At 50.2% G+C, this 102,792-nt stretch overlaps 1 protein-coding gene across 1 annotated transcript; it reads left to right on the plus strand.

Moving 5' to 3' along the window:
- The first annotated feature begins 10,639 nt into the window (after positions 1–10,639).
- On the plus strand, positions 10,640–100,319 carry IL17RD (interleukin 17 receptor D). Its single transcript, XM_078610538.1, has 13 exons — positions 10,640–11,108; positions 42,029–42,125; positions 42,334–42,510; positions 56,998–57,116; positions 57,510–57,633; positions 83,547–83,591; positions 85,914–86,119; positions 86,493–86,567; positions 88,449–88,506; positions 89,415–89,531; positions 90,999–91,183; positions 91,754–93,086; positions 97,678–100,319. The coding sequence occupies exons 1-13, from the start codon at positions 10,932–10,934 to the stop codon at positions 97,812–97,814; spliced, it is 2,850 nt and encodes a 949-aa protein (XP_078466664.1). The 5' UTR covers positions 10,640–10,931; the 3' UTR covers positions 97,815–100,319.
- Positions 100,320–102,792: the final 2,473 nt, after the last annotated feature.

The raw sequence follows: 102,792 nt of genomic DNA on the forward strand, positions 1-102,792 counted from the left end.
CATCGATGGAAATTAACGGGACGGGCCAAATACTTCCTTGGATTCTGCATGAGCGGATCTTTTCAAGGCGATGGTGGGGTGGTTTTTTTGTTGTTCGGGTTTGTTTTTTGTCTATTGTTGAATCCGACCTGCTGTGTCATATCGGTGGTATTCAAAGCGGAGACATTTGGTAAACAATTGTCTGAAACACGATTTGTATGTTTTAATGAAATCAACTTAATATTTAGCTATAGTTTGTTTCATTGATTAATGTAACAATGCATCAATTTCAAAACATGGATACAGAAACTGACATTTAAGGCGATCCATGGACGTGCCCTCGGCACTACAATCAGTAGACCACCATTTCCTGGTACTGTATAATATTCATAATATTTGTATATAGATGTTGCTTATACGATAATGGTTTGTTTTTAATATCGAGGCCTTTATTCTGGTCGGCGTCTCTCACATCCCATCTCATCTCAAACGTTTGAAAGGTGGCACCCCCAGAGGCAACTGTCCCTGTGGAGACAAGGTGACTTCAGCACCTCGCCTGCAAATAGACATTTGTCTGCCAGGAGGGGGCAATGATACATCAAGATTGAAGAACTGCTTGTTTGGTTTGTGTTGTCCTTCAGCCACACCTTCAATTAGCACGGTTGGCTACGTACGGTGTGGAAGAAGTTCAACGTACACACGACCGTCATCCTGCAAGGCGGTCTCGCTGGTGCCAGCGACAGACCCTTCGTGAGATGAGTTCCAACATCATGGATCCATCTTCCATGACACCTTTGGCCGTGCCCTCTGTGTGTCTGAACTCCGACCTAGAAAGACGACGTGGGGGTTCTTTTCTCAGAGATGTTTTAAATTAGTTTGGTTAATGAAAAGACCTTGATTTGTGATAGCATAAATTTGCATAGTTGTTATGAACTTTAATTATTATTCCAAGTGCTGAACTTGCTGTATATCAATGCTTTTTTGCAGATGTATTTTTTGACGTTATGCTCACATCCACCAGAGGGAGCTGTACAATTGCAGTTGATATTTACATCCAGATGTCGCTGCTACGCCAAGGGACACTGGGCAGCCATCGCCTGCCGATGATGACGATGTGATTGGTGATGCACATGTTGTAGTTCTATGTTCCACGAACTATGGACCGGGCCTTCACATACCTAGTTGGTAGCAGTCGACGGGTCAAAGTACCTCCGATTGTCTACGTACGGTGCGAAAGAAGTTAAATGTACATACAGAAACTGGTAACACCTGAGGTGCTGCAACTTAATACTGGTAGGAACATCATGGTTACACCAGCCCACAGGGGATTCTTGTGTCCGTCCGTCGTGCATCCGAAAATGGGAGGGGTGGGGCTGGGTGGAGAGGGGAGGGTGGGGAGGGGCTGGGTGGGGAGGGTGAGGAGGGGCTGGGTGGGGAGGGTGGGGAGGGGCTGGGTGGGGAGGGTGGGGCTGGGTGGGGGTGGGAGGGGTGGGGCTGGGTGGGGAGGGGCTGGTCACCCCGTGGTGCCCTTATCAACGATCTTAATTTTAGAACTTTCGTGACTGCAGGAATTATTATTTGGTTCTTTCGGTTAAGTCACGTCTAAAGATAAAATAATAAATTAAATGAAATAATAGAATACGACGTTTCGATTGCAACACAAGCAATCATCATCAGGTATAATGAAATAGCGACATAAAATCTAACCAGAAAACTATAGACAGACATATTAGCAGACAGATATCACCAAGATACATAGCGGGAGCAACACAGGTAACAGAGAGGGGTGATCGTCTCTGTGGGGTGGCCTTAAATTGACAGAGGGGGGGGCGGAGGCAGAGAGAGGGAGGGGGGTTAGAGAAAAAAATAGCATATCAATGAGTGGTCAACAGACGTGGTGCTGCACGGCAAGTAAGCCTGGAAATCAGGAGGACACACTAAAATTAAATAACCTAGTAAAATATCGAAATGTAATGTAATACAACACAGAGGGTCGGTCAACACACAATTAACGCATAGCCTGGTTGATTACGTATTTCAAAGATTGCTAAGTTAGAATTTAAGTGTGAACATTCTAAAGAGGACACAGGCAGAGAAAACAAGTCGCCAGAGAGAGAGAAAAAAAAAGATAAGCTTAAAACTTCCCCGTAGAAGTGGTTCAATCTTAATTTTAGAACTTTCGTGACTGCAGGAATTATTATTTGGTTCTTTCGGTTAAGTCACGTCTAAAGATAAAATAATAAATTAAATTAAATAATAGAATACGACGTTTCGATTGCAACACAAGCAATCATCATCAGGTATAATGAAATAGCGACATAAAATCTAACCATACCTGATGATGATTGCTTGTGTTGCAATCGAAACGTCGTATTCTATTATTTAATTTAATTTATTATTTTATCTTTAGACGTGACTTAACCGAAAGAACCAAATAATAATTCCTGCAGTCACGAAAGTTCTAAAATTAAGATTGAACCACTTCTACGGGGAAGTTTTAAGCTTATCTGTTTTTCTCTCTCTCTGGCGACTTGTTTTCTCTGCCTGTGTCCTCTTTAGAATGTTCACACTTAAATTCTAACTTAGCAATCTTTGAAATACGTAATCAACCAGGCTATGCGTTAATTGTGTGTTGACCGACCCTCTGTGTTGTATTACATTACATTTCGATATTTTACTAGGTTATTTAATTTTAGTGTGTCCTCCTGATTTTCAGGCTTACTTGCCGTGCAGCACCACGTCTGTTGACCACTCATTGATATGCTAATTTTTTCTCTAACCCCCCTCCCTCTCTCTGCCTCCGCCCCCCCCTCTGTCAATTTAAGGCCACCCCACAGAGACGATCACCCCTCTCTGTTACCTGTGTTGCTCCCGCTATGTAGCTTGGTGATATCTGTCTGCTAATATGTCTGTCTATAGTTTTCTGGTTAGATTTTATGTCGCTATTTCATTATACCTGATGATGATTGCTTGTGTTGCAATCGAAACGTCGTATTCTATTATTTCATTTAATTTATTATTTTACCCTTATCAACGTTTAACCTACTCACGCTGGCTTGTGCCCGCCCTCACAGTTGGGCATATTTGCGGAATACACCACGCCGCCGTTGACCCTGGCCATTGACCGAGCAACCCAACGTTCCTACCAGCTCCCTCCGCAGGAATGTGTTTGCAACCAATGGTTTCATGGGGCCGATAGCAAGTGCTATTTATCTGGACATGAGACCCTTTTAACGTGAGCCTGCTGTAAGTATTGCTTCCGAATTTAGTTCAGTCGGGTTCAAACTAAGTTTGAGGATCTGCTAATAAAAAAAAACAGTAGTCCAATGGTTTCCGGGTAAACGTGAAATGTTGGGTTGGTACCAATGTTGCAACATGTTTTAACTTGGGCTGCCATGGGTGCTCAAGTGATATCGCTGCATCGATTACATTGAACGGTATGAGAGTAGCGGTCACAGTGATGTTACTGGTGCCAAAATGGCTCACTTAACCGTAACTTTAAAGTCTCTCCCCCCCCCTTACTCATGAAGTTTCAAATAAGCGTTGAACAGTCCATGTCATATTGCCCTATGAAGGGTTCAGCGATTCACCACTCCCCCAGTAATGTAACGCATTTCAACAATTCATGGTCCCAAAAGAATCATTTACTGAAATTTGTTGAATTTAGCGGCCTCTAGTGACTGAAGGGGTCACGTGAACGCTTTACACAGCGACATACCAATCGATGCTTACGCAATTCCACGTACGTGTAATGACGACTTGCCACACTTCTCTTGAGATGGCACTTTATTGAAGACACGTCCACTTGACATCAGGCGGAGATCCCCACCGCGACAGCCCCGAGTCTCGCACGCATCTCCCTTTTATATACCGACACGAGGCCACGCCCCCCTTCTCGATCATTCTCGCTGACTCTGGATGCTCGCTCCAGCGGCAGACTCCACCGTCCTCTTCCATCACCTGACCACGCTCCCTTCTCGATCATTCCCGTGGCCACCAGTCCCTTCGCACTCACAACTGATACCCTCGTCATTACCTCCCGTAGCCACCAGTCCCTTCACACTCACAGCTGACTCCCCTATCATTACCTCCCGTGGCCACGAGTTCCTTCACACTCACAACTGACTCCCCTGTCATTACCTCCCGTGGCCACCGGTCCCTTCACACTCACAACTGACTCCCCTGTCATTACCTCCCGTGGCCACCAGTCCCTTCGTACTCACAACTGACTCCCCTGTCATTACCTCCCGTAGCCACGAGTTCCTTCACACTCCCCTGGCATCACCTCCCGTGGCCACCAGTCCCTTCACACTCACAACTGACTCCCCTGTCATTACCTCCCGTGGCCACCAGTCCCTTCACACTCACAACTGACTCCCCTGTCATTACCTCCCGTGGCCACCGGTTTCTTCACACTCACAACTGATTCCCCTGTCATTATCTCCCGTGGCCATGAGTCCCTTCACACTCACAACTGACTCCCCTGTCATTACCTCCCGTGGCCACCAGTCCCCTCACACCGCATGCAGGCTCTATTGTCATTACAAACGCATGTACAACATTGTCCCAGTAGACATGCAACGTTGGCTCAACGTTGGAGTGTAGTTGGAACCGTTGTTTACGGGGGGAGGGGGGGTGAGCCTAATCAATCGATACAAACCCGTGCGTCCTGGGTGCACGTGTGTGTGGGTTATAAGAGCGGTCTGATTCGCTTTGGTTGCATGTTTAAGTAACAGGAAATTATCTTATTCAAATGCATGAATGTTGAATTTTTCTTTCGCACCGTACGTAGCCAACCGTGCTCATCGGAGATGCATGCAGCCTCACTTGCTACAAACACATTGAATGTGTACTTTGTGTATGTCAATGTATGTGGTTAGCGCGACGAATCCATAGACACCAGTTAATTCCCCCAACTTATGAGGCTATACAATGGATCCTTACCTTTGTTGATTTTTCTATATCAATATCTGAGCACCCTTGCCGTCATTGTTCCACACGTGGGGGCTGCTCGTACTGGTGGCATGTTGAGGCCGTGGGTTTGTTTGCCGTGTTCATATGGTTCCCGTATCTTTGACAGAATGTGCCCCTAGCCTGCCGCTCGCTGCCTCGTCTCTGCCAGAGTCCATTCGCGACGTCACGTCTCGTGTCAACATCGTGCAAAGCCCCCATTGCCCAACATCAATTCGAGTGGACGCTGCGATGGCGAGATGTCAACTACCTCTCCTAGTGTGCAGGAGGTCGTGGCTTCGATCCCGACCCGGACGCCTGCTGCTGTATATTTGGAGTTTGTGTGTATCTCTCTCCCTGTGATCGCGTGAATTTTTCTCCGGGTCCTCCGGCCTTTCCCCTCCCTCCACATTTAGACTCGACAAGTGTTTAGAGTTTTTGGCTGCTATACATTTCCACGTGATGATAAGCCACTCCGTTGAGATATCATTTGTGGATAGCCAGGTCGCTTCTGAAAAATGAGCTATGGAGCTCAGTGATGCCTTCCATGGTGAAATTTTAAAGATAGTAAAGTTGTAATAGGGCCGTGGTTGCAACGAACATCAGCCCAAGTCTCGCGTTTGGTGGGAGGATCTTGATGAAGTCAACAACGGCTCTTGGGCAGAATTCGCAGCCGGTTCATCCGTCACCTTTCATGCGCATCAACGTGTTGCGGGAAGCCTGAAGTGTGTTTTTTTCTACCGGGTGAGAGTGAACAACACCAGGATATAGTCCCATTTGGAAGAGGGGAGCTGGGTGACAAATATGACAAACTCATTAAATTAAAGAAGTAAAGTAGTGGACGACGATTCAGCAAATTGAATCGGAACAAAAGCAAAGCGATTCGAAATCATAGCAAAAACAACTGTGTTCGCGAAGAAATACAAAACGGTGCACAAACGTAAACAATGCAGAGTTCAGAAAAAATATATTTTCTGTAACGTGAGTTGACACGGACAAATTACGCTGAAAAAGCATTCGTAGTAAAATTAAGTTACAGAAACAGCGCAATAGATCCAGTGTGATCATTGCTCTCCCAAGTAAACAGACGAGAATATGTGGGGAATTAAAAAAATTGCACCATGAGGATGCCGTCTAAATGGTCATCACACTTGACTTGCAATCCATACGTCGCAGGTCCGACCTCATGGAGCAGCAGTTCAAACAAAGGGGCACGTTTCTTAAATCTCCCCTCCTGGCTCTGTCCACCCAGCACTCCCACGGTGGCGAGATGTTAACTACCTAGCCTGGCTATGCAGGAGATCGTGGGTACGATCCCGACCCTGATGCTAGTATATTTGGAGTTTGCGGTGTCTCTCTCTCCCCGTTGGTCGCGTGTTTAGAGTATTTGGCTGCTATAAATTTCCACATGTTAAGCCACTTCGTTTAGATGTCATTTGTGGCCAGATCGCTTCCAAAAAAGACCTATATACCTTAGTGTGCCTTACCTGGTAAAGTAAAAAAAATCGTTTCGTAAGTGTGTGTCTTGACACATTCCCTTCTCAGCTGGGGCAAAGCCGTTACCTTTCATGCTCAAGAATAACAACAAAGAAGTTGATGGAATCAGTCAAATGTCAACCAAACAGAGCGGAATGTTTTTGAATCTTCAGGATGTTTATGTTTTGGTTTCTTTCAAAGGAAAACATTCATCCGTGTTTGTAGATACACTGGCGCCACTTCATATCGTCAAGTAACGAGCACGTAAGAAGACCTTCAAACAAGAGAATTCACGTTCTCCCACCCGATGATGGGCAACGTGGCTGGCTCACAATCGGAAGTTTGTGTGCCCTAATCCCAGTCAGGTGTCTCCCACGAGTCTTCCGCTGATCTGGGGGGTCAATATAGTGTGAGATACCACGCAATGACTTATCCCCGCTATGTTTACGCTTAAGAGAAAATTAACTTAACAAAGCAAAATTAATGTAACGTCTCGTTTTGTCAGAGCATTATCGGGTATATAGTACTGTACAGGGGGGACATTTTGTTGATGTTTTTCTATTAAAACATGTGATTTACTTTTCGATTTAAAGCTTTCGTGACTACAGGGATTCATCTTCTTCGTTATTTCGGTAAAGTCGCGTGACTTTACCGAAAGAACCAAGAAGATGTGATTTACTCTTTTCTTTCCCATGCCAAGCGTATCGTCTGTATCGTGTCACGTGCAGATGTCTGCTCAGAGCTTTCGCAGGCCAGCTCGTCACCCCGTGTCATGAGATTTTACCCAGAAGATGACATCCGAGAACGACCTTTGAAGTCCATTCACCTGTCCTCCTGTAGCAACGTGACCTGCAAATAAAAATTAACCCGTAAAAACAAAGTTTCTCACTTTAAATCCTTTATATGCGTGGCGGCTAGAGTCCTCTCGTCCTCTGGCTTGAGATGGCTGCCACCTATGGGTCAGATGATTTCCTGCCACCATTAAGCAATTGGTAATTAAATATAATTTTTTTCCTAAAAGTGTAAAATTTTGGAAAAAAATTTCACGAAAATAAATTGTCACACACAACGAGTCTGTGTGCAAAATGTCAGCTCGATTGGATCACGGGGAGTGGGTTAAAAAACGACCGAAAGATTTGCACGGTCGTAAGCGCGCAAGCAAGCAAGCAAGTGAACTTAATATAAAGGATTTAAAAAAAGACTCTTTCATCGTGTGGCCAATCAAATTGAAAATGTTAATTTCCACATCAGACACATATGCTAGCGTCTCTATGCAGCCAGCAATAACTGGGGCTGCGACTATGAATTCACATCTGTTGATCATGGGTGGCCGAAAGTTGGATTTTAAACTCAAGGTCTCAACAGTCCAGACTCAGCCCTCTTACAACGGCATGAGCCTCTCTGAGCCACCCAAGTAAGCCTTAAACATTACTATATATTTTTTATTACTTAAATGTCTCCGCTCCGTGCCACATGCTCCTATTTTACGTGTACAGTATTTATTTACAGATGATTGCGCACAATATAAGTTACGAGGAGAGAAAATGAACGGTGCAACCAATCCCCGGGCCGTGTTTGTTTGCATTATTGTGGAGTGCATTTTGTTGTAACTTGAAACACTGGAACCCGGCCCCCAGTTCCATGGAAACGTCGCTAATGAAATACATGCCGGGCTGTAAAAATAAAAAACCCGTTGTAGGCTTTTTTTTATAATTGTTGTACAGCCCGGCACAGACTGTGTGGGACATGCGGGGCCCTTGAGTCAGACTGCCAATACAAGTGGTCAGGAATTTCAGCTTTTTTTCCACGACCTCATAGTGTTGAGGTTAGGGGCGGGCGGGGGGCTCCCAGTTGTATCCCAGATCTTTCTCATAAAAAAAACCAAAACTCTCTGCACTCGATTAAGCACCCCATGACCACACTCAAATCCAGATTCCCATGCAAACCATTCACCGCGTGACTCACTAAAAAGTAGAAACTGCGCAGATTCGCGCTGCTGTTGCCGTACGCTTTCTTTTAACTCACTCTCTCTGTTGTTGTTGTCGTTGTTGTTGTTGTCGTTGTTGTATCCTCAAATCTTGTAACTCAATTTTAACCCACTTCCCAATGTGGTATCGACTGCAAACTTGGTATCATTATGTCATACTGATGACAATACCATATTCTATCATAAAAAATATTTAAAAACTATATTTTTACACACTTTCTATGAACTCTGTCTGTCTGTTGTTGTCGTATCCTCAAATCTTGTAACTCAATTTTAACCCACTTACCAATGTAGTATCGACTGCAAACTTGGTATACTTATGTCATACTGATGACAACACTCTATTCTATCATAAAAAATAAAAACATATTTTTAAACATTATTTTTTAAATGTTATGTTTCGGCTTGGCTCTTATTGGCCACGGTCAACTGACGTTGGCTGTAAATCATCACGGTCACTTACGTTATGACAAGATTCGGGGCCACTTCCTGGAGTCGTGGAGTTCTGCCATTACGAGTTCATTTCATAAAAGCGTGTTTAAAAAATAAAGTTTTCTTAAATATTACTTTTTTGAGTTGCACTTGCACTGCGTGTCGTTCGGCACGGCCTCTGAATTGTTTCTCCGACGTTCCTCGACCGGTAGCTCCAAGCACGTGGAGCGAAACGTCGGACATCATGCCGAAGTTCATAAAAGCGTGTTTAAAAAAAAGTGTTCTTAAATATTACTTTTTTGAGTTGCACTTTCACTGCGTGTCGTTCGGCACGGCCTCTGAATTGTTTTTCCGACGTTCCTCGACCGGTAGCTCCAAGCACGTGGAGCAAAACGTCGGACATCACGCCGAAGAACACGCGGTACAACCCGCGAAAAAATACACACGTCGCGAGCCGCTAGCACACAGTCACACCGTGACAATCACCATCACATCAGTCGTGCAGAACCGCTTTCTCCGTTTGTTTTTTTAGATCGTTGCCGCAAACATCATCGTCGTGATTATCATCTTAGCCACCATCACAATGGGAAAATCGCGATGACGCCTGGATTGTGAAGGGGATATTGTTGAGTCAGGCTGACGATGCGATGTGTAGTTCTACGGAGGAGTAGCAGGGTCGGAGTCTTGCCGATGTTGCTTGCTCCCACAATGCGTTGAACGTCTTTCGCATCGTACGTAGCCAACCGTGCCCATTGGAGGTGTGGGGGAAAGACACTAAAGTATTAATCGCCGTATAAATGACGTCTGTAAGCAAAGTTGTGCTGTGTTGGGTAATACCAATACGGTGCACAGTATCCACTCTAGCCCATGGACTAGCTACACACAATTACAGCATCCCACTTGCAACCAGTACAGCAGACCTGGTGTTTAGGGGCCGTCCATAAATGACGTCACGCGATTTTGGACGATTTCCCCCCCCCCCCTTCGTCACACGGCGTCACAAAGTCAGACCCCCCCCTCAAATATGACGTCACAAAGCTTTGCCCCCCCTCCACAAATAAACATGCCTCAAATCGCTTTAAACTATTGTCATTGTAGTGCGTATTTAATGTGACGATGTACTCTGATGTTGTAGGAGAAACCATTTCTTAAAAAGTCTATTTAATTACGTAGAACGTGTTGTCTATATTTATTTAAAGTTGCGCATTTTGATGTGACGTCACATTTCTCAACCCCCCCGCCCCTCGTCACACATTGTCACAAATGTCTGACCCCCCTAGGTGCGTGACGTCATTTATGGACGGCCCCTTACCTGGTAAAATAAAAAAAAAGTTATTTTAGTGATTCATTCAGTCGCGGGATGAGGCATGCCGGAAAGCAAGGCAAATTTTATCGATACTGTGTTCACCGGAGAACAAAAAGTAACAACGTTGAATATTTGTTTTATTTATATCTGTCCCGATATAACATTATATATAATCAATAAATACATTTCTTCACCGCTGGCTGCACTTGGAAAGTTTCTAGATCCGCATCAGCCCCAAAGTGAAGCTGATACTGGTTCAATACAATTGCAGTCGTAGTATGATCACCACGGCACTGTATCACTATTAACACTTTTGCAACTTCTGCTGATTCTATAACATACCAACTCCTTCCCTTGCCCCCTCCTCCTACGTCTGGCCAAACACCTACCTCCCACATCCCTCACCCCCTAGGCATCCCCCCCCCCCCGACATCACCCCTCCCCCCTAGCCATCATCACCCCCCAGGCATTACCCCACCCCCCAACCACAAGGGCTCCACCCCCACACCTCCCCCCCCTCCACTCTCTCGCCGGCTGCAGAACTTTCACGCACGGAGCCAGCACCACCACTGCACAGCACACACACACAGAGAGAGAGAGGAGGAGGGGAGGAGAGAGAGGGGACCGCGTGTGGGTTGAGAGTTTGTGAGCTCGCCCGCCACTCAGTGAGCATCAAGCACACGCAGAGGGTGGCGGTGTGCAAGTCGGGGAGCGAGGGGCTGGGTGCGTGGTGTGGTGGTGGTGGTGGAGTTGTTACAGGCGACCAGGGGGCTTGCGACGCGCAACGCTGGAGTGGATCTGATGGCCGCTCTCAAAGTTCCCGGCGTGTTGCTGGCGACGCTTTTTGCCATCGCCTGCGGTGCCTTCTCGACGGCCGCCGCTGGAGTACAACAACGACGCCGTCTCCTCCTCCTCCACCCCCTCGCCGCCACGCGTCCTCTCGGTTGCTCGCTGATGTGCGGCGCTGATGGCGAAGAGGTGAGACCCGGGGTGGTGGTGGTGGTGGAAGGTGGTGGTGGTGGAGGAACGTGGTGGTGGAACGTGGTGGTGGAACGTGGTGGTGGAACGTGGTGGTGGAACGTGGTGGTGGAACGTGGTGGTGGAACGTGGTGGTGGAACGTGGTGGTGGAGGAACGGACACGCGCACAACGACGGGGATGAGGAAGCAGTGCTCTCGATGAGATTGCTTCGGCCCCCCCCCCCCACGGAGGAAATTTTTGCTGCCAGTGTTGTTACTATTTTGTTGTTGTTGTGAGAATTTGAGCGAATGTTTTTGTCGGGTCGTTTTCTTTTCTTTGGCACGCGACTTTCTGCGAACTCGTGGACACGTCCCGTGTGCGTGTGGGGTGCTAAGGAGTCGGCATCAGATTACTGTTTCATATCAAGTTTACGGTATCTTATATATAAAACATGCGGTACTGTAGATATCAGTTTACTGTGTAATGCTTGGCGATAATTGCTAAATTGTCTCGTTAAGTAATTCCTCGTGCATTTCAAGGATCTTAAATCGGTTAACTATGGTTGATATGCGGTAACGTGAGGTGGCTTATCTCGTTAACATGTTTGCAACTTTAAGAAGGGTCTGTCTGGCGATTGTGTCTAGCGACTTTTGGAAATTATATTGTTGACGCCGCTTTGAAGGAGTTATAACATCAATGTCTTGGAGGATCCAGACACTCGGATTTCACTCAATTCTGTTCTTGCGTGCGATGGCGAAATGTTAACTACCTCGCCTGGTACACAGGAGGTCGTGGCTTCGATCCCGACGCCTGCTGCTGTATATTTGTAGTCTGCGTGTCTCTCTCATCATCATCATCACGGTAGTTAGGAGATTTTAAACTACCTCGCCTGGTATACAGGATGTCATGGGTTCGATTCCGACCCTGACGCCTGCTGCCGTATATTTGGAGTTTGTGTGTCTCCCACTCTCTCTCATCATCATCACAATGGCTAGGATATGTTAACTACCTCGCCAGGTACACAGGAGGTCGTGGCTTCGATCCCGACCCCTGACGCCTGCTGCTGTATATTTGGAGTTTGCTTGTCTCTCTCTCTTCGTGGTCTCGTGGATTTCGGTTTTCCCCTCCACATTTATAATCAACAAAACACTCGTTTTAGAGTATAATTTGGCAGCTATAAATTCCCAACACGATGAGCCACTTTGCTGAGCTATCGCTTGTGGGCCAGGTCGCATCTGAAAAAGAGCTGACATCGCTCAGTGTGCATTACTTGGCAAAATAAAAAATAGTTTTCGTTAGATCATACGTACAGGAGCGAGATGCCAATGCTCGAGTTCTACTCCAGACGGTGAGAGAAAGCGATTTCGTGTAGATGTGTACCATTCCTCCTCCTTTGAAGGAGTGTGGTGGACTGACTTAATTGGTTTTACTTTTTATACGCGACTCTAAAGTTCGTGTTGCATGGCCACCACAGTCGCGTCTCTGTGTGGCTCGCGTCTTGAATTTTCGGAGAACATGGGCCACGAGACGGGGGCATGAGCTGATGGATGCGACACGCGGAGAAGAACTGTGTGGAACTCGGGGTTGAGAAGCCGAACTAATGTAACGTGGAGTGGCGCCGAGGTTGTGAGCCGAGCTGTAAACGCTCATCGGCAAGTGTGAGTTGTCCGGCTTGAAGTTTGAACACGCGTGTAGGGGTTTTATTCGTATTCAACCTACCTTTATATACATTCACCGATAACTTATCAGCATCGTCGTCGTGAACGAGCTGAGTAAGTGATGGTCAAGAACATTTGTCAAGAGTTTTAGCCGACGAATGGAGCGGCATCACCCATCGTACGCTCACCGGGGGTGAGATGGAGCGATGAAATAAGCACGTGTGTGTGTATATATATATGTTGAACTTCTTTCGCACCGTACATAGCCAACCGTGTTTGTCGGAGGTGTGCTGGGGGCGGGGGGTAGACAACAAACTAAACACAAAAATCAGTTCTAAATAAATTAGTTTTCAATATGTCTGCAGGTGCTAAGTGGGTTGTTACACCACAGAACCGTGAGAAATGACGATGTCTTCGGGGGAGGGCCTTCATCCAGCAGTTCATGGATCATAGCCGACTATAATGATCATATCGGTGTTATTGGCCTGAGAGGGGTAATGTGAACCTGCAGCATTTGCTTTGAATAAACAAACTCTGGACCGGATTCGCTCACCTCTGGCGCTCATCAGCACACTCAAAACGTGCTTCACAAACAATGCTGGCGAGTCATTACAGACGCGCACGTGTGACGCTGCCGTGCGGTGATTGAGGAGCGTAGCGTCATTTCCATGGGTCTAGTGCACAAGGGGTCTCCAACCTGTGACTCTTCATCACGACTGCTGCTTCGTGGCGATATTTATTAAGGACCCCCCCCCCCCCTACCTATCGTCTCGTATTCACCACACAGTGCATTGTGGCTCTTGAACTATTGAGGGTTTTTTATATACTGGTTTCTGGACCATTTTCAGAAGGAGGGTCAAAGTTTGTAGGGAATAATCGCTATTTTCTGTAGTTTTGAGGCATAAGCAATTTGAAAATAACACTTACTACCCAGGAACAAAAATCGTGTTACATAGTGTAATTATTATATACAATGATCTATCTGTTATTTGGCTGTTGGAGAACCTGTTTGTTGTAAGAAAGGCTAAGAAAAGGCGAATGTAAATGTTTTGTCCCATCGTTTGAATATTTTTGCTATCAACAACAAAAACGTCACGAATATAAAAAAAAACTGCAACTATTATTCTCCGGAGTTGTGGCTTTGCTTGTTGGTTATCCGGCTTTGTTGTGGACGGTGTTTATATTTATAATAACGCTTTGTGGTGTTAGGGCAGCAGTGGTTTAGCAAGTTCGAACCTCCTTTCACTCTGGACCATTTCGGTCGGCGTTGTGAGTTTTACCAAGTTAGACAACTTAAATTTCGATTTAAAGCTTTGGTGACTGCAGGGATTCATCTTCTTGGTTCTTTCGATAAAGTCACGTAGAAGGGAAATAATAAAATAATAAAAATTAAACATAATAAAATACAATTCTCACGACGTTTCGGCCACAACGCAAGCAGCCGTCCTCAGGTGAAGAACAGGGCTGTCGGAAAGACAGCGTCTGATGCCCTGTTCTTCACCTGAGGACGGCTGCTTGCGTTGTGGCCGAAACGTCGTGAGAAATGTATTTTATCATGTTTTATTTGTATTATTTTATTATTTCCCTTAGTCAACTTACTTTGTCTCGACTATAGCCGGCAGAGCACGGTGTGTGGCTCTACCCCCCCTTGTCTATCTACTCCTTGCAGACAACATTTACACACACACACACAGTATGTGCTGTATACACATTCCGCTTTAGATAATGCCCGTGATGTCACCGCCTTTGTCCCAAATACTCCCAAAAGACAACGTTTGTCTGCATACATGGTACGTTATGTATACTGTGCATGTCGCCACTGGGGAGACAAAGGTGGCCGGGCGTGGTGTTGGCCACCCCACCACCTCGTGTGCCGTGCCGGCCTTTATAGGTGCTCGCTAACAGCACTTGACCCCAACATTCTGTTAAGGCTACACGGGGGGATCTTTGTCTTTGTTTATACACACGGTTACTTGCATGCGGTGACGTCACCACAACGCTTGTGCCAGGCTAGGTGCACCTTGAAGCCACGTGAAGTGTCGAACGCCCGCTGGCAGGAGGTCACGGGGCAGACCCAGCAGGTTGCCACGGGTCGACTGACTGAGATGACTGGTTGATGTATGCACACACACATACACGCGCGTACCAACTCACGAACTTCACAAGTACACATTCTCTGTATGCTCATCAACGACACGAGGTTGGTTGGGTGGGTGGCCAACTACCACGCCCGGCTGCCTTTGTCTCCCCAAGTGGCGATGTTTACACACACACCGTACTCGGGTGCTGTACTCATTTGAGGGCCGAGTCGACCTAGCGGAGGCCCAGGGGACCGGTTCAGATGATCGTCACTGGCGTTGGCTGTGAGTGGGAATCGAACTCGGGTCGCCGGGTTCGTAGCGCTCACCGCTTACACCACCGCTCCCCACACTCTCTAACACACACACACACACTTTTACATACACACACAGTGTTCTTATACACCAACTCGAATTATATACCAATTAGGATGTTTACATTATACGTATAAACTCCCTTTCGCACTCCAATTATTTGCTCGTTTGCGTTGAACAGCACTCGATTGAAAAAACAAACGAAATTTCTATTTTAACCTGAATACCATTTATACAAATGGTAATTGACTCCCTCCCCCCCCCTTTCCGGAGGGAAGGTCTGCAAGTACAAAGGGGGGTTTAGCACGCCACGTGCATTCTAAATGTCCATCGAAAGTCTCGGGGCAAACAAATGCATGCGGTTGAGTCACATCCTATGTTTAATTAAAGAGCCCATTCGAGAACAACATCGCCTGTTGTAACGGAGAAGCTTTGCGCAGAGCTCAGACAGGGGACGACAGCACCGGATTGTTTACCTGTACACAACAAGTGTGAAAGCGAGGCTTATGGTACACGCACTGGTGTGGTATTTATCACACGTGTAGTCGCATAAAGGGTGAAACGACGACAAAAAAAATGTACGCAGTCGTCCATAACGCTACCCATCACTTTGTGCGGTGGATGCGTTCTTAAAAATATAAATATGGGCGCACAAAGCGAGAAGGCAGCTGTTGCCTGCCCTTTGAATCAGACTCACAATTTGTATATTTGTATTGAAGGAATCTCTTTTTCACAGATGTCGAGTGTGGGGCGGGTTAGAACGTTACAACCAACACAATACAAAAGTTCGACAGCGCTGCAGAGAATAAGAACGCTAAACAAATCACCCAAACACATACAAATAGAACGAAACCAGCAGGCAAAGCCCGCTGAGGTATTAACTTATTTTCCAGAAGCGACCTGGCCACAAACTATAGCTCATGTATAGCTGCAAATGAATCACAGAGTAACTGTCTTTAAGTATCGTATCCTCAGTTCTTCTAAATTGTATTTGAGCAAACTTTATTCATTTTCACAGGCAGTGTGCATTTCAGCAAAGCTTCATGACAATACCGTGTTGATGATCAATAAACAAAGTTTACATATGTCAATATTTAGCAGCTTATTGTCACACCAAAAAAGAGTTTGTTTAATTCAACTCGCAATAAATGTTGTACAACGTTGCTGTACCGGACTTAATGCGTCCAATGGCGCTTGTATAGGGCTCATGCCTAGAACATCGGGCAGCATTTGTGTAAACGGCAGTATGTTATGATCATCATCACAGCAGTATGTTGCCGAAGTTGAAACCGGGCCAGAGTTTATCTGCTTAAACAAATGCCTGGGGAAAACATTGGACCGGAAGGTCATAGGCTAATGAACCAAAATAAGTAGTGTAACTTATCCTCGTCTGTTTATTATTTGTCTGTTGTTATTCACGGTGTTGTTTTGCCCACAGTCTACTGCAACTCGTTTCATAGTCTTTATCGTCGCTGTGTTTTTATAATTTTAGCTTTGTGTGCTGGGGGGGAGGGGCGAGAGAGCGGTGGCTAGTTAGTTTAGCACACTGGGCAATGAACCTGGTGACCCTGAGTTCAATTCCTAAGCCATGGCAAACATCAGCGGCGAGTGTTCTGCTGATGTCTGTGGTTAACATCTCGCCACGGTGGCGAGATGTTAGCTACCTGGCCTGGAGGAGGCCGTGGGTTCGATCCCAACCCTGACGCCTGTGGATTTTTCTCCTGGTCTTTCGTTTTTTCCTTCCAAATTTAGAAACACGTGTTTAGAGTATTTGGCTGCTATACATTTCTGCGTGAAAAGCCATTTCGTTGAACTATCATTTGTGACCAGGTCATCTTTTGAAAGAGAGCAGTACAGTTCAGTGGGCTTTACCTGGTAAAATAAAAAAAATAGTTTTAGTTAAATCTCAACTGGTCCTACCACCCCATCCGCCCTCTTTGCCAACCTGCATTGACCAGCACGATAAAGTATGGTCAAACAATCCCATGGTTAACGTGATTTGGGTTGGCTTTCATCCATCAGTGTGGTTATGATCATCATCACGATCCATTGGCAGATAGCCCATAGGTGTCGACTACAAATTTCGTAATTTGTTTCCACTTTTTTCTTAAGGAGTGTAAAATCTTTCTGGCACAAATTTCTTACGTCATCGTCAAGCTATTATCTATTAAGTCCTACTATCTTTCCGTTTGCTTACATTCTTCCCGAATAACACACTTTTAATTTTCCTGTTATCCATCCTACACAATTGTCCAAATAGTACCAGTTTCCTTCTCACAATTGCCTGCATCATCAGGTCTTCTTCAAAATCCTTGCCGTTCATTTCTAATTTATTTTGCAAATTAATTTACATCTTCTCTCCGCTGCATCTCTACATCAGCTCAGTCATGGGATTTTCCCTCTATCTCTGCTGGAGTCTCAACTTAAGAGAGCAGAAGAGCTCAGACCCCCCCCCCCCACTGTGGCGTAGCCAGCCCAGCAGAGTCTGTTGTGTGTGAGCCGCGGTGCCATCGGGAGATCCGTGTTGGCAATGCGACTCTAAAACAACGCAATCTGTAACCAGAGCTGTGCCACGCTCTGCTGGAGGGGGCTGACAGGGCGTACACGATATGTTCAATCCGGTCATGTGTTGCTGAAATGAAGCAATGCAATTAATAAGGCGAACCACTTGTTTACAATAAACAGCGGTCACGTTCTGTCACTGAATTAGAGCAGGGGGCATCTGATTACTGAAATAATCGTTTACTCTACCGAAGCAGGGGCATGTGATTAGTTAAATAATCGGTTACTCCACCGATTATCAGATCGATTACTCGGCTCTTCGGAGAACACGAAAAAAGTTGGAATTTTTTTAAATATCTTAATTTAAAAAAAATTACACCTCGGTTCCAAACTATGTGCCGCTGGACGGGAGATCATGGGCTGGGCTTGTTGATGTCGTCGGCATGAACGGAGTTGATCAAGTGAGTTTTTATTCCTGACCAAGCACACGGTGTGTCCTGGGTCATCCCTAGGTCGACTCAACCTTAAATTAAGCACCTGATGCCGTGTGTAAGCATCGGCTCTGGGAAGACAAAAGTTGGCTTGGTCCGTGATCTGTAATAGGTGCTCGCTAACAGCACTCTTCCCTACAGCCGAATACGTCCCAATGTAGTTCAGCCACACACAGTTGAGTGGTAATGGCAAGTCCTGAACATACCTTTGGTTGTGGGTGCCTGTGCGTGCGTGCGTGGGGAGCGGTGGTGTAGCCGTCAGTGCACTGCGCTACAAACTGCTGACTCAGGCTCGATTCCCACTCGCGACCCACACCAGTGACCATTATCTGAACTGGTCCTGGGCCTCCCCTAGGTCGACTCAGCATCAAATGAGTACCTGGTGCGATGTGTAAACATTGACACTGGGGAGACAAAGGTGGTCGGGCGCGGTGATGGCCACCCATCCCCTCGTGTGCCGTGCCGGACTTCAAAGGTGCTCGCTAACAGCACTTGCCCCAACAGTCTGTTAAGGCTATATTGGGGTTTTTTGTCTTTGTACTGTGTTTTAATGTCCTGGAATGCAGGATCGAGCACCTCCAGTCAGTATTGATGGAGTGTGAATTAGCATGTCCAGCACAGCAGCAAATGAGTTATCCAGCATTATGATAGACAACTGGTGTATTGTTGCTGTGTAAGTGAATTGTCTCCAGAAAGACGTTTTTTGTGGTAAATATCTCAATGCTGCTCTCAGTCGCTTTCATAAGAGCATATCTCCTTGCCTGATTCGTCTACGTATTTGTATTTTCTACCTTTGTCCGAGCAATTCTTATTGTCGTCATCATCATCATCAGACATGATACATCCACGTCTGGATTCAAGGCCTCCCTGAGCTGCCAGCGTCTCGCATGATCCCATCACGTTCCTTCCCTTCGCCTTCTGCTCCCGTTTTTATTCTTGACTAGCGATCATCGTCCCTTAAGAGTGACGTGTCCTGTCCAAGTAAACTAACCGTTCTGAACAGTTACAAATGTCTGTGGCCAGCGTATATGTGTTCTCATCCATATTGAAAAAAATAGTAAGATAACAAAAATTCGAGCTATTCTCAATCCTGCACTGGATGACACCCTCCCCCACACCATGTTGGTGATTTTTATTTATTATACCATACTTCAACACACCAATCAGAATCAGAATCTTTATTTATACTGGAGGAATCTAATGAGCTATACATCTATTATCACATATGTCCAGTTGTTTCATAGATGTCCGGTCAGTGAGGGTTGGAGTAGATCCGTGTGCTGGCGGGGATGAGAAAGGCCGCTTTTAATATCACTTAATCCTTGCTAATCATGGTGGGAAAAAATAAATATGAACATTCCGTGAGATTAAAAAAACCCCACACAGCGTTAAAGTGGGCCAACACTGGCGAACAAACAATACCCCTGAAAATAAAAACAGTGGGAGGAGCGAACAACATCCTCAAGCCCGATCACCCTCCCCCCCCACCCAAAATAAAACCTCAAAACCCACAATCTCCTCTGCTTGCCTTGGGGCTAGGCGGGGAGAAGTCCCATTTCCGCTGTCTCCCCGGGTGTGGGGGGAGTGGGGTGGTGGGTGGATATCCGGCATGGCTGGTGGGCGGTTTTTATCCCCCCCCCCGTCCCCAAAAAAGCATCCCTTTCATTTTACAAGACTTGCTGGTTATGGGCCCTCTTTTGTTTCTGGGCCAGAGCTCTTCTGGAATGCATGGGGGGGGGGGTGTACGGAATGGATGGACGGGTGGGTTGGTGTGTAGTGGGTGGGTGGGTGGACGGGCGGACGGGTTTGCCTCCTTGCTAATGCTAAATGGACCGCTGGCATGTCTTCCGAAGAGGCATTTCCTCTTGCCTGTAATAATGTCGGCAGGTGCTCGCCCTGCCGGCGCTGTGCGTTTGTCTCCACGTTGACGTGGAGCGACCGTGCACGGGGGGGGGGGGGACCCCGTCGCCCCCAATGGGGATATCTGCACGCACAGCGCCATCTCTGCCTCATGAGAGCGTTCGGCTGTGCCGGGGTTAATGCCGATTGCGATCAAATAACACCGGGCATGTGTGGCGCGAGATTTGTACTGCGCGCACGGTTTACTTACTGCCGGTGTCATGTAGTGCTGTTTATTCTTACTTCTATCGTTATGACAAGTAGATGGTAAAGGGGCAGCCCTGCAAGTTGCTGGCTCGCAGCACTGTTGGAAAGAAGGCGTCCACTGGAGCGACACTTTAGTGGAGGCCTCTTTGTGTGCGTATTTTGGCCTCCTCTTCCACACTGGGCAGGTGCCTTAGAAGAGGCACACCACACACACACAACTTGCCGATCAACTTATTGAGGTGTAACCCATTTGTACCGCGGGGGTGGGGAGTTAACAAACTTGTCTGTTCATTGTTTTGCCTGCCGCGCCGTGAGGTCGAAACGGCGACTTCTGCATCGCGTGTTGTGACCATTTGTCTAAAATCAAATATTGAACAATGCCTTTGTGTGCTTTGCTTTACGGAGGAGAAAACGTATCCACCCAATAAGCAGAACTCTGCTCTGTGTCTCAACATAAAAATGTAATTGTCCATTGTTCTATTGAACTTTTAGACCAAATATTATCCGGCAGCATTTGTTCAAGCAAGCAAACTCCACACCGGTTTTGACCCTCTGGGTCTCATCAGCAGATTAATTCTCATTACAAATGATCAGCCGGCCTTTTTACATAAATCCCTTCTCTCGACCCTCTCTCAAAAGAGTTCCACCAATATTTGTAAAAAAAAAAAAGTGCAGCAATTAAAACACACCCGTACAAACTGGCGCACGTAACTACTGCAACAGCGCTCTCGGGGTAAAATGCAGCAGGGTTTCATTTGTTATCCGGGCAAAGCAGATGGGCCCGCTGGGCAAATGTCATCAAAAGGGATCGGCTTACAGAGAAGTCTTCGTTATTAACCACGCACCGATCCGACGCAGGCCACGCTGGCCCGAGACGCGGGATTTTCTGTTGCGTGATCAACGCAACGCCACGGCGCGTTGCGTGATCAACGCTACGCCACGACGCGTCGTCATCGCCGCAGGCCTGGCCGCTGAGATGGTTCGCGGAGCAAGCGCGACACGGCGGTCCCGACGTGAAACCGTAACAGGCACGCTATTGTGCTCCACGACGCGGGCGGGGCGGGGTGGGTGGTGGGGGAGAAAGAGGAAAAAAAATCATCGCTGAAACCAGAGTAGACTTGGTTATGATTCGGCGTTGAAAGCTCACGGATAAACAGTGGAACTTGGCCGAATGCAAATGAAGCGACGCATTGCATTGTGGTGGCAGAATGGGCGCGCGCGCTAATTGAAGGAATGTTCCCAACAGATCTGTTTTCTAAAAACACTGGGCGGGCATACAAGATGCAGCTGTTCTTCCACTTGGCTTCGGTGGGTGCTTTTAGAGCATTCGAGAGGTCTGCTGATACATAAGTCCCGAGGACTTAAATACAAGGTTCCAACATTTGAACGTATTGGTAGTACACCGGTGCGATATATTTTTAAAAAGCAACATTTTAAACAATCATTATTTATTTTCCCACAGTCAGAAAATCTTTCTGCGTTCGTCATAATCAGTTCTGGTGACATCGAAGCAGCCGGAAGACGAATTTAAGTTTAAATTTATATTTTAGACTGCTGTGTTATGCTGGCCCGGTGTACCGCCAATGCGTCCATTTACCAGTTTAAAGCTGCCTTGCAGAATCGCCTGAAATGCGTTGGATGATTGATCGAAAACCACACCTGCAACTTTGGCACTCTCTGGCTATAGAACTGTCGGCTCCTTTGACTCTGTCAAAGCCCCACTCGGCAGTGGAAGGCGGTTCTTCCTCCTGCTCGATGCTCCCCGTACGTCTCGATATTTTCACGATGACACGCATAGCCTGTGGCGTAGTCTGGCGTCTCTGTAAGTGTGCACGTTGCTGCTTAATGGAGCCACCTGTAGAGAGATAAGCAAGGGAAACAAATGGGAAACAGACACACTGCCTGCCCTGGGTACGTGCCTCCAAGATAAGAGCTGTTTGTGTTTGAGTTGTCTCCCTTTAACTGGGCTCTCGTTAAGTTTGTCCAAATGCAGTTCTGATATGTTGGTTGTGTGAGCTGAGGGTAAGATCTTTGATGGCTGTCAGTTAAGCCCTTTAATCATCATCATCATCAACTTTTAGAGTTATACGCATCTCAATAATAAGATTATAAGTTCAAATCCCTGCCAGGTTCAACTTAGCTCATCATCACCATTCATCATTATCTCCCATTAATCCATCCGTTTGTGCATCAATTCATTCAGTATCATAATCATTGTGCATCCATCTTCATTCCTTCCAGTAATCTCTCAATTCCTTTCATCCATCAATTGCATGATGATCTTCACCATCCATCAGTCAATCACCAATTCATCAATCAATATCCATCCTTTCATCTATCAATACATCAATCCACCCATTATCAATTATAATCATCCTTCCAGGGTTGGTAAATTGATAACCACGATTTTAGGCTACGCCACTTGATGGGAAGTCGAACATTTGGTCGTCACTTCAAGAAACTAGAAATGTGGAATTTCCACCAGTGACTGAGAAATGCGGCCGAACACCGGCTCCAGCCACTGCCCCGTGTGAGCACTGGAACGCCGCGATCCACGTTTGTGTCGGTACTTATTGACACACGCGTACATACAAACATGGGAATCTTCTGCCGGGCGTGCGTGGGTATGTGTCCCGTGCGGTCGAGGGAGCCGATATTCCGCTACGCTTGCACGCGTGTGGTCGTGTAACACACACGCCTATGTTCGTGGCACACACACACGCACGCCTATGGTGGCACACACACATGCATGCCTGTGGTGGTGGAACACACACACGCGCGTGTGGAGCGGTGCGAGCGCCAGCCTTTTGACCTTGTGGTTGCCGGGTTTGCGCTTCCGGACCCAGATTAGGAAAGGCCAACGATTGGATCCGTCTGTGTGGGGGCCCAGCCAGGATCTGCTGTTCGCATCATGGAACAAATTGGCCAGAAGCGGCCATCCTCACGGCCGCTCTCTCTCCCCCACGCGTGCGTGCGTGCGGCTCGTGTGCGTGCGTGCGTGCCCGCGCGTTCCCCCCTGAGCAGACAAAGGTCTCTCTGTCAGCGCCCGGTTGTGATGTTTGTGCAGGGAAAGCCCTCTTTAGCGGGCACCTATTACGGAAGGATGGCGTGCCGCACAAAGAGGTTCGTGAGGCCACAATAGTTGTGCACTCCTGACCGCCTTTGTCTCCCCCCAGCACCGAGGTTGACACACAATATAATGAGTTTCGCCTGAGTCGGCCTATGGGGGTCCAAGCCTATTTATAGCATCACCTGAAAATTCTGCACGCGAATAAATCCCACGTCAGCGGGGATGATTTTTACCATTAGATTAAAAAAACTGTTTCTCTCCCAGTACATTTTTTAACGAGAAATTGGGTTAATTGCATGGTCGGTATGGATGTCCTATTGAACAATACTCCCATCATTATCATTGACAGCCCATGGTCTATCAACTGCTAGATGAAGGCTTCCTGCATGCCTGCACATCTCTCGGGCCAGGCATGCTCTCACCTGTCGCTTCCATTCCATCATCAGTTTTGTCCCATTGGCTGTTATGATTTCAATCCAAGTGTCCTGCCCAAGCTCAACTGCTTTCACCAACATTCCATTTTTATGCTGTAAATTAATGATTATTGTAAAAAAAAAAAACTTTTAACCATTTTTTTTGGGGGATAAATATTTTGACCCTGGTTGTTTGACCCTATCATCACCACCAGCAGCAGAAGCCACGTTCGGTCCACTGCTGGACAAAGGCCTTCATGATGCAATACTGGCATCGGAGCTGAGGTCATCAGTTTCATTTATTTGGTATAGCCCTGTGAGCCATTCGGCTCTTGAAACGGGTGCAACCGCAACAAACAAAAACATGAACAATAAAACATCTTCAAGTGACTATGTGCAAACAGAAAATCCAGGAAAAGACAGCAAAATATTCCACGGGTGACGTCCTCTTGGGCATGTTCAGGCATGTTCCTTACCTTGATTGTAATGAAGGTTACATACCATACTGCTTACGTGACCCAGACCTCCCATTGAGAAGGAGACCTTTAGACTTGGATGGGGGCTCTCACTCGGTTTAAATGAAGGAGATCGTCAACTGACAATCTCCCACAGACACGCTCGGTTCTGTGTCGTAAGTCGGATACATAAATCGTTCCTAAGCTCAGCGAGCACTAAGTCCTAATAAGTCCATGTTCACACTGTTGTCATCAACACATTCCTGCGCCTGTTAATCCGGCAGGTTTCAGCTTCCAATATTTTAATTAAATCGCTGTACCGTGATCCGGTGGTCGGGTGGCACGGTGATCGAGAGCGTGCAGCTCTGCATTCGGAAGGTTATGGGTTCACATCCCCTCGTCCCTCTGGGGCTGGGACGGGCGCTGCAATGTTCAACAGGGCAGCAGCTGGGGCATCAGCACGGCGAAGAGGCGATTCTCCCTCCAATTGCAGGATATTCAATTCGTTGCTTTAGTTCATAGGTTTTTTCGGTAAAGTCACGTAGGTAACATGGTAAAACAAGCCTGGCTGTCTATCAATAATTCCTCCACCTATCTGTTATTGATAGACAGCCAGGCTTGTTTTACCATGTTACCTACGTGACTTTACCGACAAAAACTTAAGAATATGCCTTGCAGTCACGAAAGCTTCAAATCTAGAATCGTTGCTTTAGCTTGGATGCTTCTCGCCACTTTGTGTGTGCCGTCACCGGTGGGATTTTTTTTTCCCGTGGATCGAGATTAGACCTACCATAGCAACGTGGAATTTCCACCTCTGGCTCAGGGCAGTAAGCAGGAGAGGATTGCTACAATACGTGTTGGACACCCCACGGTAACTTGTCCGGAATGAATCTACCGCAGTGTGAATTGATTTAACCGTGTCCAGAAATACATTTACATTGACGTGTCATCTTTACCGCACGCGAGCGAAGGTCGTCAATGATGTTTTCCTTTCAAAGATACCTTTAAAAAAACCAAGGTAACAATATTACAGACTGCACTCTTCGTTCCTTGAGGCATGAGCAGAGAGGAGAAATCCGTTGCGACTTCACCCATGCACCAGGTGGAAGCTGCATGCAGGAGGGTTCAGGCGAGGGGGACATTTATCCAACACGGCTCTCGGCGGCAGCGGCGGGGGCATCTCTGTGGCGTGTTGAAGCGCGCGGCGCTGAGAGACGTTCGCGTCTGAAGGAGGCGGCGGTGGCGGCGGTGGCCGATTGATCTGATGGGGGGGGGGCGGGGGGGCGCCGGGTGTTTTGACAGCACCGGTGGGAAGTGTCCTGCGACTCGTAAAAAATAAAAAGTTGGTTTTCTCTTGGAAGACGGCGATTGTCAAATTGGCCCCTGGCTTCCCGATGGAAGAGTTTGTCACCTTCTGATCGTTTCTCCCACGGGGATCGGCATACAGGTAACGGCCTCGTCGTTACGGGACCGCTTGCAGACAACTGGGAATGAATTTGGCTCCGTTAGGTTTGTTGGCTAGGAACAAGCTGGTTCAAGGACAGGTTTGAAATGGGCCTCTGGAGACGCACACGAGGACATTGATGCGTCGGTACGCGCCTCCGATTGGCACGGTTGGCTACGTACGGTGGGAAAGAAGTTTACCATACGTACATATATGCACGGGGCTCCTCGTCTCATACAGGCACGTGTCTACAGTGTTTATTGTACGGTAGAATGTACTGTACAGCACTGGGTAGTAGAGCATAAAAGACCCAGCGGTGATTGGATATTTGGCGATGCGTGCGATCGTTATATACGAGGTGGCTAATGTAACGTGATCGCTGTATGGAGGCAGATGTCAACAAAAGAGAATGCATTCCTGCAGCTACATTCGTTACAAATGGCTCGTCGTTTTCAGCATTATGAATTTTAACGAGGTAATGTTTCTACTCGTGTACATTTTGTCAGATCATATGCAGGGAGATCCATGACATATCTCGCGCTTACAGGTGATCGAACATTGTGACAGTGATGGCTCAGTATACGTGCTACAGAGGAGAGAGTTTAAAACATCTTTTGACTCAAGTTGCCTTCAGCTTCGAAGGATAATCGTTTTTCTCAGCCCTACTTTTATAAACCTCGGTGCATTACACTGCTGCCAGGCACAGCTGTGCGAATTTTACTGATTCCGGAAGGGTAAGCTTTTGAGTCGAATTCTTTAGTTGGTCAGCCCAGGAATGTTTCAATAAAGCTGCGCTGTTGCAGAATTCTGAGCGGCTGAAACAGCGGCGTGGCGTGGTTGGCATGAGCCCTGGTGCAGGGCTTGAAATGGGGGGGCACTGGGGGGGGGGGGGGGGCTGGCGGGGGGGCTCCCTGTCCAATTCCCCCCCTCTCACCTCCCTGTCTTTGTAGCCCAGTACCTGGGCAGTTGCACTGCCTGCACACTCTACAGCCAACGCTTCTGTACTGACAACTGACAGGGCCAAGCGTTGGCCAGCCAAAAGCGACGCTCCCACAAAGGTCTTGAATATCGCCGCACTACGACGCGAGTGGGGAATAATTTTTGTTTTCATCTGCGAAAATTTACCCGGAGCCGGGGTGGCTGAAGTTACCGTGGCTGGCCCAACTGCACTCGGGCAAAGCGACACCTTGGTTGGACACGGCTGCCGTGACTAATTTCCGAAAGCCACACTTTCAAGATCATACTTGCACGCTGCAGCTGAGTCGAGGTGTGCGAGATGGTGTTCTTTCTGGCTGGTGTGCTGGTCTCTCCACTTTCGTCAGCCTCATCATATGGACTGTCATCATTAACTTAAGCATCGTCACCGTCATCATTCTTATCATCATATACAATGTTGTCGTTTTGAAATTTAATCAGCAGCAGCCGCCGCCCATGCTCTACTGCTGGATGAAGTCCTCCCCAAGCCCTCACCATATCTCACTGTCTTGCATTGTACTCGTCCATCCAAGGTCTTCCACGTGAGCTAGTCCAGTCACACAGCCTCCACGATGGAGGTAGTCTCAGGCATGTTCCCTCCTCCACCGTTACTCTCAATCACTGCTGGCCACGTTCGCCTTGTCTTAACGATTCATCACCATGTAGCAATTTGTTTCAAGATTCTATTTATTTACACTTACATCCTCCAGCAGCTGCAGGGACTAGTGTGACATCGTTGCACGTGATAATTGAAAGTGAAGGAAAAAAACAACAGTTCTTACGCACCCGCACGTTTATGCACGTGTCGTGAGCTTACCCGTCGATATTAATCAATTCTCGTCATTCCAACCGCGAGTAGGCTGTGTCAACATTTCTCCCGCGACCAATCTTGATGTCCTGTGCCCCTTTCTCTCCCGTGATCGTCCCCAATTGATAGAGTTCCCATGCCTGGCTCGGCCGCCCGCCTCTCCTGCGGCTTACCGTGGCTTGCCTTCCTTCCCTTTGACATATCCTGTCAGAGTTCCACTCGTTGTTCAATAATCGAGCGGCGTTTTCGGACTTTTGCGTTGTTCTCTGGGCCGTGAATGCCCCCTCTCGTATCGCAGAGTGTTATCCAAAAAAGTTTGGGTTTCTTTACATGCCCGTGGGCGGATTTTTTTCTTCTTCTTCCAAGCCTTTTTGTTCCGTTTTCTTCGCCGCTGACAATGTTTCCGATCCCTTGCATCATAGTTGGCAGAGTGTGCCGGCTCAACTTGCTTCGGCGCTTTTATTTAATAGCGAGCAGAGAGAGAGAGAGGGGGAAAAAAAGTGAAATTCATCACAATTAATCCACACAATAGCACAAGTCATACTGTGACTGGTAATGAGCTTTAAGGAATTGTTCATCTCTGCCAGCACGTCTCTAGGATTTAACTATTTGCCCCTTTATCCGAGTCCGAAAGAGCTCGCGCTTATAACAAGCTGCCAAAGCCAGCCTAGCAAAGGAGCCCGAGCAGAGAAACGTTTCCGCACAACCCCCCCCCCCTTTTTTTCTCAATCCACTGCTGGATGAGAGGGGGGGAGAGGCTCACAACGCCGTGCCAAGAGTCGTGAGGCGTGCTTTGAGCCGTACTTCGCCACGCTGGTCAGTGCACGTTGGTTGAAGACGGTGGGGAGTACAAGATGCGTGAGCGGCGCAAGCAACGGGTCGACGGTGGTTATCGCTGCGCTCTTCATAGCCGCCCGTCACATAACCGCCCCCCCCCCTCTCGCGACCTATAGCAACCGGTTTTTGTGTGCGGTGGGCAACGCACCCAAGCGCTGCCGAAACCTGCTTAACTTCTCGTGTCTGATGGGGTTGAGAGCGGTTCCGGGTGTTTTGGCCACGAGCGTAGAGTGAGAAAATGTGTGGACAGATGCGCGCACGCACACACGGACGCACGTACACACGCACGTACACACGGACGCACACACGGACGCACGCACGCACACACGGACGCACACACGGACACACGCACGCACGGACGCACGCACGTACACACAGACGCACACACGCACGCACACACGGACGCACACACGGACGCACGCACGCACGCACGCACGGACGCACGCACGTACACACGGACGCACACACGCACGCACGTACACACGCACACACACACGCACGCACACACGGACACACGGACGCACACACGCGCCCACGCGCCCCGCACGCACACAAGCACGCACTCATGCACACACGGACACACGCACGCACTCACGCACGCACACCCGCGCCCCGCACACACATCTTGACGCACAAGCGCCAGTCGCGCTCGTACGCGGCGTAACGTTATGAGTTGGTCAACTATTTTGTTAACAATCTTTCTCCCCCACCGCCCAAAAAAAAAACCCCACCGACAACAGATGTGGGCGTCGGTATTATTGGCAAGCTGTGGAGTAGTTCTCATCACGATTGCCCGTGGGGTTTTTTATTTTCTTCCGAAGATGCGTGGAGTGTCCTTGGACCCCACATTCAACAGGCGCTTCTCTCGCTCTGCTGCTAGGCTTTGGAATTCCCTCCAGTTTGTCCCTTTTTTTGTTTCCCTTAAGTCCGTTACTTCGCTTGGTTCAACAACCGCTTTAACCCTTATCTGTTACACCTTCAAGGGTTCCGTTTGTTTGCGCTGACCACCTCGGGGGAGTTTGCGGGCCTTTTGTACTCGCGCGCTCAGCAGCTGATGAATTATTCTTTTTTTAATCGCAGGCGTAGCAACAAATAACCTCCCGAAACAAAAACTAAACACTCCGGACGTGCGAGCGTGTGCCATTGTGCCTATGCCCGTTGTCCACGCGTGTTTTATACGCGCTTATGCGCGCGCGTGCGTGCCTACATTTGCGTGCTCGCCGTACGTGTTTGAGCAGCTCTGGGTTTTTTTGCGCTCCGCCGGTGTGCGCCAAACGCGGCATTTTATTGCTGCAGCAACAACAACAACAACATCAAATCCCTCCGGCCCCCCCCACTTGTTCTCAGCCATTGCCTGAGAGGGACCACGATGTGGGTATTCACACCTCGCGCCTCCTTCCCGTGGCAATAAATTCCACACGCTGTGGGAATAGTGCGGTTAACTGCGGTGCGTAAATGGAGCACAACCAATACGTGTGTGTAATAGAATGTGAAAAATATGTAAAAAAAAAATAACTTCGTTATTTACAGAGGGCCCTCTCCCATGCCATGTTTCACACGAACTTCGGTAAAATCTTGCAAGCAGCAGCTTATGGTTGGCCATCGAACAAAGACGGTCACCGCTTTCAGATACGCTTCTACGGCCGTCTGGAACGCTCTTCCTTCCGATACTCGGAAGCCACTGGAGCTATGCGCTTTTAAATCTAGATTGAAAACTAATTTCTTGAGTACTGCTTTTTGTATTTAGTGTGTTGTCCTTCCCCCCTGCACCTCCGAATAGCACGGTTGGCTACGTACGGTGTGAAAGAAGTTCAACTGCATACATGTCGGCTACGGAGATGTTTGACCATATTTAATTTTTGGCCATCCTGTGGGTTTGGTGAAGGGTGTGGCGGACCAGGATTTGTTGAGATATCACTCAACAATGATGTTGGCCGTGGCCAGGAATAGAATTCATTTCACGCGGCTTCATGGTGCAGTGCACCAACCACTGTGTCACCGCTCCACCCCGTAAGAAGCTGCTTTTAGAGTTGAACGAAATTTGAGTGAACTTTGTAGATAATGAAGTGTAGCTTAGCTGAAATAACGTCGGAGATGGTTGGGCGGAAAAAAAAGACAGCTAACTCTACTCGTTGTTAAAACCTTCACTTTAAGATTCCCTCTTTCATGTTGTTTTATCAGCTGCCTTCAGTAAAAACATGCCCAGTTTCCCCGCATGGGAAAGGGACTCATTTAAGCGACAGGGTTGTCCTCTAATTGCACTGGACTAGCCAGCTTGTTGGCTTTACAAGGTTTTTATCCCCATTGGCCGGAACCCTTCCTCTTAAAACATAAAACTCAATCCGTGAATTCCATTTGCCCCGTTTTGTTGAAGCCATTTAGCCGCTCGTTAAAGTGCGAGGATGGCCTGCCTGGGCCCCCCCCCTTCTCCAAGGGCTGGCTCAACCCATAAAGTCAGCTTTAAGTGGGCCCACGTGTAAATCATCACCCCCCCCACCACCACTACTGCCGCGGGCGATCCTGTGGCCACAGGGAAGGGCTGTGAGGGCATCAGGGAGCACAGAGAGGTCTCTTAATCCAGGAAAGGAGTCCCAGATTATTCTTTGTGCTTGTCCAGGGAGCGGTACAAAAATTAGTGTTATCTTCCCCCCCCCCCCCCTCGTGTAGAGAATGGCACTCGTGTTTTAAAGCTGTCTGGAAGCTCCTTATGCGTTGCGGTGAAGCGTTATTGGTGAAAAGCAGAGCTTAAGTTTTCTCAGTATTTTCTCGTACACTGAGAGACAGGCTTGGAGTGGGGATTTACCGGCGTAATGCACTACCACTTGCGTACACAACCACCCCGTAATATTGTACCCTATATTCCTATAATCCCATGAAGATGTTTATATATGAATAAATATATATGCGTGGTGTCACCGTTGTTTTTCAGTTGAAATAAAGTGAGATGAATGCGTGGTGTGAAAATAATACCAAGAACAAAATGTATTGGACTGAAATAAAGCACCCAAGTGCATCACTGGGTAAAAGCTTATACAGGGTGACCCAAACGTAAGGGCACATAGGGTTATTTATTTCGTTTTGACACTGCCATTGAAACATTTTAATTGCTTGTTCTATAAGTAAATTCATTATTGATGTCTATTTTTCTTCTTCCTGTGGGGGTCACCTCGAATCCAGCATTTACAAAACTTATTGATGAATGTTCAAAGTATTACACCTGTAATCTTTAAAATAAAAAAGGGCCTAAATTCATTTCTAAAGATAATTCATGCCTGCATTAATGTTAATGGGTGTCAGTTTGACATTTGTTGAAATAAATATGCATGTGGTTTGTTATCATAAATATAATAACCCTGTGGTCCTGACTTCTGGGCAACCTTGTCTAAGCAAATCTCCCTTGAAACTGTCTCCACGTAAAAAATATGTTTTAGTCCATCAGCGTTTTTGCTTTCCAGACCAATATTATTCAGCTGCATTTGATTCAGCAAGTATGCTCTGGATCAGTTTCAACCTTCTGGGTCTCGTCAGCATTTTCAGATTAATTGTAACAAAATGCTGCTGGTTTACCCAATGGTATTGGCAAGGGCACTCCATATAAACCATGACACCCTGTTGAACAAAATCTAAACATTGTATACAGACTCATTGTGTTGAGCATGGTGGCTATAAACATACAAAGGCAGAACTCCATTCCGTATGTATCTGTGTAAAAACCACAAAGTCTTTCTAACTTTGTGGAACAAAGTAGATTTTAACTGCTCCTAAATTTAGGCCAAAGAGCCCCCTTGTTGCATGCGATGGCTGTGCAGTGTCTGAGCCCATTAGCGGGGCCGATGGAAATTCCCGGGGCCACTCGCTAATGCGGAAACCAACCCATAATTTATTTGGACAATCCGTGCGTTCCCTCGGAAGGTTTAACGCGCGGTTACCGCAACCAGATTTTGAGAAGGGAAACGCATCAATCTGGCGAGCGGCATTCATTAATTTGTGTTTCGAAAAAACCGAGTCTGCATTTCAGGGCTGCGTTCTTAATGTGTTCTTACGTCGCCAGCGACAATTTAACGTTCAACTGCGAAGCACTTGACTGGGAGCAGAAGTGCCTCTTGCTTCAATCCCAACGAATGCCTGCGGACGTAGAAGAAAAGAACCGCCTTTTCAAAGTCGCATTTTAACTTTTCTTTTTTCGCATTTTGTTATGTATGCACGTTTTCTTGAACTTCTTTCGCTCCGTACGTAGCGAACTGTGTTAATCGGAGGTGCGGTGTAACGGACAACAATTATAGTTTTGAATCAACCAAAAGATACAAACATTACTTGATGGCTACGGTTCGGAAATGAAACGTAACAATTCGATATATCTTCAGATGTTAAGCCTAAAAGAAAACAACGGAGTCTTGCCACACAACTGTGCAGATCTGGAGATCGGTGTTGGTGAGGTTCGTACTGATTGGTTTCGTGGGCCTTGTAGACCTCTATTCAGCAATAACTTTAGCTTCCCATGAAAATAACGTTGTGTGATTTCCCCTTGCCCAGAGGGGGCTGACATTTGTGTACATCCAAGGCTCGACTTCAGGCACATTGCGCGTAATTTCGGTCAGACGTGCCTAATAAATCCACACGCAAGTGTTACACATGCATTGCAACAATACATCTTTACCCTACGCCGTCATTCATCATCGTCTCATGATTTATATTCTGCCTTTCCTAGTCACCAGGGCACGGCGCCCAGGATGGTTCCTGCGGGAATCGCCGTTTCATGGTCTGGAGCTACGTTACATGCGATGCCGAAATCATTCAAAACGAGCCCCCGGGAGATCTAGACAAAAGTGAGTGTACGTCTCTGGCTTCTTGTTTTGTTGCCGACCGAGTGGAAAACATCAGTTGGTGAGCCCAGCTGTCCAAGCCGGGCCCCTCCGCTGACTTCTTACTCAGGCGAGCGCGTTTGCCGTTGTGCAGCGCTGCGTTTGCACGCCACATATTCTCTGATATTTGAAAGACGCTCTGAAAAGTGAGATAGGCCCCCACGCTTGCGCCTGGTAATACACTTCTACAAATCTGCTCTCGCAAAGACGCACACACACGCACGCGTGCGAGTTTACGCTCCCACAGCTTTGGCCTTCAATTTGCGGGGGTTGTTTGCGAGGTGCGTCTTATAATCCAGAGCATTCGCGACTACAAAACCGCGAATGTAATGCAAAACGACTAGTGGAAAACATTTATTCGGCGGCAGCCAGAGGCCAACACTTGCTGCTAGCAGAGCGAGAGCTTCATTAGTGCAATGTTTTAATTGGAGCTCGAAGCTTTTGTTCAGTGGGATATTGTGTGTGTGTGAGGGGAGCCTGCTGCTGCTGCTTGCTGCTGTTGCTGCTGCTAAGAGGTGGGCGGGTTGAGATGTGCAGCCAGGGGTTAAGCGGTGCGTTTGGGAAGAGGGGGTGAGGGGGAGGTGTGTTTGTGTGTGTGGTGGCCTCGAAAGTGCACCTGGCCTGGCACAGGCGCCGTGGTGACATCACCGTCACTCAGTTGCGAATGGCGGGTTATTGGTATTGGTGTGGTGGGAGCGGTGGTGTGGTGGGTGGTCAGCCGCTCTCCGAACGAAGTGATCCGAGGTTCGATTCCCGCTCACGGCCAACACCAGTGATGATGATCTGAACCGGTCCTGGGCCTCCCCTAGGTCGACTCAGCCACAGAATGAGTATCTGGCGCAGTGTGTAAACCCATGGCCACTTGGGTGACAAAGGCGGCCGGGCGTGGTGTTGGCCACCCACCCGCTCGTCTGCAGTGGCGGCCCTTCATCGGTGCTACTCGCCAGCAGCACTTGCCCCAACGGTCTATTAAGGCTACACGGGGGACCTTTGCCTTGTGTGTTGTTGTGGGTGCGCGGGTGGGGGTGTTGGTGGTGCTATTGTGCCAGCGGAGGAGAAGGGGTGGTCCTGCTGCTGGTGGGGGGGGGGGGTTGGTGGGGGGGGGGTTGGCGGGGGGGGGGGCAGCGAGCCCGAGTCTCGCGGGAGATGCGCCGTGGAAACGGAGACTCACAAGCGCGTTGAGAGACGGCGAGCAACACAACGCCTCTCTCGCGCGCCGGCCCGGCGGGTGGCGAGAGCGAAGCCCAGGCGAGTGACCACACAACTCGGGGCTTGGGGCCTCCCGATTAACAAAAAAGAAAACGCTCTCCGAGAGCAAAAATTCGGCAAGCGAGCGGCACGCAAACGTTTCGGATCTCGCCCCTTCTCTCTCCTTTAGCCTCTTCGTCTTCGACTCAGGTCCGCGGGTGGAGAGAGAGAAAGAGAGAGGGGACCCCGCGCGTGGCAGCTGTGGTTGGCTGTGTGGCAGCACCACGAAGGAGTCCCCCCCCCACCCCAGCGCGCACACACAATGCCGCTGGGCAGGAATGCGGGGGGACCCCCACCCCTGGCCCAGCCCCCCCCTCCTGCCCCCCCCCTCCTCCCAAGAGGTGAAAACCTCTAAAATGCAATAACGATGGCGCGGTCGCTCGACCGAGCGATGTACGTGTGTGTGTGAACTTTTTTCGCACCGTACGTAGCCAAACGTGCTAATCGGAGGTGCCGGGGGGAAGGACAACACAAACTCGACACAAAAAGCAGTTTATAAAGAAATTAGTTTTCAATATCGATGATTTAAAAGTGCGTAGCTCCCAGTGGCTTTCTAACATCGGAAGCAAGAACGTTCCAGACGGCCACGGAAGCGCATCTGAAAGCGCGCGATGCGGTGACCCTCTTTGTTCGATGGCTCAGCCGAAAGCCGCCGCTGCTGCTGCTAGCGAGGGTGACAACCTGGAGTGTCGCGTGATGATGGTTGATGCTGCTCCCTTTACGAGATCAGCGAGAGAGGGTATCGCTGTTCATTTGTGGGCAAGCACTTTGTGTGTGACGAGCGCAACCTCGCAGCGTATTACTTCGGCAACTGGAAGCCAAACGCAGCTCGGCGAGCGGTGAACAAGCAACGCTTTTGCGAAGTCCCGGCCGAAATACGGGTCCCATGGGGGGGCAGGGAGGGGGGTAAAAATGTCTGGGCCTCCATGCGCTCCAAATGCGGAATGCACGTTGTTTTGCAGATGGCCACGGCTGGATTTACAGGAGCGAGCAAAGCGGTTTCTTTTTTTGTTAAATGAAGTCGGTGGAGGGGAGAATGAGAGATTGAAAGAAAAAAAGCGAAATCCGAAAGGGGGGCCCCCTTCAAGCTTGTGTATCGCCGGCTGGCGCGATGCGGGGATCACGTCGAGTGGAAAAGGTTCGCGTGCTGTCGAAAACAGGTGATCGTCGTGAAGTAACTGGCTCTTTCACCGGGCAGGATGAATGCGAGAGAGTCTCTCGCATTTATTTTGGATAACCGTGCAAAGGAGGTGGTGGGGAGGGCCGGGCGGTCGTGGAAATATGCGCGTGTGTTGGGCCCTCTGCTAAGCCCGTGACGAGCACTGCGTTGTGAAAACATTGTCTGAGCCGCCCCATGCACAGAGTGCACAAAAGTAAACAAGCTAATGGATGTGCTTTGTAATACAATTAACTTTGCTCGTCGTGCATTTGGTAGTAGTAATAATCGTGATCATACTAACAGTGCTCTTTATTACCCTTTAAAGCCTCGCCGGGTCTCAAGACTCATTTTCAGGAGGCTCTTGCGAGGAGATGTTTAGCCGATTACAATTGCAACGAGTGTTTGGCGTGTGGGAAGAGACCAGGATACCCAGAGAAAAGCCACGTCTATCAAAGTGGTAGGACTCAAAAACTCCGCGCAGCTTTATTCAAGAATCCGTTGCAGCACTTGGGTCTGCTGGCCTCCTTGCTTGCTTTATTCATCGCGATCTTGTCCCCTTTATCCATCACCATGATCCTCTAGTTTCCCGTGGCGCCCCCTATGTCACGTGTTTCGTGCTACTCGTCAGCACGACGGAAGGTCGTCAAAGGGCCGGCATCGGACGTCGAGCCATCTCCCCTCCCCCCCGGCACGTTCGGCAACACAAACCGCGACGTCTACTTCCGACGTCAACGAAACGTTCAAACGCTGCTCATCAACTCCCGTGCCACGCCAAAAAAGATTCATCTCGATGATCTCGTCAAGGAGCATAAACCAATCGCGCAATCTCCAGCCGTCCTCGCCGTGGTAGCTGTTGGCTAGCCGTGCGCTTTCAGATGAGCTTCTGCAGCCGTCTGGAACGCTCTTTCTTCTGATATTTTGAAGCGACTGGAGCTATGCACTTTTAATCTCGATTGAAAACTAATTTCTTTACAACTGCTTTTTTTGTGTTCAGTTTGTCGTCCTTCCCCCGGACGTCCGATGAGCACGGTTGGCTACGTACGGTGCAAAAGAAGTTCAACACACACACACACTTACATCTTTGCTTCCTTGCCATCCATCCGGCAGACACTGATGCCTGTTCAGTGGCAGTTTGACCCGAGCGGGAACCCCCGTTCGTAGCCCGTAACGCGTGGTGACAGCGTTTGCATTGATATGGAAATGCAGTTGAAGTCATCGGTGAAAGTGTCTTCTTCTTGGTCCGACAACCACTGGGGCGAGGAGGAGGGGGTGGGTGGTGTGTGTCGGCAGCGGCACTCATCTCTGCCGTCAGCCCTGAACCGGCAGTGAAAATTCCACATTGGTCAAGGTCGAGGGGTCGTCATGGCCAATGCCGTGGATGTTTCCACACCTCGCTGCCGCTTCCTTCCTGCTGCTCGTTCGCGAGTAAGTGGGGCAAGGCCGACACGCACCCCCCCCCCCCAAGGTTAACCACATCAAGTGGCTGTTATGTTAATTTGGATAATTTAATCCGCGCTAAGATGGAATGGATGTTGATTTTTTAACATCGAGATAGGGGGGGAGCGTTTGTTGTGGTCCATTTTATTATTGTCACATTGATGGTTAACTTGGGTCTTCTGTAAGTTTTCACCCGGTTTGAAAACTATTTTGTTGATTTCGTCATTCGCTCGAGCCACAGATGTTAACTCCCTCGCCTGCTATGCAGGAGGTCGTGGGTTCGACCCTTGACGCCTGCTGTATACTTGAAGTTTGCACGTTCTCTCTGTGGTCCCGTGGATTTCTCTCCGGGTCCTCCGGTTTTTCCCCTCCACATTTAGAATCGATATCATGCGTCCAGAGTATTTAGCTGGTATAAATTTCCACGTAATCAGCCACTTTGTTAAGCTATCATTTGTGGCTAGGTCGCTTCTGAAAAACAGCTATATAGCTCAGTGGGCTTTACCTGGTAAAATAAATAAATAAAAATAGTTGAATAGTGGACGAAAATTGTCTGCAGTTGGTGCTTTAAAAGCAACGCACAATCACAGAACCGCTTGGTGGGATGTTCGTCATCGGTCCAACAGCGGCGAGTCCGTTCGTGTCGCAAGAAGGTGGTGGTATTTTTATTGCGATTGTGAAGTTGCTTATTAGTTTTTATTTCTGTTTGGCGGAGAGGCAGAGAGAGGGAAACGGAGGGGAAGGGAAAGAGGAGGGCTGAGGGCTTTGCCGTTCAGGGCTTCATTCAACGCTGCCCCAAATGCGGAGGGATCAGGTGTACATTCCAAGCCGGAGAGTGTGGTGCTCCACCCACTTTTTTGGCCTCGGTACAAGGCCCCCCCCCCTCCATTCCAAGTGCCTCTGAGACTCAGACAAGGGGCTGGGGGAACGCTTGCACGGGAACACCGAGAGAGAGGAAGAAGGCAGAAAGCAGTAGAAATCCGGAGAGATGGGAGAGAGTGAGTGAGCGAGCGACGTAACGATGGCAGAAAGCTCTACAAGGCCGTCGCGGCGCGGGGTAAAAAAAAAATCGAGATGAGCTCGACACCGAAGAGGTGATTGATTCGAAAATTAGAAAAGCCTCCCGCGGTCGCTCACCCCTTGATGCGAAATGGAACGTTCCGCAGATAATTCTGCACAGATGTGGCTGCTGCGTTGAGACCGGTGCGGTGTTCCCAGGTGCGGGCAGCAGCAGCAGCAGCAGTCACCTCGGGAGTGGTTCACTTTGCCGTCCCCGATTTTTATTTTCCACCACAAGGAAAGTTAACGCTGCGCGGTTGGAATTCAGCCCCCCCCACCCCTCCCCCCCCCGCCCGCCTTCTGCCCCTCCCCTGCCCGAGCCAGACAAAACTTTATGATAATTAGAAATCTTGCAAACTTCCCCCCCATTCGTCTAAATCCAGGTGCACAGCGTGCACGATTTTTGTCAGCAGAGTTTCTGTACCCCCCCCACCACCAGCACCACCACCACGCCGCTGTTTGTGCTCTGTCCAGGGCTCCAACTAAAACATAATAACAAAAATGTCTTAAGAAATCTTGCAAACGAACCGAGGTGGCAGTGTACAGTGCTGAGAAACCTACAGGGAAATGAAACCAAGCCAGGATTTCTTTTAGTTAAACCATTTGCCACGGTATATATATGTGTGTGTGTGTTTCCTTCTGATCGGTACCCCGCAGTGGTGCAATGAGCATTGGCGAGAGAATTATCCATTCATCCGGCCCCGTTTGTGCTCTTGGTCCTGCTCAGCTTTAACCTTGAAAGTGCACTCGCATTTAAAATGCACCTTTTGAGAAATTCACGTACGGAATGTTTTGCCAGCTAAGTTTAGTCTCCCCCCCCCCTGTCTGAGCGTGCTGGGCGTGAAGAAATAATTTTGTTTTACCAACACGTGGAGGTCAATTTGAATGTGTCCGCATTTGTTCAGAAACATCTTCTTGGTTCTTTCGGTAAAGTCACGTAGAAGGAAAATAATAAAATAATAAAAATAAACATCATAAAATAATTTTCACGACGTTTCGGCCACAACGCAAGCACAGCCGTCTTCAGGTGGAGAACAGGTCTGTCTACTTGAACAGGTCTGTCTACTTGACAGACCTGTTCTCCACCTGAAGACGGCTGCTTGCGTTGTGGCCGAAACGTCGTGAGAATTATTTTATGTTTTATTTTTATTATTTTATTATTTTCCTTCTACGTGACTTTACCGAAAGAACCAAGAAGATGAATCCCTGCAGTCACGAAAGCTTTAAATGTTCAGAAACAGTTTGGGTTGATAGTTTATGTTATTTTATTATTTTACCAGGTAAGGCCCCACTGAGCTATGAAGCTATTTTTGAGAAGTGACCTGGTCATCACAAGTGATAGCTCAAAAAAGTGGATTATAAGGTGCAAATTTATAGCAGCCAAATACTCTAAACGCATGTTTATTTCGCCGTTTTGTTTTAACTGTGTCAAGCGCCTTGAGTGAAGATGCTCTGTAAATATAAAAATTAGATCAGTTCCTGAAAAAGCTCCCATCAGGCATCATTCCAAACAACAATTGGTAACAGCCCGAAAGCACAATCGGAGAGCAAGTTGTACAACACAAACGCAAAAACCCACCCGCTGCGACACACTGGCACATGCAAACACAACAACAGCAGCAGCCATTTGCCACTTAGTGGCGGTGTCGTTTCCACAACGCCTGTGCCAGGCCAGGTGCACTTTGAGGCCGTGTGAAGTGTTGAAGGCTCGCTGGCAGGAGGTCACGGGACCAGACCCAGGTGCCATGGGTTGGCTGACTGAGATAACTGGCAGATGCACCAGCTGTGCCCGCTCCTGTGCCAACTTTGCTGCATTTTCGCAGCCCGGCGCTGTGCACACACGGACACACTCGCATGTGCAACCTTGCACGTCGATACATACATACGCACAGACGGATTACGGTAATCCCCCTTCGAAGACAGGCACACGGTCTGACCTTCCAGGGGGCCCATTGGCTATGGTTGGAGCCCCCAGCCTCTAAAAACACACCACCACTCACCGTTCAACTCCAATAATACCTGGTGTGTCTTAGCGCCGGATTCTTGTTTTGACGGGCTAATGCTCGAATTTATCATGCGATATGATACCTACCATGAGTCGCGTGTGCTGTTTCGACCAAGCAAGCTTTGTTGTCACACAGTGATTTTATACTCGCGCGCGTGCGTGTGTGCGCGCGCACACACGAACGTGCAAATACACCCAACAGGCACGCGCTGCTAATACAAGCCGTGCCTGTTATTATTATAGGTTGCCAGCCACAAGGGTCCCGAGTCTTGTTTCCTGGGCCAGGAGGGGTCATGAATCAGTATTGGCTGGCCTGGCAGACTCGGGCAGTCGGGAGGCAGAGCCGAACGGAGCAACGCGCTCCCTGCGCTATTTGTTCGCCGCCAAGAGCCCACGAGCGTGTTTACCGTGCGCTTGTCATGTTCACCGGCCAAGGAGAGGATGTCCAACTCTGTGTTGGGGATTCTCAATATCACGTTTATTTGAATGAAGGGGGGTGGGGGGTTAGGGCTGGATAAAGTTGGTCCCCTTCTCGAAGTTCAGAGATATCAACCTGCGCCTGAGCTGATCGCGGTACAAACGAACGAATGCGCAAAAAAGTAAATGGAACATTGCAGCGTTGTTGTTGTTGTTGTTAAGCCCGTTTCTACGCAACGTGCGTTGGCGTTTGAGAAATGTCTTAATTTTTTAGTTTGGGCCGATCGAATTATGAACGGGCGCTGTTTGTCCTTGCCGGCGTTCATTAGTTCGGCCTCTTGTACGGGTGGGTTTAAAAAAATAGTTTTTTTTTCACGCAAAGAATTAAATTCAACTGAGCTGCGTACAAGAAAGCCCGGTGGCCCAGACTGTTGGGCTCATTTAGGGGAGCAATTGTGGGTCCTCTACCAAGGCAAACGTAGCACGCGCACAAATCCCCGCATAATCTCCGGGCTTGTGAATTCTGAACATTGCACTGCCGGCCAGCAGAGCTTGTGTAAGCTGGTGTCTTGGCACAATGGGACACTGAGTGGGCCCATTAAGCTTGGTGCCAGCATTTAAATAAAACAGTAATTTAAACATAGAGTTTCTACAAGTCACAAGACCTTTTTTTTTTACAGCCCTTCGCCAACGCTGAATGCATGCTTTCCGTGTCTTGGGGGTGGTAGGGGAGTTGGTCAATACGTCGCCTCACTCGTCAGTGCGGGGTTAGTGCAGAGGCCAATTCAGCTGTGATGTTATCCGTGGCCAGGGATCAAACTCAGGTCGCCGGGTTCATAACTCGGCGCGTCTACCGAGAGCCTTTAAAAACACCTGACAAAAAGCCATGCCCGTCATTATTCCAGATTGATAACCACAGAGGTCTCGAGTCCTGTTTACTGGACTCGGCATTGGCTCGGGTGGCAGGTTCAAACAGTCAGAGCCAGAGCTTGACTCGAGCAATTGCAGTCTACCTACCACTGTGCAGTAAGGCGTAGCCTGTAACATGCATTTGTAAATGATTAACTACTCTAGTTTTTATTCGACCAGGTAAGGCCCATTGAGCTTTACAGATTTCAGAAGCCACCTGGCCACAAACGATAGCTGCACGAAGTGGCTTATCATGTGGAATTCATAGCAGACAAGTACTCTAAAACACACGTTTCTAAATGTGGAGGGGGAAACCGGAGGACCCTGAGAAAAATCCACGCGGCCACGAGGAAAACATGCAAACTACAAATGTACAGGCATCGTCAGGGTCTGGATCGAACCAATGGCCTCCTGTATACCAGGCAAGGTTGACATTTCCTAGCCACCGTGATGATAATGAGAGAGAGACACACACACGGAAACTCCAAATATACAGCAGCAGGCGTCAGGGTCGGGATCGAAACCACGACCTCCTGTACACCTGGCGAGGTTTACAGGAGGTCGAGGTTAACCCGAGCAAGCACTGCCGACTGACCACTGTGCAGTAAGGTTTATCCTGACAATGCCTTGATATGAACGCACCCAGCAGTGATTAAACACTCGCTGCTCGCTGTCCACTTTGTCCTTGCAGAGGCCGGTGCCCGTCGAGTGCCGCGCTTGGTGTCGGCGCAGAGTGAACCGGAGCCTCCCTTCGGAGAAGGAAACGGTCGCCTACACCGGCACACAGGGTACGTGCTGCTTGTGCACCGCCCCACACTCGCCGCCTCTTGGAGGCCGCTGCACTGCTGCTCTGAATGGGCCTCTGTATTGGGGGGTGGGATAGGCGGGGGGGGGGGGGTACTTATTAGAGGATCCTCCTCCTCATCCTCATCTTCACCCTCCTCCCCACTCCCCTCCTCACCCTCCTCACCTTCGTCTTGGTGGTGGTGCGAGCAGCGTGCGAGCCGTGGACGTGCGGCGGCGGTGGCGGTGGCGACGGTGGCGGCCGCGTGGCTCCGTGCCGGGAGGCTCCCGGGCGCCCCGTGGACGTGCGAGTGGCGCCCGTGGACGTGCGCAAGCTCGTCGACATCGCGTCCGACGCCCTCGTGCTCACCTGGAGGCCCAACCCGAGCGGTGAGCGCCACACGACGACCGAGATGCTCCGGCGTGCGGCCTTTAAGAGGCCCGTCGGGTGCCGCGAGCGCCGTCAGCGAGCGGCGGCCTTGCGAAGGGCCGGCCACGGCGCGCGATTGAGCGGTGCGGCCGTAAAAACACGCACGGGCCGACTTTGTCTCCCCACCGCCGGTGTTTTACACGCCGGACCAAGGCACGCATTCGTGCGAGGCTGAGTCGGCCTAGGGGAGGCCCAGCGCCGGTTCAAATATTCGTCAACGGTGTTGGCAGCGAGTGGCGAATCAACCTCCTCGGGTCACCGGGTTCGTAGCGCAGCGCGATAACCGCTGGGCTACCGCTTCCGCCGTGCCCGCATGCCCACGTGGTGGCCGCGTTGTCAGGTCACCCCCGTGGCCCACGTGGTGTTAGGGAGCCGTCGTTCAGCGGCGTGCTGACAGTCGAGCCGTGCCGTGTGTACACAATGCAACTGTAGACTGGGCGGACGTTTCGGGCAGCGGCTCTTCGTCGGGATAGGAAGACTTCAGGCCAGAATATTAGCCTGTTATATATATGTGTGTGTCATGAGGTTGTGTTCATGGCAAGAGTTTTTATTTTAATGTACGTGTAGCTAAATAAATGCATGGGCAGAACTCCATCCTGTGTCTCCACGTTCACGTAAAAAACACTTTTATGAGTTTATTTAGTAGCAATGCATTTTATTATTTACCTACTATCAGGTCACTATTCATATGCTTATTTAAAAAACTGGTCATCAGAAATAAAAAAAATTAAATGTTATTCTCATCAGGCCCCAAGTGCAATCTCCAACTGTCATTATGGGGTGGCGCGGTGGTGAGATGTTAACTACCTCGCCTGGTATACAGGAGGTTGTGTGTTCGACCCCGACCCTCACGACGCCTGTATAATCGAAATTTGCATGTTCTTCCCGTGGTCCCCTGGACTTTTCTCCGGGTCCTCCGGTTTTTCCCTCCACCTTTAGAATGAACACGCGTTCAGAGTATTTGGCTGCTATAAACTTCCACATGATGAGCTACTTCTTTGAGCTGTTATTTGTGGCCCGGTCTCGTCTGAAAAAGAGCTATAAAGCTCAGTGAGCCTTACCTGGTAAAATATTTTTAAAAAGTTTCATTGTTTCGTAGTTTCAGTTTATCCACCGTCTTTTTGACCTTTCCATGTATGTGCTTTGCATAAGAGTCAATTGGACAAAATATCACCTTTAATTAAATCCTTTATATTAAGTTCACTTGCTTGCTTGCTTAGGACCGTGCAAATCTTTCGGTCGTTTTTAACCCACTTCCCGTGATCCAATCGAGCTGACATTTTCCACACCGACTCGTTGTGCGTGACAATTAATGTTCGTGAAAATTTTTTTCCAAAATGTTACACTTTTTAGGACAAAAATATTATATTTAATTACCAATTGCTTAATGCTGCCATGCAATCATCTGACCCATAGGTGGCAGCCATCTTAAAGCCAGAGGACGAGAGGACTCTAGCCGCCACGCATATAAAGGATTTATAGTGAAAAACTTAGTTTTTACGGGTTATACTTGTACATTTTCACATTTTCTTTCTGGGTCTCATAAGCGGAGTCAGGCTTGTCAAACAAGTGCTGCTGCATTGCCAGATTGTTAGCGGCAAAAGCACTCCATCCAAACTCTGGGGGTTTCATTTTCTGGCTTCTTCTTTGGGATGTTTGGACGGCATCTCCCGCCCGAGACGAGTTTCTGTGTGGGAGGACACGGGAATTCCCGGAGAAAACCCACGCAATGCAACTTCCGTTTTTACCAACAAAAGGGAACCCAGGCCTCAGTGCTCCCATTCAGCAGAAATAGGTGGTCAAGCAGAGGAGGGGAAGCACTTTGCTGATGGCTAAGGTGGTAATCTTCCATTGGGTCCTGTCGGTTAATCATTGGCCAGCGTCTCTCTCACAGCGGACAGAGTGGCATTCATGTTTCGTGGTTAGGATTTGAGAGAATGCTTAAAGGCACTGACAGACTGGTCGTTGCGAATCGCCAGTCTTGTGTTTTCCATTGCCCCCAAAAGTCACCTAATCACATGTTGTATCCTCTTTAGGGCAGCCTTGTTGATTAATCTGTGGAGTTATTGTTCGTTGTGCTTGGGCACCAGTTGCTATTGCAGCAATCTCAAAAAATAATTGTTGTTTCATCTGTGAATTTAAACGTATTTATTATTTCACTGTTATTGAAATTGGGGGTCCTTAGCACACTGAGCAAGCTATGGACCCGACAATCCGAGTTCCATCTCCCTGCACATCCGTCATCGTAAGTGAGAGCGATATCCGAACCGGTCCTGGGCCTCCCCTTCTCCGACCCACGTCACCGACCAGCGTGGTGAGAAGTATTGACACGGGACAACGTCTGTGTCCGACGTGGCGTTGGCGGCAGCGGTGGTGGGCGGGGAGACTTTCATCCAACGTCGTCCCGCACAACATGCGGTACAACCAAACACACATTTGGGAACCGCACGTCAGCGTAACGCACACTTGGGGGCAGTTATTGAAGGCGGACCGGCATCAAAGCCCACGACACACCAGAGCAATTTACGGCAATCATCGCGGGCATTTTCTTCTCCGGCGAACGCGTCTATCGCCCCAAGCTGCTTGCGTACGGAATCGACAGAATTTGTTTGATTCCTTTTTGAATTCTACCAGAAGCAAAAGTCGGGTAGGAACTCCGGCCGGGGGGCTGTCGACCCCAGATGTTGACGACAGAATCCCAGACTAGCGGAGGTCCATGGAACGGAGAGACACCTCAGCGGGCCTCCCACCACCACCACAGGTTGACATGCGAGCAGCAATCAGCCTTAAGGAGCTCACAGGCAGCTGGGAGCAATTGGCAGATAAATAGTGCAGCTGGAAGCCATCCTGGCCCAATGGACAGGAAGTTCTAATGTTTCTACATGTGGGGCAGAGAGAGAGGGGGGGGTGGGCGACAGGGAGGAAGGAGGGGGGGAGTAGAATGGAGGTGGTTTTGTTCTGAGGAAGCTTTGGAAGAGTGGGGGGGTGGGGGCGGGGGGGGGTGGGGGCGGGTGGGGGAGGCAGTGGGGTAAATGGGGGTAACTGAAATTCTTTGGGGATTGGGAGTGCTTCGTGTTAATGGACATGCTGACGAACGAAAATAAATGCGAAGTTTGTTGGGATAAACTGATGTTTTGGCCGTCTAGCGACCTGGCGGTTGTTGGTGTTTGCAGTAATGTTGGTGCCGATGATGTTGAGGCGCACTGGTCGGAGCGTGTAGGCTCGCAGTCGGAAGGTGGCGGGTTTGATATCCCAGTTGTGTGGGTCGACGTGGCCCATCATCTCTCTGCGGTCAATAAAATACGTACCACTGTTTTGAGAAGCCATTCGTGGCTGTCCTTTGCTGCGACTCGCACTTCTACCGTAAGAATGTGGAATTTCCACCGCTGGTTGTAAACGGATGATAACGTCGCGCGTGGATATCAGCGGGAGAGCACTTTTTTTTGTTCTCGAGTAATTTTTAAACATTGACAATGGTCTCCTTCCTTTTGGCTGGCAATTATATTCCGTGTGCGAGGAAAATCTCATTGGCTGCGTTTGTACCTCGCCAGCAAACCCTGCGGCTATGATGGTGTCCGAGCCATCTACGAGTTCGTTGGTCGACGATAATAACGGCGGCAGCCACTTAACCCTTCCCCGTTCCGAGACGTCTGTGAGTTGCAGGGCGGGGTCCCGTTCACCGCTCGATATCGGAACGCGCAAGCGGTGAGCGCCGCTGTTTTTAAAGCCATTGTACTCACTGCAGAGAAACGTAGCGTCATGACCGCACTCTACGACAGACTGTACCACACTCCTCCTGCATGGCATTGTGGGAGCATTGTGGGAGCCTCGGAACATCTTCCGACCTGAAGACGTACCTAAGAGGTTATTTCATTTTTGTTTTTCTTCCAATTCAGATTTTCTTCCCATTCCGAATGGGAAAGGGCCAATGGAATGCGTCCGAGAACATGTCCAAAGGAGGAGATGGAGCGGTTAAATCGGTTCGTGTGCACGTGCTAGGTGTGCCTATCACATCGCAGGATCGTGAGTGGTGGCGGCGATTTTTTTTGTTGGGGGGGGGGGGTGGCGGCTTCATCTAGCAGCGGATTGACCACGGTTTGTTTGTTGGAGCACGGACGTCGCCGCTGCAGCAAGGCGATCTCAGTAATCCACCAGCCGTGAATTTTCCCAAGCGTTGTGGTGTGTGTGGTGTTCGTGGTGGGACGGTCACGTACGCAGCTCTCGGCTCCGTGTACAAACTCCTTAAACCTCGCATTCCGTGCGCCCTATCTCTCTACAGATAGCCAAGTGAATCGGCATATTTAAAAAAAAACACAGAGAAAGAGGGAATTATTTTTTGACTTCTAGAGGGCTGAGATGGGAATGTAGATTGTGGGGATGAAGAGCGTGTATTTTGTGTTTCTGTTATTATCTATAAGGCGGTTGGGGCAAGTGCTGTTAGCGAGCACCTATTTCAGGCTCACGAAGGAATGGTGCGGCCAACTACAACCTTGGCCGCCCTCGTCTTTCCGGTGCTGATGTCACTTTACAAAAAGTGTCTTATGGGATGTTTGTATGTCGGGTATCTGTGAATGTGGCTTATGTGCGGTTTGTACGTAGGCATCCGTGGTATTGACTGGGATGTGGTTTTATATCGTGATGTACGCCCCCTTATAAATCCACTGCTGCATGAAGGTGTTCCCCCACACTGTGTCGGTCGGTCATGGGGGTTGTTTGACCATACTTCACCGCACTGGTCCGTGCGTGTTTCGTGAGAGATGGTGGCCAGTGATCATGGATGTCGGCTTAAACGCGTAACGTGTGTCCCTACCTACGTGTGTGTTTGTGGGAACGGCGGCGCAGCAGGTTGGCACGTTGCTGTACTTACCCGGCCCCCCGAGTTTGATTCCCGCTCACGGCCAATGCCAGTGACGATTGTCTGAGCCAGTCCAGGGCCCCCTCCTAGTTCAACAAACGAGTACATGGTGTGGTGTGTAAACATCGGCACTTGGGTGCAATGTTAGCCACCCACCCTCTCGTGTACCGTGCCGGCCTTCATAGGTCCTTGCGAACAGCACTTTCCCCAAAAGACTATTTGGGCTATACGGGGGGGGGTGGGGGTCTTTGTCTTGTGTTGGCGTGGTGTACTTGCGTGCGTCTCATTAGACATGCATCTCCATTACGGATTAAATCACTTCGGAGGTTAGGCCAGAACAAATGAATGGTTTGAGACACGCATTTGTGGGACAGGCACTGGGGAATCAACGCAGTCAGGCGGTCACAAACGTTGTGGCCTTTAGCCAACGTACATATGTGTGAACTTTTTTTCGCGCCGTACATAGCCAACCGTGGCAGTGATGAGTTGCCTTGCGCTCCCACATCAAGTTAAAGAACAAGTCTACTATACTTTTGGCTTTCTAGGATGGGGCTTTGATTTTTTTTTCTGTATGAAACGATTTGTTTATTTTATTTCTACCTACGTGACTTTAGCGAAAGAACCAAAGAGTATGATTTGTTTATTTGTTTTGTAATTAATTTTAATAATAGGACTCGTAATAAAGTAAGTTTGACTCTTGTTGTTTCAAATGAGGCGGAAGAATGGTATTGTTGATACAGATCTCCCAGTGTTACTTCTAAGACATTAGTTATTCTATAATTATGAGAACACAATTTGAATAATTCTGCTCTTAAGACAATATGACCGACAAATAAATTGTTGGTCATCTGGGGATTTGTGTGCGACAAATTTACACTGAAATTAATGTTCACTTCATCACATTTTTATTTGGGCAGAATTCCTTCCACTGTCTCCAATCCAGAAAATTGCCTGGCTTGCACATTCACGCCGTTTCCTCTTGATGCGAATCAAAGTGCAGTCGTCCGAAGTGCCAGTTTTCATGTTGTAGAAGATGGCACTTCCAGTTTCATTCCGATTGAATTGTAGTTTCATTCCTATTGAATTTTAGTTTCATTTATTTCGATTTCAGTTTCATTCCTATTGAATTTCAGTTTCATTCCTACTGAAATTCACTTTCATTCATATTGAAATTCACTTTCATTCCTATTGAAATTCACTTTCATTTATTTCGATTTCAGTTTAATTCCGATTGAATTTCAGTTTTATCCCTATTGAATTAGAAAGTAAGCGAGCTGCGGTGAACACGTGTCTTTGTTAGGTGGTCTGTTAGGTTGGACCCCACGTTGTTATCCGGCACGACGTCCGACGTTTCGCCCCATGTGCCGTGCGGTGTTCTTCAGTGACTTAAGGAGTAATTCGCAGTTCCTGACAAACCCCGGGAAGAAAAAAAAACTAGGTGGGAGTACATCCACAATGTTTGATGTCTGGTCAGACTGGCTATAATTTTTTTTATACAGTGGGCTTTAGGACAATGATGTCAGGTTAACGCTTAATTTACTATTATTTATTATGTTTGTATATATGTTGAACTTCTTTCATGCCATACGTAGCCAACCGTGCTAATTTAAGATGCGGGGGTTGGACAACAAACGAAACACAAATCAGTTCTAAAAAAATTCGTTTTCAATCTTGGTTTAAAAGTGCATAGCTCCAGTGGCTTCCTAATATCGGAAGGAAGAGCGTTCCAGACGGCCACAGAGGCGCGTCTAAAGGTGCGTGATGCCGGTGACCGTCTTTGTTCGACGGCTCGCCAATGTGAGCATTCGTTCCTCCCTTACTTCTGGCCTTGACTAATTCTCCCGCAATGCGATCACTGTCCGATGGCTAGCTGCTAGCCGAGGACGACTGGAGTTTGCGTGATGGTTTCCAATATATTCCTGCCTAGTTTCTATGCAGCCCCCCCCCCTGTAAGCCGCCCCTTCCCCACGTAACGTGCTCAACCGTGTTGGTTGGGTCGCCATTTTAAAAAAAAAGAGATTCTTAACTCGGTGGTCTTCACCCGAAACAAACTTGACGAACATCAGCGGGTCAGCGTTTTGCACGTCAAGACAAAACCAACGGCGGTGCAGCAAAGAACCGCCCCGATGTGGAGATGGCTTGCTCTCATCTGCGGCTATAAAGCCACGGTCCCAACACTTGCCCCTCTGTCGTCCCATTAAGGGCAGTCTGTTTGTGCGGTTTAATATTTAACTCCGGTAAACACGGTCAGGCTTCTTTGCATTTTAATTTGCTCTGTTGTGGCTGTGTGAGATCTGAATTATGGTGGGGTTTTGGTGCTGGTCGTAGCATTTTACGTGGTGGGATTTTCGTCGTGACAGAAACCACATTTTATTTCTGAACTTCCGATTGCGATGCAGTTTCAGTGTAACTGATATTAACGTCAAGCAAACGTGTAGGCCGATGTTATAAATAAACGTATCATTTGCGGCATCGGTGGCATTATAGGTTTGGTCGGTGTGCCCTGTAAATCTTCCCCCATTGCGGCATCGCTCTCAGCGATTCTCTGTTCAGGGCTTCGTTAAAGTGCCACAGTATACATTGTTCTTGTGAAGCGGTGCATATAAAAAGTACTGAGCAAGTTACTTGGTGACGCTTGCCTTGGCAGTGGCTGCGCAAGCACACGTAACAAAACAAACGACAAAAAACTGGAGGCATTCGTCAGTAACTCTGTGGCCTTGAAAGGGAAAATATAGAAGAGAGGAGAAGTTTTGGGCGAAAGAAGGGGGGCCCCATCGTGGCACATGAGGGAGGGCCATTTCCCGAAATGTAACCTCCTGCAGTCATTGAGTAGCGACACGTTCCCAGAGATGCTCGTCAGTAGAAAATGACCTTAAATGAATATACAAATAAGCTATGAAATACGGGAACATCTTCTTGGTTCTTTCGGTAAAGTCACGTAGAAGGGAAGTAATAAAATAATACAATATAAAACATAATAAAATAATTCTCACAACGTTTCGGCCACACCTGAGGACGGCTGCTTGCGTTGTGGCCGAAACGTCGTGAGAATTATTTTATTATGTTTTATTTTTATCATTTTATTACTTCCCTTCTACGTGACTTTACCGAACGGACCAAGAAGATGAATCCCTGCAGTCACGAAAGCTTTAAATCGAAATATACGGGAACATTATCATAATAACACATCACTTTCTCTCTCGTCACTTTATCGCTCATCACCTTCTCTCTCATCGCTTTCTCTTTCATCACTTTCTCTCTCATCGCCGTATCTCTCATCTCTTTATCTCATCACGTTCTTCCTCGCTCTCTCTCTCTGTCGATGCAGCAGTCGTGTAGAGTTCCAGATGCGATTCGTGGATAGCCAAAGTTCACGAATGGCGAGGAAATCCTGTAAATATATTTCCTTTTAAGGCCACAGTTTTATGAACGAGTATGAGTGTAGAGTTAAGCTGCAACCCTGTGCGTTCATTAACGAATATTCGTTCTCAAGCTATACAATTGCACTTGCAAGAATCTCTCCACTTGTATATGTTGCATGTAACGGTTTCACGTGACCCCTGCAGTCACTGGAGGCCAAAATGTTAGTTAAACACTCGTGAATTGGCTGAAAACATCTGCATATATCGGGGGACTGCAGAGCTTGGGCACTTGTTGATAGCACCCTCTCCCCGCCCGACCTGCTTCCTTGCAGCTCGTCCGTGTGTCCTCAGCGATCGTGAGAAGCTAATTTTCTCTAACGACGATGCTCTATATATATCAAACGCTAAGCTGAACATCAACAGCGGGGTCAAGTGTGTCATGGCAGTCTACCATAGTGGGCAGGAGCAAGCGGGGAAGGTTGCCGTGACGAGCATCCCCTCGACCGAAGGCAACACATGTGGCTTAGTTTGCGACGGACATTCCAGAGGCTCAGGGAGCCACACTCCGAGCGCCTTAATGGGACAAAATGACGGGCTCCCTAGAGGGCCAATTTTGTCGTGATCACCTTTTCATAACTGCAGGGGCCTCTACTCAGAATTTCATAGCTGAAGGCTGCAGATTAGCTTTGAGGGACGGAAAAAAACAAGGGCATTGTTTAATTTGTTCCACACACACATATATATGTGGCGAATTGTCGGTGGGAAGGTTATGGATTGTTTGGGGCGTGCCAAAGCTGCTTGTTCAAGAGGAGCCTATTTCCGTAAACACCGCAAGATAATTATCCCAGACTTCCAGGCAGAGGCATTTTGCAGAAAAGGAAATCTATTACCTTGAAATTTACCACCACGGAATTATCTCAAGACCAATTAAGAACCCACACTGCGTATGGGCAATTAAAAAGAGCAATTACTGCAGAGGTTGCGGGGTGACGATTCATCAATTGGTGCGTGCGTAATTACAGAGCGACTTTTAAGAGTGCAACGTAGATAATGTGTGATTCGTGTGTTCTTTTGCAAATTCCTCTTGTTGTTGCCGTCAGATAAATGACAAGTGTTTAAAAATATATATATAATTGTACCGGCAGTGAACATCAATAACAAAACAGTGGTTGCCCATAACACACGAATTGGATCAACAGAATCGGCTTAACATCGCAAGCACGATACTTTAACATCAGGCCAAAACGCCTACGTAAGTTGCGCGTTTATCCTTTTGCGCCTTGAGACATTAGTGGAAGGCGCCTTACAAATAAATGTAAATAATAATTATTAATTGAACACGTGACAAGCCTCACTAATTGGCCGCGTCGGGTGGAGGTGGTTTCACATTTTACATTTACGCGATCTCACCCCGAAGTCGCCCCCCACAGCGACCGCCGCTCCCTTACCGAGCGCCGTTTTGGCGGACGGCGGTTAAAGCGGAGCGCGGCGGCGTGGAGAGCGCTCGCGATCTGTGAAAGCGCCCCCCCCCCCCTCGCTCAGTGTTCATCCTCACTTGGTGCCTGGACCCCGCTCCGCGAGCACCCGCGCAGGATTGACGCTGTGAGCAGCGCAACACTGGACCCGCTCGCCCCCAGAGTAGACATCTGTGGGGGGGGGGTGGGGAGTGAAAAAAAAGAGGTCATCGGGTTCCTCCAGTCGAAAGTCTAAAGTTTCTGATTCGGATTCTGATGCAGGTGGGTTCAGCACAGCAGCAGCATGTGCAGAAAATTAAACGCTAAAAATCAGTAGAAATCCTTGATTTCTTTAAAAATATGTTTCACCTTAACTACACTTTTGCCTTTCTGTTGGCTTGGCGAGTCGGTCCGCGGACGATATTAATTCGAGTAAAAATGTGCAATTTTTGTGAGGTTTCTTTTTGCACGGGGTCTGAGTGGGCTGGGGGGGGGGTAGTTTGAAACTGATCTAACGGTGGGCGAGCTCGGGTTGAGCAACGTTCACCATCTTCGGTGATTTCACTTGAAGCTGCAGATGAGAGAGGGGAGCCCGCCGCAGGGTTCGGCGTTTGCTGTCAAATTAGCGGGGCAACTGTGGCAGGGGAACCTCTTTGTGACCTTGCTGTTTGCGACGTCGTTGCTATGCATCCTCGGCACACACACGCGCACAGACTCGGCCGCACGGGGGCCATGTGCATGTACTGCAAACACACACAAAGACAAAGATCCCCCGTATAGCCTTTGACCGACTGTTGGGGCAAGTGCTGTTAGCTAGCACCTATGAAGGCCGGCACGGCACACGAGCGGGTGGGTGGCCAGCACCACGCCCGGCCGCCTTTGTCTCCCTTGTGGCGACATCTACACACCGCACCAGGTACTCATTTGAGGCTGAGTCGACCTCGGGGAGGCCCGGGACCGGTTCAGATAATCGTCACTGGCGTTGGCCACGAGCGGGAATCGAACTCGGGTGCCTGGGTGTGTAGCGCGGCGCGCTAACCGCTACACTACCGCTCCCCATGCAAACACATACATGCGCACACACACACGCACGCACATGAACAAGAACAAACACACAAAACGAAATCCACAGTCTATACCCATGTACCGCTTGCACACGTGCATCCACTTTACAGCTGGCATCTCACTGGTGCAGCAGCAGCAGGCAGCTCAACTTGCAATGCCCGCTGCCGGATTCAATCCAGCAAGCCCTCGCAATCTGCCGCGGCGGTGTCAGCCGGCGAGAGCGCTCACCGCTTGTGCTGTGTGGCAGCGGCGGTGGGGCGTTAATGCTTTAATTGCCTCGCGAGCACTTGCCACGGCCGGCCTTCCGCGGCATCAAACACTCGCAGCCAGGCGCGACATTTACTTGACCCTCTCTTCTCCTCCTCGTGCTACCGCTGCTGCTGTTCCTCTTCCTCCTTATTGTTGACGGGGGGGTGGGAGGGGTTGGAAGTCCCTACGCCGCTGCCAACCGGCTCTTAGCCCCCACACGCCACCGCCGTCGCCTCTCCGTCCCTCCGATCGTGACGCACGGGGGGGGCACGCGTCGGAGTGCGCGCTGACGGCGCCCCCCGGCTCGACTCTGCGAGCCCCTCGGGGTGACCGGTGGCGAAGGCGATGCCTCCCCTGGGGGCCCCGCCGCTCGCCGGACCTTTTGAATGGGAACGTACGTCGCACGCGACCGCCGATGCGCGTCTCCTGCGTCTCGACTCGCTGCGCGCGCGCCCGCGTGCGTGAGCGCGCGAGTTTTTTCCCCCTCTGTGTTTTTTTTTGAGCGGTCATGTCAGTCGTGATGCTCTCGGCTGCGTGGAGAAGTCGTGTTCCCCCTTGCTTACTCTGGCCTGGGGTTGTGTTGGCAGCGGTGCGCGCTTTGCGAGAAGATCTCCCCGCGTGCGCCAGGCTCTCTTAACCCTCTTCAGCTGGACGGTCTCCCGGCGTCTGTCCGTACGTTCGTGTGTGGTGTGTGTGGTTTTTAATATATAATCAATGTCTATTTCACCCTCCACTTCCCCTTACTCCTCCCTCCGGCTAATGTCAAGATTGTGCCATTGCCGACTAACTCTTCTCTCATCACAACCAGTGCCAAAGTCAAGTATAAGTTACACAGCTTTTATTCGGATACACAAGCGGGTCACGTTCATCAAAAGAGTTGAAGGGTTCTCGCCCAGACAGTGGTGTTATCACTGCTGACAACCAATGTCAAACTCGGTGTTCTGCTCAAAGATGAAAGCTTGCATTCACAAACACAAGTGTCGCACACTCTTGAGAAAGAGTAACTGAAAAATGTCTTCAATATAAGGTTTCATCTCTTCTTAACCCACCCGGCACACGAGGCGCCGTGCCGGCCTTCTTAGGTGTTACTCGCTAACAGCACTTGTCCCACGAGACTGTTCAGGCTATACGGGTGATCTTTGTATGTCTGTGTGTGACAACCGTGGGTGGGTTTGCATAGCAGTGGAAGACGCCCCCTGTGTTTGTTCAGTAAATGGATGCGGAGCCTCCGCTAGCGGAGCTGCTGAAGCTGCAGCTCCAGCTCACGTGTGAAGGAGTCACTTCCAGGGATCGAACCTCCCCCCCACCCTGATCACCCCCCCCACACCCTGATCACCCCTCCCCACCTCTCCCCACCTCCCCCCCATCACCTCTCCCCACATCCCCCCCCACCTCCCCGATCACCTCTCCCCACCTTCCTCCCACTCTGATCACCTTTCCTCACCTCTCCCCCCATCCTCCCCCCCTGATCACCTCTCCCCACCTCCCCCCCACCTCCCCCATCACCGCTCCCCACCTCCCCCCACCATCACCTCTCCCCACCTCCCCTCTCCCAACCACCCCTCTCCCATTCCGGATCAGGTTTAAGGCTCGGCCGCCTTGTGACCCTCACCGCCGCCGCTGTGTCCGCGCGTTACGTCCTGTTTGCTGTTTTTCTTTTGTGTTTCGGGAGACAAGTTTGTTTTAAACGGTGTTTTGGTTCTTCACGAACGCCCACCTCCCCCGCCCCCCACCTCCGGCTTCTGAGCAACCTAAGCAAACAGCCGCCGAGGCAGATGTGTTTCTTTCTGCCGCGTTCTCGGCCCCCGGATAAGGGATAGAGGCCTGCTCCGTGTGCGTCTCGCTTACCGCCTCGATGTTAACAAAGGAACTCTTTCACTGCCTGGACGATGCACTGCGCTCGGGATGCAAACGCTAAGGGGCGGGTGGAGCCCCTGTGACTTTGTCCCAAGCAGGTGCTCCCTGAAGTGCTCGCACTTTCCATCTCTGGTTGAAAGGGTCAATGCGCTCGCTGTGCCCGTCCGTCTATCTGTCGTCTGGAACATTGGGTCACGATAATTCTCGTAAACGTGTGACCCCAGCGTAAATGATCCGTTGGTATGGCGTTGCGGTGCTATGATGGAATTGGCCCAGACAAAATCGGGCAAATTGATCAAAGAGCAAATAAATAAAAACCCAGTGACAAATAGGTAAACCTTCTCGGCCAACGTGATGAGTTCACACGACACGCGTGTGCCGCCGCTCCTGGTGATGTGATCACGTGTTGATGTCTTTTTTGAGGAATGAAATGCTCTACTTACGAGGTTAAATGGGCGCTGGAAAGCATTACAGAATCCATGGGTATGCACGGTTTCTCTTCCTTGTTTATAAGATTCGTGCCCTGCCCCCTCCAAAAAATTAAGGGCAACGAATTACTTCATATTTGTACACAGCTTCTTATAAATCACCACTCGGCCTGTGAACTCTCAAGTCTGCAAGACGTTAGCACTTCCACTCTCGCGCCACAATCTCATAGCGACTTTAAATAATGTTGCTATTTATTTTATCAGGTAAGGCCCACTGAGCTATATAGCCCTTGTTGAGAAGTTGACGTGGCCACAATCGATAGCTCAACAAAGTGGCTCATCGTGTGGAAAATTCTAGCAGCTTAATAGTTTAAACACGTTATGAGACCTTCTTTACCAGTGGCAAAATATAGTGATAGGTTTTTACCCTTTAAACTGGTACAAAACTGACACCTTTATACAAGGCATCATGTTTGCAATAACCACAACACAAGCAGTCGAAATGCAGGTTGCGTCATCTGGTCCAACACCAATGGAGACTAGGCTCTAAGGAAAGCTGTCTCGGGTGTGGACCAATCAACTTCAACGACAATGCATATCATTACCATTATCAGAGTTGTTTCTTTTTGTTTGCATTTTGACTGCTTGTGTTGTGGTTATTGCAAACATGATGCCTTGTATAAAGGTGTCAGTTTTGTACCAGTTTAAAGGGTAAAAACCTACTACTAGTCTAAACACGTGTTTCTCAAGGTGGAGAGAAAAACCGGAAGACCCAAAGAAAAATCCTTGCGACCACGGGGAGGACATGCAAACTCCATGTATTCAGATGTCAGGGTCGGGATCGAACCCACGACGTTTTGCATATCGGGCGAGGTAGTTAACATCTCGCCACCGTGGTGCTATTAATTTCCACATGACAAGCCACTTCGTTGAGCTATTATTTGTGGCCAGGTTGCTTCCGAAAACGAGCTATATAGCTTAGTGGGCCCTTGTGGAGACGTTGACGCGTGATAGTTGCCGGAGCGTGACGCGTGACGTGTGTGTCTGCGTGTGTGTCTGTGCGTGTGTGTGTGCGTGTGTGTGTGTGTGTGTCTGTGCGTGTGTGTGTGTGTGTGTCTGTGCGTGTGTGTGTGTCTGTGCGTGTGTGTGTGTGCGTGTGTCTGTGCGCGTGGTACAGGTGTTGAGGCTCTGCGTGGGTACCAGGTGAACCTCCAGGGCCTACGCGGAGACTTTGGCTACTCCAAGTGCGAGCAGATCCTGCTGGACAATCCGCTCACCGCTGCCGACGTTGACAAGGTTGGATTGCGGGTTCACACGTAATAATAATAATAACAACAACAATTTAGAAACTTGTGTCGGTTCACTGCTGGATGAAGGCCTCCGGGGGGGGGGGGGGGGCACGGTGGCAAGATGTTAACTACCTCGCCTGGTATACAGGACATCGTGGGTTCGATCCCGACCGCGACCCTCATATTTGGAGTTTGCATGTCTCTCTACCCGTGGTTGGACTTTTCTCCGAGTTGAGAGTAATTTGGCTGCTTTAAATTTCCACATGATGAGCCACTTTGTTGAGCTATCGATCTTGGCCAGGTCGCTTCTAAAAAAGAGCTATACATAGCTCAGTGTGAGCCTTACCTGGTGAAAAAAATTGTCGGTAGTTAAAAATCGTTTCCGCTGTGTTCTCCGCAGGAGTTCGTTTACGACGGCTTCGACTACCTGCAGTTTGGAGCCGACTACTACATCACGGTGGACCCGGTGCCCTTCCCTGCGAGCGGCGAGCGCGAGTTCGCAGCGGTGGAGTTCACCGCTCGCTGTGAGTCCCAGCTTCTGCTTCTGAGCGAGAGAGCGTGAGAGAGCGTGAGAGAGCGTGAGCGAGCACGAGAGAGCGCGAGAGAGCGTGAGCGAGCGCGAGAGAGCGTGAGCGAGCGCGAGAGAGCGTGAGCAAGCGCGAGAGAGCGTGAGAGAGCGTGCGGACAGTGCGGGAGGCAAGCGAGTCAGTGATTGCGGGGAGCACGACTGCAGCGGGTTGGCGCATCAGGCTACGAACCCGGTGACTCGAATACAATTCCCACTCGTAGCCAACATGTATCTATATTGAACTTCTTTCGCACCATACGTAGGATACCTTGCTAATAGGAAGTGCTCAAAATGCTTTAACGTTCTGTACACACGCGAGTCACTCTCGTTCGTGTGCTCAGTTCCTATTCAGTTTTTTTTTCCCTTTACAATCCGCATTTTGAAACGGCAAATGCAAGAAGTACCGTTATGAAATGAGTGGTTGGTCAGTGTGGCCGCAGGAAGGTCCGAATAGTCACTAAATTAATTCTAGATTTGAAGCTTTCGTGACTGCAAAGATTCATACTCTTAGGTTTTTTTGGTAAAGTCACGTAGGTAAAAAAAAAAGAAAATAAATCAATTAAATCACGACGTTTCAGTGGTAACACAAGCTTCCTTCATCAGGTGTAAAAAGGCACAGCTGTGCCTTTTTTTTTTACGCCTGATGAAGGAAGCTTGTGTTGCCTCCGAAACGTCGTGATTTAATTGATTTATTTTCATTTATTATTTTTATTCTTACCTACGTGACTTTACCGATAAAAACCTAAGAGTGTAGTCACTAAATTATTCCATCATGTGGATCCCCGTGTCACCTCTGTTTGTTCTGTGCGGTCCCTATGGGTGTGCGATGGGGGGGGGGGCTCCGGTTATTTTTGTGGAGCCTCTGATGGAAATTGCTGGAATCTCATGGTCTTCGGTGGCCTCTTTGGGTCGTGGGATTGGGTGGTGGTTCCGTTTATTCTCCTTTGGCTTCTGATGGCTTCTACGCGGCTCCCGCTTCGCCCTGGTTAACGGCGATGGCCCCAGTCGGGCGGCACGGCTCCCGCGTGTCCGTAGAGTCGCAGCGAACAAGTCCCGTTTGCGCTCGCGCTAAACCCGGCGCCTTTGGACCCAGGTCACCCTCCAGCGGCGTAGCGTTGGCTGGAGGCATCGCGTCCCCTTGGGGCAAGGAATGAAATGGGGGGGGGGGGTGGTGGGGCGCTGTCCCTGTCCCTCTTTGCAGCACGGTGCCTGGACCTCCTCGACACGCCGCACCTCCTGCACATTGCAGAGCTACAACCCAACTCGTACCCTCACAGCTCTTGGCGAGTTCTCTCCCCCCCCCCAGGTTGAACAGTGGTGCAGCTGGGCTTAGCGGGACCCGCCGGGTGGGGGGGTGGGTGGAGGGCGCGGGTGGGGGGGGCAGGTTGGGGACATGTGGCCCCGATGTAATGGGGCGGGCGGACGGGGCGACGGGGCAGCTCTTTTCATGACGCATCAAATGGGAAGCGACAGGGGGGTGAGTGGGGGGTGGGTGGGGGGGTGGGGGTGGGGGGCGATTTAATGCACGCAGCGGCAGGGCCGACGCGCAATAACGCGGCCTTTGTTTGCCGTCCTCAATCGCTGGCTGGCCGCGATCCTAATTGGGTGCAGAGCAGGGGTTGTTTGTGATGCCTTTGAACCCTTGCTCCCTTTCCACCCTGTTGAGCGCATGTCGCGTTCTCTGGGCCCCCCCCCCCCATTGTCAGCCCCTCCTCCCCCCATTATCAGGGGCCCCCTCCCATTGTCAGGACCCCCCCCCCCCATTCTCAGCCCCCCCACCACTCACATTGTCAGGACCCCCCCCATTCTCAGGGCCCCTTGCCCCCCCCCCCCCCCCCCATTCACATTGTCAGAGCCCCCTGAATGCCGAGCCCTCTCTTGGTGCGCCCCACTCGCCGGCTCGGCCGCGGTCGATCTGACTACCGCGACGTTTGATGCCCGGGGACGGTGGGGTGGGGGGGTGAAGAGAGCCGCGTTGGTAAATTTTGCGAGGAGGTGCGTCGACGTGGATAATGGTGCATGGCGCACGGATAACAGCTGAGCTTTGGTTTTTGTTGCTATAGCCAGATCGCAGGCGAGGTGGTGCAGCAGCAGGAGGAGGAGTAAGGGGTCATTAGATAGGGTCGCCACAGTGGTGTGAGATGTTAACTACCTCGCCTGGTATACAGGAGGTCGTGGGTTCGGTCCCGACCCTGACGCCTGCATATAGGAGTTTGCATGTCATCCCTGTGTTCACGTGGGTTTTTCTACGGGTCTTCGGGTTTCCCCCTCCACATTTAGAAACATGCATTTAGAGTATTTGGCTGCTATCAATTTCCACGCGATAAGCCACTTAGTTGAGCGATCATTTGTGGCCAGGTCGCTTCTGAAACAGAGCCACATAGTTCAGTGACCCTTACCTGGTAAAATAGTTTATAATCACCAGGAAGGAAAACGCTCCCCAGAGGACCACCTCTGGGGGGGGGGGGGGGGAGATGGAGCAAGGATAATCCCGCACGTATGCAGATGATGGATGTATCGATGGATCGCGGTATCGAGATGCCCCCCTCGAGAGATGGCGATGGCTTGGTGCAGCCTCCCTCCAGCAGGGCATCAATCGCGGCGAAGACGACGAAGAGCCATTGAGACCGGATGCATGTCTCTGTTGAGAGAGTTTAAAAAAAAATCTAACTCATTGGACTACGTGGACAACAAATCTTTCCGCACGGAATTGCCCAGATAATGTTTGCAGCAGACATTTCTCTTACGTAACTGTTATGGTTACGTGTACGTTACGGTTCCTCTACAATGACGTGTTTGTTTACCAAAGATATTCTCTCATACTTTCAAGACTCATTTTGCATGAGCGTCCTACTTTGGCAGAATGACCCAGAGGGATGCTTTGGCACTAGCTGCGTTTTTCAAAGTAAAGTATTGAGCAAAACTCAGACATACCGATACGAATAATAATTCCAGTAGAATCTGGATATAAGCTCGCCTTTTATAAGCACAGTTCAGGTATGAGCAACATCATCGCAATATCGCACTGGTTGTGTAGAAGGTGAAGGGTGTTTCTAACACAAGCACACTACTTGGGATATAAGCACAGCCGGCCTTGCTCCTGAGGAGCGTGCTTATATCCAGCTTCCACTATAATAATGCATTCATAATGTAACAAAAACAAACACGTGTTGACCATCCCACCTGGCACAGCTTCATAGCACCAAAGGCCGCGTTAGTCGTATCGGTGAACTTTGGTTGACAAGTCAAAGCGATCTCCATCAATACAGCGCTCACCTCCCGTTTATCACTCTGAGCCAGTGATGGAAATTCCACATTTCTATGGTAGGGGGTAAGTCTACCCATAGGAGCAACCACTCTTGACTTCCCCACAAAGTTTAGTACTCCTTTTATCGCCCCCCGCCCCCCCACCAAAGTGTGACGATGTGCCGTGTCAACCTCCCCCCACCCCCCACCGCCCCTTGAGACAAGATTCGAATTCCTCGCAACCTTCCGATCTCCCCACCGAACAATCCCCGAATCCACACGCGGAGCAGTGCAGCGTCTCGGGAGGGTAGCGAGTCGCGCGTCCGGCCAGGCGTGTAGCTAAACACCACACGAAGCCACGCTGCGTCGCCCGTCGGTGCAGATGCCACCTGGACCCTGTGCTGCTGCTGGCTATAGGCTGAGAAACCCGTAACGTCTTGAATGCAGAAACACGATAGCATCTCTCTCTCTCTCTCTCCGCTCGACTCGTGACTCTGATCTTAAGGAAGGGGGGGGGGCAGGAGGGGGCCTGGGTTTTGGCCGTGCGTGAGAGAGGCCGGGACCACCAACAATCGTATAAAAGGGGGTCATGGATGAGCGGGTGAGGAGGAGGGGGGGGGAGTACACCCCGGGGGCTTTTGTTTGATATCTTTTGGCTTTTGTTAGAACCCAGCCACATGTGGGAGTCCCAAAAGTCGTTGCAGCAGTGTTCGTTCCGTGCAGAAGAAATAATAATAATAAAGAAGAAGAAACTATTAAAGTTTTTTGTTTGTTACGTATGTCTATTGTATTTTTGCTGCTTGATATAAAGAGGGGAGCGTTTGCATAACTCGTGATAGTCGCGTGTACCAGCCATTCTGTGTGCAACTTTACTTGAGACGCACGCTCATCTATGGATAAACAAGTTGTTAGGTCGGTTAAACAAATATTAATATCTTGTGCAAAAAGTGGCACTAACTAAATAATACCTTTTTTTTTTCATCGATTGTGAATTTAAGATTTCACGTTTTTTCGTCTTATTAAGAGTTCAATTTAACCAACACATAATTCCTGATCTCCCCCCCCCCCTTTAACACATCTAATACTCAATCCCACGTTGGTTAACATTCCAATCTTTTGTGATACATAAGCACAAATAATATCAAGCATCTAACAAGAACAACGGTGCAAATTCGAAGCGTGGCTGATGAGAAAACATTACCGTTTGGCGACTCGCGATGCGCAAGCACACGAAACAGAAAGCGCCTCGCCACCCTTCGTGAATCACACCGTGTGTGTGGCCCTTACAAGGACAAAAAACTACTTGTAATTGGCGATATTTCTGCCAATGGCTCTTCAGAGCACATGTACGATTTTATGGTTTTTTTTATTTTTAAGTAAGTGTAATCGACGAATGTGTTATGGGTTCGTTTTCTTTTCTGCTAATGAGAAAAATATGTTGACTCGTGCCGATTTATGTAAGAGGTCATAACACGCTTTCCGCTGACATTGCCCGCTCAGCCTTGAACTTTGAGTCGTGGCTTGTCTTGTCATAATTAGAATTTTACGCTGTTATGCTGTTATTGTATTTTGTATCTCGTAAAAAAATGCCTAAATGTGCACAACTCGTGTGTGTATATACGAGTGCTTTGACCGCTCTCTAAACAACTGCACACACACACACACACAAACAAGGAAATTGAATTCACTCACTCCAATGCGTTTTGACATTTCAAACACACACATGCACTCGCTTGCGGCAAGAAGGCTTGTGCACACGAAACACAAACAGTAAGGTCTCTGTTTAGCTTTTCGCTGCACCGTAGGGGAAAGTGCTGTTCGTGAGCACCTATTACAAGCCTGCATGTCACACACCAGGGAGGAATGGGGTGGTCATCCAGCACCATGCCTGACCACATTTTGTCTTCCCACCCAGCGCTGGAGTGTGTAACGGGCCACATCAGGCACTCATTTGAAGGCTACGTTGACCGAGCCGCTAATGTTATCCATGGCGTGGAATCAAACCCCCCTTGGGGGTTCCTTGAGTTGTGACACAGTGCGATAACCACCGATCCAGCCGTACACACCGATGAAACTAATGTTTCATCCCTCGTTTTTTGGATTTGAAAAACGAAATGTAACCCCCCCACCCCCCCCCCCCATTCAGATTTTTAACATCTCGGCATCTGCTGGCCAAACATCGTTGTGGTCAGGAGAAAAAAAATGATTGAGATAATTTTTTTGTTCCAGGGGTGGGGGGGGGGGAAGGGGGATTGTTCCAGGGAGGCAGGGGCAAAATGTGGGGCAGAAGAACCGTGGCATTTTAAGTTGAGCGAGGGTTCTGGGAGCAGTTTGCCCGTAATTTAGGTCTAAAATTACTGCATTCCTGAAGCCACTAATCTTCTCTGATGCAGGCCACGCTCGCAACGTTTTTTCTCTTCGCTCACGGCTCGAGACAGTTGTTTTAAACTTTGCCCCGGCCGAGTACGGTAAACAAAAGACATTTTTCCATCGCTCACAAAACCGTACATCACCCCTCCCACTCCACCCTCCTCGTTCGCTGCAGCGACCCTTTCTGTTATTTCTTCGCTTTAATAAATTAAGATGTTATTTTGATGATTCGCTCGTAACGAATCTCATTCGGTGACCTGGAGGTTTGTGTGTTCGCAGCAAAAAAATGTACCCCGGGTCCTTCGCATGCCTCCGCCAGTCTGATTGATTGCGAGCGCACGCGTGAGTTGACTCGTGGTATATTTTTGCCATGCCGCGAAAATACACAAAATTTCGGCTGTTAATCTTACCGTGGGGCCTCTACTTCAGCTGAACCGTGTTTCTGTCCGAGAACGCAATTACACGTTGGTTATGAATGCCCACCGCGCTCGTTTCAGACGGACGTAAGTTTACATTTTTCGCATGGTTCGACTCGAAATGTTTTTGGGCTCCTTCTTCCGCTCGTGCCGAGTTTTAAGAAATCTATTTTACTTCAAATACATTTATATAGAGGCTGCTACAAATATACAAGACTGCGTGTGTGTGTTTTTCATCCGTTTGGTGGAAATAGATTCACATTGAGCCGAGGTGAAAGCTCTCTCTGCGTGCAGTTCGAAAGGCCCCTCGAATGACCCGTTGATTGACTTGTGTTTTTCTTGCCAGGGCCAGAACCTTTTTAATTGTGTTGCATTTATTTTCCTTTGGGTAGCCGTCCTTTACGGGCAGCGGCAGATTAGGCACAGGGAGAAGCACGCTTAACTTTTTATTCTAGATTTGAAGCTTTCGTGACTACAAGGATTCATACTCTAAGGTTTTTTCGGTAAAGTCACGTAGGTAAAAAGTAAAATTAAAAGTTAATAAAAGTAATAATGGAAATAAAATAAAATAATAAATCACGACGTTTCGGAGGCAACACAAGTCTCCGTCATCAGGTGCTAAATGCAGTAATTTTAGCTGTGACGGTCCAACCTGATGAGGGAGACTTGTGTTGGCCTCCGAAATGTCGTGATTTTTATTATTTTATTTTATTTCCATTATTACTTTTATTAACTTTTAATTTTATTTTTTTACCTACGTGACTTTACCGAAAAAACCTGAGAGTATGAACTTTTAATCTTGGACTTCTGCAGCCAGCAGCACACTGTTTTGTAAGAGTAAAAATAATCTGTTACCCGATAAACGCTTCTTCGCCGTAACCTGCGAAGATTACCCGTCGTAGATTTGAAGCTTTCGTGACTGCAAGGATTCATATTCTTAGGTTTTTTCCGGTAAAGTCACGTAGGTAAAAAAATAAAAATTAATAAAAGTAAAATAAAATAAAAATCACGACGTTTCGGAAGCAACACAAGCCTCCGTCTTCAGGTGGAACAGTTACAGCACTTGATACAGCTATCGTGCTGTGACTGTTCCACCTGAAGACGGAGGCTTGTGTTGCTTCCGAAACGTCGTGATTTTTATTTAATTTTTATTTAACTTTTATTAATTACATTTTTTTTTACCTACGTGACTTTACCGGAAAAAACCTGCGAACATCACCGGTCGTACCGGTGGAGGTGCAACCCCTGCGATTATTTTTCTCGCTTCACTTCTGGTGGGGAACAGGCCAGTCGTGTACAGTAATTGGCCAGACAGTAACATTTAATTTGTCATGAACTTAATTGACCGTTCATTTGTCGGGTATAATTTCTGCGTTTGACTTAATTTTTTGGGACGATTTTTGCCCGCCGTTGTCTTGGCTGCTTTGCTTGGTCGTGTTGAGGAAATGGTTTTTTTAAATCATTTGCCAGCGTCGGTTAATTTCCATCTAATTTCTATCATTTCCCCCCGCAGACTTGTACATTTTTGTCGGCTTACGGGCCCGACCACTAACTGGTGTGCACACCCTGCTGCTCTTAAGTCTGAGGATTTTCTCTTTTTAAACCGTGACCCTTTCTATGGGAACATTGCTCATGCTGTCCCCGCACGCTCACTGCCCACCAAAAGGCCCCCTGGCGTTTTTCTTAGCCGGCCGACCATTGTGTGTCGCACCCCGGTACCCTTGACAATAACGGACACGTTGGCGAACGAACTGCAAAGCCGGAACATTTTTTATTTACATTTTTTTTGCACCCAAGACCGCGCACGAAGTTGTTGGCACCCGGCCGGGCGCATTGGGGAATGCGTGCTTAGGCGTCTCTTGTATTGTCGCTGCAGTTCCACGTCTTTTTATCTCGACCACGTGGGAACCTGTTGAGGTTCCGCCTCGGCTTTCGCAAGGTAGACCTGGGGGAAGTTTGCACCTGATGTGCCTCGGTCGTGTTTGTGCTCCGAAATAAATGTCACGTCGTGACCAAGTTCACCCCCTCGCGGTGATTCCACAACCATTTTCGCGAATCCTTATTGGCGATTTAAGAATCACGACACATTTCTAGGAATCGATCATTTTTTTTACAAATGCGCGACGAGCGTACGTTGATGCTAACTCGATTCATCGATGCATCGCTCCACCCCTAAAGTGGCCGCAAACGCCACGAATTGACGCACGAGCTTGTGTGCGGTTCCGTCAGCCAGACGGGCGGCCGTAACGTGTGCTCGGCAGGGAGTGCGGGGGTTTACCATGATGTACAGTGGTTTGCAATAATGTGCCCGTGATTTTCCATGGTGTTCTGTGGTTAGCCATGATGTGCAGTGGTTTGCCATGATGTGCAGTGGTTTGCCATGGAGTTGCCGTGGTTAGCCATGATGTGCCGTGGTTAGCTATGATGTGCAGTGGTTTGCCATGGAGTTGCCGTGGTTAGCCATGGTGTGCCGTGGTTAGCCATGGTGTGCCGTGGTTAGCCATGATGTGCAGTGGTTTGCCATGGAGTTGCCGTGGTTAGCCATGGTGTGCCGTGGTTAGCCATGATGTGCAGTGGTTTGCCATGGAGTTGCCGTGGTTAGCCATGATGTGCCGTGGTTAGCCATGATGTGCCGTGGTTAGCCATGATGTGCAGTGGTTTGCCATGGAGTTGCCGTGGTTAGCCATGATGTGCCGTGGTTAGCCATGATGTGCCGTGGTTAGCCATGATGTGCAGTGGTTTGCCATGGAGTTGCCGTGGTTAGCCATGATGTGCCGTGGTTAGCCATGGTGTGCCGTGGTTAGCCATGATGTGCAGTGGTTTGCCATGGAGTTGCCGTGGTTAGCCATGGTGTGCCGTGGTTAGCCATGATGTGCAGTGGTTTGCCATGGAGTTGCCGTGGTTAGCCATGATGTGCCGTGGTTAGCCATGATGTGCAGTGGTTTGCCATGGAGTTGCCGTGGTTAGCCATGGTGTGCCGTGGTTAGCCATGATGTGCAGTGGTTTGCCATGGAGTTGCCGTGGTTAGCCATGATGTGCCGTGGTTAGCCATAATGTGCAGTGGTTTGCCATGGAGTTGCCGTGGTTAGCCATGATGTGCCGTGGTTAGCCATGATGTGCAGTGGTTTGCCATGGAGTTGCCGTGGTTAGCCATGATGTGCCGTGGTTAGCCATGATGTGCAGTGGTTAGCCATGATGTGCAGTGGTTTACCATGGAGTTGCCGTGGTTAGCCATGGTGTGCCGTGGTTAGCCATGATGTGCAGTGGTTAGCCATGATGTGCAGTGGTTTGCCATGGAGTTGCCGTGGTTAGCCATGGTGTGCCGTGGTTAGCCATGATGTGCAGTGGTTTGCCATGGAGTTGCCGTGGTTAGCCATGATGTGCCGTGGTTAGCCATGATGTGCAGTGGTTTGCCATGGAGTTGCCGTGGTTAGCCATGATGTGCCGTGGTTAGCCATGATGTGCAGTGGTTTGCCATGGAGTTGCCGTGGTTAGCCATGATGTGCAGTGGTTAGCCATGATGTGCAGTGGTTTGCCATGGAGTTGCCGTGGTTAGCCATGGTGTGCCGTGGTTAGCCATGATGTGCAGTGGTTAGCCATGATGTGCAGTGGTTTGCCATGGAGTTGCCGTGGTTAGCCATGATGTGCAGTGGTTAGCCATGATGTGCAGTGGTTTGCCATGATGTGCAGTGGTTTGCCATGGAGTTGCCGTGGTTAGCCATGGTGTGCCGTGGTTAGCCATGATGTGCAGTGGTTAGCCATGATGTGCAGTGGTTTGCCATGGAGTTGCCGTGGTTAGCCATGATGTGCAGTGGTTTACCATGGAGTTGACGTGGTTTACCATGGCGTGCAATGGTACCATGATGTACAGTGGTTTGCAATAATGTGCCCGTGGTTTACCATGGAGTTGCCGTGGTTAGCCATGGTGTGCAGTGCTTTACCATGGTGTGCAATGGTACCATGGTGTACAGTGGTTTGCAATAATGTGGCGTGGTTCGCCCATGGTGTTCTGTGGTTTGCCATGGAGTGCCGAGACTCCCCAAAGCGTCGTTTGCGAGGGGTGGTGGTGCGTGACTGAAGAGCTCCCTCCTCCACACCCCTGCGCCTCCACGCCTCGGGACCTTTTCTTTAGGATTGTCTCCTGAGGTTTATTTGGGGGCTGTCTCGCTTGGGAGAGCCGTTTTTGTGTGCCGCTGCCCCGCGCGAATCGCACACTAACAGGGCCTTAGCAGGGGGGGGAGAGAGAGAGAAAGGGAGACGACTTGCGGATCTGCAGAAATCTGCAGAAGCTTCCAACTTCGCTGCCGCTGACTCGCTCGCGCGAACCCGTGCTGTGCTTTTAATCATTTTGGGGGGAGGCGATGGCGAGGACGATGCGGCAGATTGCGTCAACCTGCTTCCTGACGTTAATTCGGTTCAAAGCGAAGGTTTCGTTTGACCCTATAATGACATTGGGGCATGATTGGGAAACGCTCCGTTGGCAATGTGGCACATGAGTTGAGTGTACACTCGCGTGTGCGTGCGTTTGTGAGTCTTCATGTGCGCGCACGCATCTGTCGCCGTCGGCTAAATCCATTTAAGTCGCACGTCATTGTTAGAAATTTAGTTTGGTGCCTTGATATCCCATGTGGCTTAAAGATGCGACCGTATAGATGTACAACGATTCATCGATTTAAAATCAATGTTTACATTCGCGATAGACGCTTTGGGATCGTGCCCATGAAATAATATCATTTGCACAATTTATATATGTGTCCATGTGTGTGTGTGTTACCCGCTTTCCAGTTAAGGTTTTTTTTAAACAAGTGTTGTTTTACTTCATTTGTATTTGTAAATAACTATGATGGAAAAATGTGGACACGTTCTTCTAACAAAAATTACATTGCTCACAAAGAGTCTAAAAGTGTACACGTCTGTTGTAACTTGTCAAATAAATGCACTTAGGATGCCGTGAATACGTTTTAATTCTGCATAAACTGCACGTGATAGATTCCATCCAATCACAGACAGTTAAAATCAGGACGCCTGCAATAAAACCAATGCATAATCACAGCACAATGCTCCAGTCGTGTCCGTAAAATGTTAAAACTGTAAGATACACAAGTTATTTACGTTAAAAACAGCACGGTTTTGATTTCGGGCGACTAATTTCCCCTGGTTATAAATGGGACCCAACGTGGCTGTGAGTGTGTATACGTCTTGGTGTGTGTGTGTTTGTATACGTCTGTGTGTGTGTGTTGGTAAAGAGCGATGGTGCCATTCGTGTGTACGGTAAACACTGCGCTTCCTGACACCGTTAAGAGGCCAGCCCTGAAACCCGCAGCAAACACAAAAACAACTGGAATGGCTTTTTATTGACGCTATTAAATAAAAGTGCTTGGCCTGCAGCCTTTTTACAAAGATCATTAAAGTCCCCACCAAATTTAGTTGCCTCTGAATGCCTTAGGTGGCATTAAAAGTTTATGGCTGGCACCAAAACAGCCTTTATTTTCGAGGGAGAGGCAATGGGTGAGGGGGACGAAGCTGCGACTTTCTGCTCCCAGTGGCCGACACAACACAAACATTTGTTAATACTCAAGCGAGCCCGGTGATCCCCACGTGGTTATTGCACCACCTCCATTGCGAGGTCCCGGAGGTCACGGGAGTTGTGAAGCTTCGTCAGCCTCCTCCACGGCGGTCGTCCAAAAGTTGTATCAATTTTATCGACCCTCAACGGAGGGGATGATAGGTCGGGTAAACTCCCCAACCAGGATTTGAGCTCGCATCCAACCATGGCGGTGAGATGCCTGGTATACACGAGGTCGTGGGTTCGATCCCGACGCTGATGCCTGCTAATTTGGAGTTTGCGTGTCTCTCTCTCTCCCCGTGGTCACGTGTATTTTTCTCCACATTTAGAATCAACATCACGCGTTTACAGCATATTTTTTTACAGCATTTGGCTGCTATAAATGTCCACCCGCTAAGCCACTTCGTTGAGCTAGCATTTGTGACAGCCAGGTCGCTTCTGAAAAAGAGCTACATAGCTTGGTGGGCCTTACCTCGTCAAATAAAAATATCTGTACGTGTGTATTTTGAACCTCTTTCGCACCGTACGTAGCCAACCGTGCTAATAGTTTCCAGTTGCCGGTCACTTTCCTCTACCGCTGAGACACCGCGCCGGCAATTTTTGATGTTGCTTCATGGCATGTGTCGCACGGCAACCACACCGAGCCCCGATTTGTGTTCTTGACGACAGGAGGGTTGCGGTGGGCAATGTGGGGGGGGGGGGGGCACTATGTTCTCTGCGAATAACTTTGATCTTGCCTAACCTTTGTTCACCGCATGGGTTATGTTACTTTCGCGGGCCAATGTGTAATTGGTTATACATCTCGGGGTTTGGGGATTATTCTGCGTCGGTGAAAGCAACAACGGGGGGGACCCGTTGTCACGAGACCGTCCCAGCCAAGGGTCAACTCAGTCCATCATCCCTCCAGGGCTGGGTAAGACGAGCAACACGTGGCCAGGATGGAAAACCGCATTGTGGGCAGTCGACAGTGGGGGGGGGGTGGGGTTCGATGTAGAGGATGGCCTCGGGCATAGAAATGTGGAGTTTCCACCGCTGGCTCAGGACTTGTCAGGGAGTGGTGACGGGGGGAGGGAGATGTTGACCCTCCGTGACTCTTGCTGAACCTCCGTGTCTGTCTAATTTTCCTTCCGTCGAGTGAGCACAAAGCCTCCAATCACGAGGCTGAATGGCGCCAATAAAACGCGTCCCACATTTGTGACACGGGCCCCCTGGTGAGCTGTAGCTATGAACTCAAATTTTACGGCTTTCTTGAGGATCAGATTAGGCCTAGGTGCCCCCAAGTCTGCCATTCACACGCACGCACCCCCACCTCCACGTGCGTGCGTGCGGCCGTAAACAGGAGGTCACCCTGGGGTTAATGTTGGGGCGAGATGAGAGGATCGGTGAGAGGTGGGAGGTGGGGTGGTGTTTGATGGCAGAGGGGCTGGGTCGGGGCGGGGGGTACACCGCCACCACGTACGGTCAGGGGTGCGGGTAAGTATACTTCAGTCGGGTCTCCTTGCAGGGGAGGAGGAGGGAGGGGAGAGTGAAGAGAGATGGAGGAGAGGAAATGCGGGAGTGTTTGCAGGCACTGCCCAAAGTGGTGGGACAGTCGATGAACGACGGCAGCCAGAGAAAGCTGCACGCCGCCGCCGCCGCCACTCCAGGAGTTTGCACGAAGTTTAGATCAAGTGGGTGGGTTAAGCGCGGCCTTTTAATGGGTGCCGGGAGAGTGGGGGAGCTGGTCACAGTAGACAGGACACAGATACTACAGGGGTCAACACTCGAGTTGTACTTTAATTTTTGTAGCTTTTTTTTGGGGTTTCCAATCGTGGCCCGGTTTCCTTGGCGAGGAGGGGGGGCCTGGCTGGAATATTCTGAAAAGTGGCGCTCTCGCGAAAAACGCTTAAACTGCGCGCTCGCTTTGTCGTTCGTTAAATTTGGCGGTACGTCGTTAAATGTGGCGTCACGTCGTTCTGAAGTTGTGGCCGGGGGGGCGTCTGACGGTGTGCGTCTTTTAACAGCTGGGCATCAACATGCACGAGGCTCGTTTGGTGGAAGTAGACTTGAGTTTGGTGTGACTGCCATCTCTCCCCCGACTACAAAATGTCAGTCGGTCAGCGTCCGGTATCTGACCAGTGAACGCGATACACCGCTGATGGGCAACCCCCAGACGAGTCGGTGGGCCGTACGAGCCGCCCTCCTTCACCCTTGTGGGGGCCGCAAGCTCGACATCGTGCTAACCATAGCCCCACACATCATCACCCCTAGACACACCTAGACCCCAGGGCCACCACGAGGCGCTCCACGGGACGTAGGTTACCCACCACAGGTGTCGTGTATAGTGTAGTGTAAAGCACGTGTAGTGTAGCATTGTGTGCAGTGTATAGTGTATTGTTAAGCGCGTGTAGTGTATAGTGTAGTATGTAGTATTGTGTGTAGTGTGTAGTGTAGTGTGTAGCGTAGTGTGTAGAGTGTAGTGTAGAGTGTAGTATAGTGTATAGTGTAGTGTATAGTGTAGTATAGTGTAGTGTATAGTGTAGTGTATAGTGTAGAACAATGATTAGCAATCCAGATGAGTCAGCGGGTCACGTGAGCAGCCCTCCTTCACCCCAGTGGCCGCAAACTCGACATGGTGCTTGTGCACCGACCATGGCCCACGCATCACCCTGGAGACACCTAGACTAGGCCTCCATGAGGGGCACCACGGGATGGAGGTTTGCTCACCACTGCCCTACACACCCATTGTGACTCACGAAACGCCAATCGCCTCTTTTTGCAAGGGCGGACCTGGGTTACACCGAAACTCAACGCATTCGGCAATAACGCCGTGGCCGTAACAGAAAAATATAATGGGCAACGTTTTTTGGCAGTGGCCATTCTTTAGAGCACGTAATTTATGTGCTCAGTATGAGGGCCCATTTGCCAGAAACATCAGCCTCATGTATATACATCCGTTGCAAGGCACTGGTAATGACGATCGTGGTGATGTTTTTTTTTGCTGTGATTGTGCTCCACTACCAAGGCAATCCCTCAACTTTTTGTAAGACAAAAAACAAACAAAACAACCGATAATTGAATCGAATCGCTCCTGCCCTTGGATTATCACCACAGCAGATGGGTTTTGTTAAAACCACCTAAAAGTGTGGCGTGAGGTTTTAGCGAGCGACTGCTGCGTATTTTTTTCTTATCCAATGGGATGTGCACAGACAGTGCGTGTTATAACGTACGTTAATTACCCCTAAAACTTTGATGCGTAAAAAAAAGACGTAATTTTGTAATTTTTCGCTAATCTAGCCTGTCTGGCCGGCAGCGAAATCCCCCGAGTAACTCCCCTTTCTAAAGACGCGTGCAGTTGTTTTGCGTCTGCCGTGTGTGAGTGTGAGTGTGTCTCTTTCATGCGTACTCACAAGGTGTCTCATTGCAGCCAAGCCAGTACAGGCAGGCCAGCATTGTCTGTAGCAGCAGCAGTCTTTTTTTTTTAAATAGGAGGCATTTATGGTCAATTTGCAGGTGGGTAATTTAGTTCTGGATAAGCACGCAGTGAAAGAAAGCAGCGAATCTTGCAACATCTTTACCAAGGGTACGGAGGGACGTCCGTTTAAACTCAACTTTTTTTGTCTTTCCATGTAAGGCCCACTGAGCTCTACAGCTCTTTTTCAGAAGCGACCCGGTCACACACGCTTGCGTGCACAAATACACGCAACACACAAATGCACGCAGTTACGCGCGCACGTGCAGGCACTTGGACATGAAGGCACAGATCCCGCGTGTTGCCGTTTCATGGCTGTTGGGCCCAGTGTCGTTAGCGAGCACTTGTACACACGCGCACTGACGGACGCACGCACGCACGCACGCACGTACGCACATGTGCGTACACAGAGACGTAGACGCGCACACGGGCGCACACCACATGGGACCGTGCCAGCGGACAGTGAAACCCACCCACGGTTGAATGTCCTTTCCAGATCCCTGATGAGCGAAGCAGACTTCCGAACTCCTTCCCCAATTCCGGTGCCCTCATTACGCACGCACACAAATCTGTCCACGGATCTGCCTCCCTGGTGGACCAGAAATGCAACTCACATGGACTCTTCCCACATCTCCCTGGCTTGTCTGCAACACTCGTTCGAGTAGAGACCTCGCTGAGGAAACGGATGTTGCGAGCATCGGCTTTGGCTCTTATCTACAAGAAGTGACGTGTATTTTTCCACAGCGAAAAACAGATTTAGCATTTTACAAATCTAGAAAATAAAATATCAGCAGGGCTCTTTTAGCTTAACTCAGAGGAAAGAGAGATCTCGACGTTTTAGCCGGCCCGTCTTCATTTAAATGTAGATATTTAAAACACGGGAATCCAGAGTGTTGGGGTCGGCTTGAGGGTTCCAACCATGCACCTCTGCAATGCAGCGTTGAGTTGAACACCCAACAGAGTGGAGCGTGGCTACTTGTAGACACCAACAGAGTGGAAGGTGGCTACTTCTGGTCCGTGCCGGAGCTGCACAGCGCTCGGCTCCGGAGCGCCCACGACAAGGGGGGCCATGGCCGACGTCCGTAGCACCGACGTCCGACACTCCCCAGATTGTGCTTTGCCGGCTTTCTGTGACCACGCTGACCCCCCCCCCTGGTCTTAGCGGCCAGTTGAGGGGCACGGTCAAGCTTCGCTCCGCGATAGGTCAGAGTGGAGTCGCGTCGCAACATCGCTGGCCGCAGAAGGTGACTTTCACGGTGCCTTCAGCGTTCCGGTTAGCGAGATGAAATGCAGTGACCGTTGTTTCGTGGTGGTTTGGTTTTTGAGCCTCCATAGTCCAGAGATCTCCCCTCCGTCGTGTTTTGCTCCCTCCATTCAAGGTGGGCTCAACGTCATTGAAGGGGTGGCTGCTTGAGTTTGGCAGAGCAAGGTCGTCTGTAAATGCAAATCCGCGTGACCAATAGAGAGGGGATTGGGGGCAATCATCTTTTTCCCCACCTCCCGCTAAGCTCTGTTATGGGTTCAATGGTCACCGAGCCTGGAGCAGGTCGGTGACCACCTGTGAAAACTGGGTTTTAACACAAGTTCTAATATCCTGCTTTTGCCGTACGTGTGTGACCTTTATTTTCCCTGGGTGACCTTGAAGCTCCGGTGTTGAGGCCTTCGCGCCCTGCAAATTGACCTTGCGCCGTAGCGCGCGACCTTATACCAAGACAAGTTACCCTCCGCGGCCCCGGCGTGTCTTTACGTGCCACCGAGTGACCCTTATTTTCCTGCAGGGTGACCCCCAGCCCTGGGGCATGTGACCCCGCTCTTTCACGCGTGCCCGCTTTCGGGTGCAGAAGCCATTGGGGCGCCTCAGCGAAGGGCCCCTTGCGCCGTGCGCTTTACAAGAAGTAAGCCGAGTGAGCGAGAGACTGCCGCCATCCCTGCACTCATTTTGTCAAAAAGTGAAAGTCCTCCCGGCGAATTTGGTTGGTTTTGCCGCGCCGACCGCAAAAGGAGTGGGTCGACAGTTGAGCCGTATTCCTCTTTACAAGACAAAATGAGGCTCGTTCATCCACCATGACCAAAAGCCTTTGTTCCTTTGTTTGCAGGCTTCTTTTTTTTGTTGTTGTCCATGACCACACATCACGCTCACGTTCGATGTTCGCACCCTTTGCAAATCCCGCTCGCGGTGCATTCACTTGATTCGCCCGTGTATTTATTTATTCATCGTGAAATTATCCGAAATGTTTCTTCATCGTATGTTGTTAAATTAAGAATAATTGACGGTCCCTTGTCAGTCGTCTGCTAGCATGAAGGCCTCCCCATGCCTCATCAGTTGTGGGGGTTATTTGACCATACTTCACTATGCTGCTCATCACGAGTTTTATGGAGGTGGAGGGGGGGGGGGGCGCAAGACAACTTCATGTTAGCTGTGGCCTGGAATCAAACTAATTTCGCGTGGTTCATAACATAGTACGCTAACCACTACACCACCGCTCATCCCATCCCTCGATTGTCCCGACCATCATTAGAAACATCACTAAATTGGGAATTCTGAAGGTGAGTAGGTAAATACCAAACTTGGGCTAAAGAGTTGTGAGTGCTCTGCCGAATGGAAGAAAGAAATAAATAAGCAAAGAAAAAGGGGAAATGCAGAGCCCCTCTGGTAAACTCTCCAGTTCGCCATAATCCGAGCGAGGTGGCATTCGGACCTCGATTATTGGCTGTCGAGCAATGGCGGAGCCAGGTGTTTCAGGTAGGGGGGGCAACCCCTCCAGCAATGGAAAATTATAGAGGAGTTGTTAGTAAGTAAGGACTTGACCCTTGCTTTTTATTCGCGTGTGCGGCGATGGTGCAGCCATCGATCGAGGGTCGAATTCGAACTGCGTGTGATCGGCATCACGCTCGCTGAAGGTGTTTGCCTTCAGGGAAGTCGTGTACTGTATACGCAACTGCGCACAATTCTGAGTCACTTATAACTGCTTTGCCGTTAATTATTGCCAATTATGGACTCAGACTATTGTCCCATCATCTCATCCCCCCCCCCCCCCCCCCCCCCGGAGAGTAGAATTTACAGTGAGCGGACGATAGCCTCGTTTTTCACGACCACTGGCAACCGGGAGGTTCTGGCACAGGAAGAGCCCAGTTGTGGCTCAGGGAGGGCCCAGTTGTGGCTCGGGGAGGGCCCGGTTGTGGCTCAAGAAACGGCACAGGGAGAGGGCCCATTGTGACTCAAGAAACGGCACAGAGAGAGGGCCCATTGTGACTCAAGAAACGGCACAGGGAAAGGGCCCATTGTGACTCAAGAAACGGCACAGGGAGAGAGGGCCCATTGTGACTCAAGAAACGGCACAGGGAGAGGGCCCATTGTGACTCGAGAAACGGCACAGGGAGAGAGGGCCCGTTGTGACTCAAGAAACGGCACAGGGAGAGGGCCCATTGTGACTCAAGAAACGGCACAGGGAGAGAGGGCCCATTGTGACTCAAGAAATGGCACAGGGAGAGAGGGCCCATTGTGACTCAAGAAACGGCACAGGGAGAGAGGGCCCATTGTGACTCAAGAAACGGCACAGGGAGAGAGGGCCCATTGTGACTCAAGAAACGGCACAGGGAGAGGGCCCATTGTGACTCAAGAAACGGCACAGGGAGAGAGGGCCCATTGTGACTCAAGAAATGGCACAGGGAGAGAGGGCCCATTGTGACTCAAGAAACGGCACAGGGAGAGAGGGCCCATTGTGACTCAAGAAACGGCACAGGGAGAGAGGGCCCGTTGTGACTCAAGAAACGGCACAGGGAGAGAGGGCCCATTGTGACTCAAGAAACAGCACAGGGAGAGAGGGCCCATTGTGACTCAAGAAACAGCACAGGGAGAGGGCCCATTGTGACTCAAGAAACGGCACAGGGAGAGGGCCCGTTGTGACTCAAGAAACGGCACAGGGAGAGAGGGCCCATTGTGACTCAAGAAACAGCACAGGGAGAGAGGGCCCATTGTGACTCAAGAAACGGCACAGGGGGAGGGCCCATTGCGACTCAAGAAACGGTGCAGGGAGGGCCCGGTTCTGTCTCAAGAAACGGCACCAGAGCCATTGCCAGAGTCTCCGCGCTACTTGAGCCAGGAGGCTATTTTGGGGCCTAGCTCCTCAATGTGGCTCCACAAAAACAATTTCTGGAAAATGGTTTAGATGTTTAGGTGTTTCCTTCTTTTCTGGTTATTTGTTAATAATTAAAAAGCCTAAAGTTTAATGTAGCCATGGATTTTTTGGGGTAATGTTATTAATTGCCATATTGACCTATTTGTGTCCGCTCATGGGGGTTGTTTGACCATAATACACCACGCTGGTCGGTACACACATCGTTGCCGGCTTGTTTTATAAGTATAGTGCGTTAAACACTTTACCACCACTCCAATTTGTTGAAGGATTACTACGTAAAAATATAATAATAACGAGAACTTCTAACAGCGCCGCATCTTGGAAAGTCATTACAAGGGCACCGACAAGCACACAGTAGTAATTGTGGGTCTTTGTGTATATTTTAGTTTTACTGCCCCTAATCTAGTTTAACATAGAACAAAGAGAAATATATCTGGATGGTTGCATCAAACAAACTCGCGTTGAATTTTCCAAGCAGAGTTTGTCGCTTCGGAGCATGGCAAGTTAATGGGGTGGGAGGGGGGGCGAAAACAACACGCGGTGGTTTGTACAACAATCCACTGCCCACTACGGAACCTTGGCAATATGCATCCCTTCTCTGAACAAGTGCTTCCAGTACAAATCGTCCCGGTGTTTTGTATAGCTCCGTGATGCCGGCACACGCTTTTGTCCCCTGGTCTTGTTAGGGCTTCTTTAGTCAGGCCCTCTGAGCCTCCGTGCGCTTCTGCCAAATCCTTAGTAATGGCCGTAAGTAGCGGTGGGGCCCATTCAGCCAGGCCAGGGTGGGGGGGGGGGGCCCTCCCGGGGGGGCCCTCCCTGTGATGGGGCTAGGCCAGGCCATTGGGCCGAGACGCGTTGCCACAACGACCGGGCCTCCGCCTGGCAGTTGCCTGGCAGTTGGTCGCAATAAATGGATTGAAAACAACCCAGGAGGTTTGTGTGTGCAAGGAGGAGAGGTGGAGGGGAAGGACGTTGATGGGAGGGTAGAAAGAAGGGTTTGGGTTTGTGGTTGGTGTGCAGGAGGAGGCGGTAAGGCAGCGGGAGGTGGGTGGGGGGAGGGAAGAAGGAGCTGGGTAGATTTTTTTTTTAAATCAGCAGAGGCAGAGGGTCACAAAAGATTTACGCTGAAAAGAGGGGCGCAGTTAAGCTGGAGCTGCGGGCCATCTTTGTTGGCTTGACGGGATTAGGTCCCTCCGCTGGCCCGCACCTTTGTAGGAACAAGCCCTGGCCGTCGCGCGCACGGCCGAGTAATAACGAGGAGGCAGAATAGCCGGCGCTGGACGCCACGGGGCCACGGGAACCCGGGGACGGGGACGGGGAGGAGGAGGGCGAGTGCCATTCAAGTGCAAGTCCGCGAGTCTGTGGGAAACGCCGCGTGCGTTTCTTTAACCTCTCGTGTCGGCGCACGTCGATTTTTACCCCCTGGGTCTCTCCGGGTGGGTGGTTGGGTGGCTGGCTGGCTGGGGGGTTTTCTAGAGAAGAAACAAAACATTTCGATAAGAAAAAAAAACGTGAAAAGTTGACCGTTCGTTTTCGAACTAATTAATTGGCGGCGACTTTTTCTTTTTACAACGCACATCAGGATTCTCAATGCGGCTTCGAGAGACGGGAAATGTGGGTCTCGTTGGTGGTGACGCAGCAAGGCTTGGTGCTGGGATACAGAGACGTTGCCCTGCTTTTGATGTTGCGCCATGAGATTGGTTGCACTGCCATATGTTGCATGTAAAAGTTTTTTTCGCACCGTACGTAGCCAACCGTGCTAATCGGTATTTTTGTCAATCCACCGCTGGATGAGGGGCCTCCTCATGCTGATCATACTTCACCATGCTGGTCATACTTCACCATGCTGGTCATACTTCACCATGCTGGTCAGTGCAGGTGGGTGAGGGCAAAAAGCATAGACGTTAATATCGTGCAACAGTGGATTTTCTTTCACTGTATTCTGCCCACGACATTGCTCCGCAACAGCCTATAACACCTGCTGTATGCATGGAGGTCGCCTATTTAAGCAGTGTCTAGTCTCCAACGCCGCTTGACCTCTGAGGTCGGGTGATCAGGTGCAATGCAGGTGATTTGCATGTTTAGCAGTCGTATAGCTATCAACTTAAGAACGCTTATCACATCCGCAAACACGTGCAAAACACTACCAAAGCGCGCGTATTCCTTCGAGACTAAAACTTAATGACGGATTGGAAAAAAAACGATTCGTTCCACGTCGTGTAAAATAGCAGCAGCAGCAACAGTGTGGCATGTTTCTGGTGGACAGCCCGAAAATGGGGTCCCCACTCTCGTAAAGTGTCTTGGGTTGTAAAAAAAGTCCTGGTGCTCACCAACGGTTTAAGGGCCCCCGCGAGGTAAGAGCAGTTTTCATCTTCTTGGTTCTTTCGGTAAAGTCACGTAGAAGGGAAGTAATAAAATAATAAAAATAAAACATAATAAAATAATTCTCACGACGTTTCGGCCACAACGCAAGCAGCCGTCCTCAGGTGAAGACCAGGTCTGTCGGGGAGACGATGGTCTTCACCTGAGGACGGCTGCTTGCGTTGTGGCCGAAACGTCGTAAGAATTATTTTATTATGTTTTATTTTTATTATTTTATTACTTCCCTTCTACGTGACTTTACCGAAAGAACCAAGAAGATGAATCCCTGCAGTCACGAAAGCTATAAATCGAAATTTAAGAGCAGTTTTGTCGTAACGCTCGTACGTTTTGCCACGACGCGCGTGCGTTTCTGTGGCCGCTTGTAACGAGAGTGCAGTTTTCGGGGTGATCAGGGCTTGCTTCATTGAGCATTTCCACTCCCCAGGTTTTTTTGCCACGCGGGACTGTGGGGGCAGTGTGTGTGTACGTACTTTAAACTTCTTCCGCACCGTACGTAGGCAACCGTTGCTAATCGGAGATGCTGGGGGAGAAGGCCAACAAACACAAAAAGCACTTATGAAGAAATACAAAAGCAGTTCTGTGTTTTTTTTTAACAAGCACAGCTTCAAAATACTGTATTTGCAATCACCGCCACCACAATGGCGACAGCTTAATAGCTCGGCAACGCAAATCAATGTTACACGTCACTCAAACGTAGGCATAAGCCTGCACATTGAATTCCATAATGCATTGTTACAGTTGATGGCCTGAAGCTTTGACCGTCGCGTGCGTGTAAGTTGAACTTCTTTGATGCCATACGTCGTCAACCGTGCTACTCAGAGGTGCGGAGCAAGGACAACAAACTAAACACAAAAATCACTTCTAAAGAAAGGAGTTTTCAGTCTAGCAGTTCTAAAGAAGTACACAAAACAGTTCTAAAGAAAGGAGTTTTCAGTCTGGATTGAAAACTCGTTGCTTTAGAACCGCTTTTTTCCAGAAGCATCTGCAGGCGTTGGACTTCCAAGGACGCGTGCCGGCCGTGCACGCTGGCGTGAGCGATAGAGCGGCGGTCCAACCGTGGACCCGCCGCACCGCGGATGAGCCGCTTGCTTGAAACGTGGGGTGGGAATTGACGCGCGAGCGGGAGGGTAGGTGGAATGCGAGGGGTGCACCTGGGTGGGTGTGGGAGAAGGGGGACGCGACCTCGCTAATTGTGGCGCTGTTCCAGACGCCGGCTGAATGAAAGGTGGTCTGGCGTGGGGGTCTCTCGCAGGAGTTGCCCATTAAGGGATTATTTTTGCTCGTGTGAGCGGAGGTGTCATGTGCTTGGGGCGCTCCCTCGGGCGCCAGTGTGTGCACCCACACACACACAAAGATAAAGGTAAAGATTTTCCAGGAAGGCTACGTAGGCCGTTGGTGCAAGTGCCCTTGGCGAGCAGCTATGAATCAGAACCTTTATCTATCCTGGCGGAAACCAATCAGATTTGAAGCGCTCTTTCACAGATGTCGAGTATGAAAGGCCGGTACGACGTGGGAACAGGCGGTGTTGCCAGCAGCACGCTCGGTCGCCTTTCTCTCCCCAGTGCTGAGGTTTACACACCACGCCAGATACTTGGAGGCCCAGGAATGGTTCCGATGTTGGGCCACAATGTTGACTGCGAAGTAGAAAGCGAATTTAGGTCGCCGGGTTCTACACTACCACTCCCATACCCCCCAACCGATACCAATATCTGCCATTCGCCACTAGGTGACGTCGCCACGGTGCCTGTGCCAGGCCAGGTGTACTTTGAGGCCACGTGACGTGTCAAAGGCTCTTTGACAGAAGGTGACGGGACAGACCCAGGTGCCATGGGTTTACTGACTGAGATGGCTGGCAGATGCACCAGCTGTGCCCCCTACTGTGCCAGCTTTTGTCGCATTATAGCCGCCCGGTACTCCGCTCATTGTTGTGAGCGTGGCTCCTCTGCCCTCTGTTGTTGTTGGAGGGCGACTGCCTCCAACTGACCAGTAGCGTCCTTCACGAGCCCTCCTCAACAGCCACAGACTCGCACACACACGAGCGCTATGTACCCGTGAGGTATTGCCGTGAGGCTGGCGAGGAACTAGGAAAGGCGCATACACAGAGCCCGCAGATGCGTGCGTCGAGTGTGGAGGAGCGCGCGAGTGTGTGCGTGGCGGTGTCGGCAGGAGGTGGGAGGGTGGCGTTGTTTGGACTCTGGCAAGAGCCCTCAACCAGAGATCTTCGCCTGATACGGCAGAGTGCACGTCCCCTCGGCGGAATGCGGTGGGGAGAGGTGATAAATGAGCACCTGGGCAGGTGGAATTGGCGATGGATTTTTTTTTTACCTGCTGCAGTCGCACGAAATGCCGAGGTCATACGACCCCCCCGCCGCTCCTAATAACTTTTGGAACCGTTGGAAAGCTGCGGAAGCCGCAAACTGTTGGAACTTGGAAATCTGGTTGTACCAGGAAAGATCGCAGTCTGTGCCTCGTTTGTGTGCGGTCGGTTTCATTTTCCGTTGTTTTGAATACCCAAACAAAAAAACTGTGTCCGGGTACCGGGGGAAATTCGCAGAAGTTCCAAATATTTTTTGCGTCGGGCGATCCTCGGTTGCGAATTGTTTCCCAGTGATATGAAGCAACAGTATGAAATAATGATGGAAATACATGCGGGGGGGGGGGGGCATGTCTCCTGTCATCGCAGTACTCGGCAGTGTTGCGTGCTGCTTTTTAACTCGAGTGTTCCTTTCCGAGGAGGATTTCTACTTGCCCTCGAGTATTCTGCTCGATATTTTTTTAAAATGTTTTTTCAGCCGCCGCTTTTTTTGGCTGAACAGATTAAAAGTTTCTTCCTCTCAGATGATGTGCCTGATATCCCACTTCTATTAAAGTATTTGCTCTGTCTTTGTGTAATCTCATTGTGCAATCTCAAGAAAGGCAGAACAAATAAATACATTTTTTTTTTTAAACCATGAACCCCAGCAAACCCCTTATTTAGCACGAGTAGGGCATGATCAGATTTCATGCTGAACGAGGGCTCGATAAAAGAATGTATTCTGGTCCTTTTAAAAAAAATGCCTTACTGAAATGACCCGAAAGTGGATAATATTTACACGCTCGTAAAAACGTTACGTTGCAGTCACGAAAGCTTCGAATAAAGATTAAGCTTGCGGTACGAATGTAAAAACAATACGCGGGTGAATTTTCATCCAGAAGTCCTTAGCGACATTGTTTTCGACTCCGACTTTATTTGAGCTATGCACAATTCTTGTACAAGAACGACCACAGCCTATCGGCAGTGGTGGCATTTCCAGGTCACTGCAGGGTGGGGGAATCCGTTTTGAGTTGACGCTTGCCCACATTGTTGATGGCGGCAAACGGTAATCAAGGTTATGGTGGCAGAGCCGGATGTGTGATTTTCGCATGAGCTGTGATAACTTGCCCACGTTAAAATTCGGCTCGTACTGGCAGGAGTTTGTGCGATGCCTGGTGACTCTGTGGGTAGCATGACCACTTCCACCGGAGAACACAATGATGGTATTACCAAAAGCAAACTGGAATAATCATCGTCATTGTCACCGACTCCTCTGCCATAAGCGGCAATGTCATCACCACCACTACCATCGCCACCACCACCATCGCCACCACCACCATTACTATATCGCCACCACCATCAACACGGCCACCATCCTCGTTATCGTGAAACAAATGTTATTATTCGTTGCATTTTTTTTGTCATTGGTCGCCAAGGCTTGAGCGAGATTGTTCACCCACCTTTAACCCCAAAAGCCGCACGCCTGATGACTCCGGCAGTGACAAAGATCCCCTGTGTAGCCTTCAACAGAATTCTGGGGCGCAAGTACTGTTAGCGGGACCAATTTCAGGCTGGAACAGCACACAAGGGGGGGGGGGGGGGGTTGTGTGGCGATCGCCACGGCTGACCACCTATGTCTCCGCAGTGCTTATGTTTACATGCAATATCAGGTACCCATTTAAAGCTGAGTCCATCCGTGGGAGACCTATGACCGGTTCCAAAATCAATTTCCACTAATGTTAGCCGTGGATGGGAATCAAACCCAGGTGACAAGGTTCGCAGTGCAATGTGTTAACTGCTACGCCAACACTCCTGCCCTCATGCAATACACACAACACACACAAACTTTAATTGTCAACAGGTGAGAGGCCATTAAAACAAGAGTCTCATGGCGATGGAGATCGGGACTTGTGAATCCTTCTCAGGCCTCTGCAATGTTTGTTGCGTACCGAGTCAGTCTAACGATGCTCTCCTCCCTGTCTCTCTCTCTGTCCGTCTGTTTGCAGCCTGTGAGGAGGTGGTGGGGAAAGGAAACAACGAATGCATGTACGGTGAGTGTGCGGGCACCATTTCGGCTCTCACACGCGCGTCGCGCGAACCACACAGCCGCCCCCGTAAGAAATGCATCGGCAAATATGACTAAGTAGGGCCTTTGGTTATTTCGCCAAAGTCACGTAGGTATACAATTGAATAAATCACGACGTTTCGATCGCAACACAAGCGGTCGTCCTCAGGCGGAAAAAAATATAATCCAGCAGTGGAACTGCTGGATTATGCTGGACTTTACCGAAAGAACCAAAGAGTATGGATTCCTGCAGTCACGAAAGCTTCAAATCAAGATTAAATAGGGCCTCTTTTGCTGCCTGTAATTCGACTGGCTGCAGCTCCCTCCTACACTACACGTGGTTCTGTTTTACACGGAGGTTCTCTTAATTATAACATGGCCAGAAGTTATAAGGTTGCAACGTTTCAAGTCCCAGACAGGGGTCCACTCAGTCCATCGCCCCTCGGGGGACCAACATAGTGAGTGCTCTTTAGCTGCGAGTCGGCAACGGTTGTCTTTTTGGAGGGACTGGCTCCTGACACGGGAATATGGAATTTCCTCTGCCGCCAACACAAGATTAGTGCCTCCCCCATTGCTGATTTGAGCAGCAAGACACATTTCTTTGGCTGATGAATTGTGAAATTTGCGCTCACGATCCTGGGTGTGTAAAAAACAACACAATGTGGCTTTCGTACGTACGTGTGTTGAACTTCTTTCGCACCGTACATAGCCAGCTGTGCGAATCGGAGGTGCGGTGCAAAGGACTGCAAACTATGGGTCTCTGTGCGAGTCTCAATTCTTGAATCGAAGGCTGTTTTCCGACACTACAATTAGATTTGGAATACTACAGCTAGCTATTTCCCTTTGCATGTTTGGTTTGTTGTTTTGACAGCATGCCTTTGGTATCTTCACGCTTCCCTGTTGGCCTTGTATTCCTTTGCTTGCGGTGTCAAATTTGACGGCAGTTTTTCTTTGTCGCTGGGAACGTGTAACGCCTTTGTGAGTATAAAATACAGTCATATTACAAGTTAACGTTCGCTGCGAAGGTAGATGTTATTTCAAAAGCAAAACAGCGGTTTCTTGTTCAAGTGAGCATGCTGCTGTGCACATCTCCTGCTTATTATCTGAAGCAAGTGGTGGAAATTCCACATTCCTATGGGTCGAGGAAAGTTCATCCATAAGACAAGCAATGTTGCCTTCCCGCCCACAGAGTGGCAGTCTTCTTAACGGCCCCAAGATTTGGCAGATTATTTATTTATTCATATATGTTATTTATTTCCATAGCAGGAAGGACCTAATGAGCTGTGTTGTATAGGCTCCATTTCATGGAGCGTCCTGCGTTGACACAGATGGTACGCGGCACGGATCTTTAATTACAATAATTGTTGCGACTTGAACTCCCAACATCTTGATTAATTATGCGCGTATGTTGAACTTATTTCACACCATACCTAGCCAACCGTGCAAAGTCACGAGTTCTAACCACTGCCACCCCAGTCGGACAATAGTTTAATGCCCAATTAAATCATCCATGGTCCTGGGTCAACCTGAAAAGTCATGCGAGTGCTCGCACTCTCACAGTGCCCTCTCCAGCAAGCCGTGCAGCGCGGCGCCGTGGTTCCCAATCTCTCCGGAGCTGTGGACCCACCGTCAACACTCAACACACACGTTCACACCACCGTACATAGTAACATTACACAGATTGGTGGAGTTGGGGGGGGGTGGGCGACAAATATCCCTGTCGCAGGATGTACGTTAAAACGGAGCACTCTGCATTTTGGCCCGACAACTACCCACCGGCTTCTGCACTGCGAATTAAATTATTCCAAAGACAAACGCACGTTTTGCCAAACGTGCGTAGCGGCAGGGGGGAGCGGTGGGCGTGAATTTTTCAATGTAAAGAGTGTTCCTCTTGAGCATTCCCGCCAGAGGTCACAACCGGGTACCCGATACCCGTACCCTACCCGATACCCGGCTACCCGTACCCGGCCGGGTACGGTACGGGTACCCGTTTGCGACCCTGGTGCGGCCGGGTACGGGTACGGGTAGACCGTGAGTCACTGGTGAGTAACTGTTTGTCACTCATTTCCCAACGTCTTGTCTCTTCTCACAATTCAAGTTCCTAGAATCAACCCACCTGCGCCTGCAACATGGCTTCATCCCAGAGGTCGCAATCAGGTCCCCTATATCCGTACCCTACCCGTACCCGGCCAGGTACGGGTAGGGTACGGGTACGGCCGGGTACGGGTACCCGTTTGCGACCCTGGTGCGGCCGGGTACGGGTAAGGAATCAAAACCCGTTTGCGACCTCTGATGCCCGCGCGTGCAGACTGGTTCCCCAAGACGGTGAACGTGACGCAGCAGGGCACGGACGTGAACGTGACCTTTGACCTGGCGCCGCCGTCGTTCGGAGTCGAGTCGTACGTGGTGTACGCGGGCGTGCGGCCCGAGGCGTGCGCAGCTCCGGCGCCGCCGCTGGGGGCCGCCCTGCTCGCCTGCTCGCCCGTCTCGGAGAACAAGACGGCCGTGCGCGTGGTGAGTGCCAAGCGGCGGTGGCTGGCTGGAGTGTGGTCGCAACGGCACGACGGCCGGAGTTTTGTTCGTGGTGGTGGTAGACACCTGGAGTCGCCCGATACGTCGTACGTATTTGCGTTGATCTTCTTTCGCCGCCGTACGTAGCCAACCGTGCTGATCGGAGGTGCGATTAGCATGTACAATTGATGGTCTTATTTTCGTTTATATGTGTCGATTGGCTTCGATGAAGGCTATTAACATAATAAAAAAAACAGTATAAACAAAGAAACACGTCGCCTTGTTACGTCGTGTATCAAGGTCACGTGTTTGTGGTGCTATGGGGAGGCCCTCATTGTTCACTCTTCTGCCTGCCCCCCCCCCCCCCTGATCGCAGCCCAAGGACAAAAACTTCACTTACGGCTGGGTCAGCCTGCGCAACCTGCAGCCCGGAGCCACTTACGTCATCGAGGTACCCACCGCAAAACATCCGCCTCTGATCGCGAAAATATAATAATTACGGGAGTGCTTTGGCAGTGGTGTGCAAGCTCAATGTGATAATTACGATTACATGAATCTCGTCACCTTCGTCATTAGCTTTGCCTTATTAGACAATGTCCTATTTTGGGTTAACGTCTAACCCGGTCAGGTGGCTCGGTTGTAGAGTGAGCAGCTTGCAGTCACAAGGTTTAGAGTTCAAATAAGGTTTAGAGTATAACAAGGTTTAGAGGGCCTAGTTGGTTTACTCAGTCCACCATCCCTTCTGGGGCCTATACAATGAGTACCACTTTGTGGGAAAGTCAACAGTGGTTGTCCTATGGATAGACGCGTGGACTCGTTGGGCATTGATCAGAGCAGAGAATAGGGGGAAAGACTTTAATTTCATTGTGGTACCCTGAAGACACCGGGGAATTTGAAATACAGTTGGTGATCTTTTTTTCGCTTATATATATTTATAGAGCGCCTCTGATGAAGGCTGTCGATATAATAAAAACAACTGTATCAACAAAGAGAGTATTTCGATGGCAGGGGCGTGGCAAGGGATGAGGAATGGGTTGAGCACGATTGGAGGGGTTAGGAACGGGGACGGGAGAAGTGGAGAGGTGGAGGGAGGGGAGAGGAACAGAACGAGCAGTGGAGAAGCGGTGAGGCTTTAAGAGAGGAACGGAAGGAGGCTTTAAGGAGGTGGGGGTGACGGCTTCAATGTAATTCTTCAGATGTTCAGGTTTTATTAATATTGGCTCGACACTTTGTCGTCGTCAACTCGGGCTTTGATTTTTTTTCCCAGCCCTTGCACTGCTCGATAAGAGAGAGAAGAGTTTCGTAGTTTCACTGGGGAGGGGTGGCAGGGGGTGGAAAGTAATGCAGCACTCGTGCGGGAATGTGACCCCCCAAACCGTGACTGGCGGTGATGCTTGTTTACCCGGGGAAGCCTCTCGCTTATCCCAAATCTCGTGTATTTTATTGTGTTGGTATCCCCCGGGGAGAAGACCCATTGAGCCAGCACCAAGCTCTTGATCAAGGGTGACCCCCCAGGGGAAGGAGGGAGTGCAGTCCGTTCTCCTATAGCCCGGTAGATTTGTGTTCCCGAAGAGCTTTATAATAAATAACATATAATGTAGGGTGAAGCACAGTCCGCGACAACACGTGAGGTGCGTACGTAGGCTGAACAAAGACCGATGCGCGTGGGTCTCGTCGAGAAGCATCCAGCAGCATCCTGCCGCCTTATGCGATGACACTACGCCGAGGCAGCCGCACTACCGCTTGTTCCAACTCGCGCGACGGAGTTCCGTTCACTCGATCGCGTTATAGCCAAATCGCATCCCGCGTTGTAAAAAAAAAATGTGTTCCCTGATACATTCATCGCGTTATATCCAAATCCCGTGATGAAAACAACACTCTTTTCGTGACCCTTTTTCAGGAGGGCCGTGTCAAGTTTTTGCAGTAGTAGTGGATGCTTTCTTAAAAAGTGCCGCGTCGAGCGATAACGGCGTTAAGCGAGGAATTTCCTGCTTACTGAATTACATTTGCACTCTACAATCAGCCTGCAGCCATCCCACGGCGGGGAAAATACCTCGGCGGACGAGTAGGGTACGCCGCCGTGTTACTGTATCACTCCGCTCAGGTGCGCAGCTCACGAAAGTAGTTAATCACGGACCGCCCAGAATCCGCGTTATAACAACGGGGGGGAAGGGGGGGCGCTCCGCATTGTGCGAATAGTGCTGCAGAAACCGCGTTGTTGCGACGACGCGTTGTGCGAGGACTGACCGTATTCCACTTTTGAGTCAAGGTGAGAGCGAGTTTCACGGAGTTGCTACTGGTGGACGATGACAGCTCCGATGTCCTCCGCCAGGTGTCTCTGAACAGCGTGGATGCCCAGAGGAAAAGAGCCATCTTCACCGTCACCCACGGTAACGCCCTCGCGGTCCTCTGTGCCTCTCTCCTTGTGGTGGGGGGGTGGGGGCTTTGTTGACGCGAGCGCTGCGTTTAGCGTCATCAGTTCATCCGCAACTGCTTACTTCCTTTCTTCCGTGACATTATTTTTTTACTGTGCAACCTGACAAAGCACCCCAATCGGGAAGCGGTCATCCCGAACAAACCGAAAATGTCACCGAAATTTTGAACGGTGGTTTCACGATATTGCAAATGGACAAAGACGCATGCGTACACACGGACAGACGTGTGCAAATCAGGCTGCTCAGTCTCACTCGCTTAGAGTCGTATGCTCACCAAATGTATCTGACGATTCTTACAATAAGCATATTGATGTAATGTCTGAGATGAGAAAGGACAGTCTAAATACTGCAGCAGTAATAATAATAATGTTTAACACGTAGGCTTTCGCGACCAATATCATCCATAATATAGGTTTTTTTTGGACTAGATCGTGTAATTATAAATGTGTCGTTAAGCCCGCCACCACCCAACACGGCCAACTCGTAAGGTTTGTCACGTAAACAGAACATTCCTGGCGAAATGTCATAATCGGATTGTAAATGTTGTGGATTTGCTCTTCAACACACCGGTGTAGTGTACTCGTGACGAATTGCCACGTTCTGTTTACATAATAAAAACTAATTTCCTGTGTCGGGTGGCGGCACATTTATACTTACGCGAGCCAACCCAAAAAAACCTCTGTTATGAATAATAATATCAGTGACAGTAATGATGAGCAACGATAACAGTGGACATGAATTGTAATGACAGCAGCGACCGCGATGTCTTTGGTGTGACGACGACGACGATGATGGTGTGACGATGACGACGGTGTGACCACGGTGGCGATGACAATGTCCTCTCTCTCGCGGCGGGCGCGCAGTGTCGGCGCCTTCCCCGTGGAGCGGGCCTCTCCGCGCCATCGCCATCACCGTGCCCATCGTGGCGGCCGCTGCCGTGGCGACGTTCCTCACGCTCGTGTGCCGCAGCAACACGCAGGGTGAGACGCCGCCGCCGCCGCCACGCGCCGGACATCACGGTGCGGGGGGGGGGGGGAATAAATAATCTTTTGGGAAGACTGAAATCGCGGTGGCTATGAGATGTTAACTGCCTCGCCTGGTATACAGGAGGTCGTGGGTTCGATCCCGATTCCTGACGCCTGCTGCTGTATATTTGGAGTTTGCATGTTTCTCTCTCTCTGTCCCCGTGGTCACGTGGATTTTTCTCCGGGTCCTGTGGTTTTTCCCTCCATATTCTGAAATGTGCATTTAGAATATCTGGCACGTGATAAGCCGCTTCGTTGTATGTATGTTGAACTTCTTTCGCGCCGTATGTAGCCAACCGTGCTAATCAGAGCTATGATTTGTGCTCAGGTAAGGTTTAGTGGGCCTTACTTGGTAAAATAAAAATTGCCTAGTTTAGTTTTCTATTCCTAATTTGTCTCTCTCACGTCAAGAACCAAGGTCGCTTCGAGCAGAGCAGGCGGTTGGTTAACCGACGTGCCCCAACGCGTCGATGAGTGCGTCGGTCTAACCGCGTGCTCTGCTCGCTCACGTCTTTGACCGTTAGTCGTCGTCCAAGTAACGCCGGCCGGTGACCGTGTGCTCGTTTCACTCCTGGACTTCAACTCTCTCACGGCTTCACCGATCGACGCAGTCTGTCGCGGTCTCTCCGCGAGAGACGACCCTGCCGCTCTCTCTCACGCGGCACGCCGCGTATTAATAACGCGACGCCGCCTAACCGTAGCCACAAGCCGCCTTCTAGCGCTATCCGCGCTCTTGAGCCGATCCCTTCCGTGCTCCCCGCCGGCTCTTTGCAAATTTGCGCGGCGTGGGACGGTAACAAGCGCGCTGGGTCACGTCGAGGCCTTTAGCGGTGGCGCCGGGGCGCTTGCAAACGTGTCCCCGGTTAGCGACGTGACGCACGGCGGCGGCCCTGTGCACCGCGTGCAGTGCAATGAAACGTAAATGGTCTCGGGTGTTAGATGTGCGGCTAATGGGAACCACTCGTCCTGCCGTGGCCTCCTTCCTTTTTACTCCCGTGCCATTTCCTCCCTCCCTCTCTCTCTCTCTCTCTCACGTTCCCTCCCCCCTCGCCCAACCATCTTTGTCCACTCCCTGTCATTCTCCATCCCTTTTATCGTTCCCTCCATCATTTTCCCTTCATCATCACTCTGCCATCGCTACCTTCATCCACCACTCTTATATCATTCTCTTCATTACCGCTTTTCCCTCATTACCACACCTTTCCCTCCCTCTCTACCCTTTCACTCTCCCATGACTCTCTATCCTTTCTCCTGTCTCTACCTCCTGACGATCCACTCAATCGCTACCCCATCACTCTCTCCTCATACTCTCCCTCCACCATCACAATCTTCCCGATCGCCGCTCACTCACTTTGGCCCTGTCCACCTCTCCCGTTCCCCTCCCCGCTCGCCCCGTTCCCCTCTCCTCGTCCCCCGTCTCAGCCGAGGGAGGCTACCACGAGTTCACGGACGACGAGAGCTCGGAGGTCTGCTCGCAGTTCGTGGGAGCGGTGGGCGAACGCTCGCGCCCCAAGATCTTCCTCTGCTACTCGGGCCGCGACGGGCAGAAGCACACGAGCGCCGTGCTCCACCTCGCACGCTTCCTGCAGGAGTGCGCCGGTTGCAGGGTGAGAGAGCGAGCCAGCCGGCCTAGACAAGCGAGCGTTTCACTGATCCAGACGCGCGATCACCTCTCCCCCACCGATCAAAACCGCCTGCCCGCCCACCCCCCCCCCCCTCGTACCCAAACACGCATTCCCCACGATGGTCACGAGGCATGTAATCAATGACTTCCCTCGCAATTCCATCGGGGGGGGGGGGGGGGGTCACGATTTATTCTCTGCAGGAATCGATTCGTAAAATGTTACGTGCGGTGGGTCAAACGGCCGCACGTGCCGTTCCCTAAAATCGCGACCGGGATGCTTTTGGCCAGTTCCGCCTCGTGGGTGTTTGGCACGTGGGTGGGTCACAGGAGTGCGGTGGAAAAACCCCATCACACCACACAAGGGGATAACAGTTCCAGCCCTCGGATAGGTCCAACCAAATTAGTCACCCGTGGACTCAACCCAATTCCCCGCTGCCACCTCGCAGAAGTGAGACCACCTCGCACTCGGTGAACGAACGACTGAACCCACCCGCCGTTGACGCAGTGGCACGACGTGGCTCCAACCCCCCCCCCCCCCCCACTTTACTTTCAGGTGAGCGTCGACCTGTGGGAGCAGCTGATCATCAGCGCCGAGGGAAAGCTGGACTGGCTCGACCGGCAGATCAACGAGTCCGACTTCATCCTGGTCGTCTGCTCCAAGGGCCTCAAGTTCTTCGTGGACAAGCGCCGACGGCACCGGGGGGCGGGGGGCGCCCACGCCGGGAGGGGCGCGCGCCGCCGCTCCGGCCAGGGCCTCGCCGACCTCTTCATCGCGGCGGTGCCCATGATTGCCGAACACCTGCGCCGGCACAGGGCCCCGGCGGGCGGCGCCGACGGGGAGCGCGCGGGGGCGGGCGACCGCGTCCTCGGCGTCTACTTCGACTACTCCAGCGAGCAGGACGCGCCGGCTGTCCTCGAGCTGCCGGGCACCAAGTTCCGCCTCCCTGAGGCGCTGCCGCAGCTCGTGGAGCGGCTGCACGCCGGCCGCGACGGCGAGACGGCGGCGGCGGAGGTGACGGCGGCGGCGCCGCAGCAGCGGCAGCTCGACGCCGAGGGCCTCCTGCGGTCAGCGGCGGCGGGCCGCGCGCTGGCCGACGCCGTGGCCGACGTGCACAGCTACATCCGGCAGACGCCCGACTGGTTCCAGCGGCAGTGCACGCCGCCGCGGGCACCGGGCCACGTGGACGCGACGCGGCCGCCGCCGTCGAGCGCCGCGTCGGAGAGGGAGGAGGAGGGGGCGGGGCCGGCGGGCGCCATAGGGTGGAGCCACAGGCGGCGCGGCCGAGACGGGATGGAGAGGATCTCGGCCGAGCGGGGCTGCGTGCAGGCGCCGAGGGCCGCGTGCGGGCGAGCGACGCGCGGTTACGGTTACGGCCGCGCCGCCGCGCGGTCGGGGGGCGGCTCGGCGGCGTCGCGCGACCTCGGCGCGTGCGGCGGGGGCGGCACCCCGTCCGTTGTCGTCGGCGGCGGCGGCTGCAGAGCGCGAGCGGGCGGCCTGCTGAGCGTGCCCGTGATCCGGCACGCGCCCCGGGCGGAAGAGAGAGACGAAGACGACGACGACGAGGGGAGCGACGCGGGAGCCAAGGGGAGGCATGCGGGGCCGGGCTCGGCGGAGGCGCGCGGAGGGGAGGCGGCGCTGGCGTCCCCGCTGCTGCCGCCCCGGCGCGACGCGTGCGGCTCCCCCGACCGGCAGGCCCTGCGGCTGCTGCGCGACTCGGGGATTTACGAAGCGCCGCCGTCCCTGACGCGGGGCGCGTCGCTGCCCTCCCTGGCCCAGGGCCCCTCGCTGCCCTCGCTGCAGCACGAGTCGGCGCTGCCCCTGCTGGCGCCGGAGCCCGGCGAGACCGACTCGACCACGGGCAGCATCTCCTCGTCCTCGGGGCTCGGTGAGGCGAACGCTCGGAGCGTCGCGGTTCGGTTTGCCAGCAGCGACCGCAGGGTCCCGTCTGAAATGCGGCGGTATTATTGTAACAAATTTGGCAAATGTTACCAATTTTTGGGGGTAAATTTGCCAAATTCCTCAGCGGCTTTCGGTTAACCGTCGAACGAAGACGGCCACCGCATCGCTCGCTTTCAGGTGCGCTTCTGCGGATGTCTGGAACGTTCTTCCTTCCGATGTTAGCAAGCCGCTGGGAGCTGTGCACTTTAAAATCGTCAGGATTGACAACTCATTTCTTTAGAACTGGGGGGGCGGGCGGGGGGGGGCAGCATCCCGTTCCAAATACATAAAAACTTCTCTTCTGCATTTACATAGTGTCTACGAATATGTTTGTCGATCTACTGCTGGATGAGAGCCTCCCCACTTCATCACAAAGCATTGTTGTACTGGGTGATGGGAGCTAATCAAAAACTCTGATTAATTGATTTCGTGTACTTTACCGTGCCGGTCAGTTCGGGTTTGTGACGATGGATTTTTGGGTGTGGCAGCGTCAAAGTACAGTCCAATAACTCTCTCTGCTGTACTGCCCTCTGCTGCCTAGCACGTAACCCTGCAGGCAATATGAGAACCGGTTGTGTGCGTGGTGGTCGCCCATCCAAGCACTTTTGCAGGCCCTCAAACACGCTTAGATCTGGCCAGATTGGGCACAAGCTCCCTTAAAATGACGAGGTTTTCAGAAAAAAAATATTATTTTTGCAACAAACATGTTTGATATCCAGAGTTGTACCAAGAAGAGAAATAGTTGGTTTGGGACCACTAGCTCATGTGTTTTGAGTACATGATGGAAACACACGTTGTGTGCTATTGTTCGTGATGTTTTCTAAGTAATGCTTCTCTCATGTAGAATCTTTTCAATATTGGTGGAAAACTTGATGCAATAATTATCTAGAATCTTTCAGAGTATTGTTTCATATTTCACAACAGGTGGAGTCCATGAATCGTCGAGATTTCGGGTCGTGATTTGAGTCGAGAGTCAATGTTCTTTGCAAGGTCACTGTGAATGTGGCGGGCACTGCTCACTGCGGGGGTCACGATTACCTATTACAACAAACATGAATCGATAAACATTCATTCTCACGCGCAAAGTTTACATAAATCAACAAATCAATGCATTGTTACAACTTACATTTTTACCAAGCTTTATTAAATTTGAACATTGATTAAAACAAACTCATATCAGGCCTCGGGAACGCCTTTAGGTTTAGGTCTTTTAAAAAGACGCAAATATTTGAAAAAGAGCTTTAAAAATCCACCTCGTTGTGGAGGTGAAGTAGTCTATCAAAACATCTAACTGTGCTGTGCCGCACACACATCGAATGTGTTGCCCACACTGATCAAACAAAGTGAATTCCATCAATGTACAAACTACTCCTGAAGCGCTATCTCGTGTCCATTTGAATCTCCGTCTGCACAGAGGAATCTCTTACGACATCCTCTTGCTCCGGATCGGCATCCTTGATTCCGCGTCTATATACCGTTTGCGTGTTGAACTTCGTTCGCACCGTACGTAGCCGACCGTGCTGATCGGACGTGCGGAACGGTGACCCCCATATGCTTCTGGCCTTGTTCGCGTTTGGACATTTCTCTTTGTTGCTTTCGAGCGAGAGCCCATTAGCAACCTCCTTTCATCTCCGCTCCCCAAACCGCCCCCCCCCCGCCTCCCTCGCCCCCCAACGCCCCTCCGCCTCCTTACCGTCGGTGCCTGCACCATTACGAGGCTTGACTTTGAACTGGGGGCAAAGGGATCAGAATAATGGGGGGCTCCGTCCGGTGCCGCGGCTTCGTCCGCCCGTATTGTGTTCTGGCCTGCAGCGACGTAGCGCTCTGCGCTAGCGAGCGGTGACACAGAGCCGTAGATGGCCACGACCATTTTCTGGAGTTACTAAACGCCTGCCTCGGGCACCATATCCCCTTACCACCCCCCCCCCTCGTACGACGTTAAATTAGAAGCGGGCCGCGATCAAAGAGGGGTTGGTGGGGAGGGAGCCCTTGTTTGTGTCTCACTTTGTGAAGAACAGACGTAACGGTCCGTTTCGTGTTTTAAGATAATTCCAGGCGGTGTTCGCCGAGATAAAGGAGCGGGGAAATATTTGCCGGCAAACCACGCTTTCGATTCTTTTAAGTGGTGGGGGACGCATTTACTTGATGCATCCGGGCAAGATTGTGGTAAGGCCCCCAGCGTGTTACTACACCCTGGTAGTTTATCGATGCGTTTAATAATTTTAATTAATGATATTTACTCTGGGCACAACTGTCACATGATGGAATGCTGTGTGTAGATGTCCATTTGATAAGTGGTGCAGTGCACATCCGATGGTCAGTTGATTACAATACACCACACGCATTTTATTCTTCATTAAATCGCGTGATCTTTCGTCCCGTCGATAACCGTGTTGCGAAGCTGCACGGTCGAACAACTACAACGGCTCTGAGTTTTTCGTCGGCCAGCGAGCGTGGACAAATGGCCGAGGCGGTCGGAGAAACTGTCGTGGCTACTGCTTGACCGATGCGCCGCCGTCGGTCAAGGTTAAAGGCCGCCGTTTCGGATGGCGGCCTGATTAATGGCAGAGTAAATAACAATCGCGTGCGAGTGCGTAGAGAAAGGGGGGGGGGGTGTGCCCCTCTGGAGGAGGTTGGGGGTGGCCTCAGGGCTGCTGAGATGAAACGACCTCTGCGAAGGGAGGCTGGGGCGATGCGGTTAATGCCACACACCTGCATCAGCCACAAAAACTCGTGCAGATGTTCTGACATTAATGGGAGACGGCCATCCCTTCCAAGGGGGCTGTCTCGTTCAGTCGCCTGTAAATCTACTGACTCCCCCATCCCTGCTGCTTGTCACGAGCTCCTACTCCTCCTCCTCCTGTGTGTCAACAGCTCGCCCCCCCCAACCCACATCTCTACACACACCCTGTTGTGTGTGTGTAGGAGTCGATATTTTGCGTCGCGGTTAGCGCGCTGCACTCTGACCCCGGCGACCCGAGTTCGATTCGCCAACACCAGTGACGATGATCTGAACCGGTCCTGGGCCACTCCTAGATCGACTCAGCCTCAAATGAGTACCTGGTGCGGTGTATAAAATCATCGCCGCTGTGGAGACAAAGGCGGCCGGGCGTGGTGCTGGCCACCCCACCTCATGTGGCGTGCTGGCCATTCATAGGTGCACGCTTAACAGCACTTGCCCCAACAGCCTGTTAAGTGAATCCCCTTTGCGATTGGACGAATTATCACGAATCGGGGGTCACAATTCGACTCAAGATTTTGACACTTAATTTTTTTGCTTTTTACCGCTGTGGCGAATGCAGCGCCTGCAGTCGGGGCCACGCCAATAAATTTTACGCGCGACATGTAAGAGTTGAAATCGGTTGATTCTCGCGCTCCCTATTCGACGCGTGCATCGCGAGCATAGGTGGCAATCTGTTCACGCTCGTGAACGAATGCACCGCGAGCTGCTTCGGAGAAAGAGAGGCTTGGGAAACAATGGACGCGGGCCACTTCTCCACGATGCCCGAGCCCGCGGTTCAGCGCTAGCCTGACACTGGTGTCCGTCATCCGCACATCGTCCTCACCCTCATCTCCCCACGCACGCCCTCTGTGCCGTGTCACGCTCGGCTCCCCCCCCCCCCCCCCATGTCACCTCCCGGGGGCAAGTGAAGCTGGGCACACCTGCGTGTGGAGTCAGCGAAGTGCGCTGCGTCTGCGGGTTCTGATTGTCGACGGTGGCCAGTGATTTACCGGTGATTGACATAACAAAGACTGCGTCGCTTGGACAAGGCACTCCTCGGCTTTGTGAGGGGATTTCGAAAAACGCACGTGTAACTTCCGTGACCCTTGATAATTCTGTGATCGTGTTTGTACAGCGCAGGAATGTGTTATTGTTTCTCTGAAATTCTTATGCACAGAATACATTGCTCTGTGTGAATATTTTCACTGTGTCGTGATAAGTGTACCGAAGTTTCCAGATGTTTTTTTGCACAAAACCCAAGATCACGAAAAACTGAATTAATAATCAATCCAAAACCTTGTAAAATGTTACACTTTTTTTTAAAGACAACATATATTGCATGAGTTATAACGATATGCATAGATCCACTTAGCTTCAACCACAGATATTTTTTTGTAAATCTTTACAAAAATGTGGCCACAACAAACTGATCGGAATCACTTGCCACAAAGTGTTCACATTATTTACATGAGTCGTACATGTCTACACATGCGGCACTTGTCAATGCGTTGCAAGTTGAGGGCCCTCCTCCCAATGCCATGGGGGCAGTGGAATTTATTTGACCATACTTCACCACGCTGGTCTGTACCGGTCCGTGTAGGCAGGATGCATTGTACGACTGGAGCATAGTACAGTCCAACAGATTGTGCTGCCCTGCCTTTGGCTGACAACGCGGCCTTGCAATTGAGATGAATTGCACCATCTTAAATATAAAAAAAACAATCTTCAAAGCCATGATTATGGTGGTGGTGAAAATTGTTCACGTCAGTCTATGCTGACGGTGGCCTGCCTGGTTTGTTTTTGTCCCCGGCTGCAGGAGAAGAGGACCCCCCCATCCCCAAGCTCCTCAAGCAGCAGCAGCATCAGCAGCCGCTCAAAGGAGCCGCGTCTGAGTGGGAGAAACTCCGCCTGGACATGAGCGCGCCCTCGCTGAGCATCGCCCAGCAGAGCTAATGATTGTCTCGGCAAAAAAACCCTCCCTCCTCCTCCTCCCCCCCACCCACTCGTTTCTAATTTAAACACAAATTTATTTGTTAACTCTCCAATTTTTTTCTGTTTTAAGAAATATTTTTTAGAGATTTTTTTTTTTTGCCGTTAAAATTTAGTTTTGTAAAATGCTTGTTTTATATATTGTTATTTTTTTTGGTTGGGGTGGCGGGGGTAGGGGGTTCCAGAGAATGTCGTTCGGTGTGAGTGTAAATAAAGTAATAGAGTCCTTGTAATATTACGATTGTATACTTTATCACAGTACTACAGTATATTGATAAGAGAAGTATTATTTTATACGTAACTTCTGCAAGTGTAACGAAATTCCTTGTCTAACTGGGGTTGGGTGAGTGGGGGTGGGATCTGCGGTCCCTTTAAAAATATATATATTTGCCTGACATGGACCAATAGGTGACCCTAAAACATAGCCCTGGCTCATTGTTGGCGAGTGGCCAGCCCGCATGCCTTCAGCAATCGGCAGGTGTGCGCCTGCCACCTAGCTGAACACGCACAACCTCTCCCGGGGTTCAGAGAGCACAGGCGCAGTGACAATTCACGTGGAGTATAAGACGCAGATGCATCTCCAGTGTCGTTTGCAGTTCCCCGCACATTCCAATTGAGCTAACGGAGATGCTGCGGGAGTGGTCGCAAGGATTTGACTACGGCTGCGTTTGGTAATGGGACGCCTGTTCCATCAGACGGTGTTCCAAAGAGTATTTTAAGCCAGCCAACGTACAACTCTGATTAATCTGGACCCTATAGACCTGTAAGCAGGCGACTGCCAAAATTAATGAGTGCAATATCACGAGACACATTTAGACCGTGGGAGTATAAGAGAGATCCATCGCTTAGGAAAATTACAAACGTGTAAAAAAAAAATCCGATATATGAATGGTTGCTGGTGAGGTGTTTTGTATATCCCCCCTCCCCCACCTTTATCCACCAAGCACATGGTCACGTGGTGTGGTGGGGTAAAGTGTGGGTACTCCCACCTCTTCAAAGACGTTTGGCTGGTCTGGAAGATTAGGCCAAATTCGCTCCAGAGGTGTTCTACAGAGCTCCCTCTAGTAGGGGGGTGGGGGGCTTCCACCAGCAGTGCACTGAGCAAGATGTTCGAGGGCACTACTCTTCCCCTTCGCATTTTATTACGTTAAGAACGCTCCGTCGTCGTCGTCGTCCCCCACTATAGCTCCTTCACACAGCAAATGCTCATTGTTGCCAATGAACACGATGAAGTATACTTTGTGTGCGTTCCCATACAAGACATCAGTCTGCGTTGCATTTAGCCAAAGCTACGCAGCACGTGACTGCACACGCGCGCCCCCAGATGTTAGGGCAATCGGCAAGACGTGATTGCACACACCTCCCGCAGTTCGTCATTTAGCGGCGTGAAAGCAATCGCTGGCGCGGCGGGAGGGGGAAAGTCGTGTGGGCGTAATGCGGGGAAAGTGCACGCAGCGCGAGAGGGCGAATGACGCAGGAGAAAGATCTTCGCCACCGCTTTTCCGAGCATCTCGCGTACGTGCACTGCGGGGGGGCGGCAGTTTAACTCGTCAGCAATGACTCAACGCCACGGGGAACCACTGTGGCTGCTCGCCGTGTGTCCGATGATACACGCAGCCATATCACACCTCTGATTGCCACCGGTTGGCTGCATACGGTACGAAAGAAATGCAACATGCATACAGTGTTAGATTAATTAATATTTAGGGGCTGTGTCAGTTATGCCCCCTTGTTTATGGGCACCCGTAAGTTCCATCTTCCAGGACCAGAGTTGCAACTAGGGCCCCGTTTCCCTTATCTGCACAGGGCCTTACTTGTCGTTGAGAATGCCGACCTACAATTTGTTTGTTGTCTTAACCTTTTATTGAAATTTTAACAAAGTGTGGTCTACAGATGGACAACCAAAGAGAAGATGGAGTTTTTGTAATCGGGGGCGGGGGGGGAGTGGGATGGGCTGGAAATGTGGGAACAACGTGGATTACGGTTGTGTAAGTGTGGCGAGCGATGTCCACAATTGGACGTCTTGTGCGAAATGGCCCATAGAAAAAAAAAATTGTCAGTGAAAGCAGCGTTATCATCTTTGGCGACGGTTGAAATGAATCGAGGTTGCACAGGTGACCCCCACCGGTGACCTCCGGCACCGCGAAGACTGTCAATAACTAAACAGTGGCAAGTGTTCTCAACACCAGTGGGTGTTAGCTTCCGTAGACATCTGACGTGTCGTGCTGCTAGTTCGTGCACAGTTTGATCGTTTTTGAGTCGTTAAACTCCTTAACTGCAGTTGATATAAAGAAAGGGCTGACTGACATTTTAGTCAACACTAATTACATTATTTGCGACTGGCGTTAAAAATCGTATCGCTCCTTTGATGAATATGGTAATAAACTTTTTGTCGGTTTATTTCAAGCGTGGCAAATTCTTTGTTGCTTTGTTTTTAAACGACCATTAAACAAACGCTTTGTATGAACACTCGTTGTTGTTTCACCTGTTCTTCATGAATGCTCCTGTGAAGCTTAATCATTGAATACCCGGAGAAGACATCTCTTCTAGTGGCTGCATACACCCGCAGTTCCAGTCCCCTGATTGATGAGCGACGCTGGTTTCATCACGATTTCTCATCCAACGTGCTGCCGTGGTTGGTCGATGTACAAAATCTTCTCCAAATTTGTGTAACCTTCATGCCTGTCAACCCATACGGTTTACCCCGTATTCTTGTACAGGGAAATTGAGTTTCCAGGGCCATATGGCGTTCCAGCCGTTTCATTACGGGCAAATGTTTTTGTCTGTGGTTCTCCCTTGTGATGGGACTTTTTAGGATGAACGTTGAGATTTATAGGGGCACGGGGTGACCAATGAGGTCTGAATTGGTCTGTAATGCAGTAGGGCACTGATAAGGGGTTGACAGGTATGAACCTTCCATCTCTCTTCTTCCGTCACTATTCAGTCCTTACAGCTATCTTTAATGTTTTTTTTTTATATTTCACTCCATTCCATTGTTTGGGTCCATCTTGTTTCGTAGATTCTATGCGGATGGTCGTGACCCCGACACCACGGCTGGCTAGACCACCCATGCCCGTTGAGTCTCACAGCTGTACTCGACATCTGTGAAACAGAGTTATGAATAAACATTCTGATTCTGTACTGCCAGTTTGGGCACCCGCTCATCTCGCGGCGCGGGACACATCGATCCCGAATCCCCTCACACGTGCTCGAGATCGGGGGGTGAGGGGGGGGGCCTTCCAGGGTGACTTGGTCAACATTGGGGGGGGGCCCTCCAGGGTGACTCGGTCAACATTTTCAGTGACGTTTATTTCACCAGGCGAGAGTTCAAGAGGCGCCAGGATGAGTCGCATTTGCCATCCCCTGGTCACCGCACAACGCCATGCCGACAACGAACTGGCAAGCTCTGGTGGTCACCAATTCGAGGATGAACCCTGCTGACCTTTTGAGATCGGGGCCATTCAGGACGACTCGGCCAATGGTTCAACAAGAGTTGTGTTTAGTCTACTCAAGAGGTCAGGATGAGTCTCATTTGCAAGAGTGACCTGGGGACATTTGTCTGACAAGTAGCGGGGGCGATCACTGTGGAGTATAATCCCGAATTGAGTAATTTGCGCATTTGACAAATGTGGACCCTGATGCCGGCACGCGATGGCCTCCTCTTGCCCATGGAGATCTTTCAACGTTTACTGCGACGCATCGTGAATGTTGGTGATGACACTCACGGTAATGATGAAGGCGACCCTGGCATTGTGAACCTCTGCAATTAGTGGCGCTGTCCCCTGGGCCGTGTCACTGCCCGTAGCTTCGTGGACGCCTCCGCTTGCTGTGGCTGGCTGTCATGTGTAATATCTTCAATATTGGCGGGAGACGAGTTGACGGGGCAGCACTCTTTATTCACAACGGTTGCACACGTAACAGTCCCAACCGAGATAACACCTATGTCACACGTGCCTGACTCGGCCACGTACTCCGTCTTCCCCGTGGGGTACGCGCACCTATCTCTGCCTCGACTCAGGCTCTCCGGCTACGCTCTCCCCACGGGAAGCTATCAGACCCCTACGCACACCCGGCTTGGGTCGTACTCCGTCTCTCCCGTAGGGTACGCGTGCCTACCTCTGCCTAGACTCAGGCTCTCCGGCTACGCTCTCCCTACGGGGAGCTATCAGACCCCTCTTGTCAGACTACGGGTCTCGACCACTGGGCTACACAGCCCGAGCCCTTACAAGGGCGTCGGACCGTGAATCCCAAGGCCTCGCCTCTGAGCCTCTCAGAACCCCGCTCCTTACAAGGGCAGCGGGGCTAGGGGTCCCAGGGCCTATCTCTTCCTCCGTCTTCTGTCTTCACTGGTTACCAACTCCCCGAGTGCCATCGCGCATCGCCTTACATAGCCCTCCGCTCCCGAGGGGGCGGAGCCTATGCGGACCGCGATGTGAGCATCCACTCGATGTAACCAATCACCACGCGCTGCCTCACGATCCCTCCTGCCAGCGCGTATCACCACTACACATGCAGCTGGGGGAGTGTGTATGTGTGTCGAACTTCTTTCACACCGTACGTAGCCAACCGTGCTGATCGGTGGTGGGGGGGAGTGTTGGCGCAGTGGTTAGCACACGGCGCTACGAACCCGGCGATCTGAGCTCGTTAGCAATCACGGTAACGAATCTTTGAATCGGTCCTGGACCTCCCCTGGGTCGACTCAGCCTCGACTGAATACCGGGTGCGATGAGTACACATCGTCACTAGGGAGACAAAGGCGGCTCGGTGTGGTGCTGGCCACCCACCTTGGTGTGCCGTGCCAGCCTTCAATAGGTGCTCGCTAACTGCACTTGCTCCAGCAGTCTGTGAAGGCGATAGGAGGCGAAGTGTATTGCTCCCAAAGAGGGCTCTAATAATGTGCAAGTTAAACATTTGTGTTTTAATAATAAATGTTTTTTTTATT

This window comes from Lampetra planeri, chromosome 34, assembly GCF_965212315.1.
Source record: "Lampetra planeri chromosome 34, kcLamPlan1.2.h2, whole genome shotgun sequence".
Classification (NCBI taxonomy): domain Eukaryota; kingdom Metazoa; phylum Chordata; class Hyperoartia; order Petromyzontiformes; family Petromyzontidae; genus Lampetra; species Lampetra planeri.

Coding starts and splice junctions, on each gene's coding strand:
- IL17RD (XM_078610538.1), top strand. CDS start 10,932: ATGGCCGCTCTCAAAGTTCCCGGCGTGTTGCTGGCGACGCTTTTTGCC. Junction 57,117..57,509: donor CCGCTGCCGACGTTGACAAG/GTTGGATTGCGG, acceptor TGTTCTCCGCAG/GAGTTCGTTTACGACGGCTT. Junction 57,634..83,546: donor GGTGGAGTTCACCGCTCGCT/GTGAGTCCCAGC, acceptor GTCTGTTTGCAG/CCTGTGAGGAGGTGGTGGGG.